Here is a 144,179-nt window from a genome sequence, read left to right as displayed (position 1 = left end):
TCATATTTATTTAATTTCAAGGCAAGATCGTCTGCGGCACTGAGTTCAAGGTTTATAGTTCATTGAATGCAGAATCAAAATGAACTTTGGGTAAAAAGCGATCTTTTCATAGCCTATCAGTGCTGGAGGCCACAGTTTGATGCTCTCAATAGAACTAAGCTGTGAACCCTTCGTATTGGTCTTTTCTGTGTTGGTGCTGTTGCTAAGTTATTTCCTGACAATACAATAAGATTGATAGATATGTCTAAAGAGTTTTTACTGACTCCTTTGAATGTAAATGGATGTGCGTTTGGGCTGTGCGCTGGAGCCGCCACTCTTAAACTATTGTCTCAGCACGTCAGGAGGCACTGCAGACACTCCTCAGATGAAAAGCAGAACATTGCCACTTGCTGTGTTTGCGGATGATGCGGTCACAACGGTCAACACTAAAATAATGATCTATTTATTGTGAGATCCGTTTTTTAAAACGCTGCAATATCCTTGTGAATTTATTTGCTTTAGTCCACAAATATATACACAGGGCGGTCATGTTGGTTTCACCGAGTCTTTCATGCGGGTCACGACAAGGTGAAGTTGTAGATCTCTATGACTAACTCGTGGTGTGCTCCACTCAGTTTTATCATCTACTTTATTTAATCAATTAATGCATCATAGATAATGGCTTCAAAGGTTCGGGCGATCATTTTTTTTCAATTGCAGTTTTAAGATGGCAGCTGTTAGTAATGGGGTTTCTGGTTGGCTAGTATGTGCACCTAAGCCAGGCAGAACCCACCACTCTAGTCAGGGCAAGTAACATACACACCAGAGATAACCTGTACTCACCCCCTGATTGCTGGGCACAGAGCAGGCAGGCTTATCCCTAGACGTTATGTGTAAAGAGTTTGCACAACACACTCATAGAAGAGACACAATAAATAGGCCACAAAAGGGACTCCACCCAGGATTATATACAGTTTAAAGAAAATTATACAGAAATCATAGACCAATATGACATGTGATTATTTTGCCAACACAGCAATAGTTACAAACATCACAATGAGTGCAAAAAAGGAACTATTGTTCGCTTGTGAAATATCATGAAAGAAAACATATCTGTGTATTTTATGCAGTACCCTGATATAATAATTGTCATCCTGACCAGTATAAGGCATAATAATAACATAAACCATAAATGTATGGCTCATTATGCAAAGCCATACATTTGTTATAGGTTTTTCAACAATAGGCAATCTTCTGGGGTGGTACTTATTATTCTGGTCAATGAACAAGAGGGCCAGGCATAAGCGGTGTTAGACCTGGCATCCTTGGTGTGGTTTCCCCTGTATTTTTGCCTCTGCTTCCTGTATTTTTGACTGTGTGCAGGATTTTGTTTTTGTTGGTTGTTAGTACTCTGGGCACTTTACCACTGCTAACCAGTGCTAAAGTGCAAGTGCCTCCTGTGTAAATTGTGATTATGATTGGTTATCCACGATTGGCATATTTGATTTAGTATTAAGGGCCAGATATAGCAAAGGTTTTTCCCCATTCTGTGTCTATGGGAAAAAGTGTTCGTGCATATGGCCCTAAGTCCCTAGCAAAGTACACTAGAGGTGACCAGAGTCTGTAACTCAAATGCCACTAGTAGGCCTGCTGCACTGCTTGTGCCACCCATATGAGTAACCCTGCAGTGTCTGTGTGTGCAGTTTTGAACTTCCAATTCGACCTGGCAAGTGTATCCACTTTGCCAAGCCCCAACCTTCCCTTTTACTTCCTGTAAATTACCCCTAAGGTAGGCCTTAGGTAGTCTCCTGGGCAGGGTTCAGTGTATTTCAAAGGCAGGACATTTACTGGGGTGTTGTACATGTCCTGGTAAAGAAATACTGCCACATTCAGTTTTCAGTATTGCAAGGCTTATCTCTCCCATAGGTTAACATGGGGATTGCTTTTAAAGTGTAGTTTCCCATTGGGAGCAGACAGAGAATTGGAGTTTGGGGTCTCCAAGCTCACAATTGAAACATACATCTTTTGGTAAAGTTGTTTTTTAGATTTTCTGTTTGAAAATGCCACTTTTAGAAAGTGGGCATTTTCTTGCTTAACCATTATGTGCCTTTGATTGGCTGCTGAATACACGTCTGGGTCAGACTGACAGTTGGGCTGTTTGTGAATTCACTCTAGACAGGGACACAAAGGGAGCTGAGGTGTGTCCTTCATATCCTGATTAGTCTTCCTGGGCTAGAGTGGGAGGGAGGAGCTGATGACTGCACTTAAAAGAGCTATGCCTCACAATGCAGACTCCAACTCCCTCAAGCGTATCTGGGGCAGGACAAGGAAGGGGCAGGGTGTTGTGCACAACAAAGACTTCCCTTTGATGTTTGCCTACTTCAAAGGCAGAAATGAGTATAAGCATTGGGTTGTTGACCCCACAATTTCAGAACACTTCTGGATCAAGAGGAACCTCTTCCTTGGAGAAGATCTGAAGAGCTGTAAGGAGGAGTACTGCCCCTTTGCTGTCTGTGCTTTGCTAGGTTGGCCTGCAGTTGCTGCTTCTGCCTTAGAGAGGACAAAGACTGGACTTTGCTGTGTATCCTGCATGTGAAGATTCTCCACGGGCTTGGACTGAGCTTCTCTCCTTTTAAGACGTCTTAGGGATGTCAAAATCTTCAAGATCCCCACACGGACCCGAGCCTGCTTGTTCGGAAACCGACACATCCCTTCCCTGTGAAGAAAGAATCAGCGCATCACTTACCCGGCGGAGAAAGAATCAATGCATGGCCTCACTTGCGAGTAAGGAATCAACGCATTGCTTTTCTGATGCACGCTCGTCTGTGCGGCTTTGTTTTTGATGCATTCCAGGTACTTTATGCGAAAACAACACATACCTTGATTCTTCTGGACTAAGATTCTTTTTACTTTAAAAATTCACATCTTTGCTTGTGTATGTCAGATTTAATTAGATAAATATTGGATATGTTTCTAAAGTGGTGTGTAATTCTTTTGTGGTGTTTTCACTGTTTTCCTGTATGTGGTTGTGCAAATACTTGACACATTGCCTCTGACATAAGCCTGACTGCTTGTGCCAAGCTATGAAGGGGGTCAACAGGGCATATCTGAGCTGTGTACCTCCCTTAACCTGACAAGAGTGAGAGTCCCTACTTGGACAGGGTGTAAACTAGCTGCTAACTAGAGACCCAGTTTCTAACAAGCTGCATCAACAATAAGCAGTGGGTAAGCCTTGGTGACAGTACTCTATTTCCTGTTATTGCCAGATTCCACAACAAACCTTGGGGCATGAAATGCAACCAGGGAACACAGAGAGCATTGGTTGCCAAAAAAACACATTCAGGACCACAGCGCAGGACTCAGGAATACCTGTGTGCTTTCTATGCAACTAACGGTACTATCAATGGATGCAAATAGGCTACAGCCGTGTGAGAGCACCTACTTAGTATCTTTAGCCTGTACACTTCCATTCCAAGGTTTACAGTAGTTCCCAGCCAAGTCCTGGTGTGAAGAAAAGCTTTTCCTTTGTGTGACTGATGGGACCCATGTGGAGGACCCACCCTGCGTACCGAGGCTTGAAGCAGTGCCCCCAGGTAAAGCCCAAACCTGATAGGGGGCCGTCACACAGTGTCAGTTCTCACACTCAGAGTTTCCCACAGAGGTACAGTGGTTTGCACCAGCACAGCTATGCTCTTTACCTCAGGTCGCCCGTGCAGGCAATGATGCCACAGCCCCCTTCTCTGTCAGCTCCTGGTGGCGACACTCGACTGCTGCATGGATCCAAACTAAGGCATCGACGATTTCAGTAGTCAGTGGTGCTGACACTGTTGACTGCATGGGCACTCTGGCAACACGTCAGGGGGAGTTTGGTGGTGCTACTCGGGTCACGCATGTCAGTGCAGCGGGGAGGGGACAAAAAAGCAGTACCTCAGCACAGCATCACTGGTATCACACCACCACTCTTCTCCCCCAATATATGGGGCAGGCCAAAAAGTCCTCTGCAACAGTAAGGTGGCTGTTTCACCTCCTAGGACGCTTGGTCCTGTTAAGCCACTCATGTCTCCGGCCCCATAAAGCGTCCAGGGCACTGTGATTGTGAGGTAAGTGCTGATAGCTTGAGAAAGATACCATGATTGCAGGATTCAGAGGCCCTTGGCAAAAACACCAGCCCGGAGAGTTTTATGGTCCAGACCCCCCTGAGGGAGCATGGGTGAGCAAGTGTGCCCTTGGAGAACGTGTTTGACCCAAACAGGCATCAGCCCAGATTCTAAAGTGTCAGTTCTTCCTTCAGCCCAGAAATGCAGTAGGCAGGAGAACAGCACAACAAAACAGCACACAGGGATGGTGGTTCTCCTGGTAGCACTATAGTCCTCTGGCAAGGTGTGGGTGGTAGCTGACAACAGGTCAACAACAGAAAAGCAATCCAGAGAGTCCTTTTAGGTCACTCAAAACAGCTGGTAGCGGGAAACAACAGAATATCAGTCCACATGATTCCTTTGTGCAGCTCAGCAGGGCTTTTGACAGAGGTTCAGTCCCAATTCCAAAAGTGCTTTAAAAATCAAGGGGTCAGAGCCTCTGTACTTATACTCAAAAATGTATTTCCTCAGGGAAAAGGAAAAGGACCCTTTCAAGTGGCACACAATGCCCTTTCAAGCCAGCCGTGTCTCCAGACATCCGTAGGGGGTAATCAACCCATTGTGTGAGAACAAGACACAGCCTATTGACATGGAAGGTGTGAATGATCCTCCCTCTCCCAAGCCTAGGATGACTATCTGTATGCAAATGTCCCTTCTGTCACACTCAGCCTCTCCTGTGTGATGGCTGTCCGGAAAGTATGCACCAAGTGTAACTGTCACTCTGTCCTAGATGTGGATTGGAGTCAGGCTGCAAAGCACTAGAGCTTTAAGCACAGAGAAATGCCCACTTTTTAAAAGTGGCATTTCTAAATTAGTAATGCAAACACCATATACGCCAGTAAGCAGGATTTTGCACTACCATTCCAAACATACCAAACATGCCCATGCTACTCCTCACTGATTACCACTTATATATAAGGGAGTCCAAAATACAAACCTATGAGAGGAGCAGCACTCACAAAAGTGAAAAACTAAATAGGCTGTTTGTCATTAGTAGGTCATGTAACACATAAAAATATAGGACCTACCTTTTACATAAACTGCACCCTGCACATAGGGCAATCTAAGACCTATCTTAGGGCTGACCTGGGTGTAGTAAAAGACAAGTCTAGTCCTTGGCCAGCAGTGTGACTTTCCAAGTCAATGTGGCAGTAAACTGAGCACGCAGACCCTGCAGTGACAGGCCTGAGACAAATTTGAAAGGCTACTTCTGCGGGTGGCACAATCAGGGCTGCAGGCCACCAGTAACATTTAATTTACAGACTCTGGGTACATGGTATACTATTTTACAAGAGACTTACAGGAAAATTAAATATGCCAAACAGGTGTTAGCCATTTATGCCAAGTTTTAGAGGAGAGAGCGCATACACTTTATTACTGATTAGCACTGGTAAAGTGCCCAGAATCCCAAAGCCAACAAAAAGAGGGCCAGAAAAATAAGAGGACAAAGGCAAAAGGTTTTGGGATAACCCTGCAGAAAGGGCCATTTCCAACAACAGCCACTAGTCTCGCTTTAAAGGGAAACAGAAGGAAAATTATGGGAGAATTTCCGCTTGGGGTGTGATTTAGAGTCTTCTTAATGTGGATTTTGTCCATGGAGTGGGAAAACATTTCATAAACAATGACATTGTGATTTTACTACACTTTTCAATTAAATGATCTAATTTTATTTGAACTATTTATTTGACTGAGTTCCTGTTGTATGTTTAAATCAGGTCTGATTTGTCAATCATGCAAAAACATAATGGCCAATCTATTTAATTTAAATGATGTGTTGCACACACCTTGCATTCTTTGGCAAAAGAAATGTTTCTGGAACTTGGGGGTCATATTTACGAGCCCCTTGCACCGCTGTTGCATCATTTTTTGTGACGCAATGCACGCAAACCACCACAACATATCTATGAGGCCACGTAAAACCACTTTGTGTGGCTTTGAATGGCCTCATAGATATGGAGTAAGGTAAGGCAGTGCAATTTGCTGCGTTGCCTTACTCTGCGCTAGGGAGGTGTTCCATAAGCATTGCGGTGGGTATTCCCAGGAAATATCCATGGATTTTACACATCCCAGATTTACAAGAACTTGTGAATGTGTAAATGTGCCAAAACCTCACATTTCACCAGGGGAGGCACAACGAGGAGAAATACCTTTATTAGTCGTTGTTTGTTCTCTTTCTATGTGTGATGCATTCTGCAGCACACACAGAAAGAGGAAAGTGCCTCCTGGATTGTTTTTGTACTGGAAGGTATCCTTTCGTGCACAAAACCAATCCTACATGCAACACAGACACTATTGCACCACAGTGCAAGAGTGACTGCATTGGTGCTGGGCAGCCCATTGTGCACCAGCACAGGGAAAAAGGACAGGAATGGGCCACATGCTATATGTACAGCGCATTCCTGTGCCAAATCTCCATAAATATGCCCCTCGGTTTGCATCATCAAAATGATTAGCACTGAGATGTAAGAGCTTTTTATTGAAATATCTAAGTGTCAAATTAATATGAAATATTGAATATTACCTACCAATCTATTTCTGAGGGTCGTATTCAGATGGCGAATTTGAGACTTAACATTCTTGCACATATTTTTGGTCTTAAGTAAACTTATTTTAAATGGCATGAGGAGATAGGTCTGAGTACTGCTAGGGCCTGAGTTATGCTTGCCTGATGAGGACTACACTAAGGGCCTGATTCACAAAGGTAAACCTACACTTTTGTGTAGGTTTACACTTGCTTAGTAATTTTACCACTTTTTGGTATTCACAAACAACTGACGTAATTTTAGTACTAGTAAAATTACTCGTAGTAAAATTATACTTAGTGAATACAAAAAAGTATGAAGTTTACTACAGCAATTACTTGTAGTAAAATTATAGTTGTAGTTTCTGAATACAAAAAAGAAGTAAAGTTATTACAGCAAGAATAAACTTACGCAAAAGTGTAAGTTTACCTTTCATATATAAGCCTTAGGAAAATTACATGATCACAATCATGAAAACAGTATATTTTGGTAACCAGAAAATATCTTACAAGCATATTTCATTGTTACCTAATTATGAATCAATTGAGTTAATGTATTTGTTATAGGAAGAGAGAGACACATTAAGATCTTAGATGAAAGGTAAAAGACAGAGTAAGCATTTCTAATAAATTTGGGCTTTAACGACTTAAGTTAACTTTGAAGAGTATGGGCTGTAGTGATGTCAATGGAAACTAAAGCTGCTAAGGATGCACTTCAAGGCACCAGTATCATTCAGAGTTTCTGGGGTTATATCTACTAGTACATTATGGTTTGCGGTTATACAAAGTTGTTTGTGCAATATGATTTAAATGTATTTATATTGTGTTTTATTCATATGTTATAATGCACTCTTTGTGAAATGTGTATTATGAATGTTCTGTGTTTTATGAGCCCTGTATTCCGGTACTCATTCATGAATTGAAATTGATAGAAGCCTCTGCATGTTCATAGATTGTATATAGCCCAACCATTGCATACATTCTGGAGTAACATCAGAGGTATTGCTGGGCCGACATTTGAGTTATACTTGGGAAAATATAAAGTACTCAGGAGGAGGTATTCTGGTATTCAGGAGTTGGCATAGATCGTGAGTCGCCAAGCTTTTTGGCAAAGAGCTACTTATGATCAATGAAAATCATCCTGAGCTATTAATATTTAATCTAGTGACCACATCCAACACATCTGTGCATCAGGCAGAGTAGCCAGCGGTGTTGACAAAAAAAGGCTATGCCAAATTTGAATGCCTTATCTTGAGTAAGCCATGGCTGCAGTGCCTCTGACACCAAGGTACTGATGTTAGTAATAGGTCTACCCAGCGTCACATGCTTTTTCAATCAATATAAGATTTATCTATATATTCTGTAAATTCAACCATATTTCGCCTAACATCTGATTTTGAGTTCTGAATGTGCATTAATATTATCTCAAATATACTCTTTACAATTTTGGTAAACATATAATTAATTGATTCACGCAAAATCTTCTGATTTACTTGTCTGGACTGCACACGTGAGCGCTACTTATAGTTAGCTGGAGAGGTGCCTGTAGCTTACGAGCTATTCATTGTAAATGCCTTGCTTAGATGCATCCAAGAAAAAGAGAGAGCTATTCAAGAATACAATGAGATGTAATCAGAATCTCACATATTCAAGAGCAAAGTCAGAATTATTCAGGTTTAGAGTGTCGCGTAGGCTCTCATTATCCTAATGAGACTACTGGATTTTGAGTGGCAAGATCGTTCACAGTGTGGGGGACTAAGTCTGACCCACGGTGGAGGACCCTTGTCACTCTAAATCTGGGTTTTGCTCCAGCTAACTAGCAGTCCCTCATCTCTCCCAAATGGGAGAGATTATTGAGCAGCCGAGCGCATGACATCTTAGCACTTCCCAGGGAAGTCGTGGTCACTCAGGTCACAACCGGTTCTCTCATACACAGTACGGTCTCATATATAAACGACAAACGCAGTTTAAGTTTTAAAGATTGGTTTAATGAAACAACTGCATTTTAGATAGCAAAGCGTGAACTGTAATAACCAAAACTACACAACAGAGTAGGATTAAAATAGTAACAATGAGAGTGAAGCACAAGAATAAGGCTATCATAGTGCAGCTAGATTATTTTCTCTCTAAGTTATATTTCGAGCACAGCATATGTAGCTCTAAGCCTGCCTTTCAGGTTCCCCCGGACGGATATCAACCCTCATACCTGAGCAAAGGCCTGCAATCTGCATCAGCATCTGCAACGGGGCATTCAGCATCTAGTTGTAGGTTTCTGGCCGGAATCTCCCTCTTAACGTGTACTAGGACTAGGAAGTGCTTTTATAAATAACACGCAGATGTTCTAAGAAAATGTCCCTACGTAAGGATGTGTATTTTCTACAAATACTGGAGACTAAACTTCTACCGCGTTTACCGGCAATGTACCAGACTGTAGCCTTGACTGAAGCACAGGGCGATCAAGAATGCATTATTTGAGAACACAGTGCTGAACTAAGCTAAACAGTGTGATAGAAGAAATTAAAACAAGACCGTAAAACTGGTTATTGTAAAATAACAGTGCGAGGTTGAATAAAATATATCTAGGGCAAAGTGCACAGCGGCCTAGTATGCTAAAACTAACGTGCATGAAGCTATATTAAAAATTGCTACACTACAAGAGGTTCTAGGTGCAAAACCAAAAATACTACAGATCACAGTTGAAAGTAGGCAAGAACATTGCTATACGAATATGTGAGTCGAACCATAAATAGTTTGAGCTGGACTGCATGTGTTTACGAATAAATACAAAACATTCAACGGCAAGATTACATTTATTTTGGGGTTGATTTATAGAGAAACGTTAGATTTTTCAGTAGCAGGAGACTAGAAGAATCTGGGATCAGGATTAGAGAATATCTGGGAGCTGGATTATAGAGAGAATAGAAGCAGGTTTAGAAGTATTCAGATGCATCAAAGGTCTAGACTACAGGCATGGATAATCAATGAAGTGATTATAAGTATGATCAAGAGTATGGTTAGATTTATTCATGGACCAAATTGGAGATATTTAGGAACTGGATTTTATAGATCCTGTAGCAGGATTGTTTTTACTTATAGACAAAGTTACAGATGTTTAGCAACTGGAGTGGATTCATACAGCAGTAGGGCAATCAGGAGATTTACTGGTCTCTCTCGTTTTCCAAGCAGATTCGTCTGTCTCTGGATCTAGATTTATTTTCACTATGGACTAAGGAACTAATCTCTAGTTCCATGAGACTCATGGACATCTTGATTGAAAATGTGGACAGGAAGGTATCAAAATTACAAGCATAAATAGCAATATTAGAACAAGATATCAAAGATACTTGACTAACAGAAGCAATAAGTAAACACTTTAAGATATTAGATGATATAATAACTTGACATCAGGAAGATATCAAACAAACTAAAGCATGAAAACTCAAGAGAGATGAATGGGACTATCTGAATGGGAGGGTCTTTACCTTTGCTAGAAAATATGATCATCTAACCAGAGAGACAAGCATAAAGAGCTCTCCTTGTAACTCCATGACCTCCGTTTCTTCTTCAGAGGGTAGTGAACTAACAAGTGATAATGACATGAATAGAGGTGGAGTTAACATTAGTACCAATCCTGATAACGGCAACTCTTTTTTACAAGTAATGTTAAGGATAAAACAGGGAAAACGATTACAAAGAAGAGAAGTAACAGGAAAACCAGGAGGGTACACAGAGGGAGGAAACAACACACAGAGAAAAGGAATGAAAATGATATCATGGGACAGAAAGAATGAGGGTCAGTAACTGGACAGCAGATAAATGTCATCAATTTATCAAGTAAGCATCTATCTGAAGGTATAATCTCCTTGCTTAGCAAGGGTTTGGGCTTTTTCCCTACTAACAGGGGAGATCTTTGTAGACAACAGATTGATTTATATAAATATGTGAGAAGGTTAAAACTTAAGAGATTTTTTTAACTCAACACACAAATAGAGAGTCAACGTAGCTCCACAGGAAAGGAGCCTAAGTTTAGCGACATCACAATACGGGATATACATGATACAGCTATGTTAATGTCCATCACTGATTATGAAGAGATACCTATGATCACTCAGAAAGTATTGCAGGATTTAAATATTCTTTCTGATTTACATGAAACCAGTGGTCTAAAGAATAAATCCAAGTGGACACCCAGGTTGGGAAATGATAGTAATATTGAAGTGTTCTATAGATCTGTTACTAGAGACTTTAGACAACACTGGATTAAGAATAAGAAGAGACGTTTGAGAGTCAACCTTACTAACAAGGAGTGGCAGGCCCTGAGAGAATTACAGGTTGACGATGATATTGTGATCAGACAAGCCGATAAAGGTGGGAACATTGTGATTATGAATAGGAAAGACTATGATGAGGAGATCTATAGTCAACTGAATGATGACAATTGTTATGATACTCTCCCCTCTAATCCTATATGCAACTTGGTTAGCCTTATTAATAATTCACTGGGAGCATGCCATCAACAAGGGCTACTGGACGAAGAAGAATTCTTGTATATGCGAGAAGACAGACCCAGATATCCATGTTTCTACACTTTACCGAAGATTCATAAAAGCCTTACATTTCCCCCTGGGAGACCTATAATTTTAGGAATAGGGTACCCACGGAGAAAATCTCAGAGTTTGTTGACGTGTTTCTACAACCACTTGTTGAGAATTTACCATCATATATTAGAGACACCAAACATATTCTAGGTATCTTAGGAGATATACAATGGGAAACAGACATGACGTTTGTCACTTTAGACGTGGTAGCATTGTACACAAGTATTCAACATGAGACAGGTCTGACAGCTTTGAGAAATATGCTCAGCAGGAGATCAGCTAGTCTTTTTAAACATACAGAGATTATATTGATGCTAGTGGATCTAATCTTAAACCACAATGTATTTCTTTTCAATAATAAGTGGTACAGACAGAAACAGGGAGTGGCGATGGGAGCCAAATTCTCCCCTTCCTATGCCAATCTCTTTATGGGATGGTTTGAGGAGAGGTGGGTTTGGGGACCAGGGGCCAAAGAGTGGCAAGACTATATTCTATACTGGGGAGGTACATTGACGATTGTTTTATGATCTGGACGGGTAACACAGCATAATTGATTTAATTTTGTCAATATTTGAATAGTAATGATGTTAATATTAGACTCACATATCAGTTCAGTAAACAGAAAATTGAATTTCTAGATGTTGAATTATTTGTACATGAAGATCGTATTCACAGTAGAATATATAGAAAACCAACTTCATGTAATGCAATCTTACATGCTTCCAGTGCACACCCTAAACATCAGATACGGGCAATACCCTATGGAGACAGTGGTGACTAACGGAGTTTTGGGAGACCATTACGGCAAACGATTTTGAGTATGTTAATGGATTTACCGTGTCTCTTAAAGCACGAGTCACTTGTTAAGGCAAACTAATCCTCAGTGAGAGAACCATTATAGTATCTCTTTACATGACCATATCGATAGTTTGACTTATGGAAGGAGCGACTATGTCTATATAACTTTGGTTGGGAGGTTATGTATTTTAACGTTTATGCAACTCGTTATTGTGGTGTGGGGCTCAGAGGAGACAAGGGCATGTCTTCACAGGTTATACTTTCATGATACTGTTCTGATATTTGGACAGATGAACTGTAACACATTATCATGGACTGTGGAAACGATGGATTGTAATTATTACATTAACGTCAATTAGAGAGATTAAATTTGAAAGGACATTTCTAATATTAAGGTCAGTGATAATGCTATTATTAGTGTTGAACAGAGTGGTTTGTGCACGTGCTAGCACTCAGTTGGGACCAATAGGACTTGTATGGACATCTTTAGTCCCCTCTTTTCTTTGAGCACTTGGTCACTTTATGCACATTATTGGGAATAAAATTGTTTCACTACTGACTTTTTAAATGATCACCCATTTTGACACCGCATGGTCATATATAGTTGTTTGAACAATGGTATTGAACTGAACTCGTCTAATTTATGTGTCATACACTATTACTACCCTGATGAATTCATAGGGACAATATCCCTGATGAAACACGTGTTGGCTGGCTTGATACGAGAAATTATTCAAACGGTTATACCCGAGATCCAATCTGAAATCTATTTGGAATTTTATCTGCGGAACTATGTAATACATTTCATTGGACATTGAATGCAATATCAGTGGATACAGCAATTGCCAAGTGAAGATGCATATGGACTAATAAAGTATTCGAATTAAGGTGGAAATACTTGTGATGAATTAAATATATGGACTATAGAGTTAAATAAATGATTTACTTGTTGGATGTGTGCCTGGTAATCTGTGTCAATTGTTATTTTACCAGCTTTTGTTTTCTCGTATTTGGGGTCCTTTGGAAGTATTCACCCTGACCAGTGCACCTTCTGAGTCAGTTTGTTATCAAGTGACGGTAGCGCCTGTATACTCACTGAATACTTTCCTAATCAATTTTTCGTCTGTCTCTGGGTCCCAGTTGGGCTCCTTAGTGTCACCTGAACAGTACATTTTTAAAAGTGTGATTCCCCCTTATCTCTTTCAGGAATGTGGATGATCACTGCAGAGACATGAGTGAAGTGTGCATATTGTTTTGAATGTCAGATTTGTTGTGGACATTTTACCAGGTCTTCGGTCAGTGTCTCCAGACCCCGAACAGGGCTCCAAGATGGGAAGCGAGATACTGTGGCCATGGAGGGGAGACAGGGAGAACATCCACAGGATTCACTGTATTATTATTCTTCCTGCCCTCAAAGGAAAAAAACAAATCTTTAGAAAATCATTCCTGTAATATAAGACAAATACAGCACTCAAATTTGAGATGATGATAGTGTTGTAACAGTGGGTTTGGGGGGGGTACACAGTATTTACCGTAGCATGCAGATTTGGGTGCGCTAAATAAGAAATTCTGCATATTATTCCCCACAAACTCGCAATGGATGCTATTTATCGCACACAATAAATAATGTACCCCCCTACTATTGTTGTTTATCAGGTATGCTAAATAGCAGCTGTCCTTTTAATCAGAGCCTGTGGGCCTGATTTACATTTCGGCAGATGGGTTACTTTGTCACAATAGTGAACAGTGACAGATATCCTCTCTGCCGAAATCTAAATACCAATATTTCCTATGAGATTTAGATGTCTGCGGACGGGACATCTGTCACTATTGAGAAGGAGTAGTATATCCACCAATATCTAAATCAGGCCATTTGTCTCAACTGTGAGGGATACCCTCCCTCACTACTAGTGCCATTGGATATAATGCACTTGTAATATGGTGAAAGGATATTCATTACAGTAGCCCTTACGCCCAACTATAAATCAGGCCTTAAAGTAATTCCTTGTGGGTGTGTAGAAGGACTTCATGACTTCATTTGTGAGGGATGTGTGGCAAAAAAAAAAAATGTTCCTTTTCATGAGGTGTAAATACTACATTAATCCAGCAGATGGCAGGATACACCTAGTTACTGCATCTACTTTGCAGTTTTCCACTCAGAAGAAAAACTCAGCCAATAAAACCCTTGTTTATATTGTTAAGTGCAATTAGCATGTTTTAGGATGTGTTCTTATGATTGTAAGTTTCACTGCTTAATTAAATGAGAGTGCTAAGGTATCGCGTTTATGTTTTAAGTATAAATGGTTAGTTGGCTATGTAGGGAATTCTCTGCATCATAAAACCCAGGATAGTCTAACAACGGCTCATTTCACTCCTGGATGTTGCAGACTGAAATTATGCTGTGGAACTCCGCATTGACAAATGAGTTATGTTTAAGTAAACTGGTTTAATGGTTTAATGCACTAGACGCGCGTATGAAATAAGATAACGCGACCGACAACCCAATTGTGACTAATGAAACCACCAGTAGACCCGACTACCGCAAAGTTTCTCCAGTGCTACAGCACCCTGCTCTTGTTCACGCTTCTCCGTTTTCATCTATGAGTTTCTACTCATCGCCTAATGTTGAACTCCAGTATTGAGATCATAAACATTTTTGGGTCTGAGTAGTGCACAGTAGTGGCCGCAGCTTTAGCCCGGAAGCACACACACTCATTCTTTCACACATGCATGCACACACACACGCATTCGCTCACACACACGCACGCACATCCATTAACAACACATAACATTCAAACATGCACACACGCACCAAACATTCATTTTAAAAGACCACACACACACACACTCATTCTTTCACACATGCACGCATGCACATCCATTAACAAAACTCATAACATTCAAACATGCACACACACACCAAACATTCATTTTAAAAGATCACACACACACACACACACACACTTACCTTCAGCTTCGGAGGTCCCAGGAGGGTTGGGACTGCTACCTTCCCTCATTGGCTGACTTTATGTCAGCCAATGAGGGAAGGCAGCAGTCCCAGCCTTGTCACAGAGTGGGATGGGGTCTGGGACTGGGACTGCTGACCCCACCCCACTCTGTGAAGAAGTGTCACTGATTGACAACCGCCCTGGGCACTTCAGGGCTTAAACCTGGCACGCCCAGTTCGAAGTCAATGGGTGACGCTTTCCTCTTCACCCAGGGGAGGGCCTCGAGGCACCTTTGCTGAGCCGAGGAGGTCACACCCATAGAAGCTGTGACCTCCTCAGCCCAGCAAAGTTCAGCTCAGGCAGCCAGGAGTCTGCGCAAATCGTGCATGTCTGCTCCTGGCTGCCTGACCTGAACATGAAGAGTGTCTGTCAGGCTGACCTTTGTTCAGCCTGACAGACACTCGTCATGAGGGGTAAAAGGTGGGGGAGGCGTGGCCCCTCCACCCTAAAGGACGGGCCGCGCCTGGTGGTGCACTTCTGGGGGGATCATATAGTGATTCAGCATTGACTACCTATAACCAGGCCATGTTGGATGCTACACATCTATCACTCTTGTATGGATACTATAGAGATCCCTCAATCAGACACAACAGTAAATCTACATAATGTACATGAGTTCTATCTGTCACTTCTATTGTTGCTATTAAAAACCTAGGCAAAGCGACCTAAAATTAGATCAGAACACACCACTCTGGTTACTAATGCACATCAAAATGTGTCCTTTACATCTAGGTCCTGCACAACTTTATAGTCATTAACAAACGTACTAGGTGTAGACCAGGTGGTTGTCCAGCAAGTCTCCAAAATCATACCCCCCAAACTTCTGCAAGAGATGTTGACATCCTTCTTGTAGACGTGCTCAGAACTCCTGAAGGCACCTGATGGCACATTGACCTATAATCCAAGCCAATTCGCGTTCTTACCCATCTACTAAACGAGAATTCACACGTTTTTTCACCTTTCCAATTTCGCTGGTCCAAAATTGACAAACACAGAGTCAGCAACCCTGGAGGAGGAAACTGTTTCAAGTCAGGATGAGAAGAGCCCTTCTCACAGCCAACCTGTGTAGCCTAACCTCCTCCTCTGAATTAGGATAGGGAAAAACGGACCTAAAATTATCTTCTGTTCCCCATGAAAGAAATTATTTATTTCTTTATTTATTTTTGGCACAAAAGATGTACCTGGCCAAAGAAAAACGTTAGTCTAAACAATCCTGCACAACGGATGTCAACAAAATACAAGAGCCTAATTTGCCCGGTTTTAGGACTAAAGTCGCTACTACTAAGAAAAAAAGTTTTAGCATCAATGATCTAATGTTCACCGATTCCAAAGGCTCAAAAGAAGGATCCTTTAGGGCCCCCAACATGAATGAAAGATCTAAAGCAAGAAAAACAGGAGAGAAAACTGGGTGGGTATTATTAAATGCAATAACTAGACACTGAACTACATCTTCATTGTCTAAAATGGTTCTGAATATTTAAAGTGGCATATTCTTACTCATGTGGAAATCATATGGGAGAAAAGAAAACATATGGACCAAATCTACTACCTGAGATTTAAATTGTTTTTCTAAACACCATTTACTAAAAGGCTCCCAATGTTTGGCATAGGACTTTAAAGTGGTCGGTCTCATGGATGACTGAAGAGTCATTTCTACAGACTGTGACACACCTCTAGAAATTAACCCCTGCATTACAATATCCATGAGGCCAATGTGAATCTTTTCAGGACCGCCTGATGCAATATTGGATAAGCTAGTGGAGATGGGATTGTAGAAACCTCAAACTCATACCCACCCTCATAGCGATCAGGAGAAGATGCAATCCAAAGTTCTGGAGAGGGCTCATTACATTGTACTCCTCCGTGTTTGTTTATACCTGCCTTCCTTGTCATATTGTCCGCCCTGACCAGAGCAAACATTTCTGCTTAGAGGTTAAGAAAACCAACAAAGCTAGGCAAATGGCTTATAATGTCCTCCAACTGGAGTATCTGAGGCTCTGAAACCAAAATCAAAAACTGTTCACTGTCCTAGTTATCACCGGAGAGAATAAAAGAATCCCTTTAAATAGATTTCAAGAGTGCATTCTCCAATTCAAATCATACAGAGCAGAAATAGACATTGGACTCCAGAGGGTACAGGTCTAAGACAATGGACTCCAACAGCTCAGAATGTATCTGATAATCATATGTCGATGACACCTGACAAAGGGAAACAGGAAAATCGTTGCCCCCTAGATCTCCCCTAACCTGCAACCATGAAGCAGTTGTTGGATCCTTCTGGAAAAGGAGATTCGAAGTATGGCTTTCTATCCTCTCAGCCTTCTCCACTGTCAGAGTCACAATTGTCTCTCTTTCCATGCACAACTGCTAGCGCAGGTGTTTTAATAAAAATTATTAATGAGTGTTCATGTATTCTGAATAATGGGTATGTGTGGAAAATATAGTAACGTAGAAAAATAATGCACGTATTTGAAAATGTGATTACGATGAGCGGCTGCCAATGTTCACAAAGTGTACTTATTAATATTCTAATACTGTGAAATGTAGAATATACGTTTGACTAATGTAGTAATAAGTCGTATTAAGGGCCATGCATTATGTATTAGCTTCATTAATTGTAGGCCTTAACTTAGCGAAGGTCCTGGCCTACTTGCCAGGCCTCATGTCAAGCTGTATTTTTTAACGTTTAATAAATGGCTGTCCTAGAGAGTTAAACTGTGTTTTCCATTTGCATTGTTTAAATGTGCTCATAGCTGAAAAGTTTTCTCCTGAGAACTGACTGCTGGAAGATGCTGTTCTTGTTAATGCAAAAAATGTTGTGTTAAATGTGTGAGAGTGACTTTCTCAGGAGTAGAACATTGGAGACACGGACTGGAGTGGAAGCTGCAACAATACTGTTACCTGATGAGCCGGATGATGAGGACATTGCAGGACAACCAATTAACAACATGTGAATGAAGTAATAGTAGAATTCATAGATTTGGAGTTTTAGTTTTATTGGACAAAGTGTGAACATGCAATCCCTTAACCAATAGGGATTTGGGAAATAGTTTTATTGGTTTTGATTTAATGAGACTGCACTGAGAGAAGACACCCTCATTGCCCATTTTCTTGCTGGCCGAAAGGTCAATATGTTCTTGTGCGTCTTGACAAGAGACGTGCTTAACTTTATTGCTTAGAAACTCTGCGTTTTTTAAACTTTGATGCTGAATCCTGATGCCTTGCTGATCGACTGATGTCCTGAGGATAAAGACTGACACTGCTTGCTGATCCACTCTGAGGATAGGTATTATGAGTTAGAATATTGATTATCATGCATATCAGCATTTTGTTCTAGGTACCAACTGCGTTGTTTTGATAGAGGCATAGTTAGATGTTTTCCAAATTTCTGTTACTAAATTGTTTTGCATGAAACCCAACATGCTGATGCTAATCTGATGTTAGTTAAAGATCATCACTAACGAAATTCTGCTAATAGGGAATAATGCTGAATGAATTTCTCTGCTGAACTCCAATGTATGTAATCACTTTGTCGCAGTTGATTTTGGTATTAATTTGCACCATAACCTTAGAATGTGTCATAGTTCAAGCCTTGATTAGATTGCGTTTCTTCTGCCGCTTTGGACAGCCAGTGTTTTTTTCTGTATGTGTTTCATTTGATTTTGAGATTAATCCACATGACTTTAGCATTTTTAATAGAGGGAAATAATATTCTAACTTTTACTGAAAGGTGTGGTTATTCATGAAAGAAAGGTCATGGTGTGTGACTATTACTGACTCTATTGATTATTGATGTTATTGATTATTGTTGATTGGTTATTGATCATTGATTTGCATGTACCGGATTTATGGTGGGAACATCTTAATTGCGAGTCAAAAGTTTCATCGACCCATTCGCGTCCTCTTGTAAGTTTACATATTAAGGTCTGACTTACAAAAACAACCTTACACAAAGTAAGCGCTTGTCATGACATGGGGTTAGCTCTGATTTTTCCGAGTTTATCAAAACCTGTGGCTCCTCTCTGTCTGCTGCTCAAATGACCCCTCAAATGTGATCGAATTAGCTAGTCGTGGACATATGCTTGAAGGAAGAACCTTACCTGAAGCTTTAGGGTCACCGGAGATGCTAACGCTTTTATGAGACTCTTGGTGCTAACACTGAGCTGAAAATGGAGATGCCCCTATTGAAATTCGTACAAATCTTTGCTCCTCTCTGTGTATCGGGATGTGAAAATAAGCATTCTGCAGATCTATGACAGTAAGACGGCATTGGTAGCGAACCACTGAAATAACGCACTGTAGTGTCACTATCCTGAAGTGTACTGCCTTTCTTCAGAAATAGAGCCTTTTTAAAACCAGTACTGTTCTGTAAGGCACTGAGGGCTGTTGCACAAAGAACAGGAGTATATGCCTTGCCCGATCTGAGTTTGAGGACATGGAAAGATTGCTGTTTTTTCCATCAGAGTTTGAATTCCTTCCCACAGAGCCTTGCACTGAAGTGGGTTTCTGAGAACAGGAATACCGATGGGCTCAGAATCTGAAGGGTATTGTCAGAGGTCTATGCCATAAGCTTTCTTGATGATGCACTATAGTCCATTACCAAAACTGTTCTTTTCCCAGACGTGAAAAAACTTTTGAATATTTTCCCCACTGCGTCTGAAGGAGCTAGCAGGTAATTTACAGGTAATTTACATGACTTCTATGTGTACCCTCGTGCCTGATTGTTTAAATTATTCTTTCGTCCTGATTTCCTAGGCTGAAACATCTTTCTTGTAGCTCAGGTAGATTTTGTATCCTTTTTAGATTACATATAAGAATACCAATTACAAGCCTCATAAGAACTGGGTGACCTCCTGCCCTTGTTTATTAGGGGGTGATTTCCGTCCTCATAAGCTTTGGTTATCATGGCACCTAGTTACTCACTGAATAACTCCTTGCCATCAAATGGAAACTTCAGGAGGGACAATGTTGCTACCACATCAGCCTTCCATTCCCTCATCCACAGGTTTCATCTACCAGAACAGTTGCTACCACTGACACACAAGTTGTCCTCAAACATTGGCTAGAAACTTAGGCCCTCATTATAACACTAGGGGTAAAAACTGCCTACCGCCACAGTGACGGCTGCCAACATTTCATTACCATGGCTAACATCTGTCCGCTAAATTATGATCCCTGACGGACTTCTGCCACAAGAAGGGCAGAAATCCGTCAGTGATCATACTGGCGGTGGGGGTAAGCTGGCGCTGCTACCACCAGCCCCGCCACACCAGTTGAATGCCGTCAGCCGTATCATGACCTGTGATACGGCCTGGCGGTGTCTTGCTGGTGGGGAGCTGCTGGGGTAGCAGCGCCCCTTCCCGTTCCCTGCTGGAAGACCTCCTCGACCAAGGTAAGTCAGGCTTCTGACAGGGGCAGGGTTTTTTTTGTGTGTATGTGTGTGTGTGTGTGTGTGTGTGTGCATGAATGTGTGCGTGTGAATGAGTCTGTGTGTGTTGTATTGTTTGCGTGGTTGTATGTGTGTGAGTGAATGTGTGCAGGAATGGTGAAGTGAGTGCATGTCTGCATGTCAGTGTGAGTGTGTGTAAGAATGTGTGCGAGCATGTCTGGAAGTATGCATGTATGAATGTGTGTATGCACACAATGAGGAGAAATGAAAGTATTTCTTCTTGTTATATCTGCTCTGGGGATGTGTAAGGTTTTGGGGCTGCCCCAGGTTTACGTGGTTTTGTTAATCTGGGACATCATCAAAATCCATGAGTGTTGCAGGGGAAAACCCACCGCAACACTCATGGAATGCCCCCCGTCTCAGACTAAGGCAATGTAGTGACTTGTGCTGCTTTGTCTTACTTCATATCTATGAGGACATGCAAAGCCATGCAAGGTGGCTTTGTGTGGCCTCATGGGTATGGTCTTCCTGGCTTACTCCATATCTAAGAGGCAATGCAAAGCCATCCAAACTTCTTTTGCATAGCCTCATAGATATGGCCTTACTGGCTTACTCCATATCTATGAGGCCATGCTGAGCCATCCAAACTGGCTTTGCATGGCTTCATAGACATGGTTGAGAGGCTTGCATTGCAGGAGTTGCAAAAAAAGTGATGCCCTGGAGATGCAAACCTATCATAAATATGTTCCCATGAGTTTAAACCTCCTTGCATCCCCAGGTCCTTTGGTGTTGTGAAAGGAGTCACTGATGCTTGTTCAGCTGCTTCAATAATACTGATTTTGCTGCCACACATTTTGAACTGGCGTGATCATGTGGAGGCACTTGCTTGCATTGCTCCATGAGTCAACACATTTTCTTTACATCAATGTTGTGTTACAGACATGCTCCTAAAAGAACTTGAGACTAACAGCAATGGTTGATACTTGGGAAGGAGAGAGAAAAAATGTATTGGGGCTGCAGGATACAACCTCCCTAATTTGAATCAATCACACAAAAAGATATCCTAGCACCCCTGAATTCCCTGGCCACCAGTGATAGGGTAAGGGATGGTTCACAGTACCGCCCTCAGTGAGATACAACAACACAATCTCAGTTGTTTTTATTGATGACCTTCACCCGCTCTAGTAGTGGCATTCTTCCTCAACGGGTCATGCCCTGGTTCCCAAAAACCAAGATGGGCTCAACCCTGTTCCAGGGAGCATTTTTAAGATAGCTGTCTACTTGGGTCTAGGATAAAAATACCTCAAAACATCCAAATCCCCCTTTTAATAGCAGTGTTCTTAGGTATGGCTAAAACTACATCTCAGGTGAATGGTGGGGGATTACTGCCTTACACCTTAACCCAAGTCGACATGTTTCAGCCCTTATTGGTTGATTGCCAAAAAGGGTACTTGGGCTTTCATCAGGGCTAGGGATGTGTCCCAAGAAAGAAAAGGGGGGCTAATCGACTGCTAAGATCTGTCACAAGCCCTGTCCAAGGCAAATGGGATGAACAAACAGAAAAAATACAACATGCACGGGCTACCGGCCCTAAAGTTGAGTCTGTCACTTTGGATTCCTAATTTGGGAGCTGTCTACTGTGACGTAGGACAGTGGGGGGATGCCACTGTGGTTACACAGTCTTCAAGGATGTCATATTACGTTTCTACACCTATAGTAACCCCTTGTCTCTTCCTTGCTGCTCCATACTGTGCAGAGTAATGCACCCTGAGGCACTACTATGGTGTTGACACGGGGGTCAGAGGGACACATCAAGCACCCCTCTAAAAGCAGGTGCAGTAACGGAAGGCACCCACCACCAGTGGAATGTCTTTCCTCCTCTTTAAGCACAGGCCAAGATGCTTCCAGTATAAGATGGAGATACATCTTTGAGACGCAGCTGTGGCATTCACGAACGTGCTCTCCTCGGGGCAGTAGCCAGCTGTAAAGGTTTGCGCTTTCTCTGGAGATATCGCATTTTGTGGTTTAATTGAGTATAATGCTGCAGTCTGAGCCCAAACACACCTAGTTAAGGATGTGCAGTGTTTCAAATAAGGAGAACGTGGCTGATATATCATTCTGGCCAGGCTGGGATGTAAAACATATTGGCCCTCAGCCAGGGCTGTTCTGGAGGTTGTACTGCCAACAGGCTGGCGGGCCAAACTTGGGGATTACGACCGCGGTCGCACCGCCGGAACCGGTGGTTTTCTGCCACGTTGGTCTCGGCGGATTTAATCCTCCAGGGCAGCACTGCTTGCAGCGCTGCCGTGGGGATTTGGAGTCCCCCTCCCGCCAGCCTTTTCATGGCGGGCCCTGGAGGACCCTGCACTGCCCATGCCTTTGGCACAGCCCCATGAAGCTTTTCACTGTCTGCATAGCAGACAGTGAAAAGGGCGACGAGTGCAAATGCACCTGTCTCACCGCCGCAACACCCCCGGCTCCATTTGGAGCCGGCTTCCATGTTCCGGCAGACATCCCCGCTGGGCCGGCGGGAGGAAACTCGGTTTCTGCCCGCCGGCCCAGCGGGGATGTCCAAATGGCCACCGCGGGAGTGTGGCCGCATTGGCGGCCGCAGGCGGTTAAAACTTGGCGGGCGGTGGTTGCCGCCTGCCAATGTTGTAATGAGGGCCTTTTTTTCTAATCATTCTCTGCATATTGTTAAGCAGTACTGTTCTTTTATTCAGTTATAGATTGATTCTGGTGATTGATTGGTTCTTTTATTTCTGTGAGTAGTTGTTCTTTTCTGTTTTCCTTTTGAATTCTGTTGCTTGCAGACCAGCATTTAATTACAGGCACCAAATTTCAATGACGAATGACTATATAGGTTACTTAAATTCCATGGCTCAAATTGATGACTCTTGTGATTTTTGATGGATTTCTAAATTGAAATCTCGCCACACTAATGCCAGATGTGGAACGTCAGTGACTCCTTGTCTAATGGTCTAGTGGGGCCTTGTTGATATATTTAGTGCCACTGGTGCATCAGCCACTTTTCCACAGTACCAGTACCCTTTACCTCTGCTATTAAGTAGTAAAGTAGTAAAGTGCTGTGCTCACTGTTTAAATGTGGTTGAATTGGCATATTTGCAATTGCTATATTTAATTTACATATAAGTCTCTATATGGTACAAGATGCGTCTAGGGTCTGAATGTTAAATGCCACTAGAGAGCAGCAGCACGTATTGTGCCACCCACTACAGTGGTAGTGCAAATATTGCTTTGGGCCTGCCTGCAGCAGTGTAAAAACTCCAGTTCAGCCAGTCAGAGTAAACCCATTGACATGTCAGAACTAAACATTTAAATATCATTGAGTCACTCCTATGTTCGCCTTGTAGTCCACAAGACAGGGTGGATGGTATTTAACAGTAGGACATGTAGAAATGCAATGTGATTATGTCCTTACAGGAACTAGCATCCAAAAGCTATTTTTTACTGTGGACGGCCTAGCTGTCTCTGTAAAAACCAGCTTACTGCTTAAAATCCTAATACTGTATCTCAGAAAAGCATCTAGCTACTAGGTAGACAAGTAATTACACAATTATTTTTAATAGTTACTAACCCATTGGTGCGAGCGTCGGCCAGTGGCCGACCAGGCCAACCAGGTAAGGTACCCCACTTTACTTCCTATGTCAGGGACATACTCCCATACAAAGGCAATCAATGAAAAATGACAATAGGGTAACAAAAAAGTAAAAGCCCAGTGTGATTGCATCTGTGCAGTTATTATTGACAGCTGACAATTTGCAGGACCAGGCCACTGGCCATTCATGTATAGATGATTGTTCAGACTAGTGATTGGAGTGAATTTCAATAATAGACCGGCGGCTGGTAAGGAGTCATCCGTTTGTTCACGGGGGCTCTCTGGACATAGTTCAGTTTCTTCCAGATCATTCAACACTGGAGCAACCACACATCTCACTGCTTATTTTTTTCAGGTCAAAGTCAGGCACAGAGCAAAGATTCCTTTCCCTTTCACTAATGGATCGGAATATGGGTCAGGTGGGGGAATAGGCACTAAAGGCATCCTCACCCTTATCTGAGAGAGTGACACCATTCTTCACTTTACCTTACAGTTCAGCCTGGCCTAGGATCTCATGTTTGTTTCTGGTTTCTGAAATCCCCACCATAACCTCAGAATACCTCATTTCAGGTCTCTGATGTACTCATCATTATGGTTACAGACTCAAGTTGCAGGAACCCTTCTTTAACCTGTACCTCTATCGCATATATTACATCCTGAGAAGGATACTTGAGCTCCAGGTCTTTACATTGAGATAATCAACCTGACTAGCTAAGAAGGACTTCAGAGGCTGGCAAACAATTGAAACCCAAAGGTGAGTCACACACTAAGGGCATACAGAGTTGTAATTGGTCCAGACCTCTAGTCATCTGACTCTAAGACAGGGCAGGCATCACCACCAGCACAGACCTTGCCTCAGGGATTTCTCCTCATGGAGTGGGAAACATCCGGCATACTCGTCTCATCACAGTGGATTGCAACCACTTTTTATCCATTATTATGTTCCATGGCCTTTGCACCCTAACCTTAGGGTCAGTACCTCAAATATCTTCCATGGGGAAATCTTGGTGCATGTTTCCTCCTAACTGGGAAAACTCAATTTCCAGTCTAAGGTGAGTATTATTGTAGGGCATTCTTCCCCCACAAGTGTTCCTCATCCTGTAGAATTTATCAATCAGGTACCTTCCAGGGAAAACAAGCTGCTTCTCCACCAGGCTTTAGCCGGCGCACATATCCTGCAGAGTCAAAGTTTACTCAGAATTTTTAAAAGTAAACTGAACAACCTGCTACCTTCAGGCTCCACTTTCCAACTTAGTTACACCAGGGAATACTCAAAACATTCCTCCTGCAATCTACCTCCCCTGTCACCATACTAGCTTTATCTGTGGTCTGCCCACTATCGGGTGTCCAAAGGGGTACTTGGGACATAAGGATCTTCCTCACTTCTGCCCTGGTTGATAACATGCAAAGCACCTGCCTGGATCATTGGACCTCTTTCCCTTGGGTGCCCACCCTTCTTCCTCCTTGCGGTGGTGTGGGCCTCCTTGCCATTCTTTGTGTACAGTTTGGGGCACTTCAGGTTCTTTACTGGGACCAACAAGCCTTTACAGGCTGAGGGAGGGCTAATGGTTCACCCTGTAAAAACCTTTGGGCCATATTTATACTTTTTGACGTTGCGTCAAAAATATTACCACCGGCTAACGCCATTTCGGTGCGCCGTGCGGGCGTCAAATTTATACTTATGCTTAAGTCATTTTTTTTTACGCACACCACAGCGTCAAGTCGTAAAGCAAAACAACATTAACGCGGCGGAAATGACTGTGGGTCGACTTACGACACTGCAAACTGGATATGCAGCATTTTTTTACACAATAGTGTCAAAATTCCCCGCAAACACAGCCATTTGAGCAGAGGAGAGCCAAAATGGATCCCAGATGCCTGTACAGACCCCAGGAAGATGACAACAGACCAGGAACCAGCCAGGAGGACCCACACAAGACCCTGGACAGTTCGAAGAAGAAAATAAAGTGTCACTTCAGTGCAGAGGAGCAGGAAATTCTGGTTAAAGAGGTGACGGAACACCAGCACCAACTGTTTGTCACCTCAAAGTTGCCAATCAGTAGGAGAGAGGCAATATGGCAACAAATTGTTGACAAGATTAACAGTGTGGCAGAAGTACGCAGAACAGTCATCGAGTGCAAGAAACGCTGGCATGACTGCAAGCGCAGGACCAAGGAAAAGATGGACAGGAAGGCAGCACTACAGACTGGAGGTGGGAGTCCAGCACACCAGGAGGCTCTGGACCACATTCAGGAGATGGTCGCAGCCCTCATCCCTGAATAGATCGTCACAGGGATTCAAGACAGGACAGCGCAGACTACCAGGATACAACACACATGCAGGGTAAATCGCATGGGAAACTAAAATGCACTAATGTCAACTACAACCGGGGGGGGGGATACCGACCACAAAATGCATGGAAGTCATCATATACATAGAGTGGCATGGGTAAAGGGGTATGGCATGGGGGCATGGCCTGTACAGAGAGGAGCTGGGGCACACCATAACACAACACCAATAACAGTTCCATGGGTGTATGCTGCCATGCCAACGATGGAGCAAAGGTAAAGCCACGCCAGGAGGGAAGGGCACAACGTCAAACTGACATCCCATCACACGTCAGCCACTATACCCCCTACATTAACTAGGGCCCAATTAACAACCTCTAGCCATACCGACAACTGGAATGTAACAGTTGCCACTACCACCTCGGCTGTGTGTGCTGGTCAAGTAGCCAATGGCAGTAACGTCCCCATGGATCATACACACCTAAATTAGTGGGTTGAGGATGACAACTTTAACAATCCCCTGAAACAAGACAAATGTTCCAGTCCTGTCAATTGTGAATGCCCATAGTTCCCGCAAACATCAGCCAATGTCATCAACAGTAGGAGCTACAGAGCACTAAGGTCACACTCATGCAGCATATGCCAGGGTCCATCCTGTGCCTGAGTCACAATGCAACATCCCAAATGTCATACTGCTCAGGCAACAGCATTGTGGGGGAGGACACATGTAACTGGTCACTGAAATACACCTGCACAGTCAGAGGAGGAAATAGGACACTGCTACGACTATCAGGGCAACCCAATATCCACACATTCCCCAACATCAGCTGTACACATTACCAATGCTAACATCCATATCATGCCAAAACAATGCTGTGCATAGGATACGCTACATTTCACCTACATATAAGTGGATGTGAAAGATCAGAGACTGGGGCAGGTCCAGATTGTTAAGTGTGCTGCTAGTGCCATCAGAGCATCCACAGCCAGTGAAAGTATGTAGACGGAGAATGGATGTAGACGGAGGGTTGAGAAGGCAAGAAGGAGGCAAATCACTCTTTGGCCTAAACCAACACCTAGAGGAGATAATGCAGACAAGTCTAATAACTTACCACAATACATGTGATGTGCAGGTGGGGCATAGCCCTGGGAGAATGCCCATCTGAAAGACTGGAGCAATGAACAGGAAACAAGGTCACAATTTGAAATCATCACAAGGCAGGCATGTCACATCACAAATGCCACAACACAGATACACTAATTGTACCCTATTTCATTGCAGAGGACGATGGATCTCCTGCAGATATGCCTGCCCAGGACTACCCTAATGACATGGATGACGAGCTGACAAACATCAGCCACCAGACCCTCTAAGATGTCCTTGGAACCCTCCAAACCCCACCTTCTGTCACACGGAGGAGCACAGAACAAGCAGCCATCACAGAGGACCCACCCACATCCCCAATTGTAAGACCTGCCAGCTTCAGTACAGCTGAGGACTCAGATGACAGAGGCACCAGCTTTGAGAGAACTGTAGTCGGAGTACAGCGGGAGCTGGCCAAGGAGGTGCGGGTGGGGATGCAAACTATGGCAGCCATCCTAGAGGGGGTGCGTTTGTGTATGATGTCATCAGTAGATCAGGCAGCAGCCATGCAGGCGCTAACATCCATCCTGCAAGGACTACAACAAACTGTAAAGGAATTCACCACTGCAGTAAGGGAGTTGCCACAACACCTCGCACCCCACACCTTCCACTGCATGCAATCATGACCCCCTCAGGGCCGACCTGGCTGCCTACCATCGTGATGTGGCTGCTTTTCTCAAGAACCAGCAGATCCTCCTTGCAGCAGTACTGCCCTTAAGACCTTCACAGGTAGCAGCGACAGAGATGTCTGACTCCACGTCTTCAAACACTGAGGTGTGTGTTGCCCCTTCACAACCACCACCACCAAGGACAGAGGAGGCAACACACACATCAGAAGAAGAAGACATGGAACAGATCACCTTCACCCTTAAAAGTACCCGGAAGCACTAATCCCTGTCACATGGCCACCTATTACCAAGGTCTAGCGCTTTGTAACATGCCAGTCTTGCAATAACTGTACTCAATGACTGTTCTGCAAACCACTGTATATCTTGTCAGCCTGTCCAGTGATTGTCTCTCACTTACTCATTGGCAAATCCTGTCCCTCTGCACTGTCTGACACATCACCCCAGCATGTCAAATGCATTTTCCTTTAGCACTTGTGTAGGATCACAATGAAAGATGTCACTATAATGGACTCACAATCATTGACAATGTACATATAGCACTACAGCACTTTTCAATAAATAGCACTTACACAACCACTTTGTCTCTGTGTAATGTGACACATCAACCATGCAGTAGATCACTGAATTTTGCCTCCTGTCAAATGACATAGCTTGTCAATACAACTGTCCTGGAATATTGTAGTCTGCTAACTATGCACAGTGGCCAGGATTGCACCATACTCTGCCCTTCCTGAGGGTAATATCTGATGAAAAGAGAAACCATACACCATAATGCTGTGTTGGACAGAATAATGCTTCCTCAAGGGATATCTTAGCCATTAAATAGTGGTAGCAAAATGTTGCCACCATGAAATACTAACACATATAACATTGCCCACAAATCTAAGCAAACAGTCAACAAACTGCATGAATGAAGGTGTCTGAGTTTACATCCAAATAAGTAATCATGCTGAACAGTGTCACCAATGAACTATGTGAGTCATGAACACAATACTACAAGAGTGCTTACTACCACTCAGCTAATAAGGGTTTCCCTGAACATCACATTGCAGTCAGACATAACACAGTGTCCCGAATACTAAATCTGGAAGCACAGTATGTGACATTGAAAACATACTTATTGAAAAAAAACACATTGGGATCCATAGTAACTGTGATTGGTGGTTGCAATGAAGGGTCAAATCTTTGCAAGGTAGCTTTGGGGTGCTGCCAATGTTACAGTTCAGTTGGGATTTGTTTGTAGCATAGGACAAAAATGTAATACAAAATAAATCATGTACACTCATGCCAAGGCCCTGATCTACAAGCATTTCACACATACTGTAAAGGGTTTACTACATATTTATTAAACGGTAAAAACAGAAGAGAAAACTTGGGGAAAAGCCTTACCTACCCTAATCTACCCTAACTACTCATTACCCACAACTGTCCCTAACTAACCTAAGCTAAACTTACTTATCACATTTAACAAAACATTCTAAACATCAACCGCCCACCCCCCTTATGAGACAGGACACATTGAGGACAACAGATACTAACCTAAACACATACTATCCTATACTAAACAAATATATATATTTTTGTAAATATTTTATTTTATAAAAAAAAAATTCAAAACACACAAGAACCCCAACATAGCCCCCCGCCCAACACACACTCAAAAAGAAACTTTTGAAATAATCAGGACCCATCATCCCCCACCAACTAACACTAACTAAGCTAACAGCCTATACAAACCTAACACTAAGCCCCCTAAACCCACAAAGTATAAGAATAAGGAAAGAGGAGGGAGGGGAGGGAATCATGTCCATCAAAATGTCTAGAGGTTGGCCCTCTGGAGGGTCCGCTTAATGGACCGCACCCGCCGGTTAATATGGAGAACATCCTGCCGCAGACATTTTTCTGAGGACATGGTCCATTTGACGCTGCATGTCCACAAAAGCAGCAGGGTCAATAGCTGCAGCTGGGGTGGTATGTGTGCCAGCTGAGGAAGTGTGGGGCCATGTAGGGTCAATGTCAGTGGACTGCCCTGCAGGTGGTCCAGTGCTAGGGCCTAGAGCAGTTCCTGATGTTGTTGCCACAACAGTCACAGCTGTTGGTGGGGCCACCTGGGTGGTAGTGGTGGTGGTGCTGGTGGTGGCTATAGTGGGCAAAGAAGGGCCACCCTGTGGGAATGCCCTCCAGGCTCCGTTCCTGTATCTGCAGGCCATTCTTCGGTACCCCGCCTCTACCTGCAGCATATGCTGGTACCGCATTGCCCGCCTCTGGAATTCACGCACCTGGAAGGGTGTCATATTAGGAGCTGTGAAGACAAATGAAAGAAATTACATTAGGAACTGCATTGTGGCACAAGAAGTAAATCAGACAATACATCTACTGTACTTGTAACAGCTCATATCATCATACAGATCATTGAATGTCCCTGAGGAAGTACATGGCAAGCCAGCATACAAAGGTCGTATGACACATAGCACATCCAAACCCTACAAGATGGGTAACAACTGGCATATTTTGGCATCAGAGTTGTGCCAGTTGTCAGCTAACAATCATACAGCAAATCCTCCGCCAATGCCAGGGCTACAAATGTCATTGTACGGGATGGAAATCTAGGGCCACATTGTAAAGAAATGGCTCCCTGTTGCAGTTACCCCCCACTTTTTGCCTGATACTGATGCTGACTTGACTGAGAAGAGTGCTGGGACCCTGCTAACCAGGCCCCAGCACCAGTGTTCCTTCACCTAAAATGTACCATTGTATCCACAATTGGCACACCCTGGCATTCAGATAAGTCCCTTGTACCTGGTACTTCTAGTACCAAGGGCCCTGATGCCAAGGAAGGTCTCTAAGGGCTGCAGCATGTCTTATGCCACCCTAGAGACCCCTCACTCAGCACAGACACACTGCTTACAAGCCTGTGTGTGCTAGTGAGAACAAAATGAGTAAGTCGACATGGCACTCCCCTCAGGGTGCCATGCCAGCCTCTCACTGCCTATGCAGTATAGGTAAGACACCCCTCTAGCAGGCCTTACAGCCCTAAGGCAGGGTGCACTATACCATAGGTGAGGGTACCAGTGCATGAGCACTGTGCCCCTACAGTGTCTAAACAAAACCTTAGACATTGTAAGTGCAGGGTAGCCATAAGAGTATATGGTCTGGGAGTCTGTTTTACACGAACTCCACAGCACCATAATGGCTACACTGAAAACTGGGAAGTTTGGTATCAAACTTCTCAGCACAATAAATGCACACTGATGCCAGTGTACATTTTATTGTAAAATACACCACAGAGGGCACCTTAGAGGTGCCCCCTGAAACTTAACCAACTATCTGTGTAGGCTGACTGGTTCCAGCAGCCTGCCACACCAGAGACATGTTGCTGGCCCCATGGGGAGAGTGCCTTTGTCACTCTGAGGCCAGTAACAAAGCCTGCACTGGGTGGAGATGCTAACACCTCCCCCAGGCAGGAGCTGTGACACCTGGCGGTGAGCCTCAAAGGCTCACCCCTTTGTCACAGCCCAGCAGGGCACTCCAGCTTAGTGGAGTTGCCCGCCCCCTCCGGCCACGGCCCCCACTTTTGGCGGCAAGGCTGGAGGGAACAAAGAAAGCAACAAGGAGGAGTCACTGGCCAGTCAGGACAGCCCCTAAGGTGTCCTGAGCTGAAGTGACTCTAACTTTTAGAAATCCTCCATCTTGGAGATGGAGGATTCCCCCAATAGGGTTAGGATTGTGACCCCCTCCCCTTGGGAGGAGGCACAAAGAGGGTGTACCCACCCTCAGGGCTAGTAGCCATTGGCTACTAACCCCCCAGACCTAAACACGCCCTTAAATTTAGTATTTAAGGGCTACCCTGAACCCTAGAATATTAGATTCCTGCAACTACAAGAAGAAGGACTGCCTAGCTGAAAACCCCTGCAGAGGAAGACCAGAAGACGACAACTGCCTTGGCTCCAGAAACTCACCGGCCTGTCTCCTGCCTTCCAAAGATCCTGCTCCAGCGACGCCTTCCAAAGGGACCAGCGACCTCGACATCCTCTGAGGACTGCCCCTACTTCGAAAAGACAAGAAACTCCCGAGGACAGCGGACCTGCTCCAAGAAAGGCTGCAACTTTGTTTCCAGCAGCTTTGAAAGAACCCTGCAAGCTCCCCGCAAGAAGCGTGAGACTTGCAACACTGCACCCGGCGACCCCGACTCGGCTGGTGGAGATCCAACACCTCAGGAGGGACCCCAGGACTACTCTGATACTGTGAGTACCAAAACCTGTCCCCCCTGAGCCCCCACAGCGCCGCCTGCAGAGGGAATCCCGAGGCTTCCCCTGACCGCGACTCTTTGAATCCAAAGTCCCGACGCCTGGGAGAGACCCTTCACCCGCAGACCCCAGGACCTGAAGGACCGGAGTTTCACTGGAGAAGTGACCCCCAGGAGTCCCTCTCCCTTACCCAAGTGGAGGTTTCCCCGAGGAATCCCCCCCTTGCCTGCCTGCAGCGCTGAAGAGATCCCGAGATCTCTCATAGACTAACATTGCGAACCAGACGCCTGTTCCTACACTGCACCCGGCTGCCCCCGCGCTGCTGAGGGTGAAATTTCTGTGTGGACTTGTGTCCCCCCCGGTGCCCTACAAAACCCCCCTGGTCTGCCCTCCGAAGACGCGGGTACTTACCTGCAAGCAGACCGGAACCGGGGCACCCCCTTCTCTCCATTCTAGCCTATGTGTTTTGGGCACCACTTGGAACTCTGCACCTGACCGGCCCTGAGCTGCTGGTGTGGTGACTTTGAGGTTGCTCTGAACCCCCAACGGTGGGCTACCTTGGACCAAGAACTGAACCCTGTAAGTGTCTTACTTACCTGGTAAAACTAACAAAAACTTACCTCCCCTAGGAACTGTGAAAATTGCACTGTGTCCACTTTTAAAACAGCTATTTGTCAATAACTTGAAAAGTATACATGCAATTTTTATGATTTAAAGTTCCTAAAGTACTTACCTGCAATACCTTTCGAATGAGATATTACATGTAGAATTTGAACCTGTGGTTCTTAAAATAAACTAAGAAAAGATATTTTTCTATACAAAAACCTATTGGCTGGATTTGTCTCTGAGTGTGTGTACCTCATTTATTGTCTATGTGCATGTACAACAAATGCTTAACACTACTCCTTGGATAAGCCTACTGCTCGACCACACTACCACAAAATAGAGCATTAGTATTATCTCTTTTACCACTATTTTACCTCTAAGGGGAACCCTTGGACTCTGTGCATGCTATTCCTTACTTTGAAATAGCACATACAGAGCCAACTTCCTACATTGGTGGATCAGCGGTGGGGTACAAGACTTTGCATTTGCTGGACTACTCAGCCAATACCTGATCACACGACAAATTCCAAAATTGTCATTAGAAATTGATTTTTGCAATTTGAAAAGTTTTCTAAATTCTTAAAAGACGTGCTAGGGCCTTGTGTTAGATCCTGTTTAGCATTTCTTTTAGAGTTTAAAAGTTTGTAAAAGTTTGAATTAGATTCTAGAACCAGTTGTAGATTCTTAAAAAGTATTCCAACTTTTAGAAGCAAAATGTCTAGCACAGATGTGACTGTGGTGGAACTCGACACCACACCTTACCTCCATCTTAAGATGAGGGAGCTAAGGTCACTCTGTAAAATAAAGAAAATAACAATGGGCCCCAAACCTACCAAAATACAGCTCCAGGAGCTTTTGGCAGAGTTTGAAAAGGCCAACCCCTCTGAGGGTGGCAACTCAGAGGAAGAGGATAGTGACTTGGAGGAAAATTCCCCCCTACCAGTCCTATCTAGGGAGAACAGGGTCCCTCAAACCCTGACTCCAAAAATAATAGTCAGAGATGCTGGTTCCCTCACAGGAGAGACCAACACCTCTGAAATCACTGAGGATAACTCCAGTGAAGATGACCCCCTGTTAGCCAGGATGGTCAAAAGATTGGCTTTGGAAAAGCAGCTCCTAGCCATAGAAAGGGAAAGAAAAGAGATGGGCCTAGGTCCCATCGATGGTGGCAGCAACTTAAATAGGGTCAGAGATTCTCCTGACATCCTAAAAATCCCCAAAGGGATTGTAACAAAATATGAAGATGGTGATGACATCACCAAATGGTTCACAGCTTTTGAGAGGGCTTGTGTAACCAGAAAAGTAAACAGATCTCACTGGGGTGCTCTCCTTTGGGAAATGTTCACTGGAAAGTGTAGGGATAGACTCCTCACACTCTCTGGAAAAGATGCAGAATCTTATGACCTCATGAAGGGTACCCTGATTGAGGGCTTTGGATTCTCCACTGAGGAGTATAGAATTAGATTCAGGGGGGCTCAAAAATCCTCGAGCCAGACCTGGGTTGATTTTGTAGACTACTCAGTAAAAACACTAGATGGTTGGTTAACTGGAAATGAAGTGTGTGACTATGTTGGGCTTTATAATTTGTTTATGAAAGAACACATTTTAAGTAACTGCTTCAATGAAAAGTTGCATCAGTATCTGGTAGACCTAGGTCCAATTTCTCCCCAAGAATTGGGAAAGAAGGCAGACCACTGGGTCAAGACTAGGGTAACCAAAACTTCCACTGGGGGTGACCAAAAGAAAGGGGTTACAAAAACTCCCCAGGAGAAAGTGGGTGACACTAGAAACAAAGAAAAAGAGTCCTCTGTAGGCCCCCAAAAACCAGAACAGGTGGGTGGGCCCCAAGACACAACCCAAAACAAAGGTGGGTACCAGGGTAAGAACTGGGATGCCACTAAGGCATGGTGCCACAACTGTAAACAGTCTGGGCACCACACCAAGGACACTTCTTGTCCCAAAAACAAACCCCAGAACAAAATTCCAGGGGTAACCAGTGTAGCCATGGGAGATGACTCCTCAGATGAGGAGGTCTTCATAGCCTTCAACTGGAAACAGGGCCCAACAGGTGAGTTGGAGATTCCAGAGGGAAGTAGACACTTCCACCACCTACTGGTGAATGGAATCCCAACCACTGCCCTGAGAGACACTTGTGCCAGTCACACTATTGTGCATGACAGGCTGGTGCTCTCAAACCAGTACATCCCAGGTGAGACTGCCAGGGTAAGAGTTAGCCTAGACAGGGTCACTAAGAGGCCTGTGGCTTTAGTACCCATCGAAGTGGGTGGCACTCTTAGCTGGAGAAGGGTAGTAGTCAGTACAGACCTCCCCCTTGATTGTCTCCTTGGAAATGACTACCCAGAGGTTAGTCAGAGCCCAAGAGAGGAACTGGTCCAGTGCCAGTCCTCTCCCAAGGATTCTGGAAGTCCTGCCTCTGCAGTAAATGCAAGCAGGCCCCAGAAGAAGAAGAAAAGAAAACAGAGTAGGAAGGGTGGACAACCTTTAGCCAAGGTTACAGCAAGCCAAGGAGATTCTGCTCCAGTAGGGGAGAACTCCAAAAATGGCCCTGATAAAGTCCAACCTGACCCACAAGAAGTCCTGGCTAGTCAGGCAACTGTTAAGCCTGAGTGGGTGGCTCCTCAGCTAACAGAAGAAAGAGTGGAAGAAGGGTGTTTACTACAGGATGTGGTAACCCCCCACTCTAATACAGCAGACAGGCAACCTGAACCCAAAGAAGCCTGTAACTTAGCCCCTTCCCTTTTAGGTGAAGAGCTAAAGGTGTGGTTCTGGGCACTGACAGCTGTCAGTGGCCTCTGCTGGGTGTTAGCCTTTATGGCTGCACTATCCTTAGCATGGTGGTCTGACCCCATGCCAAATAGCAAGTTAGGCCCCCTGACCCTATTGGTCATGGTGGGGTTACTCCAGCTCTGGGTAACCTCTTTGGGTAAGCTAGGGGTAACCCTGGCCAAGATAAGGTTAGCAGAGGTGGATACCTCTAAGACCAAAATAGAAAGAATGGGTGGAGACATTGAAGAGGCAGACAAGAGGCAGTTCAGACTAGGTCCTATCACTGTGGAAGTGGGTCAGTTCCCCAGAGGGAATGACCTGACAGGAGGATGTAAGGCAGAGTAGGCCCTGCAACAAACCAGCCATTTCCTCTACTCTTCCTCGCCTGACAGACTAGGAAGACTCTTCCAGCGTTGGCTGAGTCTCCTGGCCTGTGGGCTGGGGGGGCTTGTGTAAAGAAATGGCTCCCTGTTGCAGTTACCCCCCACTTTTTGCCTGATACTGATGCTGACTTGACTGAGAAGAGTGCTGGGACCCTGCTAACCAGGCCCCAGCACCAGTGTTCCTTCACCTAAAATGTACCATTGTATCCACAATTGGCACACCCTGGCATTCAGATAAGTCCCTTGTACCTGGTACTTCTAGTACCAAGGGCCCTGATGCCAAGGAAGGTCTCTAAGGGCTGCAGCATGTCTTATGCCACCCTAGAGACCCCTCACTCAGCACAGACACACTGCTTACAAGCCTGTGTGTGCTAGTGAGAACAAAATGAGTAAGTCGACATGGCACTCCCCTCAGGGTGCCATGCCAGCCTCTCACTGCCTATGCAGTATAGGTAAGACACCCCTCTAGCAGGCCTTACAGCCCTAAGGCAGGGTGCACTATACCATAGGTGAGGGTACCAGTGCATGAGCACTGTGCCCCTACAGTGTCTAAACAAAACCTTAGACATTGTAAGTGCAGGGTAGCCATAAGAGTATATGGTCTGGGAGTCTGTTTTACACGAACTCCACAGCACCATAATGGCTACACTGAAAACTGGGAAGTTTGGTATCAAACTTCTCAGCACAATAAATGCACACTGATGCCAGTGTACATTTTATTGTAAAATACACCACAGAGGGCACCTTAGAGGTGCCCCCTGAAACTTAACCAACTATCTGTGTAGGCTGACTGGTTCCAGCAGCCTGCCACACCAGAGACATGTTGCTGGCCCCATGGGGAGAGTGCCTTTGTCACTCTGAGGCCAGTAACAAAGCCTGCACTGGGTGGAGATGCTAACACCTCCCCCAGGCAGGAGCTGTGACACCTGGCGGTGAGCCTCAAAGGCTCACCCCTTTGTCACAGCCCAGCAGGGCACTCCAGCTTAGTGGAGTTGCCCGCCCCCTCCGGCCACGGCCCCCACTTTTGGCGGCAAGGCTGGAGGGAACAAAGAAAGCAACAAGGAGGAGTCACTGGCCAGTCAGGACAGCCCCTAAGGTGTCCTGAGCTGAAGTGACTCTAACTTTTAGAAATCCTCCTTCTTGCAGATGGAGGATTCCCCCAATAGGGTTAGGATTGTGACCCCCTCCCCTTGGGAGGAGGCACAAAGAGGGTGTACCCACCCTCAGGGCTAGTAGCCATTGGCTACTAACCCCCCAGACCTAAACACGCCCTTAAATTTAGTATTTAAGGGCTACCCTGAACCCTAGAAAATTAGATTCCTGCAACTACAAGAAGAAGGACTGCCTAGCTGAAAACCCCTGCAGAGGAAGACCAGAAGACGACAACTGCCTTGGCTCCAGAAACTCACCGGCCTGTCTCCTGCCTTCCAAAGATCCTGCTCCAGCGACGCCTTCCAAAGGGACCAGCGACCTCGACATCCTCTGAGGACTGCCCCTGCTTCGAAAAGACAAGAAACTCCCGAGGACAGCGGACCTGCTCCAAGAAAGGCTGCAACTTTGTTTCCAGCAGCTTTGAAAGAACCCTGCAAGCTCCCCGCAAGAAGCGTGAGACTTGCAACACTGCACCCGGCGACCCCGACTCGGCTGGTGGAGATCCAACACCTCAGGAGGGACCCCAGGACTACTCTGATACTGTGAGTACCAAAACCTGTCCCCCCTGAGCCCCCACAGCGCCGCCTGCAGAGGGAATCCCGAGGCTTCCCCTGACCGCGACTCTTTGAATCCAAAGTCCCGACGCCTGGGAGAGACCTTGCACCCGCAGCCCCCAGGACCTGAAGGACCGGACTTTCACTGGAGAAGTGACCCCCAGGAGTCCCTCTCCCTTACCCAAGTGGAGGTTTCCCCGAGGAATCCCCCCCTTGCCTGCCTGCAGCGCTGAAGAGATCCCGAGATCTCTCATAGACTAACATTGCGAACCCGACGCCTGTTCCTACACTGCACCCGGCCGCCCCCGCGCTGCTGAGGGTGAAATTTCTGTGTGGACTTGTGTCCCCCCCGGTGCCCTACAAAACCCCCCTGGTCTGCCCTCCGAAGACGCGGGTACTTACCTGCAAGCAGACCGGAACCGGGGCACCCCCTTCTCTCCATTCTAGCCTATGTGTTTTGGGCACCACTTGGAACTCTGCACCTGACCGGCCCTGAGCTGCTGGTGTGGTGACTTTGGGGTTGCTCTGAACCCCCAACGGTGGGCTACCTTGGACCAAGAACTGAACCCTGTAAGTGTCTTACTTACCTGGTAAAACTAACAAAAACTTACCTCCCCTAGGAACTGTGAAAATTGCACTGTGTCCACTTTTAAAACAGCTATTTGTCAATAACTTGAAAAGTATACATGCAATTTTTATGATTTAAAGTTCCTAAAGTACTTACCTGCAATACCTTTCGAATGAGATATTACATGTAGAATTTGAACCTGTGGTTCTTAAAATAAACTAAGAAAAGATATTTTTCTATACAAAAACCTATTGGCTGGATTTGTCTCTGAGTGTGTGTACCTCATTTATTGTCTATGTGTATGTACAACAAATGCTTAACACTACTCCTTGGATAAGCCTACTGCTCGACCACACTACCACAAAATAGAGCATTAGTATTATCCCTTTTACCACTATTTTACCTCTAAGGGGAACCCTTGGACTCTGTGCATGCTATTCCTTACTTTGAAATAGCACATACAGAGCCAACTTCCTACACACATGATCTGCAAGTTGTAAATGGACTTGCTAGTAGAGTACTCATGTGCTAAACCTGAGTGTGTGTACTAGGTTCAGACAAAAGATTCACTGATTTACATGTATGTGTAACAAACTGGTATCATCAGTCCTAGGTACACTATTCACAAACCCATGCTTGTGTTTGAGGGTGAGGGGGGTGGAGAAACAACTAACAATTTCAAACAACATGGACACCCAGGAAGCTTATGAAAGCAGGACATGTGTTTGGCTCAACACACACACCGCAGGTAAGGTGTATCTACAAATAGGAGACAACAAACCCTTGACCAATCCCAGCGCCACATATGTCTGGTAATGCAGACCTTTGTCCACATCATATACTTCCAGTAAGCCATGACTTACAACTAACACAGAGATGCAAGAACACCCCTGGCCATGATTTGCATGCACACCTAGGCCATTGCACTCAAGTGCCACATACTCGTAGCACTACATGTGGAGCTACATGCTGCTAGGAAGTTCAACCAACAGTTTAATCGGTACATTAGTGAATAGGGAAGCAGAAGTCTGTTTGTAAGCATTTTGCAGCCCCATTCTGGGAGAATGTGGGTCTGACATGCTGACTAAATCACAGATTAGGTCCAGTGCGACTCTTGCTGATACAAGTGTTATCCACATGACTCATCCCCATTCATATTGCGGGGGCCTACAGGACTGACCTAGAATCCCTAAATAAGATAATAGGATAAACATTGTCCAACTCTAAAATGGTGAGAAAATGAAATCCCACTCATGGAACAAGACAAATGATGGGCCAGCGCATCACACCTGTCTATTAGTTCAACACACAGGAGTCCATCACACATCACCAGCAAACACAACACATAACAGACATATCAACACTTACTGGAGTTGTCGGGGTCCTCGAATGAAGCCACCTTGCCCACAGTGTAGGGTGCGGGTCCACCTGTAAGGCATGGAAGGGAGAAATGTGCTCAAATTCTGCGCACTGACCAACAATTGCAAAGACAAATACTATGTGTAAGATTACATAAGTAAGTAAATCCACTCAGACATCCGATATAGCACGGCTAACATGTACATACCATGGGTCTCCAGTGAAATTTACACACATATCTGCACACATGAAGTGGCCCTAACTATCATGTGGTGGCAAACATGCTCCTTCATTAGTGAGCAGACATAATAATGGAGTGTATTCGTCTAATCATGTGTATCCAAGAGAGACATCCAAAGCCAGTTTCCTTGAGGAGTGCATTACCATTCAACCAGCCATTGTGGCCATGACAAATTTATGACACATAGGTACAATGTACAGAGGGGCAGGGACAGTTGTAAGCCCTTATGTTGTTACAGTTTCTTAATTTGATGTGGCCCAGCTATGATGAGTTGCACCAACCATAGAGATATGAACTCATGTGCATACCTTTGGCCAGCCATCCCTAAATGAAAGGTGGAACAACAAACACCAAATACCAGTGTAAGATGTTAGCTGAGGGCACCTTGCACTTTTTCCCTATGTCTCCAAATCCAGATCTGACATGTATCCGAAATGATGAAGGACCACAATAAACCCTAACATTTATAGAACTTCCATGATCGCTTTCCTTACCCACTCACCAGACACACATGAGACATATGTTTGGGAAACATTGCTATCATCAATTGACGTGAACCCTGCACTCATTTTCTCCATCATGTAGTGTTTCGAAAGTCAGTCTAGCTGTTGCGTCAACAAAGGTCGGTAATGATTTTGAAAATCTATACCTCACAGGCAAATGTGACCCATATATACATAATTGGCTCCTGACTTGTGTTGCTGTTTGACACAAAGGCGGCACCAACTTACATTAAGCAAAAGTATTCAGTAAGTTTGCAGAGCACTTGCTTCCTGACAGCTAGCAATTGAGGTCCTTTACATAGTCCATCAATGACCCTGTATGCTTCCAAAGCATTCCACACACTCAACAACATAGCCGGCAGATATTGTACAAATCACCTGATGTCACTACAGAGCATTTAGCTGTGCACATTTACATGATTTGTACTCACCAACAGGGCCACCAATCACAATTCCCAGATGGTCCAGCAGATCTTGCTCCCTGGGGATGAGGTCAACCCAGTGGTGCTTCAGCTGGTGGTCATTCCTCTGGCTCCGATATACACATTGCAAGTGATGCAGAACCTTTCCCCACTGGATCCTCCGTGCCTCGGTGTGATACCCCTGTATCACCCGCCCACCTGCCTCAATCATAAGGGGGAGGAAATGGCACCCCAGCCATATGAACCCCCCCAAACTCCTCCTCACCCATCTTGCCAAGAAGTGGCCTACCCAACATCTTAGCAAAAAAAAAAGGGGAATAGGGGATAAAGGAGAACAAAGGAGAATAGGGGGAAAGTAGAATAGGAAAAAACGTAAACTAAACAACTAAAAGAGCTCAACTATCCCCAAACTATCACTGCCCACAACAGACTCCCAAAAACAACAAAGACAATACAATACTGGACAATAGTACACAATAAACACTCAGACAGGATACAACAACAATATTTTTTCACAAACTGACAAGTAATGGACCACACAGGAGACAAAGCACAATTTGACTAGACAAAACTCTGAACACAGTCACACAGTCAAGAAGAATCACAGACTGCAAAGTGAAAGTGAAAATACACCCACTGTACATAATCTGTAAACAGGATATCCTATCACATCACTTCCTGCAAAAAATGGGCGCCGTTTTTATCGTTATGCATAAAAGAAATTGACGCATACAGTCTGGGCGTCATTTTTTTCGACACACAGGAGTAAAAATGAGCCCGCATCCATATATTTGGAAATAGGCTAACACTTAACCAATTTTCCGAGGTACAGCGTGGAAGAGTCAATAGTGTTTTCAGGGCATTATGTGTCGTTTTTCGGGCATTCGTGTCATTTGTTTACACTTGTGCATCATTTGTTGACGCGTATGCGTCAAAATTTCAGGTCATTACCTGGGTTTGGGTCATTTTACCATTTTAATGTTATGTAACATTTGTGACACAACTGAGATAGGCTGATTGCACCCACTTCGGTCTTGACGTCGTATGGGCACATGTAACATCATACTGCTGCGGACCATGATCCGCTACTTCCTTAACAGGATTTTCACTCTTGGCTGACACACTAGAGGGCCATATGTGTGGCATACATATGTGTATTGCACAAATTGGGCATGTTTGGCGTCAGGAGAGGATAGCAAGGTGACACACATAAGTACAATACATCAATGCCTATGGCTCAATGTGTGTGCATTGGCTACTAATGTAGTTGTTGACCCAGTTTGTGTGCATCACAAGATGCATTATTGAAAATATGCTTGTATGAATGTGAAGTCAATGTGTCCAAACCTTAGATGCAAGTTAGTGTGGAAATGAGAGAGGACATGTGTTAGTCATACATGTAGCATCATCTGTTGTGTGCACTTCCAAGATTTTGGGTAACGTAGACACCACAAATGACAAAGCATGCACCGGATAGATGGCAGATGCTTGTTCATGTCAATGGTCTAAAGCTTGCCCATCCCATGTCCTGCAAATTTGGAAACTGCTTCCTAGGCACTTGTTGGTGAACCCACCGTGAGTCAGGCACATATACAGACTAGGTGGGTACCATGTTATTGGTACAGACAGCCAAAGGTGATCCACAACTGTAATCACCCCACAGTTGTGGTCATATGACTGAGCCACAACTCTCCTGTGGCAGTGGTGGACCAGCAGACGAGGCAGCACATGGCCACATATTTCCAGTGATCAATTGCACAGAGGTGTCTGTTTCATGTGTGTGGTCCAACGTTGATCCTGTATATTTTTAGGGGTCTATGTTGTCACAGTTACGTCCAGGTCTCATCATGAGTCAGTGGCGGCTATTCCTGTATCCACTGAGTATCCTTCAGAGATCAATGGAAGTAAAGTCGATGAGGACATGAGAACCTACATGGGGATGGCCCCACCCAGTCACTGCAGACGTGTTATGAGACTGTCAACAGGGCAACCTTGGTGTGCTGAATGAGATCATATCTCAGGAGTCATGTTCTGGCAGGTGTCATTACAACATTTGTACACAGGTTGGCCTATTAAGTTCCCACATCATAGCCTCTGTGTTGATTAATCTTGCAGCTATTCAGCACGCACAGGCCATCAATATGTTGTGAGCAATCTGATTCAGCGTGTGAATTGTCAGGGTCCTAACATGTGTGGACTTTTCATGCACATTATCAGAGGTTGCTCGTTCTGCTGCAGGCACCATACCCAATCCCTACATGCGGCCCTGGTACACTGTCACACTTTGTCGTTCATGCATACATGAGTCCCAGACAAGGGATAGGCCATGATTTTGGTATTCCAAGACAATTTTACAATTATGGTACAATTAAAAAGCAGATGATACTATACAATGTATTTGGGTATGCATTGAGGAAGCACCTGACAAAATACCCCCTGAGGAATGTGAGGTTTGATAAAGCAAGTGTGGTACATATGAAGCCACAAGGAACCTTTAGGGTAACGCACAGACAGGTGCCAGTCAGGCTGACAGGATGCAGGGTCAATCAGGATCCAGCAATTTCACAGGGTACATACTCAGTGGTCTGACTTACACTGGTCGGAGGAAGAACAAGACAGTTGACATGGGAAACTGTGTTTGTCCTGTGTTTTGGAAGGTGAGACATAAACCGAAGGGCTGTGTTGCACGGCTTAATTTCTAGCAATGCATAACAGTGTATTTGACAAAATGGCAACTTATATGCTGTTCCAAGCGTCTGCAGGGCAGTGCATGTTCAAATGGGTGGTCTGCATGGAGGTGATCACAGGTGCGTGCTGCATCAGTTTATCACAAGTCCTGTAGGTGAGATTCCAGTTCACATGGCCAACAGTACCTTTCACATGGGAAGCAATCTACAGGTGATAACAGGGCTTAGAAACTACAAGCTAGAGTATTAATTGATCTGACGTCTATGCAGTCAGCTGTACTATGACAATGGCATACCATAGGAAAGGGTTTAGCACATTGGATTACTATTGTTAGTCTGTGTGTGGAGAGGAGGGAATATCTGGGGACACATATTACCATTCCAGGGGCCTCTTCAGACAGGTGGGGTGAGACCAGGAGCATGGGTGTGTCAGGAGTTAGTTAAAGGGCTGACATGTATATGGAATGTCATGTGTGCAATTCTTGTCATAGGTGTGGAACTTGTGCTGTCTATGTTCTGCTTATATGGAACTCTAGTCACAGATATTCCTTGCAAAGATAGGTGCTGTACGACTTACTGCTGTCAAGGTTCTGGTCATACATTCCTGTTACCAATGCAATAGCACATTCACTGCCTCATGTATGAGGCATTTTTTCCCTTATAGACTGATAGTGTCTTAGTTGTGTGCCATATGCTGCGATGAACCATGTTGCCAACATGTATGTGTGAAATAGGTGTGGTCCTCTGCTATTGCCCTTCAAAGGTGAAATGTACAGAATATATGTCTTTTACAGTGTGTGGGTGTATGTGACTGTTGTGTAATACGCATCACAATTGCTTTGGAATGTCTGTCCTGATCGGTATATCAGCAATGCTCCATGAGGATACACTGTTATTCTGATAGTTAGAGATAAAGGTGAGCAAAAATGATTACCCAGACCATGATACGGTGTTTCTTTACATATGTTGCTACAGTGGTAATGGTGAGTTGTTTTAAAAACAAATGGTTCACAATATGTTGGCGCCTACGCAATCCAGCAGCTGTGTTTTGTTGTTCCCCCTCATGTTGCAGGCCAGCATCCTCCTATTCCTCCTCTTCAGGCATTTGTGGCTCTGGTTCTAATAGGGGAATGTTCCTTTGTATACAAATGTTGTGCAGGATGACACATGTTAAAATGATCTTACAGACCATTTCTGGTGAATATAGGAGGCTGCCACCAGTGATGACGAGGCACCTGAATCTCGACTTGAGGATGCTGAAGGTCCTCTCCACTATGGTGTGTGTCCTCCTATGTGCCTCATGGTAGGCACGCTCTGCTGCAATGCTTGGGTTGCCAAATGGTGTCATAATCCATGGCTGGATCCCATATCCCTGATCAGTTGAAAAAGAAAATGATTGGGATCATGTTGATGTAGTTTGCCCCATTAATATCACCTTGCATGGCAGTAGTTGTATTGTGTTGTCTGTGACTCTTTTGTGTTATTGTGTTGCTTCCTAGGCTTCTATGATGTACCATCTGCATTGGGTTGTTTCCTTGGCTGAACGAGTGTTTGCCTGCTGACCGGTTGTCAGCAGTATGTTTGGGTATTTGCAGTACAGTGTGCACTCCCTAACATTGTGACTTGTGATACAGGTGTCCCTGTGTCTTCACTAGGGGTGAGATGATAGTTCCATACACAGATTTAAATTGACAGTGGTGGTAACACGTTAGCATCTATGTACCCTGGACATCCCATACCTTTAGACATATGCAATGGATTAATTTAAACATCAGTGAGACGCTTACATTTTGCAAGGTGACAATTAGCCAAACCTCTCCATACGTTGTGATCATTCACGTCTTAACATTTGACTGTACACTAATTTCAGATGTGTGACAGGTTCACTGCAGACCTATCAAACATGGCTAGCGATGTCACAACCTCAGTGTGTTCCTGTCCAAATGTTGCTGTTGTGGTGTATGTGTTGTGTGTCTTTGAGGGTTGCTGTGCAGTGTGTATATAAGTATGTTTCTGTACTTACCAACAAGTAGTCCATTGCCATATCGTCCATCCTGGAAGTGTTGATTGATGGTAGAGTGATGGAAGATGAATGAGTCATGGACACTCCCAGGATACTTTACCACACTGTTGGTGAACAATCCTTGGTGATCGACAATGGCCTGCACATTGATGGAGTGTATGTGCTTCCTGTTGCGGTAAAGGTGTTCAGTTGCAGCAGGTGGCACAAGGCGTACATGTGTGCAGTCGATGGCACCAAGGACGTGTGAGAATCCATTAATGAGGTAAAACGCCTATTTTGTCTCCTGCTGCTTCTGCTGTGTGTTTGGGAAGCAGATGTGGGGGGGTGTGAGTCCAATGATGGCATCCAGTACTTTGGGCAAGAAGGCAGAGAATGATGGCTGTGATATCCCGGCAACCAGGGCGCCAGTGCTTTAAAAGGAGCCACGTGCCAAGATGTGAAGTACAGATAGCAGCTTAGTTTCTGTTGGGATGGTGCGGGGTGTCAGCAAGGTGGGTGCCAACTGTGGCTCTATGTTGCGCAGCAGCTGCTAAATGGCCTGCCAATTCAACCTGTACCTCTGATGATGTCATGTTCCCTGAGGCCACGAGGGGTTGTCCTGGTGCGGAATATCCTCTCCTGCCTTCTGCACTGCCTTTGGGGTCCCTGCTGGTGTAGTGGTAGCTGCTGTTGTTGTTACTGGGCTCTGCATCTGCATGCACGCTGGATGAGAAGCACCTCCATTTCTCCCTGTTGCTGCTCTGCTGTTGCTTCTGTGTGTTCTGATTAAATACAGGTGTGTTTGCCCCATTTTAACGCCTACCCTGACCCAGGCGTTAATTTTTGATGCAAATCGTGCTGTGCGTCATTTTCCAACTCCGCCTCCCGGCCGTGCGGGATTTTTTCCCAGAAGCATAAATACGACGCACGGCCGTTTAAGTCATTTTTTGGACGGGAACGCCTACCTTGCATATGATTAACGCAAGGCGGTTTCCCGCATCCAGAAAATGACGCACACAGCAGGATTTTGGCGTCCATGGGCTCAGGCATCAAAGTTTAAATATGGTGCAAGTTTTGCGCCGAATGTGCGTCAAGATTTTTGACACACATTCGGCACTGACGGAGTATAAATATGCCCCTTTGCCTTCTAATTTAGGTGAAATTATGGGAGTCAGGGTGTTCCAGTAGGCAATGCAGGATGCTGTGGCTGAGAAGGATCCAAAAATGTCAGATATGTTAAAAGAAGATCATCTGAGGTCTTAGGTTTTGGTTCCAAGGCCCTGGAGGGTCAAACTGGAGAAATTGCAGCCTTTTCTTACTCCTACTAAATCCTCCAGTGAGATATTGTCAAGAGACATAGGGCCTGATTTGGATTTCGATGGCCGGGTTATTCTGTTACAACAGTGACGGATATCCTGTACGCCAAAATATAAACCCCATAGCAAAAAATGTATTTATATTTCGGCAGATGGGATATCCATCACCGTTGTGATGGAGTAACCCATCTGCCGAAATCTAAATCAGGCCCATAGGTAGACACAGTGCCACAAGGCTTGATACATTAAGCACCAGTACCTGATGAAGCTTGTCTTTTTTGTTTTTTTCTAGAAATATTTTTATTGATTTTTCGTATAACAAGTGCCTTTAACATTAAGATACAGCACTACTAATGCACAGGCAAAGTCAGTCCAGGTGCTCAACATATCAATCAATACAGGTGTGCATGTATGAAGGAAGAAACACAATCTCATGCAAACAACTATTCCTTCGCCTGAATTCAGAAGTAGAAGGCATACAGACTAAGATGGGCATCTAAACAATAAATCAAAAACCAGCTCAGCTCACCTTCTCGCCTCACACTTCCCCCTGCCACTCCCAGCAAATATATTTACTGTATCTCCCAGCAAATATATTTACTGTATCTGCTATCTGGGTGTCTTCATTTCACAAAGAGTAACTATGCAAGGTACCATACCACATAATCAACATTCTGACCAACTGAAGTGAGTGCATCCTTTGGTCGGGTCAAGTAGTCATCCCACTGTTCCATGAGGTTACATCTCCCATCCATGGCCTTAGAGGTTTATCCACTAAGACCGCAAGCTCTGCTGATGTCCAGCAAACCACATTTGTCTCCCAGGCGGTGATCGGTGGGAAAGTTGTCACCTTCCATAATAGGGCAATGTTGTGTTTCACAAGTACAAGCGCAAGACCCTGCAACACCACCAACTGTTTCGTCTGATTGGTCACTCCCACAGTGATAAGAAGACAATGAGTGGGTCTCATGGCAGAATATAGGCTGTAACGGATATGGAGAAGGTTACTGTTTGCCAAAAGTCCCCTACCAGACATAGCTACACCATATAAAGAAAGTCAGCCTCAACTTGCTGACATCTGGGTCACAGTGCACTTGTGCCTGGGTACATTTTTCCTATCCTGCCCATTAAGAGGTATGTGTTGTGCAGATAAATGAACTGTGTAAACAAGAATTGAGCCTTCCGCTTGATTGTTCTAATGGACCCCAACCACTTCTGCCAGGTAGCGTCCAACAGTTCTAGCAACAGTGTCTCTTCCCACCACCCCTTAAGGGTCAGGAGACCTGCACTTGTGGTATCCCTAAGCAAAGCCCTATAGATGTTGAGTATCACCCATCCCGTGCCTGTTAAAGTTAACATCAATTCCAGTCGACCAGCTACCTGTTACGGGTCCCAGTTGAGGTCCCACAGTCTCCCTGGGACCGCCCGTAGAACTGATTATAGTAGGAATTTTCCTGGACCTAGGGTGCCCTTTTCCATTAGGTCTGTGAAGGTGCATAGTCTTCCCTCTACTATCACATTCCTACATGTTAGGTACCTTGCCATAGTCCAAGTGTCTATTGGGTGAACCAATTTTAAACGCCTACAGGGCGGTGGCACACAGAGAAGCAGGCTAGATGGGTATGGTGCTCCCCTTCTGCTGCAGTGTATATATTTCCTCCAGAACCACACTGCTACAATCATTAAGGCATTTGGGATGGTGTAGAAGAAGAGGGAATCCAGAAACCACTACAGTAATGGGGTGCCCCCGAAATCAAAGCCTGACACATCTCTTTTATGATTTGAGGTATCATGCAGCCATCGTAGCAGCCATTGGAGCTTTGGTGTGGCATATTAGAGTTCATAATTGTGACCTCATAGGCCCCAAGTCTGCAACATAGCATGTAATGTATTAATCTTAATTCTATGTCCCAGACTTAAGAGGGCCTAGCGCCTCCTTATGCCACATTAGCATAATTTTTATGACACTAATGTGGCCCAACGAGGCCAAATTAGCTGCACCATATTTACAAAGTGGTGTAATGCATGCATTGTGCCACTTTGTAACCTCTTGCACCATATTATGCCTGCACCAGGCATAATGTATGCAAGGGGGGCGTTCCCCTAAGAGATTCCTCTGCGCCAATCTTTAGTGGCTATGTTTAACGCCTGCATAGAGTAGGTGTTAAAAGGGGTCATACCATAGTTTTCAATGGGTCCCTATGTACACTGCAGGATTAGTGCCAACATTTTGGTGCTAATCCTGCACAGTATATCAATAGTGTGAAAAATGTTAATGCTATTGCTCATACTCTGCGCTATAGTGCACCACATATTAAATACGGCTCACACATGGTGGCAGCAGGGGGGGCGCTAAGGGGCGAAAGAAAAGTGGTGCTGCATTGGATGCAGCACCACTTTTCTCTAGAAAGAATGACATCTTTAGTATCACCGGAAATGCTGTGAAAAAACAGAGGAGTCCAGGAAGTATTGACATTTACTCAATAGACGCTCTTCCAATAGGTGATAGGGGTAACTGTGTCCAGAAGGGCAACAACTGCTGGTTAGAGATCACAGCTTTACCCAGATTACCTCGTACTAGGGAGTGTTCTGAGTAGTGGATTTGGACTCCTAAATATTTAATAGTGTCATATTTTCAAGTTTAGGGGATATTTCTGCCTGTGTAGCATAGTGGTTTATGGTGTCTGTATCAATGGAAATAAGCACAACTTCCCTCAATTGATCCAAAGCCCTAAGATGCAGCCAAAGTCATACAGTGATGACATAACAGCGGAGAAAATGGATGGGTCAGTATTTAGATAAATCAAAGTGTTAACAGCATACATGGAGACTATATGAGGGCAGTGCTCAACTCGATAACCCCATAAGAGTGGTGGTCCCCCCAGCAGGCAGACCAGTGGTTCTATGGCCAGAACAAACAGAAGGGTATACGAGGGCAACCCTGCTTGGTGCCATGCTTGATGGCAAAATTGACCACAATTATATTACTTGTGCGTACCCTTGGTCTGGGGGATTTATAAAGAATCTTTATCCACCTGCGGAACCATGGACCCAACCCTAACTTCAACAATACGTTTTGCAAGTAGGTCTACCCCAGGGTGTCAAACGCCTTCTCAATGTCCAGCGAGGCTACCCAACATTGAGTATGTGTTCTACACATCCAATCCATAACACCAAATAACCAACAGAGGTTTAGGAATGTATTCCTGCCCGGTATAAACTTATTCTGATCTGAATAGATCAGCATATGTACCGGTGGGGTCAGTCTGTTCGCCAGGATTTTTCCCAACACCTTGTAGTCAAGATTGAGCAATGAAAGTGGGTGATGGGAGGTCACCTCGAGTGGGTCTCTCCCAGACTTTGGGAGCACCATTATCAAGGCCTCCTGCATGCTATCCAAAAGTCTGTCATGTTCCTTGGCTCTTTCATATACATGCCCTGAGGAGTAGCGTGGAGTTCCCAAATTCTGTCATCCAGCACGAAGCAGAGTTCCTTGTTTCCTTTACGTGAGCAAGATTTGTTTTTAATGCTCGTGAGTGCCACAATAGCCAATTGCCAATGAACAGCACTCCAGTACTGTTTTGCACCTGAGCACAGAGATTCAGGAGAGGTTGACACATAGAGGAAAGTAGGGGGCAACCAAACACTTTACCAGATCTGCTGAATTTATCCAAGCGATCAATGGGGGAAATTAAGGATGTCACAACCAGATTCCCTCACATCCACAATATTCTCAGGCTGCTAGCGAGCGCACCCACTCGTGCAGCTTCCAGCTGTGATGGCACCAATATAGTGCCACTTACAAGCGCACATTGAGTAGATTGTCTACTCGAGAAGGAGCTAAATCTACTTGAAAATACATTTTTGAGTGGATTTTCTGCTCCAACAGACTGTTCAAGTTGTTATTTTGGAGCGAAAAGCTTTTTTTTAAACTTTTTTTTTCCAACAGGAAGGAAGTGACCTAGAGACTCCACTTTCCTGTTCCTGGCCATCAAGCTCCTCCCAGTGCTTTGTCCATCTCCTAGTCATTATTCACTAGGGTTTTGAGGATGATCACTTTCTTTGTCTGCTGGATATACACCTTTGGATTTAAGGACGTTGTTAAAAAAATATTGTATAAATGTATAAATGTATTGTTTGTTTGATAGAGTATGCACCAGTATTTCTTTGAACTTTCATTTGATTTTTAATTTTCATTGTGGTGGGTGGCCTGGAGTTTAAGAAGGGGCCTAGTTATTTTTCTGCATTTAATTTTTCATCTATGGTAAAGGAAAAAGTTGCACAGTTCAGGATCATTTATCCATGTTTTTTTTTTTTACTATGTGGCCTGGTCTTCCAATGGGCCATCCAGTCAGTAGGCCCAGTACTAGTCATTAGGGCATGAAAGAAATGTGTTGGCGGTATGTTGTTTAAAACATCCTTTAGGGCAGGGATGGCACTGGATTAATTTAAAAAGAAAGTTGGCTATTGTTTCTATTTCATTTGTTTCTGAATATGTGAGGTAATATTTGATGCCAAAGGAGGATGTGTGATGTTGTAAAATGTTTATAGCTCAATTATGTTTTTGTTTTGCATTGTGAATTAATGGTAGTGCTTTCTTCAGTGTTACCATGTCTCCTTTTTCTGGCTAGTGTGTGTGTGAGTATGTTTGTTATTGGCCACCATTTGTTTTTCTTCTCTATGCCATGTGGCCAGGGTGATTTTGTGTAGTCTGTGTCCATAGGCCTGAGTGTGTTCTTTGTTCTCCATGCCTCCTTGTTCATGTGGCTTGAGAAGCCATTCAAGGTGCTTTTTGTCAAATGCTTGCATGTGTTCTTTGTTCCTTATGCCTTCCTGCTCACTATTGTTGTTTGACCATGTGGTTGGCATCCATTTTGCGCATCTAGCCAATGTGTTTGTGCCATGGGCTTGCATGTGTTCTTTGTTTCCTATGCATCCGTGCTTGCTGTTGGTGTTTGATAATGTGGTTGGTGTCCATTTTGTACAGTCAGCCAGTTTGCTTTTGTCATAAGCTTGCATGGCTGTGATGTGAGTTTAATAATGTGCATGAGGATCATTGTAGTGTATGTATATTATGAATATGATTACGGTAATCAGTGCTTTATATTATATGTATTCCTTTTCATTTTTAATTTGCACCTCCTCACCTCATAATAGATTTCCCATACTCCCATACTAACATCAGCAATTATTTATCTTTTTATTTTACATTTTTTATTTTAATTTTACATTTTTTATTATTTTTTTTATTTTAGTTTTTTTCTCTTCTTTTTGCATTTTGCTTCAATCCATCCGCAAAAAGCACACAGCCGCTCCACAACATTATTTTTTTAGGCATAATTCCATTTCCTCCTGGGCATCCTGCCTGCCATAGTGTAGATGCACTGTAGACACATCATCATCATTCATTTTTATTAATGACTATTTAATTTCCCCTGGACCACCTTGCCTGCCAGAGGCACACATCTACCTTCTTTTTTTTAAGGAATATTCCATGCACCTCCCTTACTGCCACGGGTGTTCCCTTTGGAATAGAGGCATATAAAGCAAAGAACTATGGGCCAGATGTATCAAGCCTTTTTGCATTCGCAAATGGTGCGAATCTCCATTTGCGAATGCAAAAATGTGTTTCCCGATGTATGAAATGCATTTGCAGTGGGAAAATACGAAATCGCGAAACTAGCGAATTTTTGCAAATGAGAGATGAATTAGCGTGTCGCAAGCAGCGTATCACAAATAGCGATATGATTTACCGAATCGCTTTAAGCGAAACGCTAACTGCGATACAGAATAGCGATTCGCAGACAGCGATTTCCTAAATTGGGGTGCTATTTGAGAGATGCAGATTGTGACACGCAAAAACGGATTCGCAATGCGATGTAGCAAAAAATTGCAATATGCGATTATTCGCAGAATTGCCGTTTGCACATGCAATTTACCACAAACTGAAACCAGGTGGTAACCAGCTGTAACCTATATAAGGAGGCCCGGGATGCCTCAGCTCCTCTTCCACAATGGCTGCACTCTACGTAATGGCGAGGAGAATGAGGATCTTGGCAGGTTTGAGGCGAGAGAGGAGGAGACAGGAGCGCATTTTCAGAGTGCACATGACCCTTTTTGACAAGACTGAGGAGGAAATGTATGCTACGTACAGGTTAAGCTCAGCCATGATACTTGACCTGATAGCTGAGCTAAATCCCATGCTGCAGCGCACAACACACAGGACCAATAGCATACCCACACATGTGCAGGTATTATGCTCCCTGCACCTACTAGCCTCAGGGAGCTATCAAGGGGTCATAGCAGCAGCTGGAGGGGTATCACAGAGTGCCCTTTCTAGATTTTTCAATGCATTTTTCAATGCCACGCTGAGCAGAATACAAATGTACATCATATTCCCCAACACCCCACAGGCAGTACAACAAACCAAAGTTAGCTTTCACCAGATAGGACAGTTCCCACATGTGCTAGGTTCCATTGATGGGACACATGTAGCAATCTGTCCACCATCCGCCACTGAGTATGTGTATCGCAACTGTAAAAACCATCATTCCATGAACATACAGTTGATATGCAATGCCTCCTACATCATTACCGATCTCGTGGCCAGATATCCAGGGAGCGCCCATGATTCCTACATCTTCCGCCACAGCGGGATACACACAAGACTGCTAGCTGGGGAGTTTGGGGAAGGATATCTACCAGGTAATTTGATAGTTCAGGATAATGCATTGATGTAAGCATGACGTCTGACAGCAAATTTACTCATTTTACTCTCTGTGCATTCAGGAGACAGTGCCTGCACAGTGTGCACCTATATGCTAACACCCTACCTGAGCCCTGCCACCCCAGCAGAGAGGAGGTACAATGCTGCACGTAGGGCTACCCGCCATGTGGTGGAGCGCACTTTTGGGCTGCTGAAGAGCCGTTTCAGGTGCATCCATAGGAGTAGAGGTGCACGACAGTACAGCCCTGAGACAACAGGAAAAATTGTGGCCACATGTGCCATCCTGCAAAACATAGCAACCACCAGGGGCATGCCAGTGGAACTCATGGAGCCTGACCCAGATGAGGATGATGATCCCTTACCACCCCTTCTACCAGCAGACAGGACCAGTGCAGCAGATGGTAGGCAAAGACGTGCTGACATCACGCTCAGCCATTTTTGATGTAAGTAATGACAAATCTACTTCAATAATATGTATTTCAGTAGTTAGCATCTTTATTACCTTGACTTCAGGTAAACAATGTGTCAGTAGGATATAGCTTTTCACAATGGGCAGACATGATCTATTAACAGTGTCACACTATTAGCATCACAGCATGACTTTATTACACATGTTGAGGTGGTCCCCTGTAGCCCTCCACATCACTTCTTACGTCCACACACTCCATTTGAGTGCTCAGTGTCCTCGCTGGCACCTCTACTAGCAGGTTCACCTGCAGTACTGTGTCTGGCACTGCGATGCCTCGGATCAATCACAGGGACTGTCAGACTGTTGAGGCTAGAGGACTCCTCACTGTCACCAACACCCAGTTCGCTGGTTTTGGCACTGCATGCTGTTTGCATGGCATCCACTACGCTGGTAATTTGCACCAGTCCCTGTGCAATGTCCTGACTGCAATGTGCCATCTCCACCTGTGTGGCAATGGCACAACGTGATATCTGGGCTGTTGAACTTGCAAGCTGATTGACTGATCTACAGAAGCTGTCAAACTTAGCCAAATATTGGTGATGGCTCCTGCGCTGGCTGACACGCTCCTGCCGTATCTCAGTGCAGAGTTCCCCAATGGCCTGTGTCAACTCCTTGGTGTTTTCAGCAACTCTTTGCTGTCCCTCAATCAGGGTCTCCAAGTGCTTGTTTTGTAACCCCACATTGCTATTGTGAGACACAAACTGTCTGTGCAGTGACTTCAAATGTTTGCATTGCAGGCGCTGCACCTTCAGCATGGAAGCTTCCAGGTCGCCAAAGATTGATGGGCCCACTCCTTCTTCTGTGCCCTGTCTGCCTGCATCGTGACGCCTCATGAGGGCAGTTGACTGACGCTGGCACTGGTGCAGGGACTGCTGTCTTCCTGTGGGACTCGGCTCTGGTGGTGGTGTGGGTTCACGTTCTGGCATCTCATCTGAGTCCAGGTTGTACTCTGGCAGTGGTAACACCCTTGCCCTGCGTCTAGTCAGAACAATACTGTAGGACTCACTTGTATTTGAGTCTGACTGTGGCTGTGTTTCTGCTTCCCCCACTTTTTCAGATCCTGCAGCAGTAGGGACCGAGTCATCTGCAAGGATAATGTGCAGCAGGTCAGTGCCAGCATGTGTCACAGATTTCCACAGTGTTGCTTTAAATGTACAATTTAATTGTGTCACCCTGAGCCATTTGTGGTGTTTCTCTATGTGGCAGACGACTATCTTGCTATTTATGTTGTGCATTCACATTAGGGTTCGGTACTACCAATCCCGCAAGGCACTGTTGTGTTGTATGTAAGATGTGACATGGACAACTTTTCACTGTGCATCAAGCTATGTTCTATTTCCTAAGGGGCATGTGTACATGCACATGTGGGGATACACATAATCACTGGCCTTGCTTTTGCTGGTGCTGGGTGTCCCTGAGGTGTCAATGTCAGTTACACCACTGACAGCTTCCGGCAGCAATGTGGACTCCACCAGGTCTTCCATAGGGGTGGACGGTGTGTGGGTGGATGGTCCACCTTCGGTGCTCCTTGCCTCCCTAAGCCTGGTGGCCACCCTCTCCTTGGCACGGGACACAAGTCGTACAATCACTTGCGTATCTCCTCCACAGAGCGCTGCGCAACACCCACTGCGCATATTTTTGTCTGCATGTCAGACTAGAGTTTCTGCTTCTCACTCTCAGGTACTTGGAGTGAGGTCTTGGCAAAGAGTCTATCATGGTTCCCAACAACCTCCTTAATGAGCACCTCCAATTCTTTCTCACTGAATTTCAGCTTCCTCTTCCTGTCTCCCTTCTCCTTCCCATTGCCAGCATTGGCCATGTTGCAGTTTGATCCTGGCTTCCTCAAAATGCTGACTCCCTGGTGCTGGATTGTGTCTCTCTCACTGCTCCTATGGGTATGGCATCTGGAAACAGCATAGGCTGACTCACTTCCTGGTTGTGATGTCATCAGGCTGTTCCGGTTTGCCGTTTTCGCTATTTGCGATTTTTAGTTACCGAATAGCAAATTGTTTTGCGATTCGGTATTTGCATCTCACAAATAGCGTTTGCGAATTTTAAGAAATCGCTATTTGCAATTTTCAAATTTGATACATCGAGTTTTGCATTTCTAAAATTGTGATTTCTTAAAAATCGCAATTTGGAAATCGCTACCTGGAATCTTGATACATCTGGCCCTATATCTGTATGTTGTGTTATCGTGATTGGAAATTGAATCTTATGGGATGGTGGTGTGATCTGACTTTAAAATGATTGGACAAATGGTTATTTATTACCCAAGCAACCAACCACACTAAATTATTGCACCTTTGTCTGTACTAATTCAAACTGCAACAATGCCATGTTTCACTAAATGTTTTTCTTGCTTGTTTCCTTTTAAGTGCACAGGAGAAGAAGAAGCATCACCCAAACTAAGGACAAACAGAAGGCCTGTACAAAAAACATGAGACATTAGTCCTCCAATCTTTTCTGCTTGTGCAGCTTACCGCCATTGCCAACTAGGAGCTTTAAGATGGCCCCAAATAAAGGTGCTGCCAAGAAAGTGGCCAGTGAGAAGAACCATTTTTCAGAAACTAGTGTGCCGACCACAACCTTTTTCAGGAGATGTGTGCCTGCCGCACCAACCTCCCAGGAGGAAATTGGAAGCAGCACTCCTGCATCAACAGCAACACTCCAATCTAAGTCCATGTCAGTCAGTGAGGCAATCATTGCAATCATGGTGACACCAGTGAGCAGTGACGTTGAATTGGATTTGTCCCTTTTGCAAATTAGTAGCCAATCATTTCAAGAAATGAAGCAAAGTGGACAGCAGCCACAGCCAGCAATATTAGATCTCCCTGAAGTTGGAGCAGATGGAGGTTGTGCTTTCTGCCAAGCAAAAACCTTCTCTTTTAGATACATTGGCTTCTAGATCTCAAGCAAGAACAAACATTTGCAATGCAACGGGTCTCGCATTTGCTCGAGTTAGAGCTATTAGCGTTGTAAACTCCTAACCAGACTTTTCTTGCCACATAAAGTGAAAGATAAAAAAAATTAGCATGATCTTGCTGTGTGGCAAATAAAAGAGATAAAGTAGTGCAGAAACCAGGCTGAAAACATGGAGCCTTGTATATTTTCAGCAGTTGGCCAGTGCACTTAAGGAGGGCTAAATACCGGAAAAGGCATGACGTATGCATGCCTTTCACTAATGAAATCAAGCGGATTTTAAAAGGCAAGCCCATGAACCAATGAAAGTGACAAGTGTGACATCAGTGTGGTAAAAAGCCCAAAGAGAGATTACAACAGGGACTCTCCGGAGCGCTTGTATGCTCAACCCTAAAAATGTACTGACTTCCAAGTTATGAAAGTAACTGAATCCCCTTTGGTGATGAGTTTATGTGATACATTGGTTTCTGGGATCCTGGCAACCAGAGAATTGACTCCTACAGCTAGCATAGGAGCAATGCATCGAAATCCATTCTGAAGTCAGGTTCACATTTGTTTATCTACAAAAGATTAAGCAACTTTCTGGGTCACTTTAGGAAACTTACTTTTTCTGACTGGGTTGTGTATAGGAGAGGTTAATTGTTTTCTTATGCAACAAAATTTCAGAAAACAGTTTGTTTACTTTGTATTCTTTTACCAATTAATCCAGTCCAGGGAGGGAGAGTAACAACAACATATCTTAGTACAGTGGTTCACAACCTTTTGACTTCTGTGAACCCACACCTTATCATTACTGGAACTCAGGGGCCAGCATTGAAACATTATTGTAATCCAGGGATCCCCGTGAGTCATTACTGAAAGTCAGGTATTTGAACATTGTTGATGATTTGAACCCCAAAACAATACACAAAAAAATAAAGAAAGAAGTGTTCCATCAAACTTGTGCACAAATGGTAACACATTTTATTTAACTTGCAAACAAATAAAATTAAAAAAAAAATAATTCAAATTGATAAGAAGTTTGGAGCTTTTCTAAATTCAATTGAAGCCTCACATCATCCATACTATATTCTGTTTGATGCACCTGCACTGTTCCCACAAATCAATCTGAGAATACTAATGTAATTTTTAGCCTCCAATTTCAAATTCCTTGACATTTACAGAATGTTTTAAACATTTCAAATGTACATTTAACCACATTATTTAAATGCACTCTATTAATCTGTTAATATTAGTTAATTTTCTGAGCAGTGACCTTCTCAGTCCCCAGGGTTCCCCAGGCCACAGGTTGGGAACTACTGTCTTATTATATATGGTGTTGTCCTGCTCTCACCTTATCACACAACTGAGCAAAACTATTTGCTGTGCTGCTCTAGCACTTAGTAAATCAGTCCTCTGCTAATGTTATTGCAAACAGTGACAAACATGTTAGTGCCTTTAAATTGCTAACCAAACTCTTTTGTAAATCATTGGCTAATATACTAAAGACAGTTTGAAAACCCCAATTTTCCTTACTTTTCAGTGGCAATTGTCAGGATTCCCCAAGGTGCCTCCTGCGTTATCTGTCAGCATCCCCAGGGATTAGGATTAAATCATATCTCTGTTCTTGGTTAGACCTTCATGTTTCTAAGTAAACATAATGTGCAATGTTACACAATTGGTTTTATCAATGCTTGTTTTACCAATGCTTGTTTGCTAATGTGAGCAGGTGTAGACATGTGCTTCTACTTGGGTGTGGTGTAGACAAGTGCTTCTAGTTAGGTGTGGTGACTCATCCACATGTGAAAACAACTGCTTTCCTGATTGGCTATAAATAGCAGAGTGACGCATGCCTCCCTGCTTGGCTTTGTTTTGCTTCCTGATCTCAGCATCTGATTTGGCAGTCCAGCCCCTGCTGTCATCCTCCTATTCAGGACTTTTGAGGCAATTCTTTTCTTCATTCCTGTACCAGCTGACACCAGGCTTTCCTCCAGCACTCCGGAAAAGACTGCAGCTAAGTGACTAGTATTCTCCAGGGAGTTTGTTCTTTGATCGCTGCGCTTTCCTAGAACAGTTGATGTATTTCAAACCTTGTATTTTGGCAGAGTGCTTATTTTGAAGAGACAAATGCATTCCTGAAGATTCTACATTATTATTGTAGTTACTTGCCTAAATGTGCTTCAGGAAATCTGCTTGAGCTCAAGTACTACAAAAAGTGACAGTGCAATTTTAAAAGAGCATTTTTGTGACTTTTCTTTCTCTAATAGGATAACTCTTGGATTTAAATTGTGTCATTCATGCCTGTGTTTCAGGTTTGAGGAATTTGCTTTTGAAGGGTTTTTCACACACACAGTGAAACCAAACTAAACTGTGTCACCCTAACTGTTTAAACCCAAAGTGGACATTTGTATTTCTTGAATCGTTTTAGTTCCTTTTAGTTTAACCCTATGCATGCAGGAACGTTATATGTGATATAATAAATGCCCTTGTTTGTCCTTCTTGTGCATGATAAGTGCAACCACAGTTCTAATTGTAGTGCAACAGTGAACCTCTGTGAAGCCAGCCCTAGTGTCGCAGTACTTATTGTTATGGTACTCAGTTTGGGTTTTTGGTAATGCAGTGTTAGTAATTGTGCCAACAGTTATTATTATCCAAGAAAAGTGCTGGAGCATCCTGGTGTTTTTCTATTGCTCCCCTGCCCATATTAGAAAGAGAGATTCAGTTTCAAGGAAGTTGAGTGCACTAACTCTACTATCATTCTGTCAGCAATGACCTGCCCCCTGAAGATACAGTTTGCCTGGCTGGACCGGCAGGACGTGGCAGTGTTTTGTCTCTTTCTCTTCCACTTCCCCTTTCCTTTTGGACACCTGCCGGGGTTTCTGTGTCCACCAGGAAGTGCCGAGAGGTGTTCCAAGAGGTCAGGGGCATACCATTGCCCCTACAGACATCCTGCTTTTCAGGTGAGTGGCCCGTCTCAACAGCAATGAACTAACTGAATATAACTGAATGCCACAGATTCAGTGCTCGGTATTAGCCCTCCTCACATCTTATTTTTTTTTTTTAAGCAAAGCAAATAAATAATTTTTTTCACAAATACAAAAATGGATTTCTGGAAGAGATGATAGTTTGCCTTTTGCAATACTTTAACTTAGGGGCACACGTTATTTTTTCAAAACCTAATGCAAGAATTCTACATCTCGAATTACTTCTCCTTTGTTGAAGGTACTTTTCATTTCAGCAAACGTGTACAGGCTGCTCACTTTTAATGACAACACTTTGTGTTAGAGTTGAATTTGCAATTAAAAGACATTACATTGCTAAAACAAGAATTGGTCGAGAAGAACACAAATCCATTTATGCCTAAACCACTGCCTTTCTGCAGTTTTATGAGAACCTCAGTTAAAAGCTTTTCCTTTCTATCTGCATTTGCCATTAGTCAATCAGAGCCTTGAACACAAAGTAAGAGTGTAGAGCATTTATTCGGTTCAGTCAATCCATTCCTGTATTCCTGTGCAGTCATTAGTAAGTGCTCACAGCGTTCCTATTTTACAGTGTAGTGCAAAACCCGAAATGTCTTTCACAAGTAGAAATTAAGTGAGCAGGCAATCAGCTTGTTCCTCTCGCATTACAGGAGAAAAGTAGTAAAGCAAGGAAGGAAAATACAGTGTACTACTAAGTGAGATTGGGGAAGTGGGTGGCCCTCAAGGTACGGCTAACATATGGCATTGCAATGCCACAGATCAACAATGTTGTTGACCACAACAAAGTGATCAAGGGATCAGCGCTGTTTTACTTGAGGTATTCACAGAGATGTAATGCTCAGCAGACTACATTTTGAGGTGTGGATGTGCGATGAATATAAATTGGGATCAAACCATATTTTCTACATCAGAAGTTTCAAAAAGCCCACGGGCCCCAATGAAAGGTGACGGAGACACACAAGAGGAAACAGAAGTTTGCTCACAGTGAAACGTACCGGCAAAAGTGCAATTATCCATGTAACCAGCAAACGTACAATTAGCAATGTAACCGGCAAAAGTGCAATTAGCCATGTAACAGGGTAGATGTCATGCAAAGCCCTCAACTACTGCCCAGTGAGATCATGCTGCCTGCGAAATAAAGGGAAAAGGTAGTCCAGAAACCATACGTAAAACATGGAGCCTTGTATGTTTTCAGTAGTCGGCTGGTATGCTCGAGGAGGGCTAAACACCAGAAAAGGCATGACGTATGCATGCCTTTCACTAATGAAATCAAGCTAATTTTGAAAGGCAAGCCCATGATCCAACCAAACTGATGGGATTGACATGGCGTGGTTAAAAGCCTGTAGAGGAATAACAACAGGGACGGAGGGCTTTGTGCTCGACCCTAAAAAGGAAGGGTGCTCCACCATCTTCTTCAAGCACCACTCCTGATGATGATGATGTGGACATGTAGTGGAGAGGCAAGGGGAAAATAAAGTTCTTGAAAGCCTTAGAATTATAGAAGGAGATGAGGAGGAGGATGACAACAATGAGTCAGTCATTGTGGAAGCTGGCACAGTGGAGTCCGACATTCATCCTCCTTTTCAACCTGTTCCGAGGGACGTGGCACAGGTAGCACCACCAGCTCCCATATTTGTAAAGCCCCAGCTGAGAACTGCACTAACCTCAGTAGAAGCATGCACTGCAGAGAGGCAATCAGTGACACAGCCACCTACCTCCAGTTCTTCTTCAGGCATTGGCACTGGCCCTCTAAGAAAGTACTACTCCCCAGTTCAAGACATTTTTACGCTTATCAAACAGGAGGAGAACCTTGCAGTAAACTCCATTTGAAAATAGTGAATGTTAGTCAAGGTAAGCCTGGTCCACATTATGGTACTGGAGGCCAAACGACTCATATGAAAAACATACAATCTGGTGGGAGTAGTACCTTAAAAAAATTGTTCAACGTGGTTGTGGTGAAGATGAGGAGAGCTGGAAAGCATTAGCTACAAGTTGAATCAAGGCAGTACATCATGAGGAAGAAGAAGGTGACATCTTCACACAAAGTAGCCCTGTCCCCAGCAGGCTGCTATTATGGGCATGTTTAGGCAGGAGGGGCTGCTATGACAACAACCATCCAACACCATGTTTGTACAATGGGAAGCTGACAAAAATGTTAGCACTGGACCTCCCCCTTTTTCATTTGCCGCTTTTTCATTTGTGGAAGGAGTGGGACTTCTAGAATTTTGGGCATCCATCTGCCCGAAATAGCAGGTTCCAAGTTAGACCTATGCTGGCAGAGTTGCTGTTTCAGCACTGCAACACGATCTGCTGCAATTAGTTGGATAAACTTTGCAGCAAAGTGCTGTTCACACTATCCACCTGACGATAGACATGTGGACCAGTTGTCAGGCGACTGATTACGTGTATCACTGCAAACTGGACCTCTTTTGCGGGGGTAAGGCAACAACTACCTATATCTATTAGCTCTGAGGAATGTTTTAAGAGCATTCGGTGGCATGCAACTGTAGCCACGTTTGCCATGGAGAAGGTACATACAGCTGCAAACATCTTCAACAAATTAACCACAGGGTGTCTGAATGGCTGCGACTCAGAGGTCTCTGAACAGGATTTGTTGCCACTACAATGGTAGTAACATAGTCAAGGTCAGGGCATATGGTGGCTATCTCAGGGTCCTGTGTTTGGTGAATTGCATCAACCTGGTTGTGCAAGAGTTTCTAAAAAGAGAGTAGCATATTGACCACCTGCAGAAGAATCTGCACTCACTTCAGCCATTATTTTAAAGCCCAGAAGCAGTTGCAGATTATTCAGTGTGCTAATAGAGTACCAGTTAAGGCCCTGATACAGGAGGTGCCAACATGACCTATTACATGTTGCAATGTCTGAGCAGTACAGACAGATCAATGACTATGTCATTCAAAGAGGAGGGGATACAATTAGGAAAGCTATGACCATGGATGCAGACAAATGGCCCTAGTCATATGCCTGAAACAAATTCTACGGCCTTTTGAGGTTTTCACATAGGAAACTAGCAAGGAAGACGAAGACAGTTCTGTGGGCCAAATTATCGTGTTGCATCTGCTAGAGGAGCAGCTAAAGACAGTGTCAGAAAGGTTTGCAGTGACAGATGTGAATGAAAACCCAGAAGTGCATGTCTTGGTTGAGAGCTTAATCCTTCACTTGGCTCATAATGCAAGGCGGCAAAATGACAGCATGTTGTCAAAAGAGTACATCTGTGCCAAACTACTTGATCCATGCTACAAATGAAATTCTGCCCATTTTCATTCCTTTTCCTGAAGGGAATGTTTCAAAATACAATAGGTGGATTGTTGAGTAAGCTGGAGACTTGGAAAAAGAAGAGCTGGAAATTAGAATCCCACTCCGCAGTTCTGGAGGGCCACCTTCAACTTCAAGAGAGGGCAGTCTTCTCTCACTGCAGCCAACATGAGTAACAAGAAGATCGGCAACAACAGTAACAGAAGAATATCAGACCCAACCTCTGCATTTGGCATGGTTTCCAGTTGCACGTCTTAAGCCTAGTGCAGAGTTGAAGGCAAAAGATGTCGAGCAAGTGGAAGCACCTATGACCATTCAGGTGATGTTCCAGGAGTATCTGGATGACCCAAAAGAGGACTTTGTGGATTAAAACCCATTGGTGTATTGGTATGGGAAGATGTACCAATGACCATAAATCAGCAGTCTGGAAAGTATCTGGCTTGTCCTGTAGTCACTGTGTCTGCTGAGCCAGTGTCAGTGCAGTTGGTGCAGTTGTTACAGTGAGAAGGACCAGTCTCTCACCTCAAATTGTGGAGAGATTGACCGTGATCAAAATGAACTAACATTTCACACCACACAATTACACCATTCCTGAAACAGCACTGGAGAAGGAGGAGGAGGATTGGTCAGAATCAAGTGTGTTAGCTGGCCAACTTCAGGGTGAATCACCTGAGTTTGAGGACAACCTCTGCTTTCCCGACCAAGTGTGCCAGTGCCACCTTAGACCTTTTCAATTATTTATTGTTGAACTTCTGTTTTGCACAAAAAAGTAGCTAGTGGAGTGGAGTCAGTTTGTATCTGATTTATGCTGCTGCTGCCACCATTTTTTACCCACATGTATGGCTGGATTGTAGTTGGACCAGTGTGCAGTGAAGAAGCCTCCACAATTCCTTCAGGACATTGGAAACAATGCCTCCCTCCCTCACATCCCTAATCTTTTTTTCATCACTGAACAGGGCTACCGCATAAGATCACTGATTTATAACACTGCAAATACCAAATTCCAAAGTGTTGCTTGCATCAAAGATACAACTGTGTACCTAGCATCGTTCTTGGATTGAAGAGATAACCACAACTATTGTACCAATGAGTGAGTGATTGTGAGTGATGATTGATGATTTATGTGGTGGCAGACAGGGGAGGTGTTCCACTGATGGTAAACTTGATGTTGATGAATTGCAATGTTTGGTGCCTGATGGGTAATAGGTCTCGGTTGGGTTCTGCTATGCGGAACTCCACGAAGTGCTGAAAAAACGTCACCGCTCTAGGCAGAGTTCCGCGAGTAGAGGAGTTTGGGTAAGGTGTGTTTCCCTCCCACGCTGTAAAATCTGCGCAAATTGCATCACACGGAGCACCAGATGGTGCTAACTTCTTTTTGCAGCTTGAGAAGATTTTCTACTTGAGCGATAGCTTCCTCAACGCAAGTGATAGCTTGCTCATCGTTCAGAAATCTCGCTTGCACTCGCCAACTTAGCGATTTCTCGCGCTCACCAACTGACCATTGGCGAGTGCAAGTGAGAGAAAAAACTCCTCTCTGCGTCACTTTGTTGAGTTTTTTAGAACTCCGCACTCTGTGCGAAGTGGGGAAAACTCTGCGATCTCCACCGTTGGTGTGGAATTCTTCGCCCATCTATAATGGGTGATGAATTTTCTTGAAGGTGATAGGCCTTTGCAAAGCAACTTAGCAAAAACTTACCTACAGGGTCCACTCATTTGTTTGGCTTTTCATAGACCAGACCAGTCACTTTAGTTAGTAAACACAAATCTATGCAAAATACTGCAATTCTGTTTCTCTACTTGTTTTTCAACAGCAGTGCACTACAGCTCTATCTCGCTAGGGTTGGTACTGGGACAGACTTACTTGGAGTCAGGAGGAGGAGGACTCAGGGTGTGGCTACCTCAACAGCTAGGAAAAGGAAGTTATCTACTATGAAGGGAAACCATGATGAACTCCGAGGTCTGGTACTGAGCTCCGTGGAATGGAGCGGGGTGCACTGATTTGGGAAATTCTGTTGAGTGTGTGTGTGTTGCACTGGTAGCAAAAGTGAAACTCCTTTTGTTTTTTTGCTCTGTCTCTGACCTTTCTTGATACACTCCTCATGAATCTTACCTCCCTTCTGTCGTTCTCCTTGACTCTACAATACAGTTCCTGTTTTACAATCCACAGGCCTTCTCTTCTGCACAAACAAAAGGCAAAATATGAGCTCAACACTCATGCTTATCTACCGGACCAGTCCAGAAGGGCACCAAAGAATGACAGACATTCCTGAGGAGAATGCAGATGCACCACCTAGTTTGGCAATACAGTATCATCTTTTTTTTAACAATCATATTTTTTAGAACTGGGTGGGTTCAATTCACGCTTCCATAATTTGATTCTTTCAAACCTAGATATCAGAACATTTAGATGTCTAATAATCTGTTTCATGCTCGTTTCCTCCCACTACAGCTTGATAATGATGTGCTGTTCAGCACCCTGATGAATATTGTTCTTCTGCTGTGTTTGTTTTTGTCACACCTTTCCCCAAATCCCTTTTCCCATCCATTCATCAAACCCCTAACCCTCTTCCCTGGGCTGTGTGATTTTATGCAATGTGTCTTAATTTACACTAAATAGATCACACATCTTGAAGGGCTGATGTGGTTAAATGCAACACCAACTCACTACAGGTTCTTCTATTCTGTGAACAGTAGTCCACACCGGCCGCACTTACCCAACCACACATAAGAACATCATTCCTCAACGTGAACATCATCATTCGGCCTCTGTTATGTATAAGTAAATTCTTAACCTTGTCGACCACAGAGTAATACCTTGAGTACACTTTTCCTGACTTGAGGACTTCATAACATTGGTTTTCATTAGATTCCTTGCTCACCATTCCTCATAACAATATACTATTGCTAGTTTTTGTTCTAATATGTGGTATTCTTTTATGCGTCATGGTTATAGTAGTCTGTCCTTAGCCTTTCTAAAGCTATAATGCAAATGTATATGTATAATCCACTAACTCTGTGTTTTTCTTTCAGTTTAGTTGCCTGTAATGAATAATCCTTTTAATTAATCCTACAGTTGTAGATCTCCTAGGTGGGAGTGAGACCTCGCGTGTTGTGATGCCTAACCTGTTAACGCAAAACCATTACCATAAAGAAGTCCCCTAGGTAACTCTCCAGGAAGGTGTTGGAAGATTGACTAAGGGAACAGCTGCCAGCCATCAGTTCTTCTATTCAAGTAAAAGAACTATGGGGTGAAGTGAACTAGTTTAGTTGGTACATTACTAACTTCTACTGCAAATTAGACTGTCTCCTGAAGGCAGGCAAACTAAATATTAAATCAATTCAGGTATGAATGGATGCTGTATCTCTTACTATAGATGCCCATATTCCATGTCAGTATGTTGTTTCATGTGGGATCATGTGATTTGCATGTAGTGTGTAGCCTGCACTGCTTTCTGTGAGGTGGGGTATTGGTGCAGTAGCAAGCAGGTTGAGCAAAAGAAAGAAAAAAACAATCCATAAAACAACATAAACAATCCCCAACAAGCCCACGACTGCAACCACACCCTCAATTGGTCACAGCTATGTACTGCTATCAATGATTCAGCAACTGATACAAAGGATATCCAATGGTGAGAGTGGCCCATGTTAGCCACAATTGAGTGTCACAATCCAAATCACCTCCGAGAGAACACTAGAGAATTCTCCCCTTGCACTTTAATACTGGCATCAACCCTCTGTTCCCCTTGCCCTCTGCCCCTGTAGTCCCACATGTGAAAGGAAATCAATAAAAGGATATATTTTTATCAATCAAGCATTCTGCAACAAGTCTCACATCATTGGAGTGACCTGAGGGCCACACCTCAACTCCTCCTGTAGCACAATCACATGCGCAGCATCCCGCAGTGCCCTAACATCTTTGTCAGATTCTCAGCCTTCCAGACAGGACACGGATGATTGTTCTATCACAGTCAACACCTCTGCTTTGCTCAATGCTACCGGTCCCTTTGAAGGTTTACAACCTGTTTCATTGAGTCTTCCATTCCCGCCCCCCCCCCCCCAATCCGGTGAGCACGAGCACAGTAGTCCTCCTGTGTTTCAAGCTAGGACCACACCACCTTGGGTGTCAAAAAGAACAGTGTCTCGCCGTCTGAGATGGCACTCAATTTTGTTGGAAATAACAAATAGTATTAGATACCCAGTGCATTGAGACGCTGTTCATCTCTCAGAACGAGTCTTGTAGTTTGCATACATCTACTGTGTAATCTAGGAAGATTGTAACAGTGCTGTTGTCTAAAGTCCAGTGGCCTTTGGTTCGAGCAAGCTGTAGTATATTGTCCCTGTCTCTAAAGTTAAAAAGTATCATCACCCCAGGCATGGTGGGGTTCCCGGAGCAGGGGACAGCCAGGCACCCTGTGTGCCTTCTCTTCTGAAAAGAAGCTAGAGACCTGATGAAGCTTTTCTTTGTGCAATAATAAAACCATGAGTAAGATGTTCCAGGAAATCTTTCAATTTGAGGTACTCCTTTCTCAGGAAGACTTACCACCTTGTACTTTTTTATCTGATGCTGATGGTATTTCATCTGGATACTCCACAAGCTCCCAATGAAGGGCATCCTTAACAACACCAGAGCACATGTTATAGTGGGAGGGAGGCTCAATCACTGTCTTCAGCCTGGACTCCAGCACAATTCCATGAACGCACCACTCTCATTGTTTTTCATAGTTGAACAACTGTTTCTTCCCTTCATGTCACATAGACCTCAAAAAGCCAGCTGTTCTGATGCTTGAGTGGCACATACAGTTTATTTGTGCAAAGGAGTTCTCAGACAGGCAATTCTCATATGGTTCGTCCCAATTCTAGTTGCATTCTGAGGTGCTCCTGGTGGAAAGCCTTCTTATAACGGACACTTGCCTATGATTGCTGAGAGGATTAATCCTCCTCATAGAACGTTCCCACAGCTAAGCGAGCCTATTAGTACTTTCAGACACTTCTTATTACATCCCAGAGGTTTCTACTCTGAGTGGCTTTTAAGATGGCAAGTCCACACAGGCCTTTATGTGGAAATGTCTGTCCCCACCCAGGGGTTTAAAATGAATAAAGTTTTTTTTTTTTTTAAACAAACAATCAAAGCCCAAGTCACCTCTTGTGGTAACAAAAGACAAGCTGGCAGGGTGCAGCCCACCATCAAATGTGAATTTCCCTGCAGAACCCTATTTACTGCCTGTCCCTCTGTGTTGTAAATCTGTTCATATGTCTCCGCCCCCTACTAAACATGGATGATCTGTAAATCCTATCTCCTCACATTTGTGCCAAGTGTCTGCTGGCAAACTAAGACAATTTGTTCTTACAAGAAAATTATTTCATACCTAATCATGAGAATGGGAGGAGCGAGATGAGTCTATGCTAATTTGCAAACAATTCAGGGTTTAACTAAAGATAGGTGGATTTTATTAACATCATTCTGGGCCAGTGATTCAAAAGGGCAGTGTCATTACTGAACTACACAGTTGATAAGTACTTTATTAGTGAACAGAATATTTTTGTAGCCCTTCCAAAAGTAAATTTATGAAAAATGGGACTGAATTCTGAACAGGTTTTTACAGTGGATACAGTTGCATATGCACTGAAGTAGCATTTTTTGGGTTGAGCGTGCAAGCGCTCTGTCCCTGTTGTAATCTCTCTGTGGGTTTTTAACCATGCCCATGTCATGCCCATCACTTTTGTTGGTTCGTGGGCTTGCTTTTTAAAATTCGCTTGATTTCATTAGTGAAAGGCATGCATATGTCATGCCTTTTCTGGTGTTTAGACCACCTCGATAGCACTAGCCAACTACTGAAAACATACGAGGCTCCATGTTTTCTGCAAGGTTTCTGGACTACTTTCCCTTTTCATTTCCTACGCAGCGTGATCTCGCTGGGAACTAATTGAGTGCTTTTCATGACTACCAGTTTACTTTGACTGTTTAATCTAGCGCTCCTTGGTGAATTCAAGGTTTTACACAGCGCGATCGTGGTCATTTAAAAAAAAATATATTTATTTGTAATTTTCCCCTGTCCCTATCCCCGCCTCACCCGTTCCTCTCCTTGTTTAAAGGTATTAAAGTTCTGTTGCCTTTTCTTCCGATTTTAGCATAGAATAGAGTTCTCGGGGCACGTAACTTGGGAAGGTTACAGGGTTGACAAGATTCCGGACTATAATTTAAAGGGAGGCAATGGGAGATCGAGCAGGGTTTGTGCTGCTCATAGGGGAAGGAAGGCTGGAGGTGGAGGGGAGCATCAAAGGGTGTTCACACTCCCCCTCCACTCTGCAGTGTGCTGTGGATTTCACATTCGGTTCTAGATGGAAATGTTTATTAGAGCGGACTGTTTTGGAGGAAGAGCTCAGGGATATATATAAGGGTGGTGTGTATGTGATGATTGCATATACATGTAGTTTCCCAGGTCCGGTCGGCTGTAGCATAGGGTTGTATTTATCAGAGGGCCAAGGTAGGTGTTTAGATCGGTTTCCCTAAGTACAGTTTGGTGGTTTTGATGAAGAATTTCTGCTGTACTCTGTGTGTACCTCACCCTTCCATCTCCTACCTCCTCCCCGGGTCAGGCTGGTGTGTGTGAGAGAGACAAGAAACAGCAGCAGTGGGTTATTGTGCCCTCAAAGGTGCCGGCTGGGATTGGGGGACACAAATCCTCCGTAGGAGCTGGTACTTAGGCGGCAGTCCTTGTTAACCTACTCGCCGTTAGTGGAACTCATGCTTGTAATCATCTGAACAATACAGATTACTCTTGGGCTGGTGGATATGTGCCTGAGATGCGATGTCCACATTAAAATATAAAATGTAGTGTTGTTTTAAATTAATTTATAATATCTAAATATTAAACTGTACTTAAAGTAAACACTTATATTACATATGTGTGAAGTCTGCTGTGAATAGTTCATTTGCTGCAGTTTTTTTCTTTTTTGCTTTATCCACTCTAAATATGTTATTTCTTGAATGTTATGGTGGGTTAGTTGGTGTTTGTAGAATAGAGCATCTCCTACTCTGCTGTTGGGCTCTGCACACTTAAATAAACATGATGTTTGGGCTTTTAAATATGCACTGTGATTTATCTGTATAAACTTAGTTAACATGAGCCTAGTTGTTTTTTCTTTGTGCATAGATGTCTATGGCTGGGCAGTGTTTTTTTTTTTTTTGATATAGCAAGAATTATTATCTTTAAGTTTCAAAAGAATCTTTTTTACTGTCATGGCCAAAAGTTGTTAAGACATTTATAAATGTTACTTTAGTATGGTAGCTCTGCAAGATCAGTGTATAGCTTGAGGGTGCCAATTTCAATATGGGCAGACAACATTTAATGCCCATCTGTAACCTCTTCGAGGTCGATAAAATTAGTACTTTTGAGCTGGGAAACAGCAAGCACTTTATAAAAACGTATATCATAATTATTTGTATTTACAACAATTATTTTAGCTGAAACACAGTAGTTTTGGCTGGTTACCCAGAAGCCAACATGAATGTGAAAATATGGCACACAAAAGGGCATGTTATCAAATTTCTGTCTGACAATATTTACAGAACACGTGGGCAGTGTAGGTGTGTTATTGAAATGAAGCAAAAGAAGGTATGACGTACCAAGGGAAAAAAGAGCATAGCCATTGTTAATTTCTACTGTTTGCCAGATTATTTTATTTACTGGATTTTTTCTGTGTACTGAGCCTGGGACTCGCACCATTACAGCATATGCTTACATGGAGCGAAATGGATTGCTGTATTGCAGTTCTTAGCACAGAACACAGTAATGCCAGCACCAGCGAACTAGGGGCCAGATGTAACAAACGTTTTGCATGGCACAAACAGCAAAATTAGCTGTTTGCGCCATGCAAAACGCGCATCGCGATGCACATTCCCATTTTGCGAGTCAGTAACTTGGTTACCGACTCGCAAGATGGGAATGCGACTCGCAAATAGGAAGGGGTTTTCCCCTTCCTATTTGCGTTTCGCATTGCAATGCAGAATTGCTTAGTGACCGCGAACGTGGTCACAAAGCAATTCGCAGTTAGCACCCATGTGAAGTGGGTGCTAACCCATTCGCAAAAGGGAAGGGGTCCCCATCAATCAATCAATCAATCAAATATTTGTAAAGCGCACTATGTACCCCTGAGGGTTTCAAGGCGCTGTGGGGGGGGTGCTGCTACTGCTCGAAGAGCCAGGTCTGGAGGAGTCTTCTGAAGGAGAGCAGGTCCTGGGTCTGTCTTAGGTCAGACGGGAGGGTGTTCCAGGTCTTGGCGGCGAGGTACGACAACGATCTGCCGCCAGAAGATTTGCGCAGGATGCGGGGGATGGAGGCGAGGGTGAGGTTGGCGGAGCGGAGTTGCCGGGTAGGGGTGTAGAAGCTGAGTCTGCTGTTCAGGTATGTTGGTCCGATGTTGTGGAGTGCCTTGTGTGCGTGGGTGAGGAGCTTGAAGGTGATCCTCTTTTCGACGGGGAGCCAGTGAAGGTCTCTAAGGTGGGGGGGTGATGTGGCTGTGGCAAGGGATGTTGAGGATGAGTCGGGCGGAGGCGTTCTGGATGCGTTGTAGGCGTTGTAGGTGTTTTGATGAGATGCCAGCATAGAGGACGTTGCCGTAGTCGAGTCTGCTGCTCACGAGGGCCTGGGTTACTGTTTTTCTTGTTTCTGTTGGGATCCATTTGTAGACTCTGCGGAGCATGCGGAGGGTGTTGTAGCAGGAGGAGGAGACGGTGTTGACCTGCTTTGACATGGAGAGGGATGAGTCGAGTGTGAAGCCGAGGTTTTGTGCACTGTCAGTGGGTGTCGGCGGGGGACCTAGCGATGTCGGCCACCATTAGTTGTCCCAGGCGGAGGGGGTGGGCCCAAGGATGAGGACCTCTGTTTTGTCCGAGTTCAGTTTTAGCCTGCTGTCTCTCATCCAGTCGGAGATGGCTTTCAGTCCCTCATGGAGGTTGGTTTTGGCGGTGCGAGGGTCTTTGGTGAGGGAAAGGATGAGTTGGGTGTCGTCGGCGTAGGAGATGATGTTGAGGTTGTTCTGACGGGCCACCTGTGCGAGGGGGGCCATGTAGATGTTAAACAGCGTCGGGCTGAGGGATGAGCCCTGGGGTACACCGCAGATGATGTTGAAGGCCTTGGATTGGTACGGGGGAGGCAGACTCTTTGGGTTCTGCCGGCAAGGAAAGATGCGGTCCATTCGAGGGCCTGGTCTTGGATTCCTGCTTCACGGAGGCGGGCTTTCAGGGTGTGGTGACAAACACTGTCAAAGGCGGCCGAGAGGTCTAGGAGGATGAAGGCTGATGTTTCTCCGTTGTCGAGGTGGCTCCTGATGTCGTCTCTGGCTGCGAGGAGGGCGGTTTCGGTGCTGTGGTTACGCCTGAAGCCGGACTGGGAGGGGTCGAGGATGTTGTTGTCTTCAAGGTACTGAGTGAGCTGAGTGTTAATGATTTTCTTGATTACTTTTGCCAGGAAAGGGAGCAGAGAGATGGGCCGGATGTTTTTTAGGTCAGTGGGATCCGCTTTTGGTTTCTTGAGAAGAGGGTCGATTTCGTCGTGTTTCCAGCTTTCCAGGAATCTTGCAGTTTCGAAGGAGATGTTGAGGACTCTCCGTAGGTGAGGAGCGATGGCTGTGTCTGCTTTGTTAAAGATGTGGTGAGGGCAGGGGTCTGATGGTGATCCGGAGTGAATGGAGTTCATGGTTTTGCAGGTTTCGTCGTCGCTGATGCTGGTCCTGGAGGTCAGTCGGCTGGAGTGGGTGGAGTTCGTGGAGGGCGGCATAGGGCTGTCCGAGGTATGAAGGGAGTCGAAGCTGTTGTGGATGTCAGTGATTTTCTGGTGGAAGGCGGTTGCTAGGGCGTCGCACAGTTCTTGGGAGGGGGTGATGTAGTTGACGGTGGCGCTTGGGCTGGAGAGTTCTTTTACGATGTTGAAAAGTTCTTTGCAGTCGTGGGCATTGTTTTCTAGGCAGGTTTTGAAGGAGGATCTTTTTGCTAGCCTGATGAGTTGGTGGTGTTTGCGTGTAGCATCCTTGAGTACCATATGGTTGTTTGGAGTGCGTTCGAATAGCCATATTTGCTCGAGTTTCCGGCAGTGGCGTTTGGAGGCTTGGAGGTCGTCGGTGAACCAGGTGGCTTTTTTGTTGGTGTGTTTGTTGGAGGGTTTTCTGAGTGGGTCAAGGCGGTCGGTGCAGTCGTTGATCCATAGCTTGAGGTTATGTGCGGCGGTGTCAGGGTCGGTGGGGTTGGCGGGCGGTTTCTGGGCTAGGGCGTTGGTTAGTTGATCTTCGGTGATTTTGCCCCATCGTCGGCGGGTTGGTTGTTCGGTGAGGTGGTGTTCTGTTTGTTTCTTGAAGGTGAAATGGATGCAGTGGTGGTCGGTCCAGTATAGTTCGGTGGTGTGGTTGAAGGTGACGTGGTTGCTTGTGGAGAAGATGGGGTCAGGAGTGTGACTAGCTGTGTGAGTGGGTGTGTTGACGAGCTGTGTGAAGCCGAGGTTGGTGAGGTTTACAGTCAGGGTGGTGGAGTTGGTGTCATTGTTGTTTTCGAGGTGAAAGTTCAGGTCCCCGAGGAGGATGTAGTCCGTGGAGGCGAGTGTGTGGGTGCTGGCCAGGTCGGCGATGGCATTGCTGAACGGTGCCCTGGGTCCTGGAGGTCTATGTGACCCCTTCCCCTTTGTGAATGGCTCTAAAAATGTTTTTTCAGAGCCTACTCTGAAAAAATGAAACCAAATGGTTTAATTTTCTCGAGTGTATTGCAACTCGTTTTCCTTTAAGGAAAAACGGGCTGCAATACAAAAAAAAAAAAACTGCTTTATTAAAAAAGCAGTCACAGACATGGTGGTCTGCTGTCTCCAGCAGGCCACCATCCCTGTGAGTGCAGGAAATCGCAAGGGGGTCGCAAATTGCGACCCACCACATTAATATTAATGAGGTGGGTCTTTGTGACCCCCTGCGATTCGCAGATGGTGTCAGGGACACCATCCTGCATATGGGTTTGCGACTCGCAAATTGCGAGACGCAAACCCATTTCTTCCTACATCTGGCCCTTAGCCTGCCAAAAGTTAGCATAACATTGGTGTTGCAAAGCTATCCTCAGCCTTAGTTGAAGTAAGTGAGGTGAAATCAGCACGTTAGGTTGGCAAAGCAGTGTTCTTTTTCGGTTGGTGTTTAGTGTTACAGGTTTGAAGTTTTTAGAAATGGACCCTGGAATTTATACAGTGCAACAGTCCTCTGTAATGCTAAAAGCTGTTTTTATTTTTGGCTGCAGATAGAGGAAGAAGGTAAACGGAAGTGCTTTTGTTATATGGAGGGCCACTGGAATTATGTGGCAAATTATGAGGCAGTGTTAACCAATTTCTCTGGCAAGAAAAAGTCCAGGTATGAATTTACAATGCCATTAGCTCTAACTCAAGCAGACGTGAGACCCACTGCATTGCAAATGCTTTTATTCTTGTCACTGCATGATCATGTGAACATCAATATTGGGCATGTCTCCTTATTCCTGTATGTTGCCTGGCCCGGTGGCTTCAAGACCTTAGTTGGGAGTGACCTAGCCAATGAAAAAAGAGGCTTTTACACATGTTGAACACAATTTCTTTAGAGATGTGCTGGCAGCAGTTTTGGCTACAACCATTTGTAGCTTGCAATTGTGGTTTTGAAGTGATGCTTTAAAGCTACACCTGTGGATAGTATAATAGCACACTGAAGCACACATATGGCACCTGCCTTTTATTCCCCTAGTACACCTTCCGTGGCATCTTACTGTGGCCTTATGAAAAGGCCAGGTGTGCCAATTGGGTGAATCGTTTATAATGTTTAGGGCTCCCAGCACGTGTAATAGGGACTGTGCTGTAGTGCTCAGTGATCATAGATAAAACAGGACAATAAATCCTGTCGCTTGAAAACAAAAAGCCTAGAGCGATCACAGAGAGAGCTAACTCCCTTACAAATTTATATAATTCAACTTATAACGCACCCAGTGGCTCACGGATTCCAATCTCAGTCCTGTTATCTGTATCAATTGTACGTACACTGTCAGATGGGTAACGCTGTGTCTGCAAGGCCCAACAATGAAAACATTCAAACAAGAACTCGTAAAAGTACTTCCAAAGTTAGAAGTGGGTGCAGAAAATGCACAGGGACACCTGGCAGCAGGATGCGAGGAGCATAAAGGATAGCCATTTGGATAGTTCAGTCAGTCAGGGCTGGAAAGCTACCTCGTTCTTATCCCGTTTCTTTAGATGATTTTTATACCAGCGATGAAAGTATTTAGGTTCCACTGTTGTTTACGTGAATGATTTATTTTTGTGTGAGAGGAGTGATGAAGGAGGATCGATTGTCTGCTTACATTCAATTTTTATGAACGTTTAAAGTATATGGGAAGCGGTAGGATAAATAAAGGGTTTCAAACGTTCCCAGATAAATGCAGTGATGTTTTGCTTTGTTATGATAGATGTGTCAATATTTTTCGGAAGATTAATCATTATCCCGTGCTGATTTAATCTTTAGAATTGTTTTAATTTTTTCTGCGTATGAAATTCAGACGCTACTCCCTCTATGAAAATAGAAATTCATATAGCTCATGTCTTTAGTTATGTGGCATGAGAGTTAACAAAACAGTGCATTGCGAGAATTGTAGCCCTCATGAACTTCAGTTGAGCCAGTTTTGTTAATGCACCTGCCAACAACAACTTGTGAGCGTCATGGACAAGACTGGAAAAGAGGGATCCTCACAAGAAAATATGTCTATCTCCTCGGAAATTACCCCACACTTTTAAAACATGCGCTAGAAATGTCAGTTTGACAACTGCATAGAGAAAGAGGTTTTTAAAAAGCTTCATTAACATCCAACAGTACAAACTGTGGTGCACCAGTGCCAGTTTCATTTACAATAAACGGCTGATTCAGCACCAGTTCACCTTCCTCATGTATTGATTCGGTACCATGCAGGATGTGGAGCAGCAATGTAAGCTTCCTTACAAATACATATAAAAGAAAACCCCCTTTTTGCTTTAGCATCACAACACTTCTTGCTAAATTTCATTGCTGTGTGTGTTGACTCTGAGCACTTGGCCAATCCATGATTGGTATATTTTACTTACTAGAAGTCCCTAGTATATGGTACCTGGTGTACCCTGGGGTTGTAAGTGAAATATCATTTTTGGACTGCAACAACTATTGTGCCACCACAGAAGTGGCAGTGCAAAGCATGGCTTCAGTGTACAGTTTTAAGACTGCAATTTGACATTGCAAAATAAAGTAGGCATAATACTGGTAAGTCACACCTAAAGTAGCCCTAAAGGCCCACAGTTGAGGATTCATGCACTTTCCTGCAAAAAAAACAATCTTGGGAGGCTTTTCCTATAGAAAGAGTTAAAAACAAAGAGAAATGAAGATATTTCTCCTTGTTGCGCCTCTCCTGAGGAGGCCTAAAGTTTTGGGGCATCCTCAGATATGCAGGCTCTTATAAATCTGGGGATGTGTCACAATCCATGCATGTTGCATGAGAAATCCCACCGCAAGGCCCATGGAAAGCCTCCCTGGCAAAGAATAAGCAAACCTCTCATAAATATGGGGCCAAGCGCGCTGTGAGTAAGTGGTGTGGTAAATCAATACATAGCAAATGAGGGTAATGAAAAATCATGCCTCATCAAGCTGCTGGACATATTTACCCATAATCAGGACTTAACTAACTAGGGAAGCCTACATTACTAGGACGGACGCCGGCCGCGCAGCGGACGCGCGCAGCCGGCGCACCGCTGGCGTGCCAAAGGCAAGCCCGTCTGTTCCCGTCCGCGCCCCGAAGTGCCCAGAGCCCAGAGATGCTGCTCTTTCTACTATAAATAGGTTAGTTTATTCTTCCTCGCAGCTCCAGGCACTGAGAAGTACAGGGTTTTGTCCATCCCTTTTAGGTACCTCTGGGCCCCACACCTTTCCTTTTTGTTCTGGCTGTTCTTGGCCTCACATGGTCTCCTTACCTTCTGGCACCCCTTCTCCCCAAATGGGCAAAATGCTGTTGCTTAACTGTCGCTCTCTGCCAGCTCACTCCTTACACATTTATACTCTTTTAGAAGACCGTTCTCCTGATGCCCTGTTTCTTACTGAAACTTGGTTGGGTGATGACTCTGTAGTGGACATCTACAACTCTTTACCCTCTACTTACTCTATGGCACACGTGGATCGACCCCTTGGAAGAGGTGGTGGTATAGCCATTATTTATAAAAACACCTTTAGGTGCGTCACATCCTCCTTCGACATTCCAGACTGTGAAAGTTTAACTTTCTCTCTTTATCTGTCCCCCACTTTTACTTTCTCTGGAATGCTTCTCTATCGGCCTCCGGGACCTGGTACTCGCTTTTTAGACACTTTACCTGAGGTTTCTAGCCAGTCTCATTTGTAAATCCCCTAATTTTACTATCCTTGGGGATTTCAATATCCATCTTGATAATGAAGACTGTCCTCAAGCTAAATCACTATTAGCTTCTCTCACTGCGCTTGACTTAGCTCAACATTTAATTGGATCCACTCACATCAAAGGCCAAACTTTGGACCTTATATTCAGCAATTTCCCTGATCTTACCTCCCTGCCTCCTTTGCCTCTAACTTGGACAGATCACTCCCTCCTATCCTTTTCTTTCCCCTATAATGTCATGCGAGATCTGCAATCTAGCTCTTTAACCTCCGGGCGCATCTGGTCAAAGCTGGTTTCCAGTGAGTGGCGCGCTGCTCTCCAAGCCTCCCTTAGGTTCAATAGCTTTCCTGCCTCTGCCTCTGCAGATTTGTTTGATGAGTGGATTTCCTCCTCTTTGGATGGTATTCTGCCTATTAAATCAAGAGTCAATAAGCTATCCCATAAGGCTAAACCCTGGTTCTCTCCTTTCTTATTAGAATTGAGAAAGAAATGTAAAAAAGTAGAAAGAATCTGGAGAAAGAATTACAGCCCCTCCGACAGAGAAGTTTATAGGCAATCCATCAGACTCTATCACCAAAATATCAAAGCCGCCCAGTCCACCTACTATGGCAATAAAATAGAAAACTCTTCCTGCTCACAGAAGGAAATGTTTCAGATCTTTAAAGAACTCACCATAACCCCTATGCCAGCCCCTCCCACAGAGGCCTCCATTGAATATAGTAACCAGTGGCATCTTATTTCCATGATAAAGTCATCAAGATATATTCTGGGTTCTCTTCCTCTCTTCCCCAGGAGTCATCAGAAGATCAAACTATGGACCCCGCCTTTTCTGGAATTTCACTAACTGCTTTTGCACCTCTTACGGATGCCGTAACAGCCAACCTCCTCCTCAAAATTAAATCGGGCTCTCCCTTTGATCCCACTCCCCCAGCCATTCTCTCGCGGGTTTCAGATATTGTTGTTCCTCCTCTCACAAAAATACTGAATCACTCCTTATCTTCAGGTTCTCTCCCTTCATCTTTCAAGCACGCCATTATTAAGCCTCTTCTAAAAAAGCCTAAGCTGGATCCTTCTTCATTGGAGAATTATAGACCTATTGCTCTTCTTCCCATCTCAGCAAAAATCCTGGAGAAACATGTAAACTATCAATTAACCAGTTACCTGGAGAGCCACAAACTCCTCCACCCTACTCAAATGGGCTTTAGAGCTCATCATAGCACGGAGTCAGCTCTTCTTACGGTGACGGAGTCAGCCCGTCAACTTTTGGATCAAGGGGCTTACGTGGCCATCATTCTACTTGATCTTAGCGCAGCTTTTGATACGGTGGACCATAATCTTCTCTGCTGCAGGCTCTCTGAATTAGGGATAGGAGGTTTAGCCCTGTCTTGGCTCTCTGCCTTCCTTAAAGGAAGATCCTTTCAAGTTTTGGATCGAGCCTTTTTCTCTGAGATTTTTCCATTGACTTGTGGAGTCCCTCAGGGCTCCTCCCTGAGTCTGACTCTTTTCAATGTTTATCTATCCCCACTGGCTAAAGTGATTGTTCCTTATAATTTTTCCTTGGTCACCTATGCCAACGATACCCAGCTTGTGGTATCACTATCTAGTTCTGGGGATTCATCCGCGGCAAATCTTTCTTGCTGTATGAAGGATATTGGAGACTGGATGATTCAATCTAAGCTTAAATTTAATGATGGAAAATCAAAAGTTATTGTTTTGGGTAATGGTTCCCCAGCCTCCCCCCTCTCATCGCACTCAGAGGTTTTTAACAACCTTCCTCCCCCCAAGGCTCAGGTAAAAAGCCTTGGTTTTTGGTTGGATTCTCGCTTGACTATGGATTTTCAAGCTAAAAAAGTCTCTTCTACATGTTTTGGTATCTTAAGAGTCCTTAGGAAGGTTTTTAACCTTCTACCCTCCACGGCTAGAAGAGTCCTTGTTCAAACTCTGAATCTTTCCCGCCTTGACTACGGGAACTCTCTGTTTCTCAGTTCCCCGGCCTATGTGATAAAGAAGTTGCAGACAGTACAGAATGCAGCAGCCAGGCTTCTTACTGATCTTCCCAGACATCTGTCTGCAAAGCCGGCTCTTTCAATACTCCACTGGCTCCCTATTAAGCAGCGCACCCACTTTAAAGCCCTGTGCATTGTTCACAGGGCCCTCCATGATAAGGGTCCGCTGTTCGTGAGAAAACGGATCCTTATCTATGCCCCCTCCCGAAGTCTGAGATCTTCCTCCTTCCGACATGTTAATATCTTTCGGTTCAAGAGAGCTTGGAGAGCCAATTCCTTCTCCACCAAGGCCGCCCGCCTTTGGAATGCTCTTCCCTCTGAGCTCCGTCATGAACCCTCAGAGCAGTTTTTTAGGAAGAAACTCAAAACTATCCTTTTTTGTAGCTAATTTTTCTGGATCTTCCTTGTCTCTGGCAGTAGTCATGTTATGTTAGCGCTGGGATGCCTTAGGGTAACTATGCGCTTTATAAGTCCATAAACTAAACTACTACATGGGAGGAGGGGAGGCATGCCCCTTTAGTCTTACAATGGAGTAATGTGTAATAAAATGCCAAACAGGAGAGACACCGGGTATCCCTGTTTAAAAAAAAAAAAAAACAAAGGCATAAATTGAAAGTGGTTGGAGCAGTGCAAGCAGTGTTAGGTTTCAGTGTCACAAAAACCTATAGCTCCTAATCAACAAACTTACTTTGTCAAGGGTAGCATGCTAATAAGAGAGCTACTTTGAGTCACCATCTCCTTTCTGCTTCTCACCAATCTAACGGTGAGGTCCCGGTTTATGTATTGCTCCACAGTTGGATTTCAGAACCGTGTACGTATGCGCAATAACCTGGTGACTTTACAGCCACTTACGCTGCATAGGGCTCACAGGTTTCCCAGCCCCCACATATATTCGAGCGCACCACCAGTAATAGTATTTGTGGTATAGAAGGCCTAATTTAGACTGTTGTCTTATTTATTTATGCTTTGACATAGTGTGGTGTGCGGCAATTGGTCATGAATATGGATAATGGAACTGCCAAATATTGGATAGTGGTTTCAATGAATCTAATAAGAACAGTTATTGTAACAAGTGGCATTAAAAGACAGGTTGACTTACAACCATCCTACACAGTAACTAATTAATGTCAAGGCATGTAATGTTGTTGTCATGAAGGGGGAAAGCACAAGTACTTCCCTGTTTCATGATACGGTGCAGTATCTGGGAGCAATACATGTAACATATCGTAAAGGATAAAAGAAATTTAAAAGATTAAGAGCCAGGGGTGACTTGTGGGCATTTTATCATAAACACAAGGGGCTAGAGGTGCAGACAAGTATCTCTGTTACGCTAAATATCAATGATATATGAGTCACTACAGTATAATGTGTGTTGGAAATGGCCATTTCTCCCCACTCTTTTTGCCTTCCTCCTCCACTTTTTCTGACCTGGTTTTTGCTTGCTTTAGGACTCTGGTCACTTTACCACTGCTAACCTGTCCTAAAGTGCATGTGGTCTCTTCTTAAAACATGGTAACATTGGTTTATACCCAATTAGTAAAGTGCACTACATTTAGTGTAAAGTAAATGCTATTAGTGGGTCTGCAGCACTAATTGTGACATTGACTTAAGTAGCCCTTAACCATGTCTCAGGCCTGCCACTGCAGAGCCTGTGTGTGCAGTCTTACACTGCCATGTTGACTTGGCAAAACAAACCTTTTTCCAGGTCTAAACCTTCCTTTTTAATATATTTACATCACAACTGTGGTATGGCCCAGACACCCCAGAGGGCAGGGTGCAATGTATTTCAAAAGTTGGACATTTACTTTTAATTATTGCATGTCCTGGTAGTTATAACTCTTAAATTCGATTTTCACTGCTGCAAATCTGATCTCCCTAACCAGGAGTGAGACGGACTGGACCAGCATCTTTCCACCACAGAATCTAGAGTAACTCCAAAGATCAGCTAACTGTTCTCCTGATCTGAAGTTGAGGGACCTCAAAGACTTCCAACTCACCTGCTATTTGCAACTGGACTCTGCCAGGTGGGAGCCTTGCTTTATTTAGTAATTTAAGTTCTATTTTTCTAACTAGATGTGGCATCTTTTTGCCTGGTGTTTTCAGTATTTTACTGTTTGAGGTGTTGCATAAATTCTTTACACATTGCCTCTTAAGTTAAGCCTGACTGCTGTGTGCCAAGCTATGAGAGTTTGAGCACAGCTTAACTTAGGGTGTGTTTTGGTACTTATCCAGACTAGTATTTTGGTTCCTGCTTGATCAGGATGCATACCATTTTCAACCAGAAACCCAATTTCTAACAGTTTGGAATAACAACTTTAATCTTTTCTCTTCACTTAGGCTGGGTCATGTTTATGTGCTGCATCAACATTTCACACATTGCCACAAAGTTAAACCTGACTGTTTAGGATCAAGCTACCAAAGAGTTTGGCCCAGTATAAAATTGTGACTTTTGTGGTTCATCCTGACAAGGATTATGGTTTTTGCATGGGTGGTGCTTCCATCCCCCTCAGCCAATCAGCCAATTACTTACACTCCTACACTGAGCTTTCCCACTAAAAGTCAACAGCTTCACCAGTTGTCCAATGGCTACCAGGCTTGTGGCATCCATGTCGGCCACAGCCAGCTGCCTTACCCTGCTGAGAATTCTCAACATCCATTCCAGAGATTCCAAAGTCTAAAGGTAAAAAACTTTCCCTGTATATAATCCGCATTCCTGGTCTCTGTGTGCAACCTGCATTCTTTTGCGGAGGCCTTAACTTTTGACTTTTTCCAACTCAGCGTGACCAGGTACTCCTGGTAGGTGAATTGTACTTTTTGGAGCTAGAGACATCTAAAACCCTGAAAAATCATATCTTAAGTTCCCTACATCGGAATTCTGGTTATTTTGGTGTCTATTTGCTCATTAAAGCTGGAGTAGGATTTTTATTGTGTTGTGTACTTCTTCTTATTTAACTGTACTAATTGTTTCCTAAGCTAAACCTGTCCTTTTTGTGCCATATTTACCACGGGTTGAGCTATTGTTTAAATTATTGTGACCTAAATTGACCTAGTAAGCTGTGTATTAGTATTATTTGAAGAGTACTAACTTCAACTTCAACTAATGATAATCTTTCTCACAACATAGATCTGACATAGGCACGCCTATACTTCTTCATGCACAGAACAGTAATCTCCCCTGCACACTTCCTTTCACCAACTACCCCTTCACAAACTTGCTATGGAGAGCCAGCACATCTCCTGTCTTGCACCAGCCTTGTAATTGCTTCCTCTGCATTTACACACAGCCTCAGAAGGCCCTTTCTTGAGGGCCCAGCACTAGTCAGCAGCAAACCAGCTCACCACCAGTAGCCTGGTATTTTCACAAGGTGCCTAGCCTTGCCTACCCATGGGGCTCTAAGGCACTCTCTCAAGCCACACACACATCTCTACCTGGCGGGGGCTGCCAGACTACCACTCAGCAGCTGATGCTACCCATGCTGACCTCCGTACCATACCCCATAACACCACTTACTTTTCCAGGGATGCTGGGGAGAGAGGGTCTCTTCAAGTGGAACCCTGACTTCAAGTTTCCTTTTTTACAAGCACAGACCCCAATATCCTGCCATGTCTAGTGCCGGACCCCATGTGCACATATAAGAGAAAGTCAAACAAGGGTCTCACCTCCTGGGTCCAGGCAGGGTCCCAGTTGTCAGCAGCCTGGCTTTCTGCCTCTCTGTCACTCTAGCTGCTGAGGAGAATGAAAGGAGGGAGTCCTGGATCTGGTGCTGACGCTGGTGCAGCCCCTAAGTAGCAGCTCCATGCGGACCGGCAGAATAAGTCATGCAGCCCAGTTATGGGCCACACAGTGAAAGTGCAGATTTTCTGTGCCTGCATTGTGTGGCCTATAACTGGGCTGCATACTAGGTATGCACCGCATCTGTGCTTGCTCTTTGTGGCCCAAAACAACTATTGTGGTGAAGTCGGTTCCGCTCTGGGCTACCCAAGTTTTTGGCCAGGATCGCGGAGTGCCAAAAACTCAGTTAACTCTGCAAGCAGAGCAGAGCTGAGCTCATCGCCCACACTTAGTTTAGGTGTGGTAGGGTGGTAAGGGAATTGTTAGGGCTTAGGGGTGGGTAGGGCCATGGTATGGTAAGTGAATTGTTAGGGTTTAGGGATGATGCCGGTTATTAGGTTGTAAGGGTGTTTTTATGGTTTAGGTGTGGGTAAGGGTTCTGGGAGATAAGGCTATTTTCAGTGTTTAGGGGTGGGTACGGGTATTAAGTTGAAAGGCTTTTTTGTGGTTTAGGGGTATAGGGTAGAAAGTATATTTTAAGGTGTAGGGGTAGTTAGCGGTACAGGGTCATAAGATTATTTTTAGGGTTTAGGGGAAGGTATGGGCATAAGGTGGCAAAGGTATTTTTATGGTTTAGGTGTGGGTAGGGGCTGAGGGTAGTAAGGATATTTTTCAGAGTTTAGGGGTGGGTGGGGGCATAGGGTGGTAACAGAATATTTTTAGGTTTTATGGGTGGGTAGGGACATAGGCTGGTGAGGTTCTTTTAGGGTTTAGGATAAAGGATGGTAAGGGAATTTATTAGAGTTTGGGTAAGGCCATAGGTGGTAAGGGATTTTATTGGATCTAGGGGCAGGTAAGGGCACAGGCGGTAAGATAATTTTTAGGGTTTAGGGGTCAGTTTGGGCTTAGGGTGGTGAGGGTATTTTTACGGTTTAGGGGTGGATTAGGGTATAGGATGAAATGGGTATTTTTATGGCCTAGAAGTGGGTAGGGGCATAGGGTGATAATGGTAATTTACAATTACTAAGGGGATTTGGGGGTTTCCAAACCCAATAAAAAAAATGGTTGTCGTCAGTAGGTAGTTATAGTTAGGACCATGTTTCCATATAAAAAGTGTTTTTTGATTTGCCTATATCTTAGGCGCTGTTTGACTAATCTTCACAAAAAGTTCCAAAAAACTGAGAACCTTGTTGTACAAGCAGGGGCTGAGAAAAAAGGGATAAAAAAGTGTGTTCCTCATTGTAATTCCATAGGGATTTTGAACACGACTAGAGCCTCAACTGCGGGACGAAAGTACACCAGATTTAACAGAGAGTTAGCTTTGGTCCAGAAAGAAACCTTTTTGATTTTTGGTATAAATCAGTTCAGTACTTTTTGCAATATTAAAAGAAATACAGATATCTAGGCACAGATTTATGGTGGTCTAGCGCCATTCCAGCACCACATTAGTGTCATTTCTTTTTACGGTAATGTGGCATTGGAAGGGCAAAAACACCAAGCCATATTTACAAAGTGGCGCAATGCTTGAATTGCACCACTCTGTAACGAGTTGCGCCACATTATGTCTACGCCAGGCATAATGTATGTAAGGGAAGTGTTCCAGCGCAGGGGGGGCATAAAAATGGCGCAAAGGAATCTATCAGATTCTTTGTGCCATTATTTATCGGCATTTTTTAATGCAGGCATTAAAAAGAGGCTCCCATTGTGTTTAATGGGCCTCTGGGTGCTTTGCAGAATTTGCATCATAATTTTTTGGGCTAATCCTGCAAACAACCAGGATAGCGTAAAAAATTATCATGCTAGTCTCCCTGACTACCCAAATGGTGTGCAGTATTTTAAATATGGCAAAAACGTGGTGGCATTAGGGGGGCGCTAAGGGGTGCAAGAAAAGTGGCGCTGCACCGGGTGCTGCACCACTTTTCATAAATCTGGGCCCTAGAGGTGCGGAGGCTTGCAAATACTCCCGATCTCGTGTTGAGATCTCATTGGATGCCAACACTTCAACTAAGAAGTGTTAACAGCCATCTCAAGACTCAGCTTCAGCAGCTGAGTCTCATAAAAAAGGTTGAAAAAAAAGAAAAGGGGGACAGGTGAGGAACACCCTGACCCCTTAGCTCTGGGGTAAAATAAGGATTTGTTTTTAGGTTTTTTGCCAAAAATCGCACCAGATCTGCTAAGTCAGTGAAAAATTAAGTAAAAAACAAGTACTGGCTCCTGCGCTTGTTTAGAATAGAGTCCCTGGGTGGGCCAGGTCCTGGGGGCATTTTGTAAAAAAAAAGGAGGGGGGCACAGGGCCCCCCTCCTAAGGCTCTTTGAGCCCCAGGGACTACCATTTCCCCAGAGTTTTATTAAATAAGCATGCAAGGGGCTGCACAGCTTCCTGGGGGCAAAACAGTTATTCTAAGTGGGGAGCACCTTACCGCCTCCCCCACAGCCCCGGGGACACCCACCTCCCCAGGGCTGAATATTAAATTAATGCGGGGGCCTGCTTGGACACCCCGCTCCCCTACTGAATTAAGGATGGGCCCTGGAGATGAGGTCCCCGGGGCCAAAATCTGTTGGGTGGTTATAGAGGATTGGTTCTGCGCAGGGTTGGGTGTTTTCAGGGGTTAGCAGCAACCCCTGCCACACACAGCCAAAGCTGTGCACGGCACAGGGTTCAGTGGTTATAAGGGCTTTGTCACAGGGCCTAGCAGCAGGCCGGACCCTGCGGCCAACCACCGCCATGCACAGCCAAATGTGGTGTAAGGCAATGGTTGGATTAACATATAGGCCCTCATTATGACATTGGCGGTAAATCCCGCTTACCGCTGTGGTGACGACCGCCAACATACCTCCACGGTGGTAGATATCCGTTCACCATATTATGACAGACATACCAATCCAACAGAATACTGCCACATACACAAATCCGCCACATCCCACACCCCACTACATTACTCAACACCATCTCACCAACACACATCGCACAACACCCATGTCCCCATTAAGGCACCCCAGTTTCACTGATGAGGATTTGTGGGTCATGGTGGAGGAAATAGTCAGGTTAGAGCCACTGCTGTTTGGAGCACAGGTAGAGCAAATATCCATTGCCAGGAAGATGGAGCTATGGTGGACAATTGTGGACAGGGTGAATGCCATTGAACAGCCTCCAAGAACAAGAGATGACATCAGGAAGAGGTGGAACGACCTACGGGGGAAGGTACGTTCTGTGGCTGCAAGGCACTAGCTCACCATACAGAGGTCTGGTGGTGGACCCCCACCTCCTCCCCTGCAGCCCGCAGCATGTGAGGCACAAGTCTTGGCAATCATACATCCTGAGGGACTCACTGGAGTTGCCGGAGGACTGGATACTGGTGAGTCAAGATTTACTACTTATCACCCACCATACCTGCCTTCCATCATACCCCCTCAACCTCACTCCCATCGCTCCACTCCATCCCACACACTGCACCTACACATATGACTAACCCCAATGCCGATCCCTGCATGCTAAACCAATGCGTGGTCCGCCGTCCCAACCCTGCATGGACCCCCATCATAAAAGCATGCAGAGCATGGAGAACTAACAAGCTACATCACCATACACAAACAAATGTGGCAGGGAAAAAGCAACAATGGAGGGGAAGCCAGGGACGTACAATTTGTCACAGACATGAGGCATAAGACATCACTTACACCCCCACAGGTGCACCAGCCAATCCCAGTGGAGAGGAGGTGCCACGTCTAACAAGTCCCCCAACAGAATATGACCCCATTGATGACAGTATCTCTGGACTTTAGGGTCTGGATAAACTACTTGGCCCATCAGGGACCACTGATCAGTCGGACACCCCAGCCCACTCACTGTCCACCAGAGAGCCTCCTCCATCAGTATCCAACATCACAGCACCAACCCAACGTCCCCACACTTCTGTCCCCAGGACACGACAATCAGCAGTGTGACCACCTGTACAGGGATCCCAGTCCACACCTCACCCACAAGACAATCAGGGTCCTGGTGTCAGTGGGCACACCATTCAGGGGACGCAGGAACAGGACTACAGGGACACTGTGTGCCAGGGGGAGGACATGCCCAAGGAACCGACTCTCCAGGAGGCACTCACTCTTGTCCTGGGGGCTTACCAACAATCCCAGGACAGGATGGGCCAGATCCTTCCCAACATTCAGGAGAACAATCAGCTGCAGGAGGAACGCCATCAGGAGATCAGGGAGGATTTGCAGGCCCTCAACAGCACCATGATCTCTATAGCAGGGGTTCTGGCAGACATAGTCAACATCATGAGGGAATGGACAGCACAACAGTTGGCCCCTGCCACTAGCCAGCCTACCAACCAGCCCTCCACTTCCGCTGCAGCTAGTGGGCAGGAGGCCCTGCCACAGGACCCACAGGCCACCAGCACCCCTCCCCCTGCAGAAGGTGAACCACCCCACAAACGTTCCATGCGACTCAGACAGAAGCTATAGACACTTGCCAAGACCAAGACGACCACAAGGAAATAAGACCCACCTGAATGTCCTCCTTGTGCCCCACCCTGTCACATTGTCCACTTTGAACTGTCTTTGCTACCCTTCCTATGGCCATTGGACACTGGACCTGTGCTACAAACAGAATGGAACCACACCCTGGACTTTCCGCTACCATCGCCCCATTCCATTGCACTTTCCAGTCAATTATTTGCACTACAATAAACACCCTTGAATACAACTTGACTGATAGTGTTTTATGTGATGAAAATGTGCATTTATGGAAACAGTCACATCATGTGCAAATGATCTGAAAACTGTGATAGCATGCAATTAATGACCTGTAGATGTCTGTAGTCATCACATCAGTACACTGTTGTAATATCACCAACATCTGCAAAATCAGAAGCCATATGTGACAGTAAGCAAAGATGCAAAGGAAGTGAATGCCATCCTGCTACAGCCACACAGACAAAACATTAGTCATAGGAATGGTCAGTTACACTGTCTCACCTGTGTGTCATTGGAAGTATTGACATATAACTGATGTGATGTCCACATCCTCACCCCATGCCTCCTCATCCTCACTGTCCTTAGGGTCCACTGCTGCCACAGGGGCATTTCCAGTCTCCTCCTGCTGCAGATAAGGCACATGTCGTCTGAGGGCCAGGTTTGCAACATGCAGCATGCCACTACTATCTGGCAGACCTTCTCAGGTGAGTAGCACAGGGATCCACCTCTCAGATGCATGCATCTGAACCTGGCCTTCAGGAGGATGAAAGTCCTTTCGATAATTCTCCTGGCTCGCCCATGTGCATCATTGTACTGATTCTCAGCCCCTGTCCTTGCATTCCTCATTGGGGTCAGGAGCCTCGATAGGTTTGCTCCAGAGTCACCTGCTAGTATTGAGGGACAAACATTAGCCTTACACAATGGTATGGGGTTGACACCAGAGGCATACACTGACATACATTGGGTGGGCACTCAGGCTCACTTATCAGCCACACTCTGTGCCTCTGTAGTTGGGCCATCAGCTGTGGGATGCTGCTATTCCTCAGAACAAAGGTGTCATGCACTGACCCAGGATACTTGGCAGTGATTTGGGAGATGTACTGGTCTGCTAGGCACACCATTTGCACATTGAGTAAGTGGAAACTTTTGATTCCTGAACACATGTTCATTCTGGTGGGGGGGACAAAGGCAATATGTGTTCCGTCAATCGCCCCCATAATATTGGGTTTATGTCCCATTCCATAGAATCCTGCCTTCACAGTTACCAAATCATCCACCTGGGGAAAGCAATATAGCTGCACATGTGTTTGACCAAGGCAGAAAGAACCCTTGCCAGCACAATTGAGAACATAGGCTGTGACATTCCTGCTGCTAAGCCCACTGTCACTTGGAAAGAACCAGTTTTTCAGGATATGGAGCGCTGATAGAACTTGCACAAGAGGGGGAACCCCATTGGGATGACGGATAGCTGATGTCAAATCAGGCTCCAATTGGGCACACAGCTCTGTGATTGTGGCCCTGTCCAGTCTATAGGTGAGTATTATGTGCCTGTCCTCCAGTGTAGCCAAGTCCACAAGGGGTCTGTACACGGAGGCTTGTCTCCTCCTTCTATTCATCCGCAGTGGTAAGTATCTAAGCGACACAGGAATGAGTAGGCTGTCACAATTTGAACAATGGAACCACCACCTCAGTGTACATATAACATTAATGTGATGGGACAGTGGGAATGGCAATGAATGTGCAATCATCATCAATGATGAAGTTATGAATTATCTGAATGTTGTCCACCACCATTAAATGGCAACCGCCTGTCCTGTGTCTAGGAACAGATGGAAGTGAGGTAACCCGGCCGACGTTGGGGGTCCTGGCGGAAGGCGGTCTTGCACCGCCATGCAATTCCTCATTGGCTAATATGGGGTTCTATGGAGTACAGTGGCCAATGGAGATCAGCAACAGCAGTGACGGTGTACACCGTTGTGGACGTGACCGCCGTTTTCTATCTAAATCCTCACTTGATTCCTGACTTTCCACAGGACAATACCTACACTGCATGTGCTGATGTGACATGTGCCTGGAACCTACCATGGCCCGTGTGACCGGGGAAAGGGCCCCTGCCTTCACTTCGGAGGAGTTGGAGCGTCCTCCAGACCAACACGTGAGTACACCTTGGGAACGATGCATATGCCAAGGTTGCATGGAGATGTGTGTACAAGCATCGTGTAATTTGGGGGGATGGTATGTCTGTTGGCAGTGTACATGGTGGGCGCCGAGTGATGTGTGTGCGTAATGGAGGTTGAAATCGGATTTGTGGGCAATATGTGTGACAGGCTGGATTGTATGTGTAATGGTGTCCTTCTGTCTGTATTACCTCTGCAGGTCAGCACCCAACAGAAGAAGTGATGTGGCGTGCCATCACCAAGGATGTTCGGACCCTGGGGGTCTACAGCAGGCAGAGCACCCACTGTTGGAAAAGGTGGAAGGACCTGAGATGCTGGGCACAGAAGACTGAGGAGGCCCCGCTGGAAATGGCCTCCCAATGAGGAAGGGTTGCCCGTCAGAACCTGACCCCCCTGATGGCCCGCATACTGGCGGTGGCCTACCCAGAGCTGGATGGGCACTGGATGGCATCACAGCAGCCACAAGGGGATAATTACAGTGGGCGTAACTACAATCATTGGTAGGTAGCATGGGATCCGGGTGGTGATTGTGAGTCAGTGGATGCCCCTTAATGCTAGGTCAGACATTGCAGCATTACTCAGCTCAAGGGTAATGGGTATAGAGCAAATTCAGGAAACCTAGCTAGGGTTGTCACGTAGGCTCTCATTATTCTAATGAGACTACTGGATTTGGATGGAAGAATCACTTGCACTGTGGGGGACTGAGTCTGAACCCACTACAGGTGATACCTGTCAGCCTAAACCAGGTTTTGCTCTGGCTAACTAACAGTGCCTCATCTCTACCCAAAAGCAGTGATAATTGGGCAGCCGAGCACATGACACAATTGATTCCTCAGGGAAATCGTGGTCACTCAGATCACATCCGTTTCTCTCAGTTACATTAGTCTCACATATACAAAGACAATCAGACGCAGTACATGTTTCAATAAGGTTTTAATGAAGCAACTGCATCTTAGATAATAAAGCATGTACTGCAATAACCAGGACGATAAAGCATAACAGGATTAAGGTTGTGACAAGGAGAGTGAAGTATAAAAATAACTCTACCATGTTGTCACTAAAATTGTTAAAATAATTCCTACCTAGGCTATGTTAGATCACAGCATGTTAAGCTCTAGTACTGCCCTTCAGATTCCCCTGGGAAGACATCATCCCTCATACCTGAGCAAGAGGCCTGTAGTTTACATAAGCAGCTGTAGCGAAGTGTTCAGCAATCAGCATACAGTCGTGGTCATCTGGCTAAAATCTCCCTCTAACGTGTATGGGACAGAGAAGTGTTTTTATAATAAAACAGCTGATGTTCTGAGAAAATGTCCCTATGTAAGGATGTGTATGTTTCTGTGAACGCTAGAGACAAAGCATTACCACATTTACCGGCAACCTATCTTACTGCAGCCTTGAGAAAAGCACAGAGTGAAAGAAATGTCTTTTTTAAGAACACAGTGCTGACCTAGGCAAAGAACAGCTAGATAGAGAGAAATAAAACAAGGCCACAAATGTGGCTATTGTTAAAATAATAAATGAAGCTGATTAAAATATATCTAGGTTAAAGTGCACAGGGCAGGCCTTTTTTGCTAAAATAACATGTATGGAGCTATAACTAAAATAGCTACACAACAGGTTGTATTCCATGTCAGACAGGGCTTAATGGTTCCCGGGAGGGCTTCAGTTGGCAGTGTTTGGCCCTCATTTTGCTGTTGCACCTAGCCAATTGATTTCCAGTGTGGTGCATAGTGCTCAATCCTGACACCGGTGTGTGATGGTAATGTGTATACCAACTGTGGTGTTGGTGCTGTAATTGACCTAGTGTTCCCTTTCTCTCTCTCCCCCCTTTTTTCTTCTGTCATCCTGTCCATGTGTGTATTAGCATCATCTGGCGGAGGAGCAGGGGCACCGGCGACTGAGGGATCTGCATCCCACAGGACACAGGAGGCAGAGTCCACTGATGCCGAGGGAACCAGTGGGACGGAGGGCGAGTGGAGCACCACGGTGGAGACAGGAGGTGACAACACTGACTCTGATTACTCCTCCGATGGGAGCCCCCTAGTGGTGGCGGACACCTCTGGGACCACCCCAGCTCCAGGTACAGCTGCCACTTCTCTGTACCAGCACCACCCTCCCAGTAGCCCCTCACAAAGTTGCCCTCGCTTGCTCTCTCAGGAGGGTGGGCATCTCCTTTGCCCCAGGCACCTCAGGCCCTGCCCCAGTGAGCCCAACTGCCCTGAGTGAGGAGGCTATTGACCTCCTGAGAACCATCTCTGTAGGTGAGTCAACCATAGTGAATGCCATCCAGGGGCTGGCATCCCAGATGCAGCACTGGAGTACATTCCTGGAGGGCATCCAGGGTGGATTGGCGGCCCAACAGAGATCGTTCGAGGCTCTGGTCTCCTCTCTGATGGCAGCCATTGTCCCTGTTCCTACCGTCCCACCTCTAACTACCACTTCCCAGTCCCAGTCTCCTCAAGCCCAATCCATCCCATGCACACATACAGATGAGCATGCGCACAAAACATCAGACAAGAGTAGCACAGTCAAACACAGGCAGCACACTTCAGGCCACAAGAACTCACACAAACAACAGACAGTTGCACATGAAACAACATCCACTGGCTCCACTGTTTCCCCCTCCTCCTCCTTCCTCACAGTCACATCTGCACTCACACCTGCATGCACTGCTTCAACAGCCAACACCACCATCACCATACCAAGCAGCACACAAACCTCACTAGCGGACACCTCCACAACATCCATCCATGTGTTTCCTGTGTCCTCTCCCACCCTGTCTGTGCCCCCTCCTATGGTACACAAATGCAGGCACTCAGACACCCAATAGCCATCCATCTCACATCAGTATACTACCCGTGCACCTGTACCCAAGTCCAGCAGACACACTCCTCCAACAACCACTCCCTAAACCTCCACTCCCATCCTTCCTCCCTCATCCCGCCCCACCATCCCTAAGAAGCTTTTTCTTGCCCAACTTGACCTCTTCCCTCCCTCTCCTCCCCTCTGTCCTGCCAGTAAGAGCAGGGTACCAACGACCCAGCCCAGCACCTCAGCCAAACAGTTCATGGGGACAGTCGATGCACCTCCTAGTTGTGGAGGCAAGAAAGTGAAGGATTCCACTCCACCTGCCAGGAAAGAGAAGGGTACCGCTCCACCAGCCGGGAAAGGGAAGGATCCCACTCCACTAGCAGGGAAAGGGAAGGATCCCACTCCACCAGCGGGAAAGGGAAGGATCCGCCTCCACCAGCCAGGAAGGGAAAGGTTCTCACTCAATCACCAATAACAGCAGTAGTTCCCACTCAATCACCAATGACAGCAGCGGTTCACACTCAGCCAACAATGACAGGAATGGTTCCCACTCAACTACCAATGAAAGGCAAGAAGCCCTCACATCCAGCTGAGACACACCGGCCCTCACTTCCAGCTGAGATGCAGCAGCCCTCACCTCCAGCAGAGGCTGCCCAAGAGACACCTCCCACAGCAGAGTCAATGCAGCCCTCACCTACAGCAGAGGCTGCCCAGGGGACACCTCCCCCCACAGAGACAATGCAGCCCTCATCTCTAGCAGAGGCTGCCCAGGGGAAACCTCCCCCAGCAGAACCAATGCAGCCCTCACCTCCAGCAGAGGGTATGTATGCCACCCTCCAGGGACTGTTGTACAAGGATCACCAATCCAGAAGCAGTAGGAAAGTTCCCCACTTCAGAGACTGTGACCTTGCACTCCCCAGCATTGGGAAATGGGCATGGAGCCCCCTCCAGAAGCAGTGGGCGAGTTCCCCACCTCAGAGTCTGTGACTTTGCACTCCCCAGCATTATGAAATGGGCATGGAGCCCCTTCCAGAAGCAGTGGGCGGGTTCCCTACTTCAGAGACTGTGACCTTGCACTCCCCAGCATTGGGAAATGGGCATGGAGCCCCCTCCAGAACCAGTGGGCAAGTTCAGCTGAGGTGCCCCCACCCCTCTCCCCCTGAGGTGCCTGCCCACTTCCAACATGTTGCCCCTGCACAGTTTGGTGCGGAGAATGTCAGGATCAAGTTGGGGCTTGGATGCTGCCCTGTGGCCATGTGAGCCTTTTCTACTTTAGACTGGGCATTGGCCCTTTCTGGACAAAGGTTCATATATAATATTTGTCACGTCGGTACTAATGGTGGTTGTTGGCATGCAAATACATTTTCAATTCTGCCTTACTGTTGTCCTTGCATTATTATGATGTGGGTCCTGTGACATTGTTTTTCGCCTGCAGCTGGTTGTGTGTATGGTGTGTGTGTGAGTGTTGTGTGTTTTGCATGTGTGTGTCACTCTCCTTTTCCTCCCTCCCTCCCTTGCGTGCTAGGTGGCTGTACTCACCGTCGTCGTCATCATTGGTGTTCCAGTTGGAGCATGGCGTAGAAAAGCATCGGGAGGACCTGCAGTTCGGGTTCCATGGCAGTGTTGATCTTCTCTGTATCTCTAATGGTTAGTCTTTGGTCTTCTGTGTTGTGTTTCAGCCAGGCTTTTGATGGCGTTGGTACCGTCCCGGAAATTGTGGCGGTGTGCTGTGTCATGATATGGTGGGCGGTACCTTGTCTTTCACCTGGCTGTTGATCGCTAAAACCGTGGTCAGTGGTGTTTACACCCTGGTGGTTGGTGTGGTACATAGGCTGTCTATGGGAGTTATCATCAACATGGTCATAATTTGGCGGTAATTACCGCCAGCCTGTTGGCGGTATTACTGCCACTTTATCACTCACCGCCAATGTCATAATGACCACCAAAGTAATTAAAACTATTTTACGTTAAAAAAAACATAGACATTAAGTGAAAAAAACAAAGGTACAGGGACTTTATAGTGGTGAAATAGATTGGAAAAATAGAAAATCACTGAAAAAACTAAAGGTTAAGGGAACGGCACAGTTAAGTTCTGAATTTACTCATACAAAACCATAGAAATTCAGCAGTTATAGCTAGAGTTATTTCAAGTAACTATAATTCACGCCCAGAGGTAACTATAACTCGCACCCTCACCATGCACTGCTAATTACCTCCGATATTTTAGTAATCATGACAACTTCAATAATGTTATTAAAATTATAAACAAAGCATCAGCAGTCAAATTAATGAAGAAAAAAGTGTGTGTGGTGGGGCACGAGTTATTGTTACCTTAGGGGGTAAGTTATAGCTACCTGAAATAAGTCTAACTATAAATGCAACATTTCAATGGTTTTGTACAAGTAAATTCAGACCCTAACTATAACGTCCCTGTAACCTTTGTATTTTTCAGTGAACTTATACACACACACACACATATATTTGTATATACATAAATGTATATGCATGTGTGTGTGTGTGTATATGTATATATTCACTGAAAAAAACAAAGGTTACAGGGATGTTATAGTTAGGTTCTGAATTTACTCATTCAAACCATAGAAATTAAGCAGTTATAGTTAGAGTTCTTTCAACTGACTATAACTCGCACCCCAAGGTAACTATAATGTGCGCCCTTGCTAAGCACAGTTTTCTTATTAATAATGGTATTTCAAATGTTGCAGTGATATCAAAGATGCCATACAATCGCCCATCAATGACATAATGGGGGTCATTCTAACTCTGGCGGGCGGCGGAGGCAGAGTTCCCCCGACAGAACACCGCTCCGTGGTCTGAAGACCGCCGCGGTGATTCTGTGTTTCCCGCTGGGCTGGCGGGCGACCGCCAGAAGGCCGCCCACCAGCCCAGCGGGAAACCCCTTCCCACGAGGAAGCCGGCTCCGAATGGAGCCGGCGGAGTGGGAAGGTGCGATGGGTGCAGTTGCACCCGTCGCGAATTTCAGTGTCTGCTCAGCAGACACTGAATTCTTTGTGGGTCCCTCTTACGGGGGCCCCTGCAGTGCCCATGCCATTGGCATTGGCATGGGCACTGCAGGGGCCCCCAGGGGCCCCACGACACCCCTCACCACCATCCTGTTCCTGGCGGTCGAAACCGCCAGGAACAGGATGGCGGTGAGGGGGTCGTAATCCCCATGGCGGCGCAGCAAGCTGCGCCGCCATGGCGGATTCCCATGGGCAGCAGAAAGTCGGCGGTACACCGCCGACTTTCCGTTTCTGGCCGCGGCTGTACCGCCGTGGTCAGAATGCCCGGCGGTGCACCGCCAGCCTGTTGGCAGTGCTACCGCCGACCCCGGCCCCGGCGGTCCTTGACCGCCGGGGTCGGAATGACCCCCAATATGTGGAGTAATTAGCTGTGCCTGGCAAAGTTGCAAGTTATAGTTACCTTAGGGCACAAGGTGTAGTTACTTGAAAGAACTCTCACTGTAACTGCTGAATTTCTGTGGTTTTGTATGAGTAAATTCAGAACCTAATGATAACGTCACTGTAACGTTTGTTTTTTTCACTGAACATCCATGATTTCTTAATCTAAAGTAATTTTAATTACTATACGTTAGCCCAACTCATGCCGGGCAGGGGATTGGTCACAAGGCCTAGCCTTGCAGCCAAGCCCTTATAACCACCCAACCCTGCACAATGCATGGCCTGTGGCCATGCGCAGTGCAAGTTGACCACAGGACCTGTCTCTGTCAGTGGATGTGTTAGAGGGTGCGTGAGTTTCTAAGTGGGTCTTAAAGTGGGTGTGTGAGTCTATGAGTGGGTCTGAATAGGTGCATGAGTGTGTGAGTGGGTGTGTGAGTAGGCACCTGAGCCTCTGAGTGCATGTATGAGTGAATTAATTAGTGCATGAATGAGTCTGTGTTTTTTCTTTCAGAGTTTTCCATAATCAAAAATATTTTGTGAATAATTCACAGAAATTCATGAAAATGTGTGAATTTTCATGAATATCATGTGCTGTGATGCAAAATTATATTAAACCAATATTTTGCCCATAAAACACTGCTATATCACACCCCTGGGGTACTTTCACCCTATGCCCTTATGCCACTTTCAATTAGAATTTTCACCTTTTGGACCGTGTCCCGTGAAATAAAATGGTGATTGGAACTTTCTAGTTGGGCTGCGGACTGCCAACCTCAATGCTTTTTTTTCACACGGGTATTCGCGAAAATGTGTAAATGTTTGTGAATTATTCGTGAAATATTCATGGCTGGAGATATACAAATGTATTTGCCCTTAAATATCTCCTTAATTACTGAACAGATTTACACCAAATAACTAAAAGCACAATCTGCATACCGGCAGCTAGCTTTCTGCCAAATTTGGTGCGCTTCAGGAGTCTTTCTGGCTGTAGACAGTTTGACATGTCCTATGGGAATTAACACAGAAAAACACAATAGGGGTCATTACAACATTGGTGGTAAAAGCCGCTTACCGCAGTGTAGAAGACCGCCAACACACCGCCGCGGCCGTGGAATTCCGCCACAGCTATTATGACCCACATCCCGAAATCCAACAAAATTCAGACACCCACACAAGTCCGCCACACCACAGGTCAGTGAAAAACTGGCGAAAACAAATCCTCCACTGTCACGCCAACAGAAATACGCTCACAGTATCACGACACACGAATCCATGCAGCGGTGTTTCAACCGCAGTATTCCATTGGCGGTACACACCGCTGCGCTCAAAATACACACACCCTTACAAAACACAGCCACATTGGACAATTCGAAATACACACACCTGATACACATACACACACCACTCCCACACACCCATTACAATATAAAACACACACCCACATCACCCACATCACCCACAAACCCCTACGACCACAATTACAGAGAGAAGGCCAGAGAGAGACACTACAAACAACTACAAAGCATCCACAGGCACTCAACACCATCACCCACAGAACTTCACCACACTTATCACCACATACACCACCCCACACATCACCTACACCACCCCATGGCACGGCAAAGACACCCCAGGTTCTCGGAGGAGGAGCTCAGGGTCATGGTGGAGGAAATTGTCCGGGTAGAGCCACAGCTATTTGGATCACAGGTGCAGCACACCTCCATAGCTAGGAAGATGAAGCTATGGTGAAGAATAGTCGACAGGGTCAACGCAGTGGGACAGCACCCAAGAAATCGGGACGACATCAGGAAGAGGTGGAACGACCTACGGGGTAAGGTGCATTCCGTGGTCTCCAGACACAACATCGCGGTACAGCGGACTGGCGGCGGACCCCCATCTCCTCCCCCACAACTAACAACATGGGAGGAGCAGGTCTTGACTATTCTGCATCCTGAGGGCCTCGGAGGAGTCGGTGGAGGAATGGACTCTGGTAAGTCAAATCTTAACTATAATATCCCCCACCCTACCTGCCTGCTATCACAGACCCTCGCCCCCTCCCCTATCACTCCAACTCCTCATAAATGTACTAATAACACAAACCACCCATCCCAACCCCAAGCCCTGCATGACACAACAAAGCATGGACACCCATCACTAAAGCATGCCCACTGCACATACCCATAACACCCCCCTCAACCATCATCACACAAGCCCCCACACAGGAGTGCTAGCACTGGGGTACACGTTCACCCACCCATTGCACACCATGACACACACAGATGCAATAATCATGCTTTTACACCACTGCAGGACCACTACCCAACGTCACCAGACAGGAGGGTCCAGACATCTCCACCCCACCCACAGAAGAGGCCCACAGTGATGACAGCAGCTCTGTCCAACTGGATCCAGATGACCAGCCCGGACCATCGTGGGCCTCGGGACAGTCGGTTCCCCACACCCAGTCACAGGCCACCACAAACCTTCCACCCTCTGGTAACACCAGCACAGCACCCACCCAGCGGGCCCATACCTCCATTCCCAGGACACGTCAATCAGCTGTGTGTCCACCACTACAGGGAACCCAGGCTAACCCACCACCCCAACAACAACAGGGACCTGGGGGCAGTGGTAGTGGGCACACGGTCCAGGAGATGGAGGCCCAGGAACACAGGGGAACCGGGAGGGCTGCTGTGCGACAGGGGGCGGACAGGCCTAGGGAACCCACTCTCCACGAGGCCCTCTCCTCCATCATGGGAGCATACCACCACTCCCAGTAGACGATGGCAACAGACCTGGCCAAGTTTCAGGAGACCCAGCGCATGCAGGAGGAACAGTATTTGGGGTTCAGGGAGGAACTCAGAACCATCAGCACCGCCCTGGGCACCATCGTAGGGGTGCTGAAGGAGATACTTAACACCAGGAGGGACACTGTGGCACTCCAAGGGGCCCCTGACACTAGCATGGACGATGAACTCCCCACCACCTCTGTCGGCGCTAGTGGACAGGAGGCACCGCCACAGGACCACCACACCAGCACCCCACCCCCTGCAGATGGAGAACCACCCGGCAAACGGTCCCTGAGATCCAGGAACAAGACAGAGCACGATGCCAAGACCCCCGCCAAGAAATGAGACCACCCTTATTGTCATCCTACTGTCCCACTGTGTAACCCTGTCCATATTGGAACTGCCGCAGCTCCACTTCCTATGCCCATATGGGCAATGCACCTGTGAGACTAATAGACTGGACTCTGCCATGGACATTCCTCCACCATCACCCCTCACCATTTTACAACCCCCCTCCAATATTGAGCACTGCAATAAACACCCTTGAAGCACAAAACAATCTGGAGTCTGTCTATGATTTCGAAAATGTGTATTAGCAATTACAGTGAAAAAATGCGTTCTCAAATGTAATGTCAACATACCTATGTCACACATCTCAAGTCCATGAGGAATCTAAGCAGATGACACACGTTGGAAACCACACCTGTGAAACCGTAATGGAAATGTACAACTCAGTTACCATATACTGGTTGAAATCGACAGACAGGATAGAGGTAGAAGTGTTAAAGTACTTGTAGTAGGCAGGAATGTGTTCTCACCTGAGTGTCACTGGAAATATTGCTGGATAACTGAGTCCCTGTTGTCAATGTCTTCTTCCTCTGCTTCCTCCTCATCACTGTCCACAGGCTCCACAGCTGCCACAACACCGTCATCTGGACCTTCCTCCTGCAGAAAAGGCACCTGTTGTCGCAAAGCCAAGTTGTGAAGCATACAGCAGGCCACGATTATCTGGCACACCTTCCTTGGTGAGTAGAATAGGGAACCACCTGTCATATGGAGGCACCGGAACCTGGCCTTCAGGAGGCCGAAGGTGCGTTCGATCACCCTCCTAGTCCGCCCATGGGACTCATTGTAGCGTTCCTCTGCCCTGGTCCTGGGATTCCTCACTGGGGTCAGTAGCCATGACAGGTTGGGGTAACCAGAGTCCCCTAATAGCCACACCCGGTGCCTCTGGAGTTGACCCATCACATAAGGGATGATGCTATTCCGCAGGATGTAGGCGTCATGCACAGAGCCAGGGAACATAGCATTTACCTGGGAGATGTACTGGTCTGCCAAACAGACCATCTGTACATTCATCGAATGATAACTCTTCCGGTACCTGTACACCTGTTCTCTCCTGTGGGGGGGGACCAGAGCTACATGGGTCCCATCAATGGCACCTATGATGTTGGGGATATGTCCAAGGGCATAGAAGTCACCTTTAACTGTAGGCAAATCCTCCTCCTGAGGGAAAACAATGTAGCTCCGCATGTGTTTCAGCAGGGCAGACAACACTCTGGACAACACGTTGGAAAACATAGGCTGGGGCATCCCTGATGCCATGGCCACTGTTGTTTGAAATGACCCACTTGCAAGGAAATGTAGCACTGATAGCACCTGCACTTGAGGGGGGATTCCTGTGGGATGGCGGATTGCTGACATCAGGTCTGGCTCCAACCGGGCACACAGTTCTTGGATTGTGGCACGGTCAAACCTGTAGGTGATGATCAAATGTCGCTCCTCCATTGTCGACAGGTCCACCAGCGGTCGGTACACCAGAGGATTTCGCCATCTCCTCACATGTCCCAGCGGACGGTGCCTTGGAAGGACAACAGCGAGCACAGAGTCAAACAACTCAGAGGTATGTACCCACAGTCTACACAGAACACCATTCATACACAGATTCTGGCCTGTATTTGTGTTGTGCAACAAGGCCTAGGTCTGTGTGACGCAGTTGTGAATTAGGCCATGTGGGCCCCTGAAATGGTGGCTGCCTGACCTCTAAAGTGGGACAATGGGATGTGAGGTAACTGCGCTGGAGTTGTACACCGTTGCTGTAGGCGGTCGAAGACCGCGGCGAAATGCTGCATTGGTTAACATTGGACCCTATGGGTCCCAGGAGCCAATGACGATGTACGCCGGCGGTGATGGTACGCACCGCCGCGGACGTGACCGCCATTTTCTAGCTGTTCAATCACTCGATACCTGATCTTCGACAGGAGAGGACCTACACTGCAAGTGCTGCTGTGACCTCAGTCTGGAAGAGACAATGGCTTGTGCGTCTGGGGAAAGGGCCCCTGCCTTTACTGCAGAGGAGTTGGAGAAGCTTGTGGACAGGGTCCTCCCCCAGTACACGCTACTCTACGGTCCTCCAGACCAACAGGTAAGTACACAGGGAGCACGTTGTATGGGCTATGCCTGTGTGGAGAGAGCTGGTTGTAAGAATGAAGGGGGAAGAGTTCTGCGTGCACGACGGACTGTGAATGCATGTGCCACATGGCAAGGGTAGGGATGTGGCCCACTCACTTAAACGGTGCAGTTGGTAATGACTTCTCTTCTTCCCCTGTACATGTCATGTAGGTCAGCGCCCACCAGAAGAAGGATATTTGGCGTGCCATCGCCAAGGACATCCGGACCCTGGGGGTCTACCACAGACGGAGCACCCACTGCCGGAAGAGATGGGAGGAAATTTGCCGCTGGAGCAAGAAGACGGCGGAGGCTCAGCTGGGGATGGCCTCCCAACGTGGGAGGGGTGCCCGTCACACCATGACCCCCCTGATGTTCCGGATCGCGGAGGTGGCCTACCATGAGTTGGATGGGTGCTTGAGGGCATCACAGCAGATACAAGGGGGTGAGTACTCTCTCACTCAGCAGACTTTGTGCGCAGTGAAGGTGTCTGGGTGGGGGAGGAGGGCTGTGGGTTTCCCTAGGCCAGGGTGAGTTCCGTGGGATAGGCCCCTCCATAATGCAGGCCATTTGGCACCCCACCCCACCTCTGTAGAGTGCCAAGTACAGGTATACATGCCCCTGTGTCATCTATGTGTGCAGATGTCGACCATAGCCATGTAGGCCATATCCCAGGAATTGCATCTGTAGAGCCCAACAGAGCGACGTAGTGCAGGGGGCTGCTGTGTCTGTATTGTCCACCAACGGTAGCGGTAAGCCATGCACTCAAACTGTCTTTCTTCTGTCGTCCCCCCCCCATTTTGTGGTCTCCCTGTTCTTGTGTGCATCAGCATCATCAGGCGGAGGTACAGTGGCAACGGAGCACGAGGGAGCTGCATCCCACATGGCCATGGAGGGCCACACCACAGACTCGGAATACACCAGTGGGAGGGAGGGCGAGGGGAGCTTCACGGCGGTCACAGGATCTGCAACCAGTGACACGGACTCGTCCTCCGATGGGAGCTCCCTTGTGGTGGCGGCAACATCTGTGCCCCCCACTTCTACAGGTACAGGTGCCACCCCACCTACCAACACCGCCCTCCCAGCAGCCCCTCAGCCTTCGCCCCGTGCCCGCTCACCCAGGAGGGTGGGCATCACCTGCGTCCCAGGCACCTCAGCCCCTGCCCCTGTCACCTCTGCTGCCCTCAGTGAGGAGGCCATTGACCTCCTCAGGTCCCTCACTGTTGGGCAGTCTACCATTTTGAATGCCATCCAGGGTGTAGAAAGGGAATTGCAACACACAAATGCATTCCTGGAGGGCATTCATTCTGGTCAGGCTGCCCTTCATCGAACCCTGCAAACTCTGGCCTCAGCACTGATGGCAGCCATTGTCCCTGTCTCTAGCCTCCTCCCTCCAACTTCCTCCACCCAGACCCAACCCCCTGTGCCCCAGCCTATCCCAAGCACACCATCAGATCACAAGGGAAGCTCAGGCAAACATAAGCACCACACATCCCACAGGCACTCACGCAAGCATCACACACATACAGACACACCAACATCCACTGCCTCCACTGTGTCCCCCTCATCGTCGTCTCCCTCCTCCCTCCCAGGCTCGTCTACACTCTCACCTGCATGCACTACCACTACAGCCACTACGTCCCGCACCAGCACACCCACCACCACACCCCGCTCACGTGCAGTCACCACCCCCACTCCCATTTACACGTCCCCTGTGTCCTCTCCCAGTGTGTCTGTGACGCCCCCTCTGAAGATACACAAACGCAGGCACACACCCACCCAACAGCCATCCACCTCACGACAGCTTCCAGCGCATGCACCTTCACCCAAAGTCACCAAACGTACACCTCCTACAACCACTACCTCTTCCTCCACTCCCAAACCCCCTCCAGCTACCCGTCCCAGTGTTCCTAAGAAACTTTTCCTGGCCAAGCTTGACCTCTCCCCCCCCTCCAACTCATAGGTCCCGTACTAGCACCTCAGCCAAAAAATCTCTGGGACCAGTGGTGCCTGTAGTCACCGGTATGTGGAGTGCACCGACCCCCAGGCCAGCCAGTGTGGCATGGAGCCACAGCACAGCCAGTCCCCCCCCCTGTGAAGCACCAGAAGTTGAACAGTGCCCGGCGGGAGAGGGGGAAGACTCCAGCCAGCAAAGCCGCTCACAAGGGTCCCGAGGGGAGTGTCGACACAAGCTGTGACTCCTCCCATGGTGGGGAAGGGTCAGAAGAAATCTCCAAAGTCTGGGAGGAGCAGCACGGCGGAGAAGACCGCCATCATACCCGCTGGCCAGGAGGCCACCGCCAGAGTCACTGGCCAGGAGGCCAGCCCAATCGTCACTGGCCAGGAGGCCACCGCCAGAGTCACTGCCCAGGAGGCCAGCCCAATCATCACTGGCCAGGAGGCCACCGCCAGAGTCACTGCCCAGGAGGGCAGCCCAATCGTCACTGGCCCGGACGCCACCGCCAGATTCACTGCTCAGGAGGCCAGCCCAATCGTCACTGGCCAGGAGGCCACAGCCAGAGTCACTGCCCAGGAGGCCAACCCAATCGTCACTGGCCAGGAGGCCACCGCCAGCCACAGCCGAGCTGGCCCATGAAGGACCGCCAGCCACAGGCCTGCTGGGCAATGAAGGACCGCCTTGGCAAGCACTGCTGGACAGGCCAGGGACCGCTGAACAGGGCAAAGACCGCCAAGTGAAGCACCGCTGAACAGGGCAAGCACCGCTGAACAGGTCAGAAACTGCCAACTCAAGCACCGCTGAACAGGGCAAAGACCACCATGGTAAGCACCGCTGAACAGGGCAAGCACCGCTGAACAGGGCAAAGACCGCCAAGTGAAGCACCGCTGAACAGGGCAAGCACCACTGAACAGGTCAGAAACTGCCAACTCAAGCACCGTTGAACAGGGCAAAGACCGCCATGGCAAGCACCGCTGAACAGGGCAAGCACCGCTGAACAGGTCAGAAACTGCAAACTCAAGCACCGCTAAACAGGGCAAAGACCGCCAAGGCGAGCACCGCTAGCCCATTAGCGGCAGGGGCAGTGACGCAACTGGGACCGTCACGGGGTGAGTGCTGCACTCTGGGCACCAGTCCCCCTCCAGAACCAGTGGAGACATCCATCCACTCCATCTGTCCTGCACAGGATGAAGCACTCTGGGCACCAGTCCCCCTCCAGAACCAGTGGAGACATCCATCCACTCCATCTGTCCTGCACAGGATGAAGCACTCTGGGCACCAGTCCCGCTCCAGAACCAGTGGAGACATCCATCCACTCCGTCTGTCCTTCACAGGATGAAGCACTCTGGGCACCAGTCCCCCTCCAGAACCAGTGGATACACGCATCCACTCCGTCTGTCCTGCACAGGATGAAGCACTCTGGGCACCAGTCCCCCTCCAGAACCAGTGGAGACATGCATCCACTTGAGAGACTGTGGCTTTGCACTCCCCAGGATAAAGCAGTGGGCAAACCACCCACTTGTGAAACTTGAGAGACTGTGGCTTTGCACTCCCCAGGATAAAACAGTGGGCAAACCACCCACTGTAGAGCCTTGAGAGACTGTGGTTTTGCACTCCCCAGGATTCAGCAGTGGACAAACCACCCACTGTAGAGACTTGAGAGACTGTGGCTTTGCACTCCCCAGGATAAAGCAGTGGGCAAACCACCCACTGTAGAGACTTGAGAGACTGTGGCTTTGCACTCCCCAGGATGCAGCAGTGGGCAAACCACCCACTGTAGAGACTTGAGAGACTGTGGTTTTGCACTCCCCAGGATAAAGCAGTGGGCAAACCACCCACTTGTGAGACTTGAGAGACTGTGGCTTTGCACTCCCCAGGATGGTACAGTGGGCAAACCACCCACTTGTGAGACTTGAGAGACTGTGGCTTTGCACTCCCCAGGATAAAGCAGTGGGCAAACCACCCACTGTATAGACTTGAGAGACTGTGGCTTTGCACTCCACAGGATGCAGCAGTGGGCAAACCACCCACTTGTGAGACTTGAGAGACTGTGGCTTTGCACTCCCCAGGATACATCAATGGGCATGGAGCCCCCTCGTGGACCTGTCGTGGTGCACTCAACCGGCTGAGGTGCCCCCTCTTCCCTTCCCCCTGAGGTGCCTGTTGTATTTCTATCTGATGCCCCTGCAGTGTTCTCTCCGTTTTGATCAGGTATCTAGTGTGGGCCTTGCCCATGCATTTTGGGCTCAGTGGTCCACAGACAATGAATGGTGCATTACCTGCACTACTAATCGTCGTGTATATTTTGTTTTTTGTGTATATATATATATATGTGTGTATATATTTGGTTACTGTATTTTGATATATTACAATGGTTCAACTCATTTCCTTTGGTCTTTGCATTCTTCCGGGGGGGTTGGGGGTTGTTACTGTAATGTTTGGATATGCATTGGTGTGTGTGTTGTAGTGGGTGAGGGTCGGGGTGGGGGTTGGGATGTTCGTTGTGTGTGTCCCTGTGTTTTTCCCTCCCCCTCCCTATGTCGTAGGTGCAGTACTCACCGTTGTCTTCTCCGCCGGCGTTGATGCTCCTCGTAGATGAGCAGGAAGACTATCGCAGGGGGAATATGGAGTTCTGGCTCCATGGTGCCCTCCTTCCTCGTGGAGTGTGTAGAGGTGAGCGTTTTCCCTTTGAAATGGCTGTTTCCGCCGTGTTTTTATCCGCGGTGAATCCGTCCCGGAAAAGGTGGCGGATTGGTAGGTTGTGATACTGTGGGCGGTACATTGTCCTCCGCCTGTCTGTTGGCGGTGACCGCCAAGCTGTTTGTCTGTAACGCCGTGGCGGTCGGAGTGTTAAAGTGGCTGTCTTTGTTGGCGGTTTCCGGCACGGTCATAATTCCTATTTTTTTCCGCCGGCCTGTTGGCGGTTTTACCGCCGCTTTAACACCGACCGCCAGGGTTGTAATGACCACCAATGTTTTTAGGCCCCCTTTTTCTCGACCCCTGATTGACGGATCTCCTTGAAACTTCCTGTGCGCAACAAGAATCAACAGGCCACTTTTTGGGGGGAAATGTCAGGAAGATTCATCAAATAGTGCCAAAGATATAGACAAGTCAAAAAACTTTTTTTCTATGGAAACATGGTCTTAACTATAACTACCTAGTGGCGATCACCACTAGGTAATATATATATATATATATATATATATATAGAGAGAGAGAGAGAGAGAGATAGATATAGGTATATATATATATTATTTTTTTGTCACCTTATTCATGTAAACCTGCATACGCGTGGTTAAGGTGCGTTGTAAAAAATGCGTTGTTAAGGTATGTGAGGTAAAAACATGAATTGTAATGTGGAATTTACTGTTTAACTAGCCTGTTTCTCCCACTGTGAGAAAGGCAAGTTATGATTGACTTTGTAGATGTTTAGTGGAAAGTTGTATAAAATACTACATTTTTCATATACCACTTGATCTAGTAGCTTTAATTTCAGATATTTATGACCACAAATGAATCAACTTCATAACTGGCATATTTGGCATTCTTGCTGTCTCAGTGAAAAACAAAGTCCAGCACTGAGGATTTTCATCATAACTTCAGATGAAATCTGATAATTTTCTCCTTAGATCGATTCCCTCTCTTTTCTCTCCTCTCCACTTTCTATGTGTGCACTTCTCTTTTTTCGACAGTGACCTCCAGATCTACAGAGTAAGGGAAATGAGAGGAAGAAGGATACAGGAGAACATCGAGGTAAAGAGAGAAGCACGGAAAGACACGTGAATAAGCGTGAGAAAGGGAGTAGAGCTAGAGCAGAGGTAGAGAGACAAATGAGGTCAGAGAAATGTAGGGCAAACAGGTAAAGACGAAGTAGCTAAATTAAAGGTACAGAGAGGAAGAACGGAGAAAAGGCAGGTAGAGAAAAAGAAGAGCAAAGATGGGTACAGTTCTAAAGTGAGGTAGAGAGGACTAGAAATAAGGGAAAGGAAATTTGGAGAGTGATGGGGTGAAGTACACAAAGGGTGAGATAGAGAGAGAGGCAAGGTAAAATTTGGGATGAGTTAAATTTAGAGGGCGAGAGTGGCAGAAGTGGAGAGGTGAGATAGTGAGCTGTATAGACAGGTACAAGACAAAGGATGAAGTGAGAAAGTGAGAAAGTGAGAAAGATAGAATGGGAGGGATGAAAAGTTGAATGGAAGTTGAAAGACAGAGGGGGTCATTACAACCCTGGCGGACGGTGTTAAAGCAGCGGAAATACCGCAAACAGGCCGGCGGACAAAAAAAGTGAATTATGACCCTGGCGGAAACCGCCAACAAAGACAGCCACTTTAACACTTCGCCTGCCATGGCGGTACAGACAAGCAGCGCGGCGGTCACCGCCAACAGACAGACGGGAGACAATGTACCGCCCACAGTATTACAACCCGCCAATCCGCCACCTTTTCCGGGGCGGATTCACTGTGGATAAAAACACGTTGGAAACAGCTTTTGCTATGGGAAAACGCTCACCTGAACATATCCCACGAGGAACGAGGAATCCATGGAGCCGGAACTCCAAATACTCCCTGTCCTTGTCTTTCTGCTCCTCTATGACCAACAGCTACATAGGCGCCGAAGACAACGGTGAGTACTGCACCTACGACATGGGGGGGGATGCAAAAGTTAGGGAGTCACACACACAACACCACCACCCCCACCCCCACCCTCGCATATTACAACATACACACCAATGCATTCACAAAAAATCACAGTAACAACCCACAATCCCCCCGGAAGAATGAATACATAAACAATGTAATGTGCCAATATACATGTCATACAAAAATATACAGATATATATTTGAAAATAAGTCATAATTATATACAATACGAAAAGTAGTGCAGATATGTACATAACAATGTCTGTGCACCATCAGTCCAAAAATGCATGGGCGAGGCCCACAAACGATACCTGACCACAATCGGAGAGAACACTGCTGGGGCATCAGATAGAAATACTACAGGCACCTCAGGGGGAAGGGAAGGGGGAGGCACCTAAGCCGGATGACTGCAAAGCCAGATCCACGACGGGGCTCCATGCCCATTTATGCCATCCTGGGGAGTGCAAAGCCACAGTCTCTCAAGTCTATACAGTGGGTGGGTTGCCCACTGTGCCATCCTGGGGAGTGCAAAGCCACAGTCTCTCAAGTCAATACAGTGGGTGGTTTGCCCACTGTGCCATCCTGGGGAGTGCAAAGCCACAGTCTCTCAAGTCTATACAGAGGGTGGTTTGCCCACTGTGCCATCCTGGGGAGTGCAAAACCACAGTCTCTCAAGTCAATACAGTGGGTGGTTTGCCCACTGTTCCATCCTGGGGAGTGCAAAGCCACAGTCTCTCAAGTCTATACAGTGGGTGGTTTGCCCACTGTGCCATCCTAGGGAGTGCAAAGCCACAGTCTCACAAGTCTATACAGTGGTGGTTTGCCCACAGTGCCATCCTGGGGAGTGCAAAGCCACAGTCTCTCAAGTTGATGCAGGTCTCTACTGGTACTGGGGGGGACTGGTGCCCAGACTGGATGAGTCTCCCCGTGGAAGATCGTGTCCTGTCACTGGCCCAGCTGCACATGGGATAAGGATGCCTGATGTGGCGGTCCATTCATTCCTACCCGGTGCATTGCCCTGTTCAGCTGTGCTTTTCCATGGCGGTCTTTGCCCTGTTCAGCGGTGCTTTGCCATGGCGGTCTTTGCCCTATTCAGCGGTGCTTTGCCATGGCGGTCTTTGCCCTGTTAAGCGGTGCTTTGCCATGGCGGTTCAGGACTGTTCAGCGGTGCTTTGACATGGCGGTTCAGGACTGTTCAGCTGTGCTTTGCCATGGCGGTCTTTGCCCTGTTCAGCTGTGCTTTGACATGGCGGTCCAGGACTGTTCAGCGGTGCTTTGCCATGGCGGTCTTTGCCCTGTTCAGCGGTGCCTTGCCATGGCGGTTCAGGACTGTTCAGCGGTGCTTTGCCATGGCGGTCTTTGCCCTGTTCAGTGGTGCTTTGCCATGGCGGTCTTTGCCCTGTTCAGTGGTGCTTTGCCATGGCGGTCTTTGCCCTGTTCAGCGGTGCTTTGACATGGCGGTTCTGATAAGGACATTGGTGTGTGGCATGACGTTCTCTACACTGGACATTGGTGTGTGGCATGACGTCTTCTACACTGGACATTGGTGTGTGGCATGACGTTTCATCATTGCCCAGCGGGGCTGTGGCAGCCGGGGCCCTCCAGGGCACTGACTCCGGCGGTGGCGGTGGTCTCTGGACCAGTGGCGATACTTGTGCCGTCCTGGGCTGTGACTCCGGCGGTGGTCTCTGGACCAGTGACGATACTTGGGCCCTCCTGGACTGTGACTCCGGCGGTGGACTCTGGACCAGTGACGATACTTGGGCCCTCCTGGGCTGTGACTCCGGCGGTGGACTCTGGACCAGTGACGATACTTGGGCCCTCCTGGGCTGTGACTCTGGCGGTGGACTCTGGACCAGTGATGATACTTGGGCCCTCCTGGGCTGTGACTCTGGCGGTGGTCTCTGGACCAGTGACAATACTTTGGCCCTCCTAGGCTGTGACTCTGGCCGTGGTCTCTTGACCAGTGACGATACTTGGGCCCTCCTGGGCAATGACTCCAGCAGTGGCGGTGGTCTCCTGACCAGTGACGATACTTGGGCCCTCCTGGGCTGTGACTCTGGCGGTGGTCTCCTGACCAGTGACGATACTTGGGCCCTCCTGGGCACTGACTCCGGCGGTGGTCTCCTGACCAGTGACAATACTTGGGCCCGTGACGATACTTGGGCCCTCCTGGGCACTGACTCCGGCGGTGGTCTCCTGACCAGTGACGATACTTGGGCCCTCCTGGGCTGTGACTCTGGCGGTGGTCTCCTGACCAGTGACGATACTTGGGCCCTCCTGGGCACTGACTCCGGCGGTGGTCTCCTGACCAGTGACGATACTTGGGCACTCCTGGGCTGTGACTCTGGCGGTGGTCTCTGGACCAGTAACGACGGTGCTGGTGGTTGTGTCTCGACTGCCGGAAATGATGGCGCACTTCTCCGCCGTGACACTCACAACAGGCTGGGGAGACTTCCTCTGGCCCTTCCCCACCTTTGGTGGAGTCACAGCTGACTCTCCAATCCCCTTGGAACCCATGTTTTCCAACCAGGAGTCTTAACACGGTCCCGTCGTCCACTCTCCAATTTTAGAGCCTTTACAGGGGGTGGGCTGCCAGTGCCTTGACTCCGGGTCCTACTGCCTGCCCTGGTGGCCGGTGCACTCCAAAAACCTTGAACAGGCACCACTGGTATTGGAGGCTTTTTGGCTGAGGCGCTACGACGGGACTGATGAATTGGAGGGGGGGCAAAAAGGTCAACTTTACAGAGGGACAGTTTCTGACGAACACTGGGATGGGTAGCTGGAGGGGGTCTGGGAGTGGAGGAAGAGGAGGTGGTTGTCGGAGGTGTCACTTTAGCTGTTTTGGGTGCAGGTACTGGAGGCTGTCGTGAGGTGGATGGATGTTGGGTGAGTGATTGCCGGCGATGGTGTACTTTGGGAGGGGGCGTCACAGACACACTGGGAGAGGACACAGGGGACGTGTAAATGGCAGTGGAGGTGGTGAGTGCAGGTGAGCGGCTTGTGGTGCTGGGTGTCCTGGTGTGATTCATGATTCCTGTAGATGTGGTGCATGCAGGTGTGTGTGTAGACGAGACTGGGAGGGAGGAGGGAGAAGAGGAGGAGGGGGACACAGTGGAGGCAGTGGATGTTGTTGTGTCTGTATGTGGGTGAGGCTTGCGTGAGTGCCTGTGGTGTGTGTGGTTCCTATGTTTGCTTGAGCTACTTGTGTGTGCTGACTTGTGTGCATGCTGGTCTGTAGGTGTGCTTGGGATGGGCTGGGGTACAGGAGATTGGGTCTGGGTGGAGGAAGTTTGAGGGGGGAGGCTAGACACAGGGACATTGGCTGCCATCAGTGCTGAGGCCAAAGATTGCAGGGTTCGCTGAAGGACAGCCTGACCAGAATGAATGCCCTCCAGGAATGCATTACCGTGTTGCAACTCTCGTTCTACACCCTGGATGGCATTCACAATGGTAGACTGCCCAACAGTGAGTGACCTGAGGAGGTCAATGGCCTCCTCACTGAGGGCAGCAGGGGTGACTGGGGCAGGGCCTGAGGTGCCTGGGGCGAAGGTGATGCCCACCCTCCTGGGTGAGTGGTCACGGTGCAAACGCTGAGGGGCTGCTGGGAGGGTGGTGCTGGTAGGGTAGGTGGCGGCTGTACCTGTAGAGGTGGGGGGCACAGATGGTGCCGCCACTACACAGGGAGCCCACATCATTGAACGAGTCCGTGTCGCTGCTTGGTGATCCGGTGGCCGACGTGAAGCTCCCCTCGCCCTCCGTCCCACTGGTGCATTCAGAGTTCGTGGTGTGGCCCTCCATGGCCATGTGGGATGCAGCTCCCTCGTGCTCTGGTGCCACTGTACCTCCGCCTGTTGATGCTGATGTACAAAAGGACAGGGAGAGCAGAAAAAGGGGGGAGACAGAAAAAAGAGAGTTTTAGTGCATGGCATACCGCTACCGTTGGCGAACAAGACAAACGCAGCTGCCCCCTGCATTACGCTGTGCTCCTGCCCTCTGCACATGCAATTTCTGGGATATGGCCTATATGGCAATGGTGGACATCTGCGCACATGGATGCCACAGGGGCAACTATACCTCGACTTGGCACTCTGCTGAGGTGGGGTAGAGTGCCACATAGCCTACATTATGGAGGGGCCTTGCCTACCTAACTCGCCCTGGCCTAGGGACACCCACAGCCCACATCCCACATCCCCCACCCAGACACCTCCACTGCACGCAAAGTCTGCATAATGAGGTTGTACTCACCCCCTTGTGTCTGCTGTGATGCCCTCAAGCGCCCATCCAACTCCGGGTAGGCCACCGCCAGGATCCGGAACATCAGGGGGGTCATGGTGCGACGGGCACCCCTCCCACGTTGGGAGGACATCCCCAGCTGAGCCTCCGCCGTCTTCTTGCTGCAGCGGCGAATGTCCTCCCATCTCTTCCGGCAGTGGGTGCCCCCTTCTCTGGTGGGCCCCCAGGGTCCGGACCTCCTTTGCGATGGCACGCCAGATGTCCCTCTTCTGGTGGGTGCTGACCTACATGACATGCACAAGGGAAGAGGAACAGTCATTACCAACTGCACCGTCGTTGTGAGTGGCCCCCTCCCTACTCTGGCCATTTGGCCCATTCATTCATATGCATTAATGTTCTATGAACTCTGCCCCCTTCCCTCTTCCAACCAGCCCTCTCCACCCAGGCCTAGCCCATACAACGTGCTCCCTGTGTACTAACCTGTTGGTCTGGAGGACCATAGAGTAGCGTGTACTGGGGGAGGATCCCGTCTACCAGTTTCTCCAACTCCTGTGCAGTGAAGGCAGGGGCCCTTTCCCCAGACGCAGCAGCCATCGTCGCTTCCAGACCGAGGTCACAGCAGCACTTGCAGTGTAGGTCCTCTCCTGTCGAAGGTCAGGTATCTAGTGATTGAACAGACAGAAAATGGCGGTGACGTCCGCGGCGGTGACGTCCGCGGCGGTGCACATCATCACCGCCAGCGCACCTGTTCATTGGCTCCTGGGACCCATAGGGTCCAATGTTAACCAATGCAGCATTGCGCCGCGGTCTACGACTGCCTACCGCGACAGTGTGCAACGCCAGCGCAGTTACCCCACAATCCCATTGTCCCACTTTAGAGGTCAGGCAGCCGCCATTTCACGGGCCCACATGCCTTCATTTACTACTGCGTCACACATAGCTAGGCCTACACTCAACACACATACAGGAAGGGTTTTGTAAGTGGTGTAGTCTTGTGTGTGACTGTGGGTACATTGTCCTTTGTAGGCACCGTCTGCTGGGACATATGAGAAGATGGTGGAATCCTCCGGTGTACCGACTGCTGGTGGACCTGTTGACAATGGAAGAGAGACATGTCATCGTAACCTACCGGTTTGACCGTGCCACAATCCAGGAACTATGTACCCAGTTGGAGCCAGACCTGATGTCACCAATCCGCCATCCCACTGGAATCCCCCCTGACGTGCAGGTGCTGTCAGTGCTCCATTTCCTTGCAAGTGGGTCTTTTCAGACAACTGTGGCCATGGCATCAGGGATGTCCCAGCCTATGTTTTCCAACGTGTTGTCCAGAGTGTTGTCTGCCCTGCTGAAACACGTAAGGAGATACATCCTTTTCCCTGAGGTGGAGGATTTGCCTACAGTGAACGGTGACTTCTATGCCCTTGGACATATCCCCAACGTCATAGGTGCTATTGATGGGACCCAGGTAGCTCTGGTCCCCCCCCCCCACAGGAGTGAACAGGTGTACAGGAACCGGAAGAGTTATCATTCGATGAATGTCCAGATGGTCTGTTTGGCAGACCAGTACATCTCACAGGTAAATGCTATGTTCCCTGGCTCAGTGCATGACGCCTACATCCTGTGGAATAGCAGCATCCCTGATATGATGGGTCAACTCCAGAGGCACTGTGTATGGCTATTGGGGGACTCTGGTTACCCCAACCTGTTCTGGCTATTGACCCCAGTGAGGAATCCCAGGACCAGGGCAGAGGAACGGTACAATGAGGCCCATGGGCGGACTAGCAGGGTGAAGGCCAGGTTCAGGTGCCTCCATATGACAGGTGGATCCCTATTCTACTCACCGAAGAAGGTGTGCGACATCATCATCGCCTGCTCCATAATTTGGCTTTGCGACACCAGGTGCCTTTTCTGCAGGAGGATGATCCCGATGACGGTGTTGTAGCAGCTGTGGAGCCTGTGGAGCCTGTGGACAGTGATGAGGATGAAGCTGATGAAGAAGACAACGACAACAGGGAGTCAGTCATACAGCAATATTTCCAGTGAGACACAGGTGAGAACATTTTCATTTTTAGCATTACATTAACTTTCACACGTCTACCTCTATCCTGTTTTTTAATTTAAATCACTATTTGGTAACTGAGTTGTACCCTCCCATTACGGTTTCACAGGTGTGGTTACCTACGTGTCAACTGCTTGCATCCTTCAAGGGCTTGTGATGTGTGACATAGGTATGTTAGCTTTACAATGGTACACCCATTATGACACTGTCATTGATAATACATTTTTACTAAATCACAGACTGACTCCAGATTGTTTTGTGTTTCAAGGGTGTTTATTGAAGTGCTCAGAAATGGGAGGGGGTTGTAAAATGAGGATGGGTGATGGCAGAGGAATGTCCATGGCAGAGTCCAGTCTATTAGTCTCACAGGTGCACTGCCCATCTGGGCATAGGAAGTGGAGCTGGGGCAGTTTAAGTATGGACAGGGTAACAAAGTGGGACAGTGGGAGGACAATCAGGGTAGTCTCATTTCCTGGCTGGGGTCTTGCCATCTTGCTCTGTCCTGTTCCTGGATCTCAGGGACTGCTTGCGTGGTGGTTGTCCGTCTGCAGGGGGTGGGGTGCTGGTGTGTTGGTCCTGTGGCGGGGCGTCCTGTCCACGAGCGCCGGCGGAGGTGGTGGGCAGTTCATCGTCCTGGCTAGTGTCAGGGGCCCCTTGGAGTGCCACGGTGTTCCTCAAGGTCTGCTGTATGTCCTTCAGCATCCCTACGATGGTGCCCAGGGCGGAGCTGATGGTCCTGAGCTCCTCCCTGAACTCAAAATACAGTTCATCCTGCAGGTGCAGGGTCTCCTGCAACTTGTCCTGGACCGTCACCATCGTCTCCTGGGAGTGGTGGTATGCTCCCATGATGGAGGAGAGGGCCTCTTGGAGAGTGGGTTCCCTTGGCCTGTCCGCCCCCTGTCGCACAGCAGCCCTCCCAGTTCCCCTGTGTTCCTGTGCCTCCGTCCCCTGGACCGTGTGCCCACTACCACTGCCCCCAGGTCCCTGTGGTTGTTGGGGTGGTGGGTTACCCTGGGTGCCCTGTAGTGGTGGACACACCGCTGATTGACCTGTCCTGGGTAGGGAGGTTTGGGCCCGCTGGGTGGGTGCTGTGCTGGTGTTACCAGAGGGTGGAAGGTCAGTGTTGGGCTGTGCCTGTGCAAGGGGAACCGACTGTCCCGAGGCCCACGATGGTCCGGGCTGGTCATCAGGATCCAGAAGGGCAGAGCTGCTCTCGTCACTGTGGGCCTCTTCTGGGGGTGGAGTGGTGTTGTCTGGACCCTCTGGTGTGGTGACGGTCCTTCGGGTTCCTGCAGGGGCATAAGAGCTAGATTATTGCACGTGTGTGTGTAATGGTGTGCAATGGGTGGGTGTTTGTGTACCCCAGTGCAAGCATTCCTGTGTGTGGGGTTGTGTGGTGATGGTTGGGGGTGGTGTACTGGGTATGTGCAGTGGGCATGCTTTAGTGAGGGGTGTCCATGCTTAGTTGTGTCATGCAGGGCTTGGTGTTGGGATGGGTGGTTGGTGTCATGGGTACATTAGTGAGGAGTTGTAGTGATAGGGGAGAGGCTGAGGGAGGGGGTGTGTGATAGCATGCAGGTAAGGTGGGGATATGATAGTTAAGATTTGACTTACCAGTGTCCCATCCTCCACCGACTCCTGCGAGGCCCTCAGGATGCAAGATGGTCAAGACTTGCTCCTCCCATGTTGTTAGTTGTGGGGGAGGAGGTGGGGGTTCGCCGCCAGTCCGATGTACCGCGATGTTGTGCCTGGAGACCGTTGAACGCACCTTCCCCCGTAGGTCGTTCCACCTCTTCCTGATGTCCTCCCTATTTCTTGGGTGCTCTCCCACGGCGTTCACCCTGTCCACTATTCTGCGCCATAGCTCCATCTTCCTGGCTATTGATGTTTGCTATACCTGTGAGCCAAATAGCTGTGGCTCTACCCGGACGATTTCCTCCACCATGACCCTGAGCTCCTCCTCGGAGAAGCGGGGGTGTCTTTGGCGTGCCATGGGGTGGTGCGGGTGATGTGTGGGGTGGTGTATGTCGTGATGGTTGTGGTGAGTGTAGTGGTGTGTGGTGTTTTGTGCGTGGATGTTGTGTGGGTGATGGTGTTGTGTGCCTCTGTGTAGTGGGGTTGTCTATTCTGTGCTCTCTCTCTGTCGCCTTCGTCTCTAATTTTTGGTCATAGGGATTTGTGGGTGATGTGGGTGTGTGTTTTATATTGTATTAGGTGTGTGGGTGTGTTGTTTGTATGTGTGTCAGGTGTGTGTATTTGGAATTGTCCAATGTGGCTGTGTTTTGTAAGAGTGTGTGTATTTTGAGCGCAGCGGTGTGTACCACCAATGGAATACCGCGGTTGAAAGACCGCCGCGTGGATTCGTGGGTCGTAATAGCATGGGCGTGTTTCTGTTGGCGTGGAGGTGGAGGATTTGTTTCCGCAAGTTTATCACTGACCTTTGGTGTGGCGGTCTTGTGTGGGTGTCTGAATTTCGGCGGATTCCAAGATGTGTGTCATAATAGCTGTGGCGGAATGCCGCCGCCGCGGCGGTGTATTGGCTGTCTTCTGCACGGCGGTAAGTGCCTTTTACCGCCAATGTTGTAATGACCCCCAGAGTTCGGTAAAGAGAAGTGAGATTGATTTTTCAAGATGGTAAGTTGTCTGAGTGACAAAGTTAACATTTCAGAAGAAAAAAAACATGCATTCTGCTTGCAGATGTAGAAACCCAAAATGACTTAATGCACAAAGAGGAAGAAGGAGGTGAGGGAAGGGGTTTGCGACATTCCTGGCTCTATGGAACAGACTAATTAAGGGTTAGAGGTAATTATTTGTGTGAAGTGCGCTCACAAGGATGGCATCGCACTCTTTGGCTATGGGGCGCTTACAAAGGCCTCTGGCTTCCTCTCTGTGTATAGGGAAAATTAGATTGATCCAACAGTAGAAACAGGATGAAACAGAGAAAGAGTGGGTTCAGAGAAGTAAGGCAGAAAGAAGTACAAAGATAAGGACATAGGGCCAGATGTAGGTAGGCGCGATTTTGCGAGTCAGAAATTGCGAGTCGGTGCGACTCTCAATTTCCAATTCGCAATATCGGATGCAGAACGGTGTCTCAGACACCGTCTGCGAGTCGCTATGGGTCGCATTTTGTGACCCCATAGCGAGTCCCTGCACTCACAGGGATGGTGGCCTGCTGAAGACAGCAGACCTCCATGTCTGTGACTGCTTTTTAAATAAAGCAGTTTTTTAAATTTTATTTTGCAGCCCGTTTTCCTTAAAGGAAAACGAGTTGCAAAATAAAAAAAATAACGAAACCATTTGGTTTCGGTTTTTCATAGTAGGCAGTGGCCCATTGGACCACTGCCTGCTCTGAAAAACCCTTTTTGGCAACATTCACAAAGGGGAAGGGGTCCCATGGGGACTCCTTCCCTTTTGCGAATGGGTTACCACCAGTGTGACACTGGTGGTAACTGTGAATTGCTTTGCGACCGCATTCGCGGTCACAAAGCAATTTAGCATAGCGATGTGAGTCACAAATAGGAAGGGGACACCCCTTCCTAATTGTGAGTCACATTCACAATTTGCGAGTCGGTACCGACTCGCAAATTGTGAATGAGCATCGCAATCGGCATTTTGCATTGCGCAAACTGCGATTTTCGCAGTTTGCACCATGCAAAATGCTTGCTACATCTGGCCCATAGAGTGAGAGGAGGTAAAGAAGATGAGTTTAAATAGAAAAAAGGTACAGAGAGTGATGAGTGAAAGAAATAGACAAGACAAGGATAGAGAAAAAGAAGTGGTAGAGTAGGAGAAGTAATGAGAATGTTAGTGAGAGGACAGGTAGATCTAAAAGAGTTGTAAAATAGGGCGAGTTGGAGAGGCAAAGGAGTGAATAAATTGTGAAGTAAATCGATAAGTTTGGTCTCAAGAGAGAAAGAAATGGGCAAACGATGAGGTAGTGAGAGAGATGTGAAGTAGGGAAAGACCTGAGGTAGAGAGAGTGGTAGAAAGGGCTTGAGAGAGCTGGAGAATTAAGGTAAAAAGAAAGATAAGGTTGAGAGAAAGGTGAAGTAGATGAAGTGGTGATACAGTGATTAAAGGTGGAAACAGATCAGTAATGGCGTATTTACAAGCTGTTCCCTGGGTAGAAGGGCACACATACGTGACAAAAATGTAACATGAAAATCATATGGGCATGCTTGGGGTAAAAAGGGCTGCCATTGCCAACACACTGTACAAGGGTGCATTGGCAGTGCCAGAAAGATGTAAAATGCAGGTCAGGTGTATGCACCTTCCTCATGCATGTCTCACACATGCATTTGCTCAAAAACATTCACACACACGTAGTCACACGTTCATTCACATGCAAACATATACAGACATTCACAACTTTCAGCCAGAGACCTCATTCCCCATATAACTAGATAGCTTGTAACAAATCATGGTATAAAAGAAAATTAAATAGCTGTGGTATGACAAGGATCGTATGATCATGGAGTTACACAAAAATAGTATGGATGCTAAGGCTCACATGCTGATTATTTGTGGAACCCTACATTACCCAATTATGTGGGAAAACATATTAACATTTAAGGAATAAGGTGCTTTAATGATATGCATTGAGGGGCATATTTATGAGAGACTTGTGCTGCAGTTGAGACACTTTTAGTGACACAACAGTGGTGCAAACCTTGTAACCATATCTATGAGGCCATGCAAAGCCACTTTGGCTTCATAGATATGGAGTAAGACAAGGCAGTACAATTCGATGTGTTGCCTTACTCTGCACAAAGGAGGCATTCCATGGCCGTTGCGGTGGGTGCTCCCACGCACGCAACACGCATGGCTTTTGACCCTGTCCCAGATATACAAGAGCCTGTATACCTGGGGATGCATCAAAACGTTATGCCTTCCCAGGGGAGGTGCAATGAGGAGAAATATCACTTTATTTTTTTGTTTGTTCCTCTATGTGTGGTGCATCCTGCAGCAGACATAGAAAGTGGAAACGGCCTCCTAGGATTGTTTTTGTGCAGGAATGTGCTCTTTTCTGGACAAAAACAATCCTTTCTACAACATAGACACCCATGCACCATGGTACAAGGGAGCATGTTTTGGTCCTAGGCAGCCAAAAAGGGTGCCAGCACAATGGGAAAGGGGCAGGAACACACCGTATTTCATAGATATAGCACATTCCTTGCCTTTCTCGTTGATGCTGGGGCAGCACAGCAAGGTGACATATTACACTGCTCTGCCTCAAAAGCCCATGAATATGGGCCTAAGTTCTAAATATATAAGCAGGCTTTGATATTTCTAGGCATACATAATATTAATGTACATAATAAGCCATATATGTATTGTATCTATTTCACTGTGTGTATCAATTTGCACACTTTACTTGTCTCATAAGTTGCTGAAAAAAATGATGTTTTTACTAAACTAATCAAATCTATCCATGTTTTGTATTTGTTGCATTAATTTGAAGTCATATTGTTTTCTTTGTTTGCTAAACTTTAAACCTATTTCAAAGAAAGAGGATATGACAAATGTTTAAGAATGAGAGAGCGTAGCATATATAATCTATATTAACATGAAATGTTTATGACCTAATGTGTAATAATACCGCATAGAAAATGTATTAATATGTTTTGCTAAAACGTGCGTTTGAAATGTGCCCACGGGGAGTGGCCGTCAATGTATACGGAGACTAATGAAACTGACTAATAATGGTGAAATGTTTTATTAAAATGTGATTTTGCACTAATGTTGAAAGGTTAGATGTTAGACTTCTGCTAATAAATCAGTAGGCCTTAGTTAGCATGAGTCGAGGCCTAGCTGCCTGACTCTCATATTAAATGTATTTTCTAACGTGCGGTGTGCTGACTTGCTAAAGGACATGAACTCTTGTTTTTTCCAAAAGCTAGAAGCTGAATGTAACTGTAGTAGATCCGTTCTCATGAAATTCATCCTGATTGTAGAAATATTTTAGCTGAATGCAACAGTGTAGATTAATGTTAGGTACAAGGTTGCCTAAACCGGTACAGACAATGGAGCCACTGACCGAAGATGCGCAAAGGACCACAAGACTTTGAAATCATACCGGACATTCCACCCGCTAAAGACGTCAATCATTAGGACCAATAAAATACGTAAGAACTGTTATGGGGTGACAAATTCGATGAGCTAATTTTATGTTAATTGGTTAAAGATAATGGGGTGCAACCTTTTGTCCAATCAGATTTTAGGGGAATGTACAATGAAAAAGGGATAAAACCCCTTGACACACGGAAATGAGTTAGTTAGTTAGGGAGTTGCTGATGCGATTTGCTATGATCCAGAGATTTTGTCACTTTGCTTGGTGACTTGCTATTTTTACTTAGAACCATCCTTGCCCTTAGATTGCCCGTTTACACTTTACCTCCTTATGAGGGAAGTGCCCCTTTGCCGGAGCTGAATGTCTTTTGATGGCAAATCAACTGATGTCCTGAAGACGAAGACAGAACCTGAGTGCTGACCAAACTTGGAGGGTAACTATATGACAATGAAATTGTGATTGTCTGTTTGCTTTTCCTTTCTAGGTACCAACTGCTTCTTTTTTGACAGAGATCATAGTTAGATGTTTTCCAAATTGGTGTTACTAAATTGTTTTGCAACATGCCAATGCTAATCCGAGGTTAGGTGAGGGTTTCACTAAACAGACACAAATAGACAAATGACTGAATCTATGCTTTGTTCAATGGTGCACTAATGTTACTCTGCTGGGGATAACCTATGTTTACGCTGTGTTATGTACTAATATTCATGATTCTTTCTTTGATGAATTCTTATCAGAGTTGCCATATTGTGACTATGCTAATACGTTTCTTGGTTTGAGATTAATGAACTTGATGGTAGAATTGTAACAAATAGGGAATAAAAATCACCAAACTCATACTAAACTGGTGTGGCTATTCATGAGTGCAAGGTCATGGTGGTTTCTGAGTCTTATTAGTGTCATTGACTAAGGTGAAGTGTATTGTTATAATAAATATTGATGACGTTATTGATATATTGATTGACATGTTAAATAGCTATCTCGTCCTAAGGTGTCTTCAATCAGGGTCAAAAGATTCATTGGCCTAAATCGAGTCCCAAAGTGAGTAAATTAGTCATAAAGGGACGCTTTACCAAGAAGTTTATGAATTGCTTAGCAAACTTTAGAAACCTCATCACATTACAGGGCTAATTACTTTCTGCAAGAGGTATTTTGTTTGAATTTCCTCATATATTTAATTTTATTGACACTGAAGCTGTAGGGTGGAGACCACTGCTCGGCTATAAAGCACTTCTTCATATTTATTTGGCGTTCCCTCAGCAGTGCCTTCCATGTGCTTCTAAATTTACAGACCAATCCAGCCACGTCAGACCAGAAACAGTCTCAACACCAGGATCCACGCAACCCTGCACTAGAAACAAAACAAACACAGCCTAATTTAAGCAAACCACACTGGCATAAAAACACATAAATGAAGGGTGTCACAATGTTCACTTTTTAGTTACAAAAACTCTAAGCACAGGTGAGCATACTTCTGTTATGAACAAATATAACCACAGCTGAAACACTGCAGGGCATATTTATGAGTGGTTTGTGCCATGCTTGCATTACGCAATGTGGTACATGCTTGGCGGAAACCACTAAGTCATATTTTTGAAGCCATGCAAAGCAACTTGGAGTGGCTCTGAATGGCTTAAAATATATGGGATAAGGCAAGGCAGCCCAAATTGAAAGGGAGGCATTCCAAGTGTGTTGAGTGGGTGTTCCCACACAACTCCCATAGTTTATGACACATTTCCAGATTTACCAAACCCGGTAAAACTGTGAATTCACAAAGAAAATGCCTCCGCAGGAGAGGCCTAATAAGGAGAAATATCTTTATTTCTCCTCATTTTTCCCTCCAGGTGTTCTGCATTCTGCAGCACAGATAGAAAGAGGAAAAAGCCTCTCAGGATTATTTTTGTGCAGGAAGATGCCCCTTCCTGCTTGCTTGCGAGACACTGTTGCCTTCAGTAAAGGGCTTGGAGCCCGCCTGTCGCTCGCCATTTGTTGGTTTGTGTGGCACTCTTCTTTACAGCCTCATAATTTGTCAAGTCATGCCTGGCATAATTTCCATTTCTCTATGTGGAGCAGGGATTAATTGACTCAACTTAATTAGTGACAATCTGGTGCACCCAACATGATTGAAGTACAATTTGTTCTTTTTAGCTTCTAGTGCCCTCCAAACAGAAGGTTTGTGATTGGCAAAAACATGCCCCGCGGGATAAACAAAATTGTGAAGTTTTACTTTTTAAAGCTACATTTCTTTTATTTTGCCAAGTTGTCTTTTCTCAGTTTTCATGCATTTTTCCTTTTGTTTTTGCTCGTGGGCGCTGTTGTCAAAAGATGACAATTAACTTGTTCTAAATATGTGAGGCCTATTGCATTGCAAATGTTTGTTACTAATGTGCTGAAGTTGTACTAGAATCTCCTGCAATAAACTTGAAGAGACCTATAAGGCATTGTGTCATCTTTACAGATTTAGTGATGGGTATCCTGCTACAAGGAATCTACACGTCAGATGAATTTACAGTCTTCAGGAATCTTCAGTCTTCTCTATACCTGTGGATGTGATAGAAAATATAAATGAGTGCTGATGTTATTTGGGAACTCCAGTTGTACGATACAAGGTACTTTTTTTTACATACAGCATAAAAATATTAACAGGCCATTATTCTAAGAAGTTGAATGTGGAGCCTTTATTGTCTTGAGCGTAGAAACATCCTTGTGCAACTGTGCAAGCGCACCATGGTAAAACCTCAGTGACAAGTTGTTATCTGAAAGCAGACTGATGGAAAATTGGAGCGCAGTCATTGGTCAGCAAATAGCTGGAACGCATGCAGAAGTATTGAGGATACATCATAACCATGTGTAGACGCATAGCATATGGCCATCTTCAATGACAAATTCACACAGTGAAATAAACATTGTTGGCCAATCGGTGAATGTGACAATAAATCAATGCGTGTTTTGTGAAGTGCTTAAAGTATTTAAACTACAGGTCATTTGTTAATGGTGAAAAGTAGTGAGAAGTACTATTTACATGCTTACATTTGTAACTACATATACAGAGACTGTATTAAATAATGAGGAAATTTAAAATGCCATCTGGTAATGTATGGAACTTATTGTCACCACAAGCATTCTTACCTGTAACCGGGGGCCATTGTTGAAGTGGATGGAATAGAAGGAGTATGTTGAGAATTATATATACAGTTTTGAAGAGCAGGAGAATTTTATACTTGAAGAGAAGAAGAAAATACTCATGCATTGTTTGGGACCTGGTGGTTTGAAAGTTAACAACCGCATACAAAAAAAACCCGCCTGCAGGGCCAAAGAGATGTGTCTAAAAATGCATTGCTTATTTTAATCCTGTAGTTTACATTGGTGTAGATAGATTCAAATTCTTTAACAGAAAACAAGGAAAAGTTGAGGAAATAGAAGACTATGGGCCTCATTTAGGTATTGGTGGTGACAGTCCTGCCATTGGTTTCCCAACTGAAAACCCGTCTGCCTCTTTGGCAATCCACCCGCCAGATTTAGATGTTGGCAGTCCCATAGGTGATAGACTGCCTGAGTCCCACTGTCTCCGCTAAGGATTCCCATCCGTGTCGATGGCACCATAGGGAATAGTGGCTGATGGCAGGACTCCAGCCACATTTACTGCAATACAGTTTTAGATGTGGCTTACTGCCAAGCCAACTGTGGCATTCTGCCCTCCACTTATTAGTTGGTGTATGAGGGAGGAATGGGGTAAAAACTTTAATTTTCCCCAATTCCAATTCCTTTTTTGATTGGACATGACTGAACAACACCTTGCTTTGCTGGACTCCATGGTAGGGAACCCGCATTGCCTATGTACCTTGTGTGGGCAGTGCATATGAGCTCGGGACAACTGCAGACATGTACATGTCACAGTAATTTTTTTTTAAAGTGACATGCTTATATCGGAGACACGATTGGGTCAAACATGGATGGGGACACACTGGTACATCACACATATCATACACAACTGTCATTTTGGTGGGTATCAGTATTCATTGCCAAATGAATGCTGAAACCACGAAAATGGTACAATCACACTTGTCAACTGTGTTCATGTGTGCACACTGCAAGTAGACCTGTAACTGTCATGATGTGCTTCCAGTTGTATATGTGAGTCAGTACATATATGTGTGTGTGTGTGTGATGTGATGGGTGGGTTGAGTTGGAGGGAGCTGGGTTGGGTGGTGTGGTTGTGTCAGTATGTGTGCCATTTGCATATGGCTTTGATGTTGTTGTGTTGTGTTGCTGTGTGCAACATTCAGGTGAGTGTTGTCATTGGCATGCTCTGTGCAGTTCTGCTTGTGTGTGTGTGTTTGTGTAGATGAGTGTGTAGTTGTGTTGGTTGTTGTGGTTGTGTCACATGTGGGTGCAGTGTCAGTAGTGTGTTTATGTTGTGTCATAGATGTATGTCAACATGTGTTTGTGGCATGAATGTGTTGTGTTGTGGTGGAATGGCAATGGATACAAGTGTGTATGTGGTGTGTTATGTAATGTGTTGTGCAGAAGGACAGATATGGCTGATATACAGTGTGTTTGTGTGTGTGACTTATGTCTACTTCATAGCCACTGCCATTGCCCGATGTTCATTGAGTCCAACGATGACCTCCCTCCGTCAGCAATTCACCAGCAGCACACCGTCTGTAGGACTGCAACACCTAAATATGGTCGGCAGGAACCGCCAGCCTGATGGCTACGAAGCCCAATCTGTCGTGGCGGTGGGCAGCTCAGACACAATACATCTAAATGCAGCCAGCAGAACACAGTCAATTTGCCAGTGTTCTTGGGTCTGATGCCGTGGCAGATTAACAGTAACACATGTAGATTTGCTAATCTCCATGATGAGTTTATCAGACACCAAATAATAGTGCACCCAGCGAAACAAAGTCTTCAGGATAATTTGTGGGCTAAAGGAGAAGCAATGCTGCAGGAAGTAATCAAAATCATAAATAGAGTTGAATTAACTAAAAGGTGTGCTAAAGCTGTAATTTCAGAGAAGAAAGATAAGACAGAGGAGGAGGTAAAGGTTGAAAGTGTAGTGGGCAAAGTCAATACGAAAATAAATCATAGGAGTATACTAAGCACAAGCTGTAAAAAAAAGATGTTAAACAAAAAGACAAAGATGTTAAAGATCTAAGTATACTCAGGGGAAAGTGTTACAGGTGTGGAAACAGTAGACATTTTGCAAATGACAAAAGGTGTCCAGTACGGAATCAAAAGTGTTTGGGTTGTGGTCTGATGGGTAATTTTTTTCAAGTATGTAAGGAGAAAGAAAAGGAAAATGGTAAAAATACTCACACCTAGTTTAGATACATATGGAGATGATGAACAAGAAGTTGATATAATTATGTGTGTGTTGAGTGTAGATGAGGATGCATTATGTGTGAGTATGCAAAGGAAAAAATCACAATGGAAAATTTCAATTATTGGGGTGGCAGAGTCTGGGTCACCATATACCATAATAAATAAAGATGTTGGGGAGGAAAACTTAGCTCCAGATACTGGGGACATCCTGGATCTGACTAGTATAACACCCAAAACTTTCATTGGTGAGGACATTGATATGGTGGGTGTAAGTGAATTGTGTTTCTAATTTAAAGACCAGAAGGCAACACATAAACTATACGTATCAGTTGCAAGACCTTCGGTTTTAGAACAGCGTGACCAGAGTAATTTGGGAATCATTTTAGATCCAATAGCCAAATAGCCCTGAACCAGTTTTAGCAGTCCAATCAGATGAGACATGTGACAAGAAAATTTTAAAATCATACCCTGAATATTTTTCTGGTGCCATTAGAGAATTGAAAGGGTTTTAACATAGGATTTCACTTAAACCAGGAGCAGTACCAAAGGTGCATAAAGTTAGAAATATTCCACTGGTTTTAAGAAAGGAAGTTGAATGTGAGTTGGAAACACTGTGTACAGCTGCAGTGATTGAAAGTGTAGAAGCATCAGAATGGATTTCACCGTTGGTGGTTGCAAGAAAAGTCAATGACAAACTAAGATTATGTGGGGACTTAAGGGAACTAAATAAGAACATCATAGTTGACCAGTTTCCTTTACCCAAGATAGGAGAAATATTGTCAGTGTCTAGAGGGGTTAAATAGTTCACAGCAATAGAAATTACAGCAGCCTATCACCAGGTTTCCTTGCACCTTCGACGTAGAAATCTTACCACTTTTGTAACTCTATTTGGGTGCTTTAGATTTGTAATAGCGCCATTGGGATTGGCCTCAGGCACAGCTATGTTTCAGAGGCTAATGTTTGAGTTGGTACAGAATGTAAAAAAAGTAATGTTTTTCCAATAAGACATTTTGTTTACAGCAAAAACAAAGAGTAAACACGATTGCACTATCAAAAAAGATAATGGATATTTTGAAACAAAAAGGATTGACCTCAGAGTTCTAGAAATGCAAAAGCACCAAACAAAGTGTTACATAATTTCGCCATGAGGTGTCTGCAGAGGGAGTCAAGCCCAAGAAGGAATTGTAAGCAGCTGTTAGAAATGTTCCTTTACCGAATAATAAGGATAAGGTGAGGGTCTTCTTAGGTCTTGTGGAGTTTCACTCGAAATTTGTTGAAATTTTCTTGAGCAAAACGTACCATGTCAGGCAACCTTAAAATAACAAAAATAAATTTGACTTGACACCAGCGTGACAGAAGGATTTTGACATGGTAAAGCAGAACATTTCCACAGCTATACCTTTACAAGGTTTTGACCCTACTTTGTAATCTGTGGTTACCAATAATGGTAGTGGGTAGGTAATTGAAGAGGGGCTCACAAAAATAATTGAAAATGGGAAGGATTGTGTAGTGGCTTTTGGATCACGTCCTCTTACACCAACTGAAGAGAAGTATTCATTTATTGAGCATAAGTCCCTAGCCTGTGTTTGGGGACTTGAGCACTACCATCCTTTTATTTGTGGGTCTGAACTAATATTAAAGATTGACTACAAACCACTGACCAAAGTGCGGTCCACAAAAGGGTTATATACTGCCTCCTCACACCTTGCAAGATTGTTAGTGAAGTTACTAGACTACAAATATAATGTGAAGAGTATGCCCGGTGTTCGGAATAAAGTAGCTGATTTTTTAAGCAGACCACCCTTACAGATAACAGATAAATCTGAAGAGGCCATTGAACAGCATTTTATGGAAAGAGTGGGTTGATACTTATGATAAGGACCCGGTATTAGCAGAAGTTAAGAATAAGATAATAGGTGGATGGCCTGAGAAGAAAAACTTACAATAGGCCATGAGGGTATTTTGAGAATTAAGACAAGAACTTTCACTGGAAGATAGTAAATTAATGAGGCAAATTATATTGGTGGCCTGTTTGAATTTGGCTATAAAAAGGAAAGTTCGAGATTTTACATTATGTGAGAATTCAGATAAGAGCTGAGTATCATTTAGACCACCTTTATGCCCCATCAATACACCAGACATGCCATGAAAGAAGATAAGCATGGATATTGCTGGTCCAATTATGGATGGAGAAGAACATATGTTTTTGTTTGGTGATAATGGACCATTTATTGAAATGGCCAGAGGTAGGAATTGTTGATTGTGCTGATTCCAGGGCTATTGTACAATTAATGGTTACAATATTTTTGAAGGAAGGTTTGCCATTAAGGATAATGGTTCAAAATTTGTGTCAGAAGAGTTTGAGAAGTTTCTAAAGCAAACTGGTGTCAAGCACAATACTATTTCAATTTATCATCCATCTGGCAATGGTGCTGAGGAGAGATTTAATAATGTAATAAAGGACGTGATCCAATTTGCAAAGATTAATAATCTAGACTGGAAAATGGAACTGTCCCACACAATTTGGGCTTCCAGGATTGCACCTTGTGCCACAAGTGGGCATAGTCCATTCACACTTATGAGAGAAAGGACACCTTGATCAACAGGCAACATAGATTGGAGGCCTAGACCAAGGAAAGTAGAAAGGGACCCAGAGATTACAATTGACCGAATAAAGAAAACTCAGTCTGGTTATAAGGAATATTATGATAACAAGCATGGTTGAAAGGTGGTCCATTCAAAGGAAGTTGATATGGTGAGGGTGAAGTTTTGAAGAGTGGTCAAAATAGTTGCGGTTTTAGAGGTCTTATGTAAATCTGCATTGTTAAGTAATGGAAAAGTAAGATGTATAAGTTCACTAGCAGTGTGTGGCTAAGGTAAAGGGTCAGTGCAAAGTAAAGAATTGAGAAGTATGAGATGCAACTGGTTAGTGGATGAGGATTTGTCCTTCAGAGAGGCAGATCAGAACCCTGATCAAGTTTCAGGACAACAACAATTCTCATATCAGGATCCAGTGGCGTTTGAGAGGGGGCCTACTATACACACACACACACAAGTTGATGGAAAAGTGGGTTTGTTTGGCAGACCTTTACACAACCCCCCACAATTGAAATAATTCATTTCTGAGTAATTTTTATTTACTAAGCATCTTTATTATTTAGAAACGTTGTAGGGAAAATGCAAAAGAATATACAGTGATTCTTATATTACAGTTCTATTTATGCATTGTATTCAGTATACAGTATTGTGGTGGTTTGTATTTCTTTTTATTTCCTTTCATCTTTTTCATTCATTGTCAAAGGGGAAGATGGTGTGATATCTATCCCTCGGGGCAATGTAGGTGCTCTGAGAACATACAGAATCTTATGGTGTCATAGAATTCTGTAAGGTCATGGACCGAGTAGTGAGAAACGAGCTAATGCGGAGGCCGGAAATGCTGTGTTGACGGATGTCAGCATTGTTTCTAACGTATTGGAGTTGTACCAGGATTTCCCGCATTAAACTTGAAGAGACATTTAAGGCAAATAACTCGTCGGCTTTACAATTGGTAAGTTTGCCAAGCCATGATTTTTAGAACACCTTGTTGGGAATTCTTTACCCATTGTTTGAGAGTTTAAAGAAGAGTAGCCCCCAAAGGGGATAGCTTATTTTATAAGAGAACTATGTATGGGATAACTCAGACTGAATACACCGAGAAATCAGATGTGTTGGGATCTTTAGATGCATATATAATCATTTGTGAGACCTCATCATGAATACCTCACTCGATACTATGGCATTTACCGTAGGGTAACTCTCAAAATGAACCTTTCAATTTCTGAATAGATTATGCATGGGTTGATTCTGTACAGACTTATGCAAGTCCACCTTTATAACCGATTATAGATTTACATTCTTTATTAGAACCAAGCTGTGGAGTGCCCTGAATATATATATATGATCTGACAGGCCAAGGGGAGGTCTCAGGTCAGGAGTAATATATATTGGCAGGCTTTGAGGTGTATAATAAGGACTTGTTCCCCTGCTGCTGATGGATGTTATAATTTGGTGGGAATAAAAGGTGGCATTTATCCAAGAAAATTGATGGTTATGGAGTTGTCTGGACTATCTGTTCAATTGCAGACTTGAGGTTGCAAGATGTATAGCGTAATACAATACAAATGTGACTTATGGAGAAAGTGTACTTCATACATGATGTCAAGGTACTTTTGAAATATATTTTATGATGGTGTTGGTTTGGATGATGTTGCCTGATAATGAAATATTGACAACATTTAGGAGCTAGGTCTGGTTATATATAAAGCTATTGACGACAAACCCATTGGATGATTTATAATAGTAGTTGCCAAGCTCACATTTGGGGTTGTTTTCAGGTGGTCCACTTGTGATTTAATTGGGAAATCCCTAGATAATGTGTGAGAATTGTTTTGGAAAAATGGCTATAGTGCTAAGTGATGTGTATGATACATTAATGATATATGCAAGACTGCAATTTTTTTTCTATTTTTTTTAACTTTTCTAAATGTCATATAGATATTTTTAACCATATGTATGTATATATGATTTTTATTATAGCCCTGAATAAGTTCCTAGTGAAAAAAACGTGTTGGCTTTGGATACAAATGCAAATTATGTCTGGAAAATGTGTTCTTCAATAAAGTATGATGTACTACATCGTGACATCTTTAGAGTCTTCATTTGAAATCTGGGTGTGATACGTTCATTGCACATTAAAATTGGATTTTATATGTTGAGTTATTAGGACACAATTCTGAGATAAAGCGAAAACAGAGTGCTGGGTCATATTGTCAAGATAATCCATTACTGAAATGAAAAGTACAATTAAATATTAATAGTAAAACTGAGATTGAGCTTTTGTTGAGACTATCAGACAGCCATAGGTATTGCTATTAGGCTTGAGGCCTCTTAACCGACCATAAGCTGTGATTTTTCCTGGCAGAGAAATGCATCTGGGCATTGTGTCTCACTTGCATCTCCGTTCTTGTGGAGGCAGGAGGCGGACGGCAAGAGAACACTATTCCAAAATGAAAATAAGGTAGCAAATGCGGGATAAGCGTTGCACCACCAGTCCACCGCATTGGCACTGCTTAGCTGGGAGAACCTGTGTATCACTGCAGCAAATGCTGATCATTCCCTCTACCACAAGAGGTCGCGCCTATCCTAGGGATAATACATAATGTATCAGCCGGGACAGTGTTCTGGATGGCGTAGTTGACAACTATTGGATGGTGCTAAAAGTTTCAGCTAAATGTACAGTAAATATTTTTGAATCTTCAAAACAGATGCTGCGATGTCTTTTTTTTAATCTGTTAAGAGGCTGACGGTTAGAATGCATTGTTTGACTTACTTTGCTTTCTTTCTTTATATATATATATAGTGATAAAATTATGGAGGGCATGTTGCCAGCCAATTAGGGCATTCAACTGTGAAACTGGGGAATCAGATTCAAATCCCAGCATCTGCTCAATATCCTGTGATTTTGGGCAAATCAGTTGATTTACCCGTGTCTAAAACAAAAAGTCCTATTCTGAACAGAAACTCTGGTGAACAAATATCCCTTTGCAGGAGGTGACATCCACAAGGCAGTGAACCAGCACTGGGCATAATAGAGCATGTAGTCCCCTACGATATTTCATGCTGCAAATACAGACTATAAAGGGAACTGTGGACCAGATTACGAGTTTAGTGGAAAGGCACCAACGTCAAGTTTTTGCAGTCCACCTGACCTATGCCTTGGCGGTCAGCCCACCCAATTACTATCCTGTCTGAAACTTGGATACTAGACCTCCGCTGGACAGCCACCACCAAGAGTCCTTCTACCAGGTGGATGGCAGTAAAGCAAGAGGCAGTCCTGCCATGGTCACCGTTGTTTGGACTACGAACTATCCTTCCACAGAGCGTTTCCTGGCAGGGACGCTGTCATGCAAAAGTCAGTGGAAAGGCAGAAAAGGAGGTGAACACTCACCTTTTTTTCGGGGTTCCACTTCAGAGTCTGTTTGTCCAGGACCCTCCTGGGCTGCTGACACATGACCATGACGCTCTGCAACCCCATTGTCAACAGAATCGAAGGTAGAATACATGTCACATCTCAAGTGTAATGCATGCTAACACTCTATCATAATAAACATACAATGACACATATAGTTGACATGACCACATGCACATTACGACAAATACACAACATATACATGTGGTACTGAAACATCACTCCATTGAGACTCCACCGCAGCATAGACCATCTGCTATCAGGAACATTGTAATATGGCGGGCAGGAGACTGTCGACTCTGAGGTCTTTTTGGCACTGCCACCTTGACAGTATGGTGGTCTGACTGCCAAACTCGTAATGATAAAGATCAAGCAAATTGGAGTAGAGCACCCTGGAGGGTGTTAGTTAAAATGCTAACTCATTGTTGTGCGTGATGTGGAGGCCATATTAAGTGAGGAGGTACCCTCCATGAGTCAATAGGAGTACAATACAAGCACTCTTTCAAAGGAAGCCCATAACTTCTGTTCAATCAGATTGTGTAAACATTACTCCTAAGACGTAGGTGGAGCCTAGCCCCTTTCCTGATGATTCTTGAATAATTGTCTGATGACATCTGTGCATTCATTCCAAGCTATAAAAGATCATGTGCTCAGAATTGAATTCAGGAAGTGCTTAACTAACTAACAGAAGTAAAACATCTAGCTGGTTGAGCCATCTCACCAGCCTCTCCTACCAAAACCCAGAGGGTGAACATAAGCCTCAATAAAGTCACGTTATCAGCTGCAATTATCCATGTTTCTGTGTGTCTTTACTTTTCCCAGCTCCTGAGAAAACTGATTACTGTCGACATCAGTATGAGATATTTCTGAGAAGGAGAATGTGGGGAGTGAATATGCATTTAGTGCTCACACTTCACAGTGCCACATCACCCTCTCATAATACATATTTATATAAAGTACAGCAACAATGCTTTACACCACCCCTATCTCAAATCATGAGTATTCACGATATAAAATTGCAAAGCTTAAAAGGCAACTTACTTTGCAACATGACAAGCTGCGATTAAATCCTCGCTAATGAACACAAAGGGCCTGCTGAGGCTGGCAGGACAGAATACTTTGAAAAGGATTATAGTCTGGTTTGAAATTAAATGGGATGAAGGAAGTTCATTGCAGAACTCTAGTTATTTCTAAGAAACATCTTTAAGTCGGGGTAATGTCCACTGAGCAACATTTATATTTAATGACACAAATTTCCTAAGTGAAGGTTGCTAATTTTAACATTGATTTGAATCTTGTGCAGAAGCATAAGACACTCACTAAAAGTGAAGCGAGACAGCTGCTGAAGTGGACTATCCCACTGTCCTATGCTATATACTAAGAGGCATATTTAACAAAACAAATCCTGCGGCACAGCAAGTCACATTACGGAAAGGGCAGGAATGTACCATACTGAACACTGACTTTTCTGCATGCTGGTGCACAACATCCTGCCTAGCTCAACGCAGGCACCTGGTGTGAGGGTGCCTGCATTGTAAGCAATCTTGAGAGGCATTTTCCTCTTTCTATGTGTGCTGCAGAATACAGCATGGATAGAAATAGGAAGTAATAAAGAGTTATGAGAAGTAAAGATATTTTCTCCTCGTTACGCCTCATCTGGGGAGACATAGGATTTTGACGAATTCCCAGGTCTACTAGTAATGGTAAATCTGGGAATCCACCATAATTCCTACGTGGATGCATGGGAACACCCACACTCCACCTATGGAAATCCTTCCCAGGGCAGAGTAACGCAAAGCAGCGATTAGGTTACTCTAGATTTATGAAGTCAGGCAAGGCCAAGCAAAGTGACTTTGTGTGGCTTGATAATTCTAATTTAAGAGTCGTGTCACTCTTGTGTTCTATTCTGTTGTGCATGAGCGACACAACTCTTTGTTAAATATACCCCTGATTAAGGTTGAACAGACCAGTGGATGAAGAAGGCTAACTGAAAGTCTCTCTGTATATGTATGCTGTGTATGAATATTTTGTAAAAACAATAGTCTGGTGAGGCAGCAAAGCTGTCTCACAGGTCAGACCTAAACCCTGGCCCACCAGACCACAAAACAGGCCAGCAAACAGAAAAAAAAATACGACCAACGCACTGACCTTTAGGATCAGCCCTGCTGGCACTGCCTGATTGCCTTCTAGGTCAGCATTATTGCAATGTGAATGAAATATATACAACAAAGCAGCTGTAGCACAAGATTCCTCCACATTCAGGACAGGTACAGCACAGGCAGCTGCTCTGCAAGCTTTCTCATACCATCCAGAGGCCACGGCAAGAGAGTAGGAAGCCAAAAAGACACATCGCAACACAGTAAACCAGCACAGTGTTGAGAATGACAGTATACGCTTCTCACATGCATACAACGGTAATAAAACAGTCAGTGGAAGATTCTCAAATACACAGAAGAGCACCAGCAGAATTCTACACATCACAAAGAGACATCTGCATGACAGACAGCTTCAGTGCAACTCCCAGTACAAAGAAGAGACAGAATAGGTCAGCAACGAGCAAGCTTCACACACACAGATTAGGTACAACAAAGGCAAACTTCCTACACAGAATGGAACATGGGAAGTCGAGGAATGTTAGACCTGACAGCCTTAGGGTGGTCACCCCTAACTTTTTGCCTGCTTCCCTCCACTTTTTGGACACTGTTTTTGCTGGTTTTAGGACTCTGCACACGGTACCACTGCTATCCAGTGCTAAAGTGCATATGCTCCCTCCCTTAAAACATGGTGACACTGGTTCATACCCAATTGGATTATTTAATCTACTTGTAAAACCCCAGTAAAGTGCACTACATGTGGCCAGGGCCTGTAGATTAAATGCTACTAATGGGCCTGCAGCACTGATTGTGCAACCCACATAAGTAGCCTCTTAACCATGCCTCAGGCCTGCCATTGAAAGGCCTGTGTGTGCAGTTTCACTGCCACTTCGACTTGGCATTTAAATGTACTTGCCAAGCCTTAAACCCCGCTTTTTCTATATATAAATAATCTCTAAGGTAGGCCCTAGGTAACCCATAGGGCAGGGTACTATTTAGATAAAAGGCAGGACATATACCTGTGAAGTTTATATGTCCTGGTAGTGTAAAACTCCTAAATTTGTTTTTACACTGCTGGCAGGCCTGCTCCTTTCATAGGCTAATATTAGGGCTACCCTCACATACTGTTTGAGTGGTAGATTCTGATCTGAAAGGAGTAACAAGGTCATATTTAGTATGGCTAGAAGAGTAATACAAAATCCTGCTGACTGGTGAAGTTTGATTTAATATTACTATTTTAGATATGCCACTTTTAGAAAGTGAGCATTTCTCTGCACTTAAATCCTTCTCTGCCTTACAATCCACGTCTGGCTGGGTTAGGTGACAGCTCCCTTGTGCATTCCACTCAGACAAACCCCAAACGCAGGATGCTCATTCACACTTGCACACATCTGCATATTGAATGGGTCTTCCTAGGCTGGGAGGGTGGAGGGCCTGACACTGACATGTCAAAGTACAGTAGCCTGCCCTCACACAAAGGACTGCCACACCCCCTACGGGACCCAGTCAGACAGGATGGAACTGAAAGGGGACCTTGTGCATTTCTAAGCCATTCTTTAAAGTCTCCCCCAATTCAAAGGCACATTTGGGTAGTTAAGCAGGGTCTCTGACCCGACCAACTCAGACACTTTTGGACAAGATGCCACTGGTAAAGAACCCCTGAACCAGAACCTGCAACCTGCCAAGAAGAACTGCTTTGCTGTCCAAAGGACTCATCTGACTGCTTTTCTGCAAAGGACTGCTACCCTGCTGTTGCCCTGCTGCCTTGCTGTCTTCTGGCTGTAATGAGAAGCGCTCTCCAAGGGCCTGGATAGAGCTTGCCTCCTGTTCCCTGAAGTCTCAGGACCAAAAAAACTTCATCCTACAAAACAACTCCTGTGCGGCAAAGATTTGACGCACAGCCTGCAAGAAATGAAGCACAGCCTGCATCGCGGTGAGAAAATCACCGCACGCCGAACCGGATCGATGCAGCCTGACTTCGCAAGAGAAGATCGACCTAGTGCCAGCGTTGCAACCGGAACTTCAACGCATGGCCCACTGGATTGACGCAAAGCCGAGCCGGAACGACACAGCTGGCTTCCTGAGAGGAATCGACACAGCGCCGGCCATGCGGTACAAATTTTCACCCATTGCCCACCGGATCTATGCAGCCCCTGTGACTTTGTCCTGCACGCCCAGGATTTCAACGCATCGTCCCCGGGGCGTCTGAAAATCCCGCAACCCAAAGAGGATCCCAGTCTATGTGTCGGAAATCAAAGTAAAGCCTGCCCTGCGTGAAAACTCACTGATGCATCGCCTGTGGAAGCCGGAAAAATTGACGCACACCTCCCGGTTTTCCACACATCTCCTCCTCTGCAGTCCCTTGAGGAGAATTTGAACGCAAACCAGGTACTTTTGGCTTGCAAGAGACACTTGTTGCTTTTTAAAGACTAAAAAAACGTATTATCATTTTTACAGTGATATTTCAACGTATACTTATTGAATCTTGATCGTTTTGACCTGCATTTATCCAGTTAAATATTATATATTTTTCTAAACACTGTGCAGTGTATTTTTGTGGTGCTAAACTGTGTTATTGCATCATTTATTGTACAAATACTTTACACATTGCCTTCTAAGTTAAGCCTGACTGCTCAGTGCCAAGCTACCAGAGGGTGGGCACAGGATAATTTGGATTGTGTGTGACTTACCCTGACTAGAGTGAGGGTCCTTGCATGGACAGGGGGTAACCTGACGGCCAACCAAAGACACCATTTCTAACTAGAAAGCAACTAAGCAAATCTCACACACTGTGTAGGTAGCAACAGTGTTAACAAGACAGACGTAGTTAGAAGAAATGAAATCCCCATAACATGGCACAAAGAATCTGAAGACCTGCAGCAAGTGATGAAGAAAAAGGTGAATGATTGGAGAAAAGTGATGAGGAAGGAAAGGGTATGAGGCTAAACAGCAAGGGAATTATGCAAAAAAAGGGTGACCTCCGAGAAGGGGTGGTAAGAAAGAAGAAGAATGGTCTTTGTACTACAACTCATGTACCTTTTGCAGTGTCTGACTCGGTGCTTGAAATGGAAATATAGAAGTATAGGTACTCTATCAGAGTACCTGCTTGTTTCTGAGAAGTGCTGCTACTCTCCAATGAAAAGTCTTATGTTTTTCTTGAGAAATGCAGGTACTCTCCCTCTCAAAATAAAAAAGTGCTGGTTCTCAGTATCAGAGAGTACCGGCCCATTTAAAGCACTGGTCTGACTGAAAAGTGGGTTGTCACTGACCCTGCGCCCGCAACTCCCAGCTACTCTCTGAGTTTATGGGGGACATTGTCTCTGTTGAATGTCCATGTGAATTTTAAGTCACACTGGTAAATTCAAGTTGTTCAATTCTGTGCATCTATGTATCAACATTTTTCATACTCTTTTTGGTAAATGATAATATGAAATCGCCAGAAACCACAATACAGGTTCTCTAAGGACATACTTATGCAGTACATTTGAGGGCAAGTAACCGATATTCATTTTAATAAGATGCAATACCCTGCCTTGAACTTGGACCGAGGGCACAACCTTTTATAGGTTGTTCGACTTTCCATCCTTGGCGTGTTCTCCCTTAACTTTTTGCCACTGTTTCCCAGGTTGTTGATGTGTACTGGACTCTGATTTTGCTGTTTTTGTTACTCGGGGCACTTTACCACTGCTAACTAGTGCTAAAGTGCAAGTGCTACTTTACAAAATGTGTATGTAATTGGTTTATCCATGATTGGCATATTTGATTTAGTAGTAAGTCCCTAGTACAGTGCACTAGAGGTGCCCAGGGCCTGTAAATCAAATGCTACTAGTGGGCCTGCAGCACTGGTTGTGCCACCCACATAAGTAGTTCTGTAATCATGTCGCAGACCTACCACTGCAGTGTCTGTGTGTGCAGTTTTAAACTGTAAATTTTACTTGGCAAGTGTACCCACTTGCCAGGCCTAAACCTTCCCTTTTCTTACATGTAAGGCACCCCTAAGGTAGGCCCTAGGTAGCCCCAGGGGCAGGGTGCAGTGTATGGTTAAGGAAGGACATATAGGGCCTGATTACAACTTTGGCGGAGGGGTTTAATTCATCCCAAATGTGACGGATATCCCGCCCGCCGTATTATGAGTCCATTATATCCTATGGAACATGTAATATGGTGGGTGGGATATCCGTCACATTTGGGACGGACTAACCACCTCCGCCAAAGTTGTAATCAGGCCCATAGTAATGTGTTTTATATGTCCTGACAGTGAAATATTGCTAAATTCGTTTTTCACTGTTGCAAGGCCTGTCCCTCTCATAGGTTAACATGGGGGCTACCTTTAAAAGTGATTAAAGTGTAGATTCCTTTTGGGGGAGGATGGACATGTGGAGTTTGGGGTCTCTGAGCTCACAATTTAAAAATACATCTTTTAGTAAAGTTGATTTTAAGATTGTGTGTTTGAAAATGCCACTTTTAGAAAGTGAGCATTTTCTTGCTTATACCATTTCTGTCACTCTGCCTTTTTGTGGATTACCTGTCTGGGTCAGTTTGACAGTTGGGCTGGTTGCACCTCACACTAGACAGTGACACAAAGAGAGCTGTGGTGTAGTCTGCATTTCCTGATGAGCCATCTGTGCTAGGAGGGAGGGGAGGAGTGGTCACTCACACCTGAAAGGGCTGCGCCTGCCCTCACACAATGCAGTCTCCAACCCCCTGGTGAGTGTGTAAAGTCTGGCCTGGGCAAGGTAGGATTTCACAATCAAGAGAGACTTACTTCAAAGGAGAAATGGGTATAAGAAGGGCACCCAAAACCACGGACTTTAGAACACTTCTGTAAACCAAGAGGAACCTCTGCCTGGAGAAGAGCTGAAGAGCTGAGGAAGAAGAGCTGCCCTGCCTGTGACTGTGCTTTGTGGAGCTATCCTGCAGTTGGTGCTTCTGCCAGAGTAAAAGGGCAAAGACTGGACTTTGTGTTGCCTTCCTTCTTGTAAAGATCTCCAAGGGCTTGATTTAGAGCTTGCCTCCTGTTGTTTGAAGTATCAGGGACAGCAAAGACTTCTCTCTGCCAGCACCTGGAGTCTCTGGAGAGATGCCTACTCTGTCAAGTGGGTGCCATCCAGTTCCTGGGACCCTGAAAAGAGAAACTCGCAGCCTAAGAGGAAAAAATCCACACACAGAATGGCGTGCGGGGAAAAGATCGACAAGACTCCGATCTGCGGCTAAAAATCGTTGCATTGCTGGCTTCGCAGCTGAAAATCAACGCTCGCCTACAATGCTACCCGAAGGTCGATGCCCGGGCTGGAGAAACGATGCACAGCATCGTTGACGGAAGCTAGTGAAATCGCAACCAGCGCTGCGTGGTTTTCGGATCATCGTGCGGCTGGATTTCTCACGCAACCACTGCTGGGAGAGTAAAAAGCAACGCAAGGCCTGTCTGGATCTGAGAGTACTGACCAGATTGACTCATCGCCCCCCTGCAGAGAGAAGAAGCAACGCTCCCTGACCCGACGAAAGGAGAAAAGACGCAAAGGTCTTGCTCGTGAGTGAAATCGACACATCGCAAGCCCTTTTTGACACACACTCACCCGAGCGGGGTTATATTTGATGCGTCCAAGGTACATTTTCACACTAACAGCGTTAGTGTGTGTTAAAAATTACATGAAGACTCTTTTTGCATTTTTAGTGATAACTTGACTCGTGTATTGAGGATTTTGTTGTTTTGGTCTTGTTTTGTTTAGATAAATATTTTCTATTTTTCTAAACCTGTGTTGTGTCATTTTTTGGGGTTTTCATTAAGTTACTTTATGTGTTGGTACAAATACTTTACACCTAGCACTCTGAAGTTAAGCCTACTGCTCGTGCCAAGCTACCAAGGGGGTAAGCAGGGGTTAGGTGAGGGTGATTCTCTTTTACCCTGACTAGAGTGAGGGTCCTTGCTTGGACAGGGGTTAACCTGACTGCCAACCAAAGACTCAATTTCTAACATAGGTGAAAACGGTTTCGAAATTCCATCTGAAACTTATCGGCGTCAATTCACCAAAATGCCTGGAGTAGCAGAAGTGACATCACATTCCATTTGACCTTTACTGTGACTCACGTTCACATGCTTACGCATATACACAAACTCACATGCTCTTTCTCACATAAACAGACTCTCACCCGAACTGACGCATGCCACTTTGAAAGCATTTTTGCTTACCTTGGCTGACAGATATAGTGGCGTAACAACGACCCCCTCAGCCCCTGTGGTGCCATGCCAGTGGCCCCCCCGAGTTCCAGCGGGGCCCCCTCAGCACAGCACACACTGTGCACGGGCAGCAGGCCTCTTACTGGGTCCAGGTGGGAGGGGGCCCCCTCCAGGTACTTTGCAGTGTGGAGGCCTCAAGTTTCGTTTGCCACTGGCCAGATAGGGTCATAGTCAAGTGAATTGTACTCCATTTTTATTACTCAAATAGTGAACAATATTATTCACTATTAGTGTAAGAAAAAATGACAGAAAATCAGGAAAGTGGACTCCAAATCAATGTGCTTTAGGATGTGCTACCCCTGAGTTCCAGGCACTTATTGTGCCACCTCTGAGGCCAGGGGTCGCAAAGGCACTGTCAGGGTCGCAAGGAACAAGCCAGGAGTCGCAGTTGCGACCCCTGGCGACCCCTAAATGATGTCCATGCGGAAACAGCATCTGACGTTTTAAAAATGGATATTCTCATACCAACTACATTAAAGTTTCAAGTTTACTGTTCACAAAAAATGAATAGTCGATAGAGTCTGATCTAGACGGAAATGACTTCAGTGCTCAGCTGAGAACGAGGAACTTGGATTATGACCAAGACACTGTCGGTATCAGGCCCTAGAGTTTGGCAACTGGATTGAGCAATGATGACGTTTTATCCAAAGTTGCAGTATCAAGTAACTAACATCCCTGTACGAGAGAGCCATATTCTAGTAAGGAACACAAAACCATCACGATTACCCATGTCAGAAACAAACCATTCCATTGTAAAAAGGACTGTTAAAAAGCGAACTGATGACGCAAGCCTTGAACAAGGTGGAGACATGAATAGCGATTAGAAAATACTCAATGATCTCATGAACTCGTGGGACTGGAAGACACTACCCCGAGAAATTCACATGACACTGAGCCATTCGTCTTGTGGTTTAGGAACATAAGCAGTGGAGCAGTGATCAGGTAGAAAGTATCACATCCTGAATTTCGCACTAGGCTTCCCGTTTATATTAGGAAAGTATTATTTTATTTAAAAGGGTTAAAAAATGGCTCATCGAAACAGTAGGTAACCTTGCCACAGCTACTCATGGCCTGGAGAAGGTTGCCACTCCTCGGCAAACACACAGTCGGGTTTCCCAGGATCTGTAGTGCCAGGAAATATTCAATGCATTGCCAGGCATCATAGCTTGTCCTTTACAACCCCTAGCGCTGCCTTAACAATCCCCGGCTTCAGTGGTGGAAAAAGCAATCACAGGGTTGTGTGTATGGCCCAGCAGCTCGTCGGGCCTGGAATATGCTGTGTAAGCGTATGCAGGGCAGGGCGGCAGTGAGACACACTCACTCTTCTGATCTGGTGCAGAGGCTGACCCCGCACAGCCCTGTTTCTTTAGTTATGCCCTCAGTCCAGTGCTTAATTTGTGCTTGTTGTTTCCCGTGCTGAGCACCGGCACTTATTTTTGAGGGCCGGCGCGTAGTTTTCTGTCTCAAGCATTTAGTGCGAGCAAAACACACGTGAGAAAGACGGAAGAAGAGAAAAACGAAAAAGCGTCAGAAAGGGGAAAGGCAGGAAGCAGACAGAGTGAGCTGAAGGGGCAGGGAGTGGCTATAAATGGACTGAAGAGGCCCGAGGTGGCTTCAGGATTACGCTGCCTAAGTATTATGTGCTCGCACTTTTAATTGCAGTAGCCGCGTTGTTTAAGAGGAGAGTTTTGAGTACCAGCACCTTTTTATTTACAAATTAAGCACTGCCTCAGTCACACGACAATGGGCGCAACCAAACAGTTAACTGAAGAACGTGGTGAGAACAGTGAACACCCCTACCTGGCCGACAGCATAACATTCCTCCTTTTTTATAAACAAAAACATGTTAACAGAATCAACTGAAAATTGTGAAATCGGCATACGAATACTCGGACACATAAACATTTCTAGAAAATTGTGCAAACAGCATATGAATACTCAGTCACATAAACATTTCCCGTGAGGGGCGAAACCTGTTGTCTGGCAAACAGACTTTATAAATAAAAGGATACAGGTGGCTGGTCCTTTGGATCACAGCTACTGATGACACCCATCCATCTAGCCCATACACAGTCCTGGAGCTGCTGCGATGGAGTCCGATTCCGCCGTAGGTTGCACCTCAGGAGACCGTGGTCATGTTCAGTTCGTGCAGCACCAGGTTCTTCAGTCGCTGTCCCTTTTTCCTTGGCAGAAGCTCTGACAGGGACAGGCTCTGTCTGGGAAGGCGGTGGATATTGATGACTATCTAGAAGGAAGCATGGAAGGTCATCGATGTGTTGATTATCCAGTGATTTTTTGGGGTGTAGACTTGGATGCTCAAGTGTATCTCTGGGTTTTCCCTTAAACCTTTTGAAAAAATGTCATATTCTGTGTTATTTTGTCTCTGCCCCTGCAGGCTCGTACTATGGACCCATGGATCCTGGAGACTTTCCATGACTTTAACATGAATGGGAGCCTGAATTTACTCCCCAGGAGCCGGTCTTTGATGAGAACCCAGTCACCTACAGAGAATCCGGGGGTGTTTGCTCGCCTGTGAGGAGATGCTAGGCTGGTCTGGTCCTCTTGGTGAGCTTGATCGCATTTGGGTGGTGAGGGCACTTGCTTCTATATGGAGTTGTGTGGGATGACATTCATGACCCTCCGACCAAAGCAAAGGGTGCTCAAGACTACTCCTGTGGTGGAGTGGGGAGTCATCCGATAGTTTTCCAGAAATGTGTAGATAGCACTCTTGATGACTGCTGATCAGCCTGAACAATGCTGATAGTTTTCATGTTAGAACTCATAAAGCATTCTACCTCCCCTTCGCCTCAGGATACAGCAGTGTTTGGTTCCTTGGGATACCTGCTACCTTATCAGGTCCTGGCCACTGAGCAGTGGGCCGTTTCCTGTGCACAGTTCCCAAATGATACCATGGATAGCCATTACTTTCTCAAGCTTAGGGATTGTTTCTTCCTCTGAGGTGGTCTTGTTTAACCTCTTGATAGCGGGAATAGTCATCAATAAACACTAGGAGGTGTCTTCCATCAGGTAGGCTGCCAAAATCCACACTGGCATGTAGCCAGGGGCCGTCAGGTGATTATTCGGTGTTGATGGGGGAGGTGGATCATCCCTCCAGTGGCCTGGCAGAGGCTGCACTGTTGGACAGCCCTCTTTACTCTCTTGTCGAGACTATTGAACCACACCTTTCTCCTCTGCCATTGTGGGTAGGGTAGGCTTTGGAAAATCCCCAACTCCTCCCTTTGCTACTTCTTCTATAGAGTGATTGATCTTAATTTCTAGTTCACTCTTATGACTATATTTTTTAACCTTGGTCCTGACCGTCCATCTGGTCTAATAAAATTATTGACTCAGTGGCGGTTTTGAGAGCCAATTTTAACCACGATTTCTTCTGATCTCCTTTGTCACTTATTCACCTTTGGGGTCACGGCACCACCATTGAAAAAGATCTCCGGCAAAGAGCCCCCCCACTAGGGGTGGTGCCCGTCAGACATTGCAGTGCCAGTCTGACGAGGAGCAGTGCTGATGATGAAGCATGACATCCTATGGATGTGTGAGGTTTCTTGCTCCTAGAATTTAGGACCCCCGCCATTAGTTTCCGTTCTTTCTGGTTGGAACAGTGTATCACATATTTCTTGACGTTTCCATTAGGAGGATATACACTGGACCATAATTCCTCCCGATCCCTCTTTTTTGAGTATTGTTTGTTTTCACCACTCCCTGGCATGAGCCATGTGTGAGGTCTGCCATCCGTTGGGGTCCTCAGAGCAAACACCCATCTGTGGAGACCAAGAGTTATTCTCTCATGTGCTGTAGTGAACAGAGCGTGCTCTGGACTTTCGCCGTCTTTTGCGGGCAGGGTTGCCATGATAGCGTCCCAGTTTCCCAATCTTGTGGCTGTCATGGCTTGCTGGAGACTGTCGTCAGTGAGTGTGGCATAAATTATATCAGCT

Source organism: Pleurodeles waltl, chromosome 11 (genome assembly GCF_031143425.1).
Source record: "Pleurodeles waltl isolate 20211129_DDA chromosome 11, aPleWal1.hap1.20221129, whole genome shotgun sequence".
Lineage (NCBI taxonomy): Eukaryota > Metazoa > Chordata > Amphibia > Caudata > Salamandridae > Pleurodeles > Pleurodeles waltl.
The sequence above is the reverse complement of the archived record's forward strand: the minus strand, read 5'-3'. Positions refer to the sequence as shown.